The sequence below is a fragment of the Rhizophagus irregularis genome, chromosome 15 (genome assembly GCF_026210795.1).
Source record: "Rhizophagus irregularis chromosome 15, complete sequence".
Lineage (NCBI taxonomy): Eukaryota > Fungi > Glomeromycota > Glomeromycetes > Glomerales > Glomeraceae > Rhizophagus > Rhizophagus irregularis.
The window spans coordinates 3,454,026-3,575,831 of record NC_089443.1 but is presented as its reverse complement, the minus strand read 5'-3'; the positions used below and the strand labels follow the sequence as shown (position 1 = coordinate 3,575,831).

Here is a 121,806-nt window from a genome sequence, read left to right as displayed (position 1 = left end):
TTTCCCCACATTGAGGTAGGAAACACATGCACACACACAACACTGAACAATCACTGAATCATGATTCAAATGATACTTGTATGTGAAAAAAAAAATTTTATGTAGGGAAAAAAAAAATAAAGTGAGGAGACATAATAACCCTAGTTGTATCATTATATTATGATGGGACGGGGTTAAGGTTCCTTGTTTCAGGAATTTGAAAATCATAATCATTTTTATATGAGAATGAAATTAAATAAAGAGAAAAAATGTTGTACAAAAAAAAAAAAAAAATGTAAAGAAATTTTTTTTTTCTTTTTTTTTTAAACAATAAAGATCATTTGTAAAAAAAAGTTTTTGCATATTTTTTTTTTTTTAATGTGATAAAAAATGATAATAATAATAATAATAATAAAAAGTAAAATAAATAATAAATATATGTCGGTGAACGGAATAAGTTTCGGTAAAAATTCTTACTTTTCATTATTTATTTCTTTTTTTGGTTTTTTTTTTTTATTCTTTATTTTTTTTTCTTTATTTATTTATTTATTTTTTTATTACGGTTTTTGAAAAAAAAAAAAAGATGAAATTTGATGTTTTTGATATTAAAAAATAATAATAATGCACGAAAAAAATATATTCGTTTTTTGAACTCGTAAAATGTTTTTTAAATCACGCTTAAATTACGCAACTCCGCTTTTTTACTTGAATGAAGGCGTCACTCCACAGCTCTTTATTCGATAAGTTTTATACCAAAAGAAGTTACTTTAAATAATGACATCATACGCCAAAAAAAAAACATATCCAAGAACTTCAGATATTGTACGAGTGTGATACCAGATCCTGTATCACTGTGATACTGCAAGATCTAAGATTGAGTTGTTTCGCAGTTTTATAAAGTCTCTGTAGTACAAAATCTTTAGGCTATTAAAATTCTAGGTGATAAAGAGAATAGGTTCTAATAGGATAGGTTCTAATAGATTCTAAAATAATTATCCAGATTTTTTACAGTATCTATAGTCTATAGAGATATAAAAAAATTAAATATTATATACCAATAATTCCAATACCTAAGGTTTCGTCCTTTTTTTTTTTTAGATTATCACTTTTGGTCACATCGAAAAAAAAGTTTTTTTTTAATTCCAAAGAGAAAGGATTGATGGAATGATTTTACACTGATTTTACTGCGGAATGATGATCAAACGAGAAAATTTTCGGGAATACTTTTCTTTTTTACCTTTTATCGAATGATTATAATGATTATCTAAAAGAAAAAACGAAAATTCCGAATCTTAGAATTTCTTTTTTTTTAAAAAAAAGAAAAAAAAATTACATAATGATTATTATAAATCATTTAATTTAGTTTGTGTAATAATAATTAACGGATACTTTGATGATGAAATAATAATTATATTGAATGAATGAATTGAATGAATGAAATGAATGAAAATATAAAATATATATTTTATATAGTAATAGTAGTATATTATATGTATAATATAATTAAATTTTGTATGTACATTTTATATATTTTATATGTACATTTTATATGACTTTGTATATATGTAATTTTAATATAATTTGTTACAATAAAAAAAAAACATTTTATATGTATATTTTATATATATATATATAGTATAATTATATTTTTATTATATTTTTATAATATTTTTATAATACATAAATATTTCGTGTTTATTTTTTATAAACGCGTAAATAATCATAAATAATTCGTTTAACTTTAACCGATATATACTCGAAATACTCGTATATTCGCACATCGCACATGAAAAAAAAATAAAGAATTTTCGTTTTTTAAAATGTTCATAAATTTTGAAACAATTGATAAAAAAAGGTCAATAAAATGGGGGAAAAAAACGAATTATAATCTAAAATTGGATTAAAGGAATTGTGATACAAATATAAATCAAACATACGAAACACTTTCACCAAATCCTTTTCCCCCAAACAAAAAAAAAAAAAAAAAAATGTTTCAAACTGTAAAAAAAAAAAAAAAACTTTTTTAACAAAAATGTACTCTTTTTTTTTTATGATAAATTATTACTTGATTCTTGTCCCGTTTTTTTTTTAAGTGTGATTAACTAATTATTACGAAATTATTATTATTATTATTATTATTATTATTATTTTTATCATCTTATTATTACTTATTACTTATTATTATTATAATTATTTTTTTTTTATAATTATTATTTATAATTATAATTATTCATTATTTTTATTTTTATTATTTTTATTATTTTTATTATTATTATTATTATCTTGATTATTATTTCGGAAGAAAAATTTATATGTATGTATATTTATGTACTGTACAGTACATACGCCCAACCTTAAAGCAGAAAGCCCATAAAGTAAATAAGAGGAAAAACAAACGCCAATTTAACGAAAAAGGATTAATGTTATCTTAAAAATTTTAACAATGAAACATTCTTATTTATATGATATCCTTACTTTTCTATAATAGTACAAATTATAATTATTAATCAAATTTCAAAATTAAATTCTCATGTAAACCCAAAAATGTTAAAGAAGAGAAAATCGATCGCAGTGACCGCGGTTTCTTTTTTTTTCTATAAAGAGATAAAAATTCATGGGAATTAATTTAAACAAAGGGTAATTTTAAAACCAATTCTTTCCCAATTCTTTCCAATTAATTCTTTCCCTTGGATGGTTAGAAAGAATTAAAGTAAGAAGTATGACATATTAAGAGATCATAAAGTAAATAATATATATATAACACGTTACGTCACTAATTACGTCAAATTAGATTTGATAGTTACTGTAAAAGATTTAGTAACAAAAGAGATTTCGAATAAAGACAAGATGGTCGGATTACTAAGCATTTATGTTGGTACAACTTTAACGGTCCCGTGTCATGTAAAGATTAACCAATTAGAGATGTTTGTATAACAATAAAGGGAGACATTTTTATACAAGAAAACCATTTGCTTTTTTTATTTCTAGTAAATATTTTTCATTTTTAGTAAATATTTTTTTTTTCTTTTCAACCCAAAAAGATTTCCCCCACGCAAGATTTGTTTCAACAATGAAACAATATAAAAATCGAGAAAAGAAGCATGTGTGCATAAATGAAAATTAAATATTAACATGTGTAAATTGTATCGAATTTTTTTTTGCAAGGTTAGAAGGATATGACGCTATTCGACGCTATTCGTTATTTGTTATTCGAAACTATTTGTTATTCGACGCTATTCGTGGGAAGAAAGAAAAGTTGTGAGAAAAAAACATTAGTACATTAATATACATTAGTATACATTTAGTATACATTTTTTTTAGTATATGTTACCTATACATTACCGAAAAAAGAAATGTCTTTTTTATCTTTAAAAAAAAAATCAATAATTTTTGTTTTTTTCTTGTACTTCTTGTACAATAATTGATAAAAAAAAAAATCAAGTTTTTTAATTGCGTACAAAAACAAACCTTCTTTTTTTTTCTTTTAAACTATTTAATATGAGATATATTAATTTCGCTAGTAAGTTTTTGGGGAGGAATTGTTAATATTCGGAAAAAATCAAAACCGTAAAATTTTTTTACTGGTTTATCAACTAAGAAATAATGGTTATTGTTTTATTGTTTTTAAAAAATATTTTTTTTTTTAAAAAAAAAAGTTCTTTGTTGGACGATTGTTGGACGATTGTTGGACGATCAAAAAATTCATTTCCTTTCTAAGTATAAAAGATTTTAAAAGTTTATGTAACAGTTTAGTAGTAAGTATGTATAACAGTTTTTAATAGAAAGTATTTTTTTCTTTCTTTCTTAAAATTTCCCCATTGTTTATAGGAAAATGTTATAATGTAAACACTACATAACATTGTTTCTTTTTAGTATTACATATGTCAGAAGAATGAAATTTTCATGAGGAAACAAACATTTTCGGTATTTTCGGTTATATAAATAATTGGTTAACAATATTGATTTTTTGTACAATATTCACAATATTCTCGGGAAATATGCAAATAATAAATGAAACAATTATTTTTCTCTATTTTTTATTTTAAAAAAAATTATCTTAGAGTACATTGTTAAAATAAACAATGTTTGTATCTAGAACTAAAACGAGATAAATCCGTTCTTTCTAACTAACTTAGTTTTAGGCTATTAAACTAAAACCAATATATCTTATACCGTATAACAAATAAACAAATAAAAATAACTCATCATTCCAATTTTCGGTATAAATGGTATAAATGGTATAAATAATTTATGTCAAAAATTTCATTTAAAATTGTGGGGTTTCTTTTTAGTATTTTAGTACGAAATGTTGATTATAGTTTAGGATGGTTTTTAGGATGTTTTTTGGGGATATCTTTAGGAAGTTTTTTTGGATGTTCTTTTAGGGATGTCTTTAGGATGGTTTTAAGATGTTTTTTAGTATGTTTTTATAGAATATCATTGGAATGTCTTTAGAATATCATTAGAATGTCTTTAGAATATCATTAGAATATCTTCAGAATATCTTTTGGATGTTTTTAAAAAATTATTTATTTATAATATTTATAATTATAATTATTATTCTAATTATTCTAATTATTATTGTTTATTATTATTATTATTATATTATTATATTATTATATTATATTATTATAATTATTATAATTATTATAATTATAATTATTATTTATTATTATACATACTTTTTTTTTGAGTCGGAAATGAATATTAAAAAGTAAAATGGCGGTTTTGAAACATGTGAAGATTGATCATGCGGAGAAAATATTTAAAAGAAATAATTATTCTGTTATGCTTCTGTTATGCAATGTGACAATTACAATAAAGCCAAAATCTTTTTTTTTTTTTCTTTTCGAAATATTAAACGGGGAGATTAATATCATAACCCCGATCTCTATTATAATAATACAAACAATATTTATATGATTTATAATCTTGCATTTTATTATTATTATATAATACAATATATATTGTATTATATATATAAACTTTAAGTAAGTAAGTAAGTAAATGTGTACTGTATATATACATGATATACATTATTATTATACGAAAATAATATGTTTATGTGTGATTAAAATCAAAAAAGAAAAAAAAAACATAAATAAATAAATACTGCGTAAATGTATATATATTACCGTATATACCATATATACCATATATACCCCGTATATACCGTATATACCGTATAATCAAAAATAAAGTCATTCAAATCCCAAAAAGAGATAAAAAAAGCAACAAAGAAACAAAATATAAAAAATAAAATAAAAAAAAACTTGAAATTGATCAAGTTGTAAACCGTTAAAATTTGGAAATAATAACCCGAATATATGAATAAATCGCATGAAAAAGTCGATTACAATGGATTACTAATTAGGAAATAATTTAAAGTAATTGTTTATCGTATGATCTAAAATTCTTTGTTCTAACAAATGACCGTTAGACTGAAATTTGACATACAAACTCATTAGAATCTTTTTCTCGTGGAATATTTTGAGCATATGAATATGCATAACACAATAGAAAAAAAAAATTTTATTATTATTATTATTATTAATAAAAATAACAACATATGGTACAATTTTTTTTAGAATCAAATTTCTAAAAAAACCGGGAAAATTCTTGAAAAAAAGGGGAAACATTAAAGACAATGTACTGCGGGTTATTCCTTAAAGTTTAGGCGTAAAAAATGACCATCAAACTTAAACACGTTTTTTTCACTTACTATTGGCAGAGATTCTCAACTAATCCAAATTCTGATTATAAATAACACCCGCAGGGGCCATCTTTCAACATCGATATATCAAAAAATAAAATAAAATAAAATAAAAAAATTTATTAAAAAAAAAAACAATGAAATATTTTTACACAAAAAAAACTGAAAAATGTGGGAATTAAATTATAAGAAGTTTGGTGATATAATATTTGTGTCAAAATAAAACGCCTACTTGACAAATTCTTATCTCACGTTTTTCTAATATAGTCATGATAAACAGGAATTAATCATTACTTATTAGTTTTGTTGCATAATTAAAACAATACTCGTATACACGCAATTCGGAATCGCGTTGAGACAAAAGGTGATTTAAGCCACAGTGGCGGTTCATAGAAAAAATAATTTCTCATCTTATGATTCATTAAAGCATGAAAATATTGTGAAAATTGGTTACACCGTTATATTATAAATGTTAATGAATCAGAGAAAAATCTTGAAATAATTTCGTAGAGACCTTAAAAGAATTTTCTAAATTATTCTAAAAAGAGCAATTGATAGAAAATAAAAAGTCCTTAATATTGTAAGACAAAATAAAGATGACTCAAATGAGGTTTTTTTTAAAAAAAAATTCTTGTATATTTTGTTATTTTTTGTTATTTTTTTGTTATTTTTATTATTTTGTTATTAAAATTATTTATTGTTTATTAAAAAAAAAAACGATTGATCACTTACATTATATATATATGATTTTTTGGACAAATAAAATCTCATAATAAATACACGTTAATAACACAAATAGTTTTCATGTGTTCTTTAAATTGTATAAATAAGGTGACATCATTTATTTTCTCTTTAACATATTCACACATGTTACTAAATTACTAAATGGCTACGCCTTTCTTGTCTTAAATATTTAATACATTACACATACATTATCAATCAAATGAAAAACTCGTTAGTCGTAGATTACCTTGTGGAATATTCTTTTATGTTGTGAATTGTGATAGTCTGGGACTAGTCAGGGACTTTTTTATGGGTACTTTTTTTTTTGCCTCTAAATTTTTTTTTTCTTAAACTTTTTAAGGGTATAATGACTTCATATTATTTTTGAACGTGCCCTTATGCATTCTGATGCAATTGGTTCATTTTTCTTATCTTGCGTCAAAAAAAGAGAACAATATTATTTGTTAACATTTGGGATATCATCTGACTGATGAAACATTTTTAATATTGAAAATTATTATATGGTACGATAATTATTCCGAGTCTAACTTTTCAACAGGTTATTTGAATTTTGTTTGTGTGGCATGGTTGTTATACAATTTTATCAGTAATGTATGCGTATCATATGTAAAAATTAAACATCGTTACATTTAATGATGTAATTTTGTTTATTAATGGTAGATTTATTTCATCACCATGTAAACTTTTTTTGACTTTTACTTCTTCGGCTAAATTATTTAAGAAATTATCCTAAATAAGGTGATTGAAATGCTAATTAATTGAAACCTTTTATTATAATAGAAAATAAAAAAAGGTCCGAATTTTTTATATAGTATATATATATATATATAGACTATACAAATACGTTTTTTTTTTTTTTATTTTTTTTATTTTGACGGTTGAAAATTCACTAAATCTTACGTCTTTTGAATGAATCAAAAAATTGTTATTGTACATTATTGTTTATGACAGAGAAAAAAAAATTATTATTTAATTATTTAATCATTTTTTTTTTTTACTCCCTTACTTGGTCATCATCAAGGAGAGTTGATATCTGTTATGATAACGGCTAATTGAGGATAGATAATCATAATTGATATTTTTGGTGAATTTAAATTCGGAAGCATTTAATTAAAAAAAAAATCACGAATTTTTCTCACAATCATATTACAATGATTTAATTGGTTGAAATAAAATCTTTCCATGTTTTTTTGTTTAATTTTTCACCACATAAAAAAAAATTTGAAATTTATCAATTTATTATGAAACTTTCATTAATTCCGTTAGTTTGATTTGTTTGATTTGATGAAGTTATATAAATTAATCGTCATTAACACATCATGAAAAAAAAAAATTTCAAAAATCCATTTTTTTTTCTTCTTCTTCAAAAATAATAACATGTTGTTAATTTATTTTATTGTGTTAAAGTAAAAAAAAAAAAAAAAATGTAATCATTATTCTTTGATAAGGCGTTTGCCTTCATAATTCATTAAAAAAAAAACCTTGTATGATATTTTTGTTAAATTATTGACAAAAATATTTTACAAGAGAAAAATAAAAATAAACTTTTAATGAATTTTTTTTTTTTTGCAATTTTCGTTTGTATTATGTCCTATGTGATATAATAATAAACACGTTCAATAAAATGTTATGGGTAATCATCTCACAAGAACCTGGGATCTCGTCGATCATTGGATAGTAAGTAATCGTCATACCGTCCAAATTAGGCTGATATTATATCATCATTACTTCCTGGTAATTATTTATTCATTATCAGTTGGATCAGTTCATGAAAAGGTCCCTGTAATTTATATTATACTACTAATATCACACGATACCTGTTTATTATACTTTCATGATTTTCTTTTTTTAAAGTTTTTTTACTGTCTAATATATAATTTATTTTATAGATTTAGTAGATAAAAAATTCAATCATTTAATTAAAACAACATAAAAAAAAATTGTTCTTTTATTTATGTCAAAAAAAAAAAATTAAAATTTATTATTTATTTATTCTAAAAAAAAATTACAAAAAGGCCAGTTTTCCTCGCGTAAAAAAAAAAAAAAATCTCTTTTTTCTAAATTTTAAAATTTTAAAAAAAAAATCCTCAAATTCTCAAAAAGTTAAATCATTAAAAAAAAACGTTTAAAAAAATTGAAAATAAATAAGTTATTAAAGTTTTTTTTTGAAAGTACGACCGCAGTTTGAATTAAACCCTTTAAAACTATTTAATCTATTTTGTCTCATAATTATACCTAAAAAAACATTAGGGTTTTTTTAGTTTATTTATTTTTTTTTAATCCTTTTTTTTTTTAAAAAAAACAAATAATTAAATTAAAATTTCCCCCTCGTCTTATCTATTTTTATTCAATTCCCGCTTTTTTGTCCATAAGTTTAATATTTTTTAATATAACGGTCCAGAAAAATTTTTTTACCTCGGATTTTCACTTCCAAATTATTATTATATTGTTTTAAACGAATCAAGAAAAGAAAAGGAAACATAACTTATTCTTTCCCGCCTTACGTTTTCCTTTTTTCCCAACAAAAATTATCACGAGATTTTTTTTCGGTAAGATCGAACGGAAGATTCCCAAGTCTCACAATAATATAATTTTTTATATTAAAAAAAAAATTTTTAAGGTGGGTTTTTTTTTTTTACTTTATTTTTTTTTATATTATCATCATATTATATACTATATTATACTCTATTATATTATAATATTATATATTTGATATACATACATACCTGTATACATATATATAATTACGTCAACATTACAGTTGGAATAAGTTGGAATTTATTTTAACATTTATAAAAAAAAAATTATATATATATATATAAATATATATATAAATATATATATATATATATATAATATATTAGTAATTATTTTTTTTTTTTTTTTTATACAATAACTCTTTCCAAGTTTTTTTTTATAATAGCCTATTATGTCTATTATGACAAAATAATATAAATACGATTTTATTTTTTTTTTGCAAACAACTTTTCTCGTTCTCCTTTTTTTTCTCGTTTTTATTTATTTTTATTTTTTTTTTTTTAAAAAAAATAACTACCGTTAATATATATATATATTTATATATTATATATATATATATATATTAAAAAAAATTATATAAACACAATTTTTTCAAAAAAACAAAAAAAACCGTTAGCTTGTTTTTTTTTTAATGATAAACCTTCTTTCAACCAGGTTGCAGCTTTTTAGACATTAAAGAAAAACAATAGAATAGTTTTTCATTTTTTCTTTGTCTTTAAGAAGATAAGGCTAACAAAACGAAATACATATTGCATTGTTTTTTAAACTACTTCTAGATACGAAAAGACAAGGTATCAATAATCAATCCAAGCCGATAATATATTATTATTACAGAAAAAAAAAATAAAAAATCTATTATATTATTATTTTTTGGGTTTTTTATTTTTTTTATTTTTTATTTTATTTCTATTCTTTATTTTTTTTTCTTATGGTTTTTATGGTTTTTTACGAAATCTTTTGTGTGAGAAATTAAGGAAAAATTTTTTATTTCTTTTTTTACGAACGATCTCTTTTTTTTTTTAAATAACAACCTTCAAAATATTTATATATTTTTTTCTTTTTTAATTATTATTTCTTTCTGATCATTTTTTTCGGTCTTGATTTTTTTTTTAAATCAATTCTCCTATTATTACTTTTATTATTACGACTTCGCCACACGGGCGTAACGAAATCTTATATATATAGGAGGAACAAATCGCGTTTATTTTTTTTTGATTCAAATAATTTTTTTTTTTAACATATTTAAAAAAAAAAAGATTTAATTTTTTAGTGTAATTTTTTTTTATATTTTTAACATATATTCCCCCCCCCCCCTTTTTTTTTCTTAATAATTAATAATCACGTCCAAAAAAAAAATATTATACTCACACAAAAAAAAATTTCTACTAGTCAATTTTTAGTTTAGAAAAAAAAAATTTTTTTTTCTTTTAAATATAAGGTTTCGAAAATCTCTCAAACAAAAAAAATTAGTTTTTAACAAAACCAAATTAACCGAGTTTTTTTGAAACATTTTTTTTTCCCCAAAAAAATTTTTTTTCTTTTTTTTAAAAAAAAAAACAAAATCACAATAATAATAACAACTTCCTTCTCCTTCTCAACGAAAACAAAAAACCAAAAAAAAAAACCCAAAAAATTTTTTTATAATCTCAAATGATCGTTTTACAACCCGCTCATAACGAATTCAACAGTTTTAATAATCCAAGGTCTTTTGATTCTACCTCTATCGGAAATTTCTCCCATATTCCTTCTCAGAATATTCCTACTACCATGTATCAAGCTGCTGCTTCAAGTCAATATCAGACACAACCTTTCGTGTACGGAAATCCAAGTATAACTTATACTTCCAACAACAATAATTTTAGAACGTCTCCGGCTTCATCTTTGCCCAGACAAATGCCGACAGACGCTTCTTTTGGACTTGAAGCTAACAGTTATTCTCAATTGACTTATAATAACAATAGATACGATCAATCAACGGGTACTGACGGTTCGAAAGCTTCATCTCTTCAACAAAATCCTGCTTCAAGTATGATTCCTTCAACTACAACTGCCAATTTATCCCCCGATTCAAACGTTCTTCCTCCTTTATCCGAAGTTTTCTCTTCATCATCATCTGCTCAATCACCTACTCAATCTCAAGTTCAAAACGCTCAACAAGTTCAAAATCAACAAGTTGCTGCCGCTGCCGCTGCTGCTCAAAACAATTTTTATTATTCTACTGATGTTGCTAATGCTGCGGCTGCCGCTTCATATGCTGCTGAATCAAATTATGGTAATAATCCAAATTCTTTAATGTCTCAAGCACAACAATCTCTTGGTCAACAAGCTGCACAACCTCAAATCGCTACAAATATACCTACATTACCAAGAATTGGTAATGCTGCTGATTTACAAGCTCAAATGTTAGCGAGACGTGAAAGTAATGCTTTATTAGCTATAAATACTGGTATGTTGGGTACTTCAGATCAATCCCCTATAAGTGCGGGTTCATCAGCGACTTCTCCTATAGTATATCAACAAGCTGCACATCAAGCTTTATTAAATAGTCATTTTATGGCTGCTACACAATCAATGAATGGTGGTCTCATTCCTTCATCACAACGTCTTAATGGTCATCGTAAAGGTTTTAGATCAGATGATGGTGATTTAACTTCAGCAACAGGAGATCGTCCACAAAAAGTATATTCATTTGTTGCTTTACCGGGTATTAATACAAAGAAAAGACCTCGACGAAGATATGATGAGATTGAACGTCATTATGCTTGTAATTATCCTGGATGTACAAAGAGTTATGGAACTTTAAATCATTTAAATGCACATGTGCAGATGCAAAAACATGGTCAAAAGCGACATCCATCTGGTAAGTCTTAAATTTATTGCGTACGATAATTTCGTATACGATTTATTTAAGTAGGGAATTTTTATTAAATTTTATTATTTTCCTTAGAATTTAAGGAACTCAGAAAACAATGGAGAAGACAAAAGAGGGAAGAGGAGGAACGTAAAGCTGCTGAAGTTGCTGCAAACAAGAATTCTGCCGTAGGAGGATTAAATATATCGTCACTTTCATCAATATAAAAAAAAAATTCCATGTAATAATTTCAAAAACAAAAAAAAGGAACAATTATTTTTCTCAAGCATCATTTTTTTTTCTTTATTCTTTTTTTTTCCCCTTTCTTCACTAAAAATCTTATGCATATATGATTAGGTTATATAGTAAATAGGATATGCAGGACAATTGTTTTTTATAAAAAAAAAAAATATAAAAAAAATTTTTTAAAAAATCTCTCTTATTTTTCTCCCCTTTATTATACAAATCCCTTTGCACAAAAAAAAAATCATGAATCTTTTTTTTATATATTTTCCCTGTTATATTTTTCTTTTTCGTTTTCGTTTCTCTTTTTTCATATGATGAGTAAATTAGTATATGATGGAGATTGGAGGTGGTTGGCTTCTTTTCTTTTTTTGAGAATGTGTGCAGCTGGCAAATTGAAAAAAAAATCAACATTCCATTTGTCACTCACGTTTTTTAAAAAAAAGAAAAAGGAAATAAAAAAAATATCGAGAAAAAATTGTTTATAGTATGTCAATAATCAATATTGTGGAAGTTCTTTATTGTTTATACAAAAATATGTATGCCGTTTGGTATATATATATATATATATTTTTTTTGTAATAATAATAAACGGAGAGAAGGAAAAATATATATATCAGACGAACATTATATATGTTTTGATAATAATAATAATAATTAGATCAGTCTTAACAAGATCTCTATGTTTCCCTTACGGGTATCTAAGAATTTATATATATATAATATATATATATACTTTTTTTTCTTTACCTTTTTTTATTATAATACTTCTTCCTTTTTTTACAACTTAATAAAATTCCCTTGTTTATTTTTTTTTTTTAAAAAAAAAGAATTGATCAACTCCCTCTTAATATATTATATGATGCATGGTTTCGCTTATATTATAGTTTCGATTTTTTTATTATATACAATTATATATTAATAGTTATTTTTGTAGATTTTTTTTTTGACTTTCTTTTGTAAAAATTTTTTTTTTTTTACCTTTTTTTACATTATCCTATATATATATATATATTATATTTTTTTTTCGATTTTTTCGTTAAAATAATAAAAATAAAAAAAAAATTAAAAAAAAAAATCTTGGAAATTTTATTTTTTTTTTCGTGAAAGATTTCGTGAAGATTTTGTAAGATCAAAGATTTTGTAAAGATTATCTGAAAAAAAATTTTTTTAGTTTGTTAGATCGTAATCTTAGTTTGTTTGTTATTTTTTTAAAAAAATCAAGATTATTTTTTTTTTTAAAAAAAAACAGAAATCATTTTAACCGAAATCGTACTGAAGCAATTTTTTAAGTTCTCTTTCTCTCGCTTTGACCATGTAAATTGACTAAAAAAGCTACTGCGGCTTGATATTAAAATTTCTAAAAAAAGTTTAAATCATAAAAAATCGTAAACAATTTAAAAAAAAAAAACGAAATATAACGTTATTAATTTAAAAAAAAAAATTAGATTCGATATTTTCGATTCGTTCATTCGGAAAATTTAATTTTTTTTTAGAAAAAAATATTTATTTCATTTCCCAAAAAATTTTACTTTTTTTGTAAAATAAAAAAGTAATCCGGGAAATTATAATTGTTTCAATATTGTATATAAGATTACAAAGATTATTGAAAAAATCATGAAACAAAAGAGATCATCATCAATCAACGTGTAAGAAGAACATTTCACATTATATACATTATATTATTTTACATTTTTTATTTTACATTTTTTATTTTAAAGCCATTTTTTATTTTAAAGCCATTTTTTTTTTTTACATTTTTATTTTTTTTTTCTCATACATCCATCCATACATATTAAAGCTTTTTTTTTTTTTTTGTTTAACCTTCAATCCATATGATCTCATACATAACTTTTGTTAACCATGTATACGAATTTTTTTATTTTGAATCACAAAGGATCGAGAACCGCAGAGTAACTTTTTTTTAAAGCTGACAAATTTTTTTTATATATATTTTATTATGTATATTATATTATTTCTTTTACATATATTTATCAGACTTTGTATATATTTTTTTTTTGATTGTTATACGGCAGAACGCATTTTTAACGGGAATGATCGGATTATTTGTTTAAAAAAAGTTAGGAAGTTAATTATGTAATGTTTAAATATTTTCACGTTTATTTTAGTAAAAATTAGGATGTTCATACATTTCATACATGAATAATGAATTATTTGGAATATTATACTTACCATATTTCATATGATTAACTAAAATGAGGACAATTGAAATTCCGAATACATTGATAATTAAAGTTTTATTTTTTAAAACGGTACGGAATTTTTAATGGCAAGTATTACGAGGGGAGCCGAAACTGCGCCTCATAATAAGGAAAATCTAATTATTATCCAAAATTCCGTACGGATGAAGCCGATGTATAAGAATATGAATGAATATGTTCTACCCCAAGCCCCCAGGCTTTTTTTTTCAAATTTAAAAAATCTTTTACGTTAATTTATGATGTTGGTTTTTTTTTAAAAAAAAATTTCGGATATTATTTGAAATTATTTATTAATTAAATATAATAAATTAATTATAAATAATTAATTATAATTTATAATTTATATTATGTATAATAATGTAATGTATTACTTAATATTTAAACGAAAATCATTTTTTTTTTTACAGTTAAGTACTACAACGCGTGCAGTATCAGAATCAAAATTCCGTTTATTTACTCATTAAATAAGGATCTTTTATCCAAATTTGTTTAAAAAAAAGGACCCAAAATTTTTTTTTTTTTTTTTTTTGACCTCTTCAATGACTTGCTTAACCCTCGTATGACTTTTTCGTGTTGATTTATCACTTTATTATTATTATTATTATTATTTATTATTTTTTATTATTATTATTTTTTTTTTTTTTTTACATTTATATAGTTATACAATATATATGTAAGTATAAAGAGTATACATACATATATATGTATATATATTATAATAAATATAATAAATGCATTGGTATTATATGCATTACAAAGTATATGTTGCATTTACAAGTTTTTAATACTTTTTATCTTTTTTTAATCTATTTTTTTTTTTACAAAAAATCTTTTTTAATGTGATGATAAAAAAATATGAGTTATCTCATGCGATTATATGCAAGATAAAAAGTATACATTGTAAATCATTCATTATTTACGGTATTATCACCATTTCGGAAATGCTCATCTCTTGTTTTTTTTGAACCTCTTTTTTTTTTTTTATAAAAAAGATTTTTTTACAATTAAAAACAAAACCGTATTTTTTTTAAGGGAATTGGATGTTAAATCTTAACAAAGAATTTGGATTCTTTTTTTTTTATATATATATAAAAATATAAGAATTACAGTATAAGTAATGAATATTGTAAGTAAAGAATATTGGGTACAGTATGACTCTGTAAGTAAAGAAATACAATATGTGACTGTAATTAAAGAAATACAGTATAAGTGACTGTAATTAAAGAAACACAGTATAAGATACAGTAAGTCAGTAAGTCAGTAAGTATATATTACAAACAAATAATACAATACAAGTATTTATGTCTCTTAAAAAAGATCTTTTTTTTTAAAAAAAATCTCTTTGATAGTTTTTTTTTTTTTACGAATTTGGATTTTTCTCAACTTCTTTTTTTGGAATTTATTTATTATTTATTGTTTCTTTTTTTTTTTTTCTTTTTCTTTATTTTATTATCATTTATTTATTTATTTATTTTTTCTCTTACGTATTTGGATTTTTCTCATATGATGAATTTCTTTAAAAAATTCGCATTACAAAATGTTGGTTACCTAGAATAAATTATCGAAATTCTTTTTTTAATTTAAAAAAAAAGTCGATCCAAATAAATATATATAATTATTTTGTAAATATTTTTTTTTTTATTTATCAAATTTATTATTATTATTATTATTATTATTTTTTTATTTCCAACGGTAATTTTTTTAATACGGTATTAAAAATTTATATTTTTTAAATTAAAATTTTTTTATTCAATTGTGATAAATTGATAATAAAAAATATTAATTGAATAATTTTTTGTCTTATTTTTTTTACCCACGGATAATAAATAATAATGGTGTCTTACAAGTAAGAAAAAAAAGTACGTTATCGATTTATTGCATGCATTATTATCGATCATTTTTTTTTTTTTTTGTGAAAAAAAATTATTATTTTTTTTTTTAAACAACAATAACCAATCCAAAATAAAACTAAATCATGTTTTCTTTTCAATTTGTTATTTTATTACAAAAAAAAAATTATTTTACGCAGAAAATAATTTTTGAACGCAGTAAATAAATAAATAAATATATATATATATACACTGTATATTTACAATATTTTATAATATTTATAATAATAGCCAAATTTACTTAATTTACTTACATATATTACTATATATATATTATATATATATAATTCACGAATTAGAATTCTTTCTGAATAAAAAAAAATTTAATTTTTTTTTTTTAGAACAATGACGCACACTTACAGCAAAATGGTTAATAATAACAATATGCAGGGTCTAATTTGCCGAAAAATTTTTTTTTTTAAAAAAAAACGGGGGAGGTTGAGGAAAAAAGGTTTTTTTTATTTATTTATATAAAAGGTTCTTCCGATAATTTAAAGTTTGTTAGTGTGAAAAAGTCGTAAAAAAGTGTGAAAAATTTGAAATTGTGATTACTGATTAAGTATAATGATATAATGTAATATATATATATATATATTTTTTATATATTATAATATATATTGTTTGTAAATTACAAATTGAATGTACATTTACATAGTATTTACATTATTTACATTAAAATAAATAATATAAAAAAAAATAATTGATATATAAAAGTAATTCAGAGAAATAATTGAAATAATTAAATTGATATTTAAGAAATAATTGAAATTAAATTTATATATGAAATAATTAAGTTGATATATAAATAATTAAAGAAATAATTGATATAATAAAAAAGTAATCAATATATAAGAAATAATTGATATATAAGAAATAATTGATATATAAGAAATAATTGATATATAAGAAATAATTGATATATAGAAAGTAATTAATATATAGAAAGTAATTAATATATAAAAAATAATTGATATATAAAAAATAATTGATATATAGAAGTAATTGATATATAAAAAATAATTGATATATAGAAGTAATTGATATATATAAAAAATAATTGATATATAAGAAATAATTGAAATAATTGATATATAGAAAGCAATTAATAAGTATAAAAAAGTAATTGATATAAATAATTAATATATAAAAAAGTAATTAATATAAAAAAAATAATTAATATATATAAAAAAAGTAATTAATATATAATTAATATATAATTAATATATAATTAGTATATAAAAATATATCAAATATATATACAACATACGAACATACGATACCATTTTTATATTTACTACTTTGTGTATAATGAAATGCATAATAAAACCCTACAATTGTTTGAAGTTTTTTTTGAATTTCAAAATAATTAATTTTGTGTAGAAAAATGTGTTCATATTTATTATCATGTGTGTGGGGACTTTCAATGTGCTGTAATCTGATAATAAAAATAATAATATAAAGTTGTTTTTTTTTGTACAAGAAGTAAATAACGTACGTTAAAAAGCGGTAAATTTTTTTTGTACGATCACGCCACAAAAAAAAAAAAAATTTAAATAAATAAATATAAAAAAAACCTGATAACCTCCTTTTTATACATAAATAAAAAATAAAAAATAAACAAATATTTTTATTTAATTTATTTTTGTGAAAATTTTCTCGCGTAATTTTTTCCCAGATTTATATAACAGGTCAAAAAATATAACAAAGTCAAAAAAAATTATTTTTTTTTTATTGGATTAATTAATCTTATTATGTAATATATGTAATATTTATATGTATAAAATAATGATGAGTGAATTAAATATCATGTGTAAAATAACTGAAACGCGTCAAAATAATTTTATTCCATTTTAATTGGTTAAGAAGAGCGTAAAAAATTTGACCCGACTGGATATGGTATTATGATAGTTGTGAAGTGTGAACCTTGTTAGTCAGATGAGCGATGAGCTGACTAATATACTTTATCTTTAAAAAGCAGTTAAAGTGATGAGCTGACTAATATTTTTTTATCTTTGAAAAAGTAGTTAAAGCAGTTAAAGTGATGGGACCAATATATTTTATCGTTAAAGCAGTTCAAGTTGATGGGCTGACTAATATTCTATCGAATTGTATGTAGAATAAATAACACGTGATTAATTATTGGTTAATTTCTGCTGAACCGATTGAACTGATTCGGTCGTGTTTCAGTTTCAGCTTGGATCTTTTTAAAAAAAGTTAGGGTCTGGTGTTCGCTGGATGATAGCAATTCTAGTTTAGCTTCGTTTATATTCTGTAATTTGTGTAAGCTTGTGCTAGTCTGTTTCCTGCTTTCCATAAGATAAATTATTGGTTAATTTCATCTTATCTATTCTTATCTATATACCTCATTTACAGTCTGGATGGTTTTGTGAATAATTGACAATATACAATACATTCAAATTTTTACAAAATCTTGCCATCTCATAAAGCTCGTTAGAATTTACAAATTTAACATTAATAAATAAAGAACGTATCTGAGAGAAACATGTTAATGCTCCCGAAAATGACGATAAAGATTCCGGGCTCGGTGATTTTTACTTTAACTCGGATCATTTTGTGAATTAAAAATAAAAATAAAAATATACCGTAATTCCAGTCAGAATTAACACGACGCCTTTCGAGTTGTGGTCTGATTTAGTTTGACTTTTAACTTTTCAAATTGATGGGAACAAACCTGATGATGGAAAAACTGATGAAATTGAATGATGGGACAAGCTGATGGAACTAAATGATGGAATAAGCTGACGGAATTGAATGATGGGACAAACAGATGACAAACTGATGGAATTGAATGATGGAAATATACTTGCCGTCGGAATCAATTACTGCGTATGAAGCTTATACCGTAATATATTAAATCGCCGTAATGCCGTAATTATTTAATGCCCAAAAATATAAAAAAAATTACACAAAGAAAGTAAATATTTTTTTTTGATTATGCCGTAGATAATTTGTAATCCGTAAATCTATAACGCTGATCTTGATGTTTTGTTAGATACCATATTTCGACGGCATCTATAGATGGAATTGAATGATGGAACTATACTTGCCGTCGGAATTAATTACGGCGTATGAAGCTTATATCGTAATATATTAAATCGCCGTAATGCCGTAATTATTTAATGCCAAATATAAAAAATTACACAAAGAAAGTAAATATTTTTTTGATTATGCCGTAATCCGTAAATATATAACGCTGATCTTGATGTTTTGTTAGATATTTGGTGAAATCCATATTTCGACGGCACCTATAGATGGAACAAGCTGACGGAATTGAATGATGGAACTATACTTGCCGTCGAAATTAATTAGCTTATACCGTAATATATTAAATCGTAATGCCGTAATTATTTAATGCTATATATACAAAAATTACACAAAGAAAGTAAATATTTTTTATTGATTATGCCGTAAATAATTTGTAATCCAAATATATAACGCTGATCTTGATGTTTTATTAGATATTTAAATGGTAAAATCCATATTTCGTAATGCCGTAATTTCAATTCGGCAATTACTGACGGATTGAATGACTGATGAAATGGACAAGCTGATGGAACTGAATCAATTTGATTAGATTTCAAATTGATGTGACAAACTGATGGACTTTTCAAATTGATGGGACAAACTGAAATTGATGGAACTGAGTCAATTCAATTAGACTTTACAAGCCGATGGAATTGTGCCAGTGATGGGATCAAATCAGTCGATACTCGATAGTGAATACTCGATTGACTTGCATTACAGTCCAGTTTGACTTTTATATCAAGCTGAGCCCTACTGCATAATTGGATATTGCAACCATTCAGCATAATTTATTGTATCATCATGTTTTTTACTATATCAATATGATGTTTAATATAAAAAGCTAACTAAAACAAATGATGATCCTGATGAGGTAATGAAATAACGGCGTACCATACAAATCTTTATCTGGGTACAAAAGCATTTATCTGTTCTTGAAAAAATCTATCCTTGAATATAAATTTATTCTTTCATTAGCACAATGATCTATTTTATATTGGATATCTTAGAAAAAATTGGTGGTATCCTTTTACCACAAACAAAAAAGGACTTTATATATTGTAAATATCTTCCTCAGAAAAGAATTGGTGGTATCCTTTTACCACAAACAAAAAAGGACTTTATATATTGTAAATATCTTCCTCAGAAAAGAATTGGTGGTATCCTTTTACCACATACAAAAAAGGACTTGATTTATTGCACAATGATCTATTTTATATACTGTAAATATCTTCCTCAGAAAAGATTGGTGGTATCTTTTTTACCACATACAAAAAAGGACTCACAGTGAACTATTTTATATAAATATCTTCTTCAGAAAAAATTAAAGGTATCCGATAGTATCAATTACCCTATACTTTTATCACATGAGTGATGCTAATATACTGATCGAGTTACCACTTGCCAGATGATATCTGAGTTTACACTATAAATCGCATCCCCCCAATAACTAAATTTAAATAGTAAATATATTCATAATGTATATTTGTTATAATATCTTTCCTTAGGAACCTTTTGAGAATTGCAAGCTAGATCATAATTGTACATAGTCGAAGATGCAGTAAGCACATAAAGCCTAAACCAATCAATTAATAAGTATGTAGAGCCTAATTACAATTACTCTATACTTTTTACACGTGGATGATCACTTACCGATGAGCATTATCTTATAAAACAGTTATTATTCGCATCCCTCATTAACTAAGATTTAAATAGTAGATATGTTTATAATGTATATTTATTAATATCTTTCCTTATAATATTTAAATAATATTAACACTAAGCACATTCTTATCCTCAGTAAAAAATCACATTAATTAATATTAATTAAAAAAAAAAATAATAATAATATTCTATAAGATAAATAATATACAAATAAAAAAAAGTAATCACACCATGTCACTCAATGCATTTTTTATTTCATTATCTATTGTAATAATAATCGTTCTTTGTTTCTCTATCCAACCCATTCAATACTTTAAAAAAGACATTTTTCATTTAAGTACTCCATTTACATTTTCAATATCTTCTTGACCAGATCCTTCTCCAATATTTCCTCCTCCAGTATTTCCTCCTCCAACATTCCTTCCTCCAGCGTTTCCTCCTTCAACGTTTCCTCCTTCTACATGCCTCCATTTTAACCAATGATAATATTGTTTGGAATGAATTTCTGTTGCTACATCATAATTCTTTAAATGTTCACGAAATTGAGGGTTCTGAAGAAGGTCAAGAAAATGAAGCGCATGTGGATAACTATTATAATTGGTAAAAGCTTAGATGATGATAATGATGATGATAACAACGTTTAATTATAATTTGCTTTTTTTTCCTTACACTATGAATTTGGCATATTCAGGTCGTTTCCAATATTTTAGATATTCCAAGTAATTAAGAAACACTGGATCTTCAAAATATTCTTTCTGTGCGAGATCTAAATGAAGCGAATAATTAAGTTATGCATATATATTAGAATAACGAAAAAAAAAACGGGGAAAAAAAATAAATACAAACTATTAAGATACCAAGGATTCGCCAAACATTGAATAAATTCTAGTTCAATTTGAAAACGTCTTTTATTTCTTTTTTCTAATTCGGAAGCCTTATTTTCTAATTTTTTTTCTTCAGAAAGAGGCTGTTCAGACATTTTCTTTATTTAACCGATTTTTTTTTTAATGTACAACAATATTGTGAGACAATTTTAATTGATGTGGAAATTGATGAGAGTTTTTTTTTTATCGCATGATTATATATTTTTTAGATGTTACACCGAAAAAAAAAAGATTACAGCATTTCTAGGTGGCTTAGTTTAATCGAATTCACTTTATATTTCCTCGAAATCGTTCCATAATTTTTCTTTTCTTTTTTTTTGCATAATTATAAAAAGTTATGTTCGCTAGGTTTTCGGGTCAAGTTGCAAAGAGACCTTTGAAACAATGGGTTAATGCTTTTGCGCAGGTTAGGATACTCTAAGAAAAAAAAATATTTCATTCATATTAAAAAATATTCTTTTTTATTTATTTTAGGCTCGAGGTTTTCAAAGTACTTCCAGTGCTCGTCAGTCGGTTCGTATTTCTATAGCGTCAAAATTAATTTTATTGGTCTAGGTAGTTATGTAAAAAATGCTCACATTGTAACTATGTCAGTTTAAAACAACAAAAAAAGAATAAGAAAAAAGAAAAAAAAAAATTTAATAACCTTTTTTGTATAATGAATAAAAAATTTTATCCAATTGAATGGTTGATTGAATGAATGATTTGATTTTGATCATAATTTCATAATTTCGAGATTATAATATTTTTTTATATAATTATTATCAAAAAAAAATTTATTTGATTAGAATTCAAAAACTGTTGCTGCTACAGCAGCTGTAGCAGTAGCAACAGCAACAGGCATTGGTTATTATTTATATGTCAATCCTATTCATGCCGGTATGGAAGATGAAGGACTTCATTCACCATCATATCCTTGGCCTCATTTTGGTCCATTTAATACCTTTGATCATGCCAGGTGAGATTATAATATAGAACCTAAATATGAAGTTATTTAATTTGAATTAGGAATTATTTTTGTTTTTTCTGAGTAATTTAATAGGTTCAGATTTATTTGTATTGATGTTTTTGATATTCGAGAAAAAAAAAGACCGATTTAGTTATACAATAATTATATATTAAAAAGGTTAAAAAAAATTTTTTTTTTTTTATTTTATATCACGTGGTTATCTTGTTATAAATAAGCATTCGACGTGGTTATCAAGTTTATAGAGAAGTTTGCTCTACGTGCCATTCACTCGAATATATCTCATGGCGTAATTTAGTGGGCGTATCACATACAGAAGATGAAGTGAGAGCAATGGCCGAGGAATTTGAATACAAAGATGGTCCAGATGATAATGGAGATTATTTTGAAAGACCAGGAAAATTATCTGATCGATTTCCACGACCTTATCCTAATGAAGAAGCTTCCCGTGCTGCTAATGGTGGTGCTCTTCCACCAGATCTTTCATTAGTAGTTAAAGCCCGTGAAGGTGGTGCCGTATGTAATCATTATCAACAAACATTATTAATTAATAAATTATTGGGTATTATATAATTTTTATAATTTGATTTTAATATTTAGAATTATATTTTTTCTCTCTTAACTGGATACTATGATCCACCGGCTGGTGTCGAAATTCGTGAAGGCTTAAATTATAACCCTTATTTTCCTGGTGGTGCAATTTCTATGGCAAGACTTTTATTTGATGGTTTGGTTGAATATGATGATGGTGAGTTGATGGAGTTAAAAAAGTTAAATTTTAAAATTTAATAAAAATTAAGAAATTTAAAATTTTTTGATTTCGATGATAAGGTACTCCTGCAACTACATCTCAAATGGCAAAAGATGTTACAACATTCCTTTCTTGGGCCGCAGAACCTGAACATGATGATCGTAAAAAAATGGGTATAAAGGCTATAATTATGTTATCCGCTATGACTATTTTGTCAATTTGGCTTAAGCGAAACAGATGGGTTTCTCTTAAATCGAGAAAGATCGCGTACGTGTTTCATTTTACAAATTTATGTTTATATATATATATGATTCTAATCTTTAAATATATATCATTTAATTTAGGTATGCACCACCTAGATATTGAAGAAAAAAAAAAAGATTATAAATTATTTGATTATGGAATATTTATATTCAAAAACATTTAGATTCCAAATAAAAATTTTGATGGATTCTGTGTTAATCTATTTAAACAAAACATTTTGCATCGATTTTTATTCTTTTATGATGTTATTTATAAAGCGTCTTATAAAAATCACTTATTTTGAATTAAAACTTTATTTTTATATATTAAATATATTTATAAAAAATTTAAATTGCAAATTTACAATTAAATACTTAATTTCAATGATCATTAAGTGTCCAACAAACAAAAGGAATTTTAAATATCTCAAAGGGTTATATATTTTGAGAGAAATAATAATCCCGGTTAATGTATAAAATGAAAGGATTTAAAATGAAATATTTAAAATTTGAATTGTTTATGATTTTAAATTCTCCCACGGAAAATTTCCTGGAATCATTTCTGGAATATCATTTATATATCCAACAAGCCATTCTAATGCATCTACGAGACCTTCAAAAATTTATAAAATTTGTTAAAGATGAATAATTAAATATAAAAATTTTTGATAAAAAGAAAACTTACGAGGTCCTGGACGATTAAACATCTAAATTTTAATTTTAAAATAAAATGATTATTCATTTTTTTTTTAAAAAAAAATATCATTATCTGATATAAAAAAAGAAATAAAGAATTACTTGCCTGATTTCCATCAACCAAAGCTATTTTGGTGGCATTTTCGGCTAATTTCGGCCACCATTCTGAAGGTAATAATGTTTCTTCGTATTCTTTTCTAGTTGCTTCAAGATTTAATCCACAAGGACAAATAATAAGAATTTCAGGATGAGAATCGATAACATCTTGTGGTGGGACGCGAAACCTATGTAATATTAAAATATATGCTAGCGTTTAGCTGCCGGGAGAAAGATTGTGGTCAAGCAAGCCAATGACCGAGTGCAAACTATATTAGTAAATTTAACATACGATGGCGGTGCTCCCATTTCAGCAGTCTCTCCATCCTTACAATCATTCACCACTTGTACTCCCTTTGAAATTAAAAACGCATGAAAGATGTAAGTTACAATTTCTATTCTTGTTTATTTAAGTGTTCTTCCCGTTGATGTCTGTAAAAAAAAAAATAAGTCTCTACTTGCATTACTCCAACGAATCATTTGTGGTGTCCAATGACCTCCTAAATAGATCGGAGAAGGCCATTCAAGGAATGCTACACGAGAGCGCTTTTTACCAGCTGTATGGCTTTGGAACGCAATATCTCGAGCATATTTTACACGTGATAATAATTTTGACTTTACTAAATTAGATTCGTTAACCATGTCAAGAGCAGAGCCAACGTCATCAATTGATTTGATAACATCCTAATAAAATTAAACGACAATACAATGAATAAGATTTTACTTTTGAAATCTTTATTTTAATAAAGTCTTACATCGAGTGACATAGGATTCAAAGCCACAATGGTCGGAACTTTAGTAAATAAAATTTAATTAGTTATTGAACAATATTAATTTAAACGCTTAATTAGAGGTATTTACCCGGATCCATTTCTTTTGCGATTCGTTGTACCATATTTAAATCAACAGAGCATACGTGACATAAATCCTAAAAAAAAGGTCAACATTTACGATAACCTAAAAAGAAAAAAAAAAGACCTATCACTTACCTATTCTCATTTTCTTCATACCTGCGTAACTATAATATCAGGATTTAAGCTCTTCAATTTTTCTGTATCCAATGTATAAAGACTATTTCCCTGCGCGAGAAATTGAGAAACTTGTGTATCTACATCAGCGGTTGTTGTAAATTTAGTTCTAAAAAGTTAACAAAATAAAGTTAATGTTTATTCTTTTGCAAAAAAGAAAGTAATACTGGAATTGTACTTTGGTGCAGTTAGAATCGGCAAATTATTCACTGATGCTGGATAATCATCCTCATGACTTCTTCCTACGAGCTGAACAGTTAAATTATCACCAGCTACTAATGCAACTATTTCAGCTGCAGAGGGAAGAAGCGAAATTACTCTCTTCATTGTTTGTAATGTCATTCTAAATTCTAAATATTATTTGCCTTAAAAAACAATTTACGAACATCTTTAAAAATCATCAATCGTGTAACAGTTTAACTCATGGCGACTGATCAGCGGTTTTTTCTCACACGCCTTGTAGTTTTGTAAACAAGTTCATTTCTGGTTTCAATGGAAAAACTAAAGGTAATACAAAAATTTGGTAAATTGGGGTGAATGCTGGAAAAAGGGACCAAAATCAATGAAAAACAAATTTTTTGGATTCAATGCATTTTGCATTTGATTCAGAACATTCCATTATTTGCCAATCATTTAAATCATTTATTATGGAATGAATAAAAAAAGGAAAATGTATAAAATTCAAATTATTTTAATTATGACTTTTATTTGTAACAAAGAAATAAATTACTAATCAAGTTAGGTTGTCAAATTAGTAATAAATCAAAAATAATTTGGTATTTGTTTTTTGGGAATTTTGAGACTTGGGGTTCAGTATGAATTATAAGATACTATTAGATGGATATTTGATGGGATTTAACTAATTTAATACTTATTCATTAGAATGCGCTAAACTTTGTTTTAAAGAATGGTTGGTCACATGGATAGAAATGATTCCGAGACTTTGAATACATACTATATTAGACCCTGCCAAGTTCTTTATTCGTTGATTAAATATGTTAATGCATAAAAGGAGACATGAATCAAACATGTAATCTTGCAGCATAAAAGCCATAAAAGCCTATCATATGACTACACACTATCAATGATAGTGATGGATTACCAAATTCGTTTATTAACTAGGCTTAGTTAACTAAATATTAAGTAACCTATCGGTCAGTTGATAGCATTTATCATATGAATACAATTTTCTTGAATAACATTTATTTGTTACTTTATTGCGCAAGATAGGAGGAATTATACATCATTTTTTTTTTTTCATGTGTAATTTAATCGTCAATATTAATGACTAAATTAAGAATATGATAAAGATATTATTAAAATGCTTGGATGAGATAAAATTGTTTATAAAAGGGTTTGTTTTGCACCTTCTCCCATCGCCATTTTCGCACTTTCACCAAATTAATTATGAATCCCGAATCGCATTTAAGTAATCGACGAGATCCATGGAAAAACTATGGTTCAACGATATTAGGTAAAATGCTACGTAATACATACAATTATTATTATTTAATTTATTTAACGGTCTATTCCTTTTGTAGCAACTAGTGATAGCAACGTGGTAGATGATGATCTTGATCTCGATTTGCAAGAAGAGTCTCATCGTGATAAGGGATCAAATCTGTCCGCCTATTTCAATATCATGTAAAGATTAAGTTTTCTTTTTAAAATCAAAATCGACGATTATTTAAGATTATTTTGATCTCTATTTTTAATAGCTGTATTGTTGCGGGATCAGGAACTCTCGGTATTCCGTATGCCATACAACAAGGAGGATGGATAACTATATTATTCTTGATCCTTTCATCAATGATGAATGTATATGCAAACATTAAACTAATTGAATGTCTATATCATGATGGTAAATCACGTCGTATTTCAATGTCACAAGTGGCATATGATGCATTTGGAAATTTGGGATTAGTATTGGTTGGGTTTTTCTTTAATGCATTAAGTGTGGGATGTTCAATACTTTATTTGATATTGTCAGGAGAAAATTTTAAAATATTATTTAGTGAGATTTTTGATATATCTTTGGAAACGAAAACTTGGATTTTCATTTGTGCAAGTTTAATGTGTATTCCTTTTGTAATGCTTAAAACTATGAAAGAAGCTTCTTGGTTAAGGTAAAAATTTTTTTTTCATATCTCATTAATTATGTTTAATTAAGTATATTCAAAAAAAATTTTTTTTCCTTTCTTTTTTTTTGGTTTATAAAAAAAAGTATTTTTGGGACTATATCTACAATGATGGTCGTTTTTGTGGTATTTATTACCTCCATTGTGGAATTTCCAAATAATCGAGATAAACATGAACATCAATTTATTAATCTTCGGAATATACCTATAGCTTTAGCAACAGTATTTTTCAGTTATGGTGGAAATATCGTATATCCTCATATTGAATCAAGGTAATTTCCTATGTTAATTAATTGTATAATTATACCTTATATTATAATTAATTATCTTATATATCTAATTTAATTCTATATTAATATAGTATGAAACATCCAAGTGCATGGCCAAAAGTGCTTAGTTATGCCACTGCAACAGTAACAGTTTTTTATCTATTAGTTTGTATACCAGCCTATGCAACATATGGTGATGCAACATTATCACCAATTTATAAAAGTCTTCCATCAGGTTTAGCAGTATTAATCACTGTAATAATGATAACAATTCATATTTTATTAGCATTACCAATTTATCAAACAGCGTTTGCACTTGAAATTGAGGAATCTCTTTCAATTAATATTACCACACTTGGTAAAAATCGTGAATTTTTATATAGAGCTATAACAAGAATTCTTACAGTACTATTTACTGTCTGTATAGCAGTTAAATTTCCTTATTTTGCTGATGTTATGTCTTTACTTGGTGCTCTTGGTAATGGTGTACTATTAATTATTATGCCTCTATCAGCTTGGATTAAACTATTTGGTTGGAATCGACTTAATGGCTGGAAAGAAAAAACTTGGGTAGTTTTTATTTTTGTCTTTTCTGCTTTTGGTGCTATTGTTGGCACTATCGATTCTATTCGTGCTCTTTATTTGAATATTACCAAAGAATAGAATAGTATTATTATTTGTATTACATTAATTATATTAATTATTCAATATATCATAGATTTAATATAATTTCAAATGGCCTGTAACTTTATCGATTATTGCTACAGGACCTAAATGAAAAAACAAACAATAATAAAAAAAAATTAGATTATTTCTTCCAATATGGATGTCTTTAATACTATTATTATTACCTGGACCAATACCAAGTACAGTAGCAGATCCGGGAGCAACTTGCGTGTGTCCAGCATCTTGAATTATTCTCGCACATAATCCGGATTCTATTGCTCTTTTTTCAAGTGACAATCTATAAATACATTCATTCATCAAAATTAATAGTAATTTATAAAATATTCTTATTATACATATCACTTACAATTCATCATAATTGTTAACTTTTAGTGTAATTTTAGGCTGTCCTGAATTTTCCCATGCCCTTATTAACTATAAAAAAATAACGAAAAATGAGTATCGGCAATAAATATGGGAATTAAAATATATTTATTTACCTGAGGATTCGTTTTTTGTAAAGTTTTATAACATGCTAATGTTGCATGAGAACACTATTTTAATTAATACGAATTCCTTATTAATTAATAAGGAATTACAAAAAATGGATAATGAACTTAAGAAAATAAAAATGTCAAATTTACTTGTGCAGCTATCTTTCCTTTTGTCATCCCCAGATCACTTCGAACTAACAATACCTATATTAAATCAATTTGTAAATATTAAATATTAAAGTAAAAGAAAAAGAACTATGAAGTTTATATGTATAAAATAGTTACTAATTTGAATTCATCAAAATGATTTGGATTTATCTGTTTCAATGACGTTATGTTTCTCGAGTCGTCTTCATCGGAGCTATCAACTAAATCATACTATAAATAAATTAGAATTATCTTAACAAATTGGCTTATGAAAAAAATTGTATTTTACCGAAGTTTTGGATGAATTTCCTAGTATTTTTCCAAAAAAAAACCCTATTAAAAGACTTACACTTGCCACAGCAAGTAAAGTATAAGGTCTTTCCATTAGAAAAAAAAATTTTTACATGGAGAAAAAAAATCACTAGTGACTTATATAAATCACATGAGGGTGGAAAATTTACTCGTCAAATTCACATGGTCAGGTGAATATTTCTTCCTTTTTTACCGACGAAATGCCAAAATCATTATCAATACAATTTCTTGGTACAAGTTCAGCGCAACCATCATTAACTCGTAATACATCATCATTAGCAGTGATAATTGATGGAACATCTTGGTTATTCGACGTTGGAGAAGCGACTCAACATCAATTAAATAAATTTAAGAATATTAAGTGGGGAAAAATTGACAAAATTTTTATTACTCATATGCATGGTGTAAGTAAGTTACATTTGTAAATAACTTCTAGAAGAAAAATATCAATGAATTGCTTTTTAATCGATAGGATCATGTGTTTGGATTACCACCACTATTGTGTACTTTAACGAATAATTTAAGCGAGGATCCTGCGAGACCACCAATCGAGATTTATGGACCGTCTGGATTGCGAAATTTTGTTCGTAGTTCTTTATCGTTAACACGTTCACATCTTAATCGTAATTGTGTTGTTCATGAATTACTTTTTCCTGATGATCCGATTGATTCTGGAAAACTCTTTGAATCAAGTGAACAATCAGGAAAAAACATCCATATGACCATCGACAAAAATAATAATAAATCGTGGAAAGTTATTGATGAGGGGGATTATATCGTTTCAGCGGCACCAATTGAACATTCAATTCCTTCTCTAGGTTATGTTATTGACGAAAAACCAATTTCGGGAAATATTGATATTGAATTAGTTAAACCTATTTTAATGAGAAATAAAGATGCTTTGGAATTAAAAAATCCTATGGAGTTATTAAAGAAATTACAACAAAATCAAAGCCTAAATATGCCAGACGGAACTATTATAGAACCTCCTCAACAACGACCCGGACGTAAAATCATTATTTTGGGTGATACTTTTGATCCTTCCGGAATAATTCATTTAGGTAGTTTATGAAATAAAAACTTTTGGTTAATATTTGATTTTAGGTACTTTTACATTATTTTTTTTTTTAAACTAGCTATGGATGCTGACGTGTTAGTTCACGAAGCTACTAATTCATTAACTTCTGATGATTCTGAAGGAACAACTTACGAACAAGTAGAAAAACTTTCAATTGAAAAGTAAGTGATGTTATATTATTCATAAATCTTGTTATTTTTAATTCTTAAATATTTTTCTTTTCTTAATTAGAGGTCATTCTACATCTAAAATGGCAGGTAAGTTTGCTGCTAAAATTAATGCACAAAAATTACTTTTAAATCATTTTAGTCATCGATACAGAAGTGACAATGAAAATATTATGAATGAAATCAAACAAGCCGCTATTGAATCTTTTGGCAATGGCAATGATCAAGTAATTTGTACTTATGATGGTATGACGATACAAATTCCTGTAAGAAAAAGTGTAAATTAAAACATAATAATAAAATAACATTTGATATTATATTTATACAATATATAAAGCAATCTTACTGAAAAATTGTGCTAGATAATAATGATCAAGTACCATTATATTTTACTGTTTGATAACTTGCGTAACTTCAATATGATATAAGCTTTGCAAAAAACATAAAAAGAATAATTAACTTCATTCAGATATTTTCAGAAACGGCAATCACGATGCCAGGATTTTTCCTTAATCATATTCATCAGAAAAATTTTATCCCGTATTTCATCATTATGGAAAAAATACATGTTGTAGCTATGCTACAAACAGGTAAAGTTTCCTACTGAATGAAGTAGAGAATCGTGTGTAACTTTAATAAGTTTATTATTATCTTTTTTTATTGAATTATGGGATTATATAGATCATGTGACATATACCCAATATTTTTAAATATCGTGCAATTTTATTCCATTAATTATAAATTACTATTAAATATATAATTGACATCATGTACACATTATATACCTTCTAAATTATATAATTATATATGATAAGTTTTTATCGATCGTGTGATAAAATTAAAAATAATTTTTTTTTCTAATTGTTAATTGTTCTTTGGATCAAATTTGAAATATTTAATTAAATATTGATTTTTTCTGTATTATAAAAAAATATATAAGTACAATATAACTAATAAAGTTTCTTATAATTATTCATTACAGTAACGTTATTACTTTTTTACAAAATTTACAAACAAAGTTATTTACCACAATAAAAATCCAAAAATAAATAAATATTGTTTAATTTTTTTATCTAGTATTTAAACCAGATAAACCAGATTGCATGGCAAGTTCTCTTAAAACTTCTTCGCTGCCATATCTATTCATTCTGGGAGTAACTATCTCAATTCTTCTAGACGATGATGCCGTTCTAGCAATTTCTGGTTCTGAAATTTGTGGCGGTGTAAACGGTTGATGATTTGTAGTATTAAAATCATCAGCAATTGCATTACTCGATCTTCGATAATCTCTCAACCTTATAAACCTTGCACGAATAAATGCAATAGGCCACCAAGCTAAAAGTGCCGCTACTATGAAATTTCTATTATTTTCAGTAGATGTATTCAATGAAACTGTCTCAGAATCATATTGCAATTTACTGCTTTCCGGTATACAATCAAATTTACATAGCGGACAAAGTGATGATTTTTGCGTAAGCCATGGATCTAAATTTAATAAAATTAGAATTCATTCACTATATTACGAAATGACTAAAAAAAACATATATATATAAAAGAGATTACCAATGCATTCAGAATGAAATTCATGCCCACAAGGTAAAGCTCGAAGTTGATCGCCATTTTCGAATTCATCCAAGCATATAGCACACATTGTATTATAATGTATTTGTGAATCATAATCATCAACATTAACACCAGACCCCTCACAAAGAGCTGTTGCTGCTGATATTGCATTTTCTGAACGCGTAGACTTTGTTGAACGAGCTGAACGAACAGATACATGACGACTCAGAGCAGCACGTTGAGATTTCACAGACACATGACGACTTAAAGCGGTTGGGTAGTCTGCTTTAATTGATACTTTACGATTAAGAATCGAAGAAATAGAAGGTGGTGGTGTATCAACCGACGCATTATTTGGTAAGTTAATTGCTACAGTGTTCTTTTGATCAAATTTGTCATTTGTGTCAGTTTTTTCTTTGTTATCAATTTCAGATGCAAGTGGAGCAGTTGCTGATGAGTCTCGTGGTTTCACATCACCATTTTCGTTTTTCGTGACATCATCTTGGTTTTGCGTATCTTTATTCTCTTCACTTGATTGATTTTCTACAATTTCATTATTTTTTGTTGTAGATTCTTTGTAAGTCCTAATTGGAAAAGTTGCCAATATATCATCATCTATTGTTATTTTCATATGGTAGGCAAATGGTCTAGCATTATTTTCTCTCCCTCTTTGACGACGTAGTCGATAAAGGTGACAATGCATAGCAACTATAAAGTGACAAAAGAAAATTTGTAAGTTAATTAAGTTAATGTATCAAGTGTTAAAAAATTTACTTGCTCGAAAACTTTACCAGACGTTATAAATGATACTGCTAGTAAAACAACGACGATAATCAATGTGAATTCCCAAACTCCAGGAAAGAAAGAAGTTTGAGGTAATAAAAGAGCTCTAACCCGATATTTTAATAATTCTTTATTTCCATTTTGATCTGTAACGTTTTTTAAATAAATATTATCCAGTAAGAATTTTTTTATTTCTTGACCATTTGCAGCGTTAACTACATAATATATGGGAAAATTAAATGTATTTGGAGGAATATTTGGCGGTGAAGGCTGATCTGATATAACTGATGTATTTGCTATAATAATAGCTCCTGTGACTTTTTGTTGAAGTGCTGAATTAAGCGATATTAATGGACAATTTGGATTTGTTATTAGTGCCATTCTTGAAGGAATTTCTTTGACTACATCATTTGGTATCATTGTTATATTCATATCATCACAATTTTGAAACAATTCAAATAAAATTCCCTGGAATAGAAGAAAATCCAAAATATATTAAAAAAAGTAATTTTTGATATATTTATTGATTTAACATTTACCTGAGTCCCGTCTTTTGTCGGAGGTACACTATTTTCCAATAAATTAACTCGTTCATATTCCTGTGTAGGACTATCTTCAGCAAGTTTGGCTCTCCTTTCTACACCTATAACATATTCTACTACATCTAATTGAATACTTGGTCCCGATACAGATCCAATTCCCGCAGAAGTTACCGGTGAATTTAACAATAATAGTAATAAGAAAAGAATAAAAGAAATACTATTATTTGACCCTTCATTGTTATTCCTTCTGGTTTGGCTATTGTAATTTTTTCAGCGTCATGATCCGTAAAATAGCAAGTCTCATTATTTAAATAAAATTTTTTTTTTTTTTTTGATCGTTAGGAAAGTTAAAATTTTTCTGATATTTTTGTGCTATATTTTACAAACTGGTGTTTGCAAGCTTAATAATTTTTTGTATCTGACATTCGGAAACAAATGGTCAAACAGATTCGGAAAAAAAGTAAGGTTGTCCAAATAATATGTAAAATAAATAAAATAACAGGGAAAATATATTAGCTTCTTATTCCTCAAATAAGTAAAAGAGTTTATTAAAAATAAATAAATATCGATAGAAAAAACATATAGAAGAAATAATCGGTTGTGCAAAACAAACAAAACACTAATATAACTAACCAAGTTATTGTTACAAACATTACCTCCTTACTATTTTTATTATACAAAGTTTAACTACAAAAATTTTTCAAACCACCTAACTATTATTTACTTTAACGGTAAAGGTAAAAGGAAAGTTCGGTTTAAACATACTTGTTAAAGGTTATATTTACGTTATTTTTTACAATTTGGAAATTTTTTTTATATAGTAAGAATTAGAAACTTCTAAATAATCAATCGACTACAATACGATAAATATGATACAGGGTTAACCGGCATATAATTAGAAAAATTTTATACCAAATTAATCGAACTAGCCTAATGTCATGACATGCACTATAACATTTCTTTTGAAATGCTTTTAAAGCGAAGAGGAATTTGAAACAATAACTCCCTTGTACAAATTTATCTGTTTGAAGTTCTGCTAACACTGTTAGTTATCCATTTTTTTCCAATACCTTCTGGAATTGCACAACGCTAAAATGCTAATAAATAAATATCTTTAAAATTAATAAACTATTAATTAAAAGCAGATTTATTAAAAAAATAGTTGAAAATAATAATAATTGAAAATAAATATTAAAATTTTTGATATATTTTAAAATTATATTACCTAATTAAATTATTATACTAAAGTAAATTTAAGTTACTAAAAATAGTCATTTTTTAATAATTTTTTATTTATAGTATTTTTAATATTTTTCTGTCCATAATTATAATAAAAAAATATTTCCTTAGAATTTTATGAAAAAACGTCACCTGATTAGGAATGGAAATCCTATAAATCAGGTGACACTATATATCTTATTGGTAATATTACATTTTTTTAAAAAAATTATATATAATAATCATTTATTTATTGAAAGAGTTTTTTGCAATTATCTTACCATTCAATAATTCAATTTTAATAAGAAAGAAAAAATTATTTAATTTGTAAAATATTAATATAATTGCATAATATATATATATATATATTTAATCTTAAATCTTAAAAATATATATATATATATATAAGAAGATGACTCACATTTTTAATACAAAAATCACATAACAATTAAAAATAGCAATAAGTACTAGTAGTATAATAATAAATTTTTTATATGAATTTTTTTTTTTCAAAAAAAAAAACTTAATACTATTTTTATATAGGTTGAAACTTTATAAATTCCTTTATATTATATAATCATTAAATATATTTTTAGCAAACTATATATACTGTATACCGTATTTACTAACTTTGCTATAATTCGGGCCAAACTAACAAATCACGTGTGTTATATACTAGTAACTTACAATGGCTTTATTTTCATTACCCTTTAAAAAAAAAAGATGTAGGCGCATCCTTCGGAAATTACAAGTGGAAATAAAAACACGTTGTAACTTGTGTGTGCGCGTGCGTGTGGCAAAAGTATCGGACCTGACCCTCCCAGTAGCATCATCCTGATCCCCCTTATTGTAAAATATATTATGCGGGTCAAGTCAGACCGTCGCACAGGTCAAGAACGATACATTTTCGTGAGTATGACTTTTCTTTGTTTAAGTTCTTTGTTCCTGCGGACTATTACGAATAAAGTTTGAAGAAGTTGGGTAAAAAGACAATTTAGTAATAGGTAATGTAAGAAAAGATGCTTTCGTATTACTGTAATAAGAAATATATTTTTTTTATAACGCAGATAGTACAGCAGAACTATAGGAGTTTAATTTTAAAGAATAACGTATTGTAAAAGATGTAATACTTATCATTATTACTGAGGAGTGAAGATTTTGAATATAGATATTTTATTTCCAGGTATTTACATATGAGAAGCTACGAAAGTGAAAAAGAATATATTCGGCAAATTATTACCTAATGATAGACGATTTCCAAATTTAAAATTTCCGTAAACCAGTTTAATCTTGAAAAAGCGGTTTTTAGCTACTTGGAGAATATTTACTTTGTGTATGATATTTTATAGAAGTATTCCTCATGCTTTTTTTATTCCGAGAAAAACAGAAAAAGGTATACAGTACATTTTAGAGATGGCCAAATGTGGGGTTGAAATTTTTTTTTTTTACATGCATAAATATATCAAACAATTGTGCGGGCTATTTAAACCTGTTTTTAACCGGCTGGAGTTAATTAAAGTAAATCTCTAATTTATAGATTGCTGTCAAAAAAAAAAAAAATTAAAAGAACGGCCGTCTTCGGACCAATGAACATTATTGGGATTTGTCACGTGATTAAACTTCGGAGAATCGTAATGAACAAATTTTATTGATAATCTATTAATTTATCTTATTATTATAAATCTTGGATTATAAATTTAATTACCGTCATAGAATATGTGATCTATTATTTTAATATGAGAAATATGATCAGTGAAGGTCTTTATAGATTCTATACATAATTTCGCGTGTAATCATTCCAAATTGGGTTTCTACGTCTCGAACCTTCATAAGCGAATAAGCGATGAATTAGATTTACATAATCTTCATTTCATTTGTCCTTCCCTTTATCCTCCTTTCACTTTACTCACTTACGATACCAACTTTTCTTATGTATAACCCTGTCAAAATGAACGACAAATACTCGAATATAACAAAGATTGGGGAAGGTAAATTTAATTAGGATAAGTATATTGCACGAAGGAAAAAGTTTAATATATGTATATTAAAACTTCCTTTCAAAACTCTTCATTTATAGGAACATACGGAGTTGTTTACAAGGCCGAAGAAAAGAAGACAGGTCGGGTCGTTGCTTTAAAAAAAATGCGACTTGAGTCTCAGAATGACGAGGGTGTACCCTGCACCGCTATGCGAGAAATAGCAATATTGAAAGAAACTAACAATAAAAACGTTGTAAAGTAAGCATATTATTTTTATAAACTTTATCTCAATTTAATTTAAAGATAAAATGACGCGTAAAAATGACGCGTATTTTACAGTTAATGTCAGCATACTACTTATCGTTTACCGTTGGGATACAAATATTTAAATTACTCCATCATTCTTCAGGTTGCTAGATACTATTCACGCGGATAAAAAACTTTATCTTGTGTTTGAATATCTCGATATGGATCTGAAGAGATACATGGAGATGACTCCAAATCAATTTTCAACCGAGATAATAAAAGTAATTATGATTAGAAACCCGATAGATACAGATTTTACAATTGAAATCTTTTAAATTTCTTCTAACATACCACTTTATTTTCACATTTTCAGAAATTACTTTTTCAGTTAGTTAGTGGCGTTCATTATTGCCATTCCAGACGCATACTTCATCGTGACCTGAAACCTCAGAATTTACTCATTGATTCTAATGGAAATTTGAAATTAGCCGACTTTGGTTTGGCAAGAGCGTGTAGCATTCCTATGAGAGCTTACACACATGAGGTAAAGAATTTTAACCCGCAAATTTATAAGATATATTTGATTAATTCGATTTATCATTTATTAGGTTGTAACTCTGTGGTATAGAGCTCCTGAAATTCTTTTGGGATCACCGCAATATTCAACTGGAGTTGACATGTGGAGCGTGGGGTGTATTTTTGCAGAAATTTTAAAGAAAGCTGCGTTATTCAAAGGTAAGTTACAATAATCACGTGAACGAACAATTAATATGTGGAATAATTATTGACCGCAATTATAAAACTTGTTTACAGGCGATAGTGAAATCGATCAAATTTTCAAGATATTTACGTATGTTTAAGCTTTGTATCGACGATTATTATAAAAGTGCAAATAATAAAGTTGTGTCACGTGATTTGTAGTTTTCTCGGGACTCCTAATGAGTCGCTTTGGCCTGGAGTGACAAATCTTCCAAATTTCAATGTCACATTTCCATATTGGGTTCCCACGCCGTTCGAAGATTTTTTTAATGAATTAGACGATAAAGGAATTGATCTATTAGATGTAACGTGAAAAAAATGTCAATAAAGTATCTTTAAATAATCAAATTTTATAGCAACTAATTTTATACTTTATTATTATATAGGGATTTTTGACTTACGAACCTAGTTGTAGAATATCAGCAAAATCTGCCCTTTTTCATCCCTATTTTGAAGACTGCTATGAAATACCATTTTGAAGAAACGATATCCATTTTGGACTTTGTAGATAAATTCGGACAATCAAAATTGTAAATAATACAATAATTCGATAGACATTGTCATAACTATAATTACATGATAGGAATTTTTAAGCTGTAAAAAAATCTCAGCTTATAATGTGTTTATAGGTAAGTAATAAATATAATAATGGTTAGTTAATATAATGAAATAATAGAAACATCATAAACAATAAATTCTGTAAAAATGTATAAAATATGAACAAAAAAATGACTTCGTGTTTTTTTTTGTTTCGTGTCTCTCTATTATTGTCATCACAAAACAAGTACCGTATTTGTAATTTATTTGTTTTGAAATCCTTAATTAAGACGGTGTAACATTTCCTTTAAATGTGCGTACAAACAAAACTTGTAAACTATAAACGTTTCTGGGTTTTTTTTAATCAATTAATCAACGAAACATCTTGGTATCATTTATACGCAATATATCATTATTGATTCACTAGGTCTAATTGTCACACCAATGCATAAGTAATCATTTATACAGTACTGGTATAATGTTATATGTGGTGAACCTGCTGTTACACAATCAAAACCGTATAAGTGAATGTATGCTCTCTTTATGGACTTATTTCTTGTGTTAAAGATGGAAATTATTAATATAATTCTTTGTCTTTTAGTTGCAATTGAATTTTTAGATTCAATTCTTTACATAAAACCTTTGGTATTTTATTCACTCTGTTTATTTTCTTGGTTAGAAAAATTTGATATTTTCAACCAAAACATAGGTGCACAACAAATTTACTGCCATTTTTGAGGGGTCGTCTAAAGCCGATTTACCGTTGTAACACAATCTTTTATAACTAAAATTCTACTCCACGTGACCAGTGACATTTAAGGGATGTGAAAAATAATTTTGGGTGGCGAAATATAAACAGTGAAATGTGATGCCAGTGATGAATATCTTTAAGTCATGTGGGTAGAAAATTTGTTAGTATTACTTAACCTAAGGTGGAGTATAAAAGTGATACAGAAAACAGAATACAGACGCTATTTCTTATTTTTGAACTGGATATACAAAATCAGTTTATATACTACCTAAAAAAAAGTAGTGGATTTCATATTTTAGCTTAATTCTTATAACTGTATGTATATAATAATTTTGTTTAAAATTTTAACATATAATAACTTATATTCTATTACTTTATTTATAAATAAATTTCAAATGGGATTGATAAAATAGAACTTTGTACCACTTTATGCTATATTTAATTTATCTAAAGTTAAATATAACCAAATTATTAGGCTTATTTAAAGGTAATAATACTTTAAAAGCATTTACTATTAAAATACTTAGCTTTTTTAAGACAATAATTCTCTAAACTATTCAAACTTTGTGAAGGAAAAAGTCTTAAAACTCAGTTACAAAATGGATATTTAAGACTTTTAAATTATGAACACCAAAAAATACTAAAAAAATTGTTAAAATTAATAGTTATCAATTAGCTCAATAAATAAAGAATAAATTTCAAAAGAAAACTGAAATGCAAGTTTCTACTAGAACTATAAGAAGAAATTGTATAAGTTTAATATTTTTTCTGTGTTTTAGCATGCAAACCTCTTCTTAATAATAAATAAAGAAAAAATCGTTTAAACTAATGTATTAAAAAAAAAGACTGTCTGTTAGGAAATGGAATTCAATTATTTGAAGTAATAAAAGCCACTTTACAATATTTAAAAATAATGGTTCAAGTAGAACTTCAGACATCTCTTATATAGGTCATAACTGACTTTTTGCCAAAAAAAAAACCCAATTTGCTTTTTTTTTTATTTTCAGTTTTTTGCGATTATCTCAGCATCCAGTAATCCGATTAATACATGCTGCCCAAATTATTTTGGAATGCCATAATTATAATTTGGATGCTGTAATTCATTCAATTTATATATAATTTACTATGTAAAGTGCCAAAATAATTTGGGATGCCATAATTAAAGTTGCTTGTCTAAATCTCTTCAAAATCCTACGATTAGTTTTGTCAAAATTTTACTATAGATTTATTATAATTTCGGCAGAGTTTTGGCAGTTTCAGCATTTATAATAAGTTTCAGCAGTTTCGCCTTTCTCTAAAGTTTTACCAGTTTTTTAATATAACTTTAATATAGTTTCAGCAAAATTTCACTTTTTGGCGAAACGCCATCTTGCCTAAACCCCTAGGTTTCGGCAAGCAACCTTAGCCATAATTGAATTTGGGAATTTTACTTATAATTACGGCAACTTAAAATAATTTGGGTGGCATGTATAATCTAATTCATGTGGATTTTTTTTATTTGTAGAGCTTGATGAGAGCTATAAAACAAAAAAATGTTTACATAAATTGGACTACTGGATGCTGAGATAATTGCAAAAAACCTGATTTTTTTTGAAATTTAGGGTCAATTTGCGAAAAGTCAACCTTCTGAGTTGTTATATGTGAATGCCCGAATTTATTCGTGCTTACGTTAAAACTTCGAAATAAGATTCAATATTAAAAATATGGTTTCTTCAATAAAACACGATAGTGAAGGCATAATAATTTATAGGGTTGTTTTTTAAGAAAAGGATTTAAACTTCTAGTAAAAATTAATAGAAAAATGAATTATTATGATTAGTTATATTCAAATATTTGAATTACACTTACTAACTAAAATGCAAATTCAATATATAGTAATCATCTTTAAGTATTGTTATACTACTTTTAATCATAAAATTATCTAGTATGTTGTCATCCATGTCTACCACTCATGGATAAATAAGATATATTATCAAAATTATTTTATTTATTACATTTAATTAAATTTTATTATGCTTAGTTTAGATTTTATTACTTATTTAACTTTTAAACTTTAATAGTTCTCCTACATCAGGAAATTTGTTTAGGCGTAATTTAGTGTAATATTTCGGAGGTGGTGTAAAATTTCAAAATATTACACTAAAAACATAATATTACAAAAGTTTACGTTTTTAAATTTGAATAATTATAGTAATTTAAGACTATCTCGCTATCTACTGATCCAATCAAAACGATCTATAGCTCATTGGAATCAGCTCATCAAGACGAATCGAATGGTAGTAAAATCGCATTTCTACAGTTGATAGAACGCTCTATAGTATGCAATAATGTTTCAAATTAATAGAAAGTCATCTATCGAACGTAGAGATATGATTTTACTACCATTCGATTCGTCTTGATGAGCTGATTCCAATGAGCTATAGATCGTCTTGATTGGATCAGTAGATATCAAAATATTCTTAAATTACTATAATTATTCAAATTTAAAAGCGTAAACTTTTGTAATATTACGTTTTTAGTGTAATATTTTGAAATTTTACACCACCTCCGAAATATTACACTAAATTACGCCTAAATAAATTTCCTGATGTATATTTTATTATCTTTAACATTATTTTCAAACTTGAAAAACTTTTCCATATTTTGTTATTTAATAAAGTAAACATTAATAAAGTTGGGTAAATTGTATTACTTTTTATTATTAATATTTATCTTTATTAATTGAGTCAAAAATCATGACTATGGAATTCCTACTGAATTCTATCTATATTTATAACAATTCATATTTCACCAAGTATTACAAATAAGAAAAATAAAAAAATATTCTTATTTGTCTTTCTTTCTATTATAATTTTTCTTTAAGTAACTAAGCTAATAATAACTATTATAAATACAGTTAACCTTTATTATAACGAACCCTAGGTTCTAGACCTCAATTTCACTATAGAGCTATAGTGAAGATTTTAAGAGATTTGATTGGTTAATTCGTTATAACAAAGGAAATTTATTATAGTTGTCTGAAAAATTGTATATCGGGTTCGTTATATCGAGGTTTGTGTACGTCCTCTTGTTATAACGACAAGAATCCAGCTTATAAGATTATAGTAAAGATTTTAAGAGATTTGATTGGTTAATTTGTTATAGTAAGGGAAATTTATTATAGTTGTCTGAAAAATTCATTATATCAAGAGTTCATTATATCAAGGTTTAACTGTATAACTATTTTAAATATAACTAACTATAAATAAATATAACTATAAATAAATGTAACTATAAATAAATATTATACAATAAATATTTCATCATATAAATTATTTTATCCTCCTAATTATTTATCCTTTAATTAAATGTTTATTCTTATTCCATTTGGTATATTATTTATCTATATCATATAATTATTCTGATATTTATAATTACAACAATAGTTATTGATATTTTGAAAAATTTTATCCAAGAAGTGATTAATAAATACTTTAAAGAACATTTTTATTTATAACCCCAGATATCAGTATCCTCCCTCAACAATTATGTGATCAGCACAATCAGAATTTTATTTTTTTTATTAAGATCGCAAAATTAAAATTTATTAAAATAATAAAGAGATGATTCTAAAAATTTTATTAAATTTCTGAACCAATTTTTATAACATTATACAAATGCTAAAGCAGAAAAAAAAATCATCTTTATACGTTTTCTTTGTCATTGCAAGTCTTGTCTTCTAAGTTAGGCTTATTTTTCAAAGGACAATTGCGTGAATTATGATACCATGACTTACATAACGAACATTACCTTTTATTCCTCTTTTTTGACCCTTCTGCAGGTTCATCATGATGATTTGACTTAGAATATTTCATGGTATTGTTTTCAATTGCTGACAAATATCTTTTATTTGATGAATGACCTTTACCCTTATGTTGTAGTGGATTTGAAATCATAAAAGTATTAATTTCTTGATTTGTATCTTGTTCAATATCGTCTAAATTTTCATTTCATGTAGAAAGTACAAGTTTTTGCTGTTCTATAAATCTTTGCAGAAGATCTTCAAAAATTTCACCAGAATTGTTTATGATTGCTAGATTTATAGCTTTCTTACATAGCCCAAGTCCATATCCATAAAATGCTTTTTTTGAATCTTTAACAGGTGAAGCATAAACATTTCGTCCACAAATATTTTCTAATGCTTGAAAAGTTTCAGTTGAAAGTAATTCTTCTTCATTTTGAATTATACGAATAGATGATTCTTGCATTTCATTCATCAATATGAGACCTTCTTTAGAATACAAACGTAATGGTATTAACTTTATATTAAATAGTGCCTTTGTTAACAAATACCAAATTTGGACGTTTACGATATGAGGCATTTAGTGTAAAGTTACACTCAATACAAGCTGACTTCTTGTCTCGATTTTGTGTGAGATCTAATTTTTTTTTGCTTCGTACTTGCCACCATGTCTGCATTTATATGTTTTTCGTAACCAAACACCTTCTTCTTTTTCAGCTCGAACAATCTTTGTTTCAAATCCCAATTGAGTAGAGTACCGGTTCAAACATTGTTCAAGTAATTCAAAGGAAGTAAATGATTGTCCATTGTAAAGAATTTTTAAGCAGCTGTCTTCAGGTTCATCATCAAAGTCACTATTTTCAGATAAATTATCATTAATCTCAATAAAAGAGTCACCAAATACATTTTCATCAAGAGTAAGGTCAACTATCTAAAAAATATAAAAAGAATGATAAAAAAATGTAAATTTGTAAGTACGATTTCAATGGAAATCATTATAAACCAACTTTTCCCAACCCTAACCCTAAGTAATCTAAGTCAACGTTAATTTCAAAGGAATGAATTACTATAAACCAACTTTTCCTAACCCTAACCCTAAGTAACTCTAAGTCAACGTTAATTTCAAAGAAATGAATTATTATAAACCAACTTTCCCTAACACTAACCCTAATTAACTCTAAGTCAACATTAATTTCAAGGAATGAATTATTTATTATAAACCAACTTTTCCTAACTCTAACCCTAAGTAACTCTAGACTAACGTTAACATCAAAATTAATGACAACCTACCTCAGACATTTTTAAATCGGCTTTCTTCAATTTATAAAGTCGTGTAAAGAGTAAAATTAATGAAAAAAAAAATATTTTATTTAAAGAAAAGGAAGTATTTAGTTAATAATTTCAAATAAAAAGAAACAAATTGTTATTAAGAAGAGTGGAAAATTAATTTCATGGGAATTGAAATTATGTCATTATGATCGCAAAAATACGTGATCTAATAATAATATATCATGTGATAATTTGAGGGAGGATACTAATATCCCCCAGTGTAGTGTACATATTTACTACTTTAAATATATTTAGCTTTTATTTATAATAAACTTTTCTTATTACTTTTATTATAACTATTATGTAATTTTTATGCAAAATATAAAAGATTAAATAGATATTTTTTTTTTGAAAATTCAATAGTTATAAAAGTTTTTTCAAATGCAATTTCTTCAAAATTAATTAAAATAATATGTAACATATATAAAGTACAAGAAATCCTAAAAGTACTTAATCTAAAAATTTGATTAAATTTTGCAATTGTTTTATCTATTGCCTTTGATATGTAGTTGGTAGTATTATATATGGGACAGGATCCTACTTATTATTAAGATAGGTTACCCTAACAGGGCGGACATGCATTATATCACAATATTGATCACTTGCTGATCATGATATAAGTGATATCACATTAAATTTGAAGCTTTATTTCAAGCAATAAATGTTCTGACAATTTATGTTAAATTATTTTATTTAATAGTTTCATTTATTTATCAATAAATTAATATAAAAGTATTGTGGCAAAATAACTGAAGGTGTATTTTCAAAGTTAGATTTTACGTCAAATTTTCAATAATTAATATATATGCTATATATGTGCCGATCATCTGCTAACGTGACTTTAAAGCTTCAGGCAAAGCCACAGATCTTTGGGTGAAACTTAAAACTTTTACAGTATATTATTTAAGTATTCAAGAATTAATGACTAAAATAAACCTGGATAATTTTTGATAACCCAAAAGTTATCATTAAATAAATGTTTACAATTATTGTAAAATTAATATATGTCTGATATTTGACAAAATCTTTATGAATTATTTTAAGAACTAATTTATTAACAATAAATAAAATAAAGTAAATAAAATCGAAATTTTATACATTATTATGTAGGATTTGTGAAAAAACTAATTCAATGGTATTTTTTTATGTGATAATATTGGACAAGTGATCGGCAAAATGATCAGTAATATCGTGATAATATGTATGGGGATGTCCGCCCTGTTGGTTACCTTATAATCTAAAGTAAAATTTATATATAAAATTTTTTGAAGATCCTACTGTAAAAGAAAATTTTATATTACATTATTTATACTTTTCGTCAAAATGATAAAATACTAATTAAATTTATTTTGATAGACATAATGTATTTTGACAAACGTAATTAATTCATAGTAATTTTATAATAAATAGTGAATTGGTCTGTTCGCCAAAATATGATGTAATTAATTAGCGGAGAAATATAACATTATTATGATTTTTTTTCTTTTTAGTTAATTAACCAATAGAATTTAAATAAATTTTAAGGTAAGATTTCATATAATTACCAGTAACATATCTTAATAGTAAACGGGATCCTTATAGGATATTGTCTAATAATTTTTTGTAAACACAAATGTTCAAACAAATCCATATTTATGTTCATTATCTGCAGACTTTGTGGACATAGACAAACTACTAACCAACTTTAAAAATTTTTTGGCTAAAATTAACAATAAAAATGGCTAGCATTAATGCAGACAAAATATTCTAAATATGAAATTATAGCAGTTATAAACTAGATTATCTGGTTCAAAACTGTCCAATGTCTGTATCTGTATTTCATAATAATACTGGTAGTTGGTATTATTAAATAAAAAGGTAAGGCAATAATTTAACTATAAAAATATTTCTTAAAAGTTTCATTAATAGCATTTGCAATTAAATTTATATTATTGATTAAGATCTTTTACTTCCGTAAAGAATATATGTTTTTTTAACTATAACTGATACATTTATTATACAAAAAACTATCATGAAAATATACAATTTTTTTTTTACCTCTAGCTCATCAATCATATCCTTATATATAAAGCTTTCTCCAATTATTGACAATATATGTATTTTGCCATCTATTCCATTAGGATTTGCATTATAACTATCATGAAAACAATTCCAAAATACATCAGCTGGAGAAGGTATAGTTATATTCAAAAATCCTTCCATATATAAATTAGCAATTGTTTCACGATCTTTTTCAGAATTAGCTGCATTTGTCCAAAATTCAATTTATAATATATTACTTTTTATATTAGTTATTGACTTATGATTCACATATATTTATTTATTATTTTTAAACTTATATTAGAAATTTCTTTATCACGTGGAGTAATATTTGTGCATCCTGCAGTACAAAACATTGTACGCCATTCTCACAATTTATGTTCATGAAACTCATGACTTGAATTATATATTTTGCCAATATAAGTAAATAGTTCAATTATATTACTTTTTTGCTGTGCCCAATTCTAAAACACTTGATGCCATTCTTCAACTGACCCACTAGCTACTTTTTTTAAATAAAGTTTAAATAAATGTTCTATAATTGTTTTATCATGCCAGTCTGCTAGCGTGCATTCATTAGGCATAGATACTTGTAATAAAAGAACTGCTTACCTTAATTTTTGTAAAGTTATAGTATGATTTATTGCAAATAATATATCACCTGAAATTAGTTTGAGAATTCCAGTTTTACGCTATACAGCATTAGGTGAAATATCTTTGTATACAGCAATAATTTGACTATTCTGATAAATTGTAAATGAATTTTGATTTACATATTGAAAAAAGACTGATTGCTTTCCTTTATATTTGTAAAATAAAGATGCTGAATAATTATGACCAATTATTTTTGTATTTGACCGAATTTTACTAAGATAGCCAACAACTAAGGTTGCTTGTCTAAACCTCTTTAAAATCCTACGATTAGTTTCGTCAAAATTTTACTATAGATTTATTATAGTTTCAGCAGAGTTTCGGCAGTTTCGGCATTTATAATAAGTTTCAGCAGTTTCGCCTTTTTCCAAAGTTTCACCAGTTTTTCAATATAACTTTAATATAGTTTCGGCAGAATTTCGCTTTTCGGCGAAACGCCATCTTGCCTAAACCCTTAGGTTTCGGCAAGCAACCTTACCAACAACTATGGATATATTTTCTGTTTCAATAATAAAAGGATGAAATATAATTCCTTCTAATAGCTTTTAAACTGTATCTAGCTGTTCTAAACCTAAATAAGAAAGTCTAGCATATTTTGTTTTGATTCCAAAAACAGATTAGTAAACAGAAGTAATGGCCTTTGAAGCACTTTCAATAATACCACTACTTTGCCCTTTCCCTTCACAAATATAACTAGGTTGTAAAAGACTGTGAACATGATGAACTATACGAATAATAAAAGGCTGTCTATTGAGTTGCAATATAATTTCAAGTTCTAGTCATAAAGGAATAGGATAAAACGCGTTTTCGTTTGAAAAAATCCACTAGTCATATGAATATACAGTCAACTCTCTTTATAGTCACACATTTGGGACAGTCCATATTTGGTGATTATAAAGAGATGTGACTATATAAAAAATTTCTTATATTTGTATATCATAATTCCGGCCAAAAATTAACATAATTTTAGCCAGAATTATACTTAAAACTTTATTGTATCGTAACTTCGCCAATATTAATCGTAGAGAGATGATCTTACCGCCATTCGATTCGTCTTGATGAGGCGGTTCTAATGGTATATAATACGTCGAAATCCAATCACTAGATTAATTTCCGAAATTAAAAAAATATTAATGGTTTTTGTGTAATAACTCTGTCAATATTGATCCTAGAAAGACGATCTTACTACCATTCGATTCGTCTTGATGAGACGAATCTAATGGTATAAGATACATCGAAATCCAATCACTAGATCAATTTCCGAAATTAAAAAATATTAAATGGTTTTTAAGTAATAACTCCGTCAATATTGATCACAGAGAGATGAGCTTACCACCATTCGATTCGTCTCGATGAGACGATTCCAACGAGTTATAAATCGTCTTTTTATAATCACTAGGTACTGAGAAATCTAGCAAAATGTTAAATGGCGCAGTAAACGTAAATCAAGAAATATTATAATGCCGATGTTTAACATTTTGTTGAATAACTCGTCAGCCAGTGATCGGAAAAGGATAAAACTCTCCCCTTCTTAATGACTTCCAAGTCGAATTATATGGTGAAATTTGGCTGTGTCAGAATGTTCTTTTCCATGCTTGGGAAGAGTCGCAGGGTATCTCGGCTGCTTCTAAATTACGTGGCCCATCTACAAATTCTTCTCCTAATACTACTTCTCCACATCAACACAACTCTTCTTTGGCGTCAGTCTCTCAGGATTCCTGGATTTCTTGGATATCCTCTTCTATAATTCGGGGTGGATCTTGGATCTCGCACTTGGATTTTCTGCGCCGCTTAACAGTTCAACCTCTTAGGATTTCTTTCTGGGAACGGACTGGATTTTTGGATGTTGGATAGTTGACTCACACTGGCCTTCGGGTAAAGTTGGGGTATGCGATTCTGTAATAGTCTAGTTTTTCTTTGCTTTAATTTTATTTTAGTTTAGATTTCTTTACTTGTATAAGTCGTGAAGCTACTCTTTTTATTTTTATTAGTTTATTTTCTTATTTTGTAATATTGTTCGTTTAAATTCTCGATGTTTAAATATAAATAAAAATAAAGTCACAAGACTGTTTGCACAGGAAAAGGATAAAACTAGGGTTGGTCACCCTATCTCGGTGGTTAGTCACTGAAACCCTCATTAAGCCCCTGAGTATGGTGAGGTCGCAGGTTCGATTCCCAGTGACCACGGAAATAAAAAGAATTTTACTGCGGACGCTACAACCAATAGCGTGAAGGTACAGGGATTAGTGTAATTGGACTGCATCATGGTGAATTAGTGTGTACAGTTAGGCCGCACATTTCAACTAAGGGTTATGCTGTCCTTCTAACGTTCCCATGGCGCCATTGGTATGCGGCTACCGTCCGTCGAGACACTACTATACCTTGGGGGGACTTCCTGTCTAGGTGGTCACTCTACGATACCACTTGGGGTCAGTAATGGCTAGATGGTCGTCCTAGATGGTAAAGCTGAAGGTGCAATGTCTTAGTGGTAGTTTGACTTTCTGTTAGGTCTTAGACCAACCAAAGTGTTCATGCACAGAACAGGTAGCATGGCTATAGGGTTCGATTCCCTACTCCTTGGGTCCTGGTTGGTGATCCCTGGTGGTTGATACCCACCATAAGGGTGATCCTGGACAGACGCTGCTACTTCCGTTCGAGCGGTCACTACAAAAGATACCACTTGGGGTAAACAACTGTACTATCGGTACTAGGTAATCGCGGGCTGTAGTGGCCTTTGAGTGAGGCTTAGTACCTAAAATGGTGGTATGGAAGGGTACTTAGATAGTTGATGTTACTGTCGAAAGTCCTCCATGAAAGTAGATGCTCTCTAAAGGTCGTAAAATAAATTGAGTATCAGTATCATGCAATGGATATAGGATGAGTAGGCGGCGTGTACTGCTTCAGATCAGGCCTAAAATGGCCCGATGGGGGATGTCTTCTATAGTGGTGCTGTTACCTGAGGAATTAAGTACTCGGTTTAATGGTTGCCCATTGAAGATGATAGGACACAGACCCGAGATTAGTCTCATAAGAGGCAATGGGTGGTCTGGCCGACGACTTGCAAAGGAAAAGGATAAAACTAGGGTTGGTCGCCCTATCTCGGTGGTTAGTCACTGAGACCCTCATTAAGCCTGAGTATGGTGAGGTCGCAGGTTCGATTCCCATGACCACGGAAATAAAAAGAATTTTACTGCGGACGCTACAACCAATAGCGTGAAGGTACGGGGATTAGTGTAGTTGGACTGCATCATGGTGAATTAGTGTGTACGGTTAGGCCGCACATTTCAACTAAGGGTCATGGTGTCCTTCTAACGTTCCCTATGAGGCCATTGGCATGCGCACAGTCCTGTCCTCGGTCACTACTATACCTCGGGGGACTTCCCGTCCGGATGGTCACTCTACGATACCGCTTGGGGTCAGTAATGGCTAGATGGTCGTCATAGATGGTAAAGCTGAAGGTGCAATGTCTTAGTGGTAGTTAGACCTTCTGTTAGGAGTCTTGAACCAACCAAGGTGTTCGTGCGCAGAACAGGTAGCGTGGCTATGGGGGTTCGATTCCCACCACTTTCGGCAGGTGCGGTTGGTGATCCATAGTGGTTGCCATCCTGCCATGGCCAAAGGGGTGTCCTGGACAGATGCCTGCTACTTCCTCTCCGAGTGGTCACTACAAAGTATACCACTTGGGGTAAACAACTGTACTATCGGTGCTAGGTAATCGCGGGCTGTAGTGGCGCTGAGTGAGGCTTAGTACCTCAAATGGTGGTATGGAAAGTCTTAGATGGTTGATGTTACCTGTCGAAAGTCCTCCATGAAAGTAGATGCTCTCTAAAGGTCGTTAAATAAATTGAGTATCAGTATCATGCAATGGGTATAGGATGAGTAGGCGGCGTGTACTGCTTCAGATCAGGTAAAATGGCCCGATGGGGGATGTCTATAGTGGTGCTGTTGCCTGAGGAATTAAGTACTCGGTATAATGGTTGCCCATTGAAGATGATAGGGACATATGAACCCGAGGATTAGGGCTCTCCATAAGAGGCAATGGGTGGTACGTGGCCAATACGCTAACTTGCAAAGGAAAAGGATAAAACTACCACCATTCGATTCGTCTCAGTGAGACGATTCTAACAAGCTATGATACATCTTTGTACGATTATTAGATGCCAAGTTATTTAATATATTCTTTATATAACTGTGATTATAAACGGTTCTTTTTAATATAAGATTTTTGAGGATAGGTGTGATAGTGACTATAGATAGATTGTGACTATATAGGATAGATTTTAATAATAAAGTGTTTTGAACATTCAACTGGTGTGACTATATAGTAGAATGTGACTATAACGGGAGTGACTATAGAGGGAGTTGACTGTAGACCATAATGAAGTTCTGACACAATAGCACCAGTTGCAACAAGATTTCTGAAAGTTATATGAGTATTTATTATTGTCAATTTATTGGGAAAACAGAAATTTCAAATGGTATTTTTTTTATTAATTAACATAATGTCGCAATTTACTATTAAATGTCTATTAATCACATGTAGATCGGCAATTAAATTTTCTATAAAAAAGAGAGTTTTTAAGGAATTTTTCCTACTTATTATTTTTATAGCAATTAAAATAAGCAAAAAAAATGCTAGAACTTATCAATTATCAAATACATGTAAAATTCAGGCTGAAAAATATAACAATTTACAATGTTGGCTATTATTACCTATTTAAAATCAACAAATAATAATAATTATTAAAGTAAATCTTCAATTAAAAATTGCAAAAAAAACTTGTTGAAAATATTAGAAATCTTTCTATTAATAAAGTTAAAGATGCATATTATTTTTTTTAAAATATGAAATACTAAAAAGAAAAAAACTAAGGAAAATTTTTTTCAATTTACAGTCAACTCCCTCTATAGTCACTCCCATTATAGTCACATTCTACTATATAATCACACCAGTTGAATGTTCAAAACACTTTATTATTAAAATCTATCCTATATAGTCACAATCTATCTATAGTCACTATCACACCTATTCTCAAAAATCTTATATTAAAAAGAACTGTTTATAATCACAGTTATATAAATAAATCATGTGGATTGCATTAACCATTGTTTATTATTTGCATTTGGAGAATGCAAGTAACAACATTTTTCATGATGTCAGGAATGTGATACATTTTTTACTATATTTGAAAATCTAAGAAATCTGCTTGATATTTCTTATCATACTAAATTCTAAGAATATCAAGAACAATTGAAATGTTATCATGTCCATCAAACTTGTAAAATATATCTAAATGCTCAATTTAATTCTATATTACATGAATTAGATAATAAAGGGACTGTTATTATAGTTGATTATAAAATGCGAATTTTACCTAAAACATCTAGAGAAACAAAAAGTGAATTTTTTGGTAAGCATAGTTGGACATTTCACACTACCCTTGTATTTCAAAAAATCAATGAAGATTTGGATATTCAAGCTTATGATCATTGGAGTTCTAACATAAAGCAAGATGCATAGTTCATGGTATCTTGCTTTGAAACAATGTTTGAAATAATGAATCCTAAATCCTATTGAATAAAATTATAAAAATAATATTGAATAATAGAGGGCATTATCACAATTCAGAGTTGATGGCGATTATTAGTCATTGGTATTGCTGGTACAATGTGGAAGTACATGGTTGGATTTTTCTTGAGCTAGGAAAAGCGAAAATGACGGTCAATTTCCATCATATAACGGCAAGTAAATTTGTCATATTATATAATTAGTTATTTTTAGCATTTTATTAACCAATACTTTTATTCACAATTTATAGATTACACATGTAATCAAGAGATATATTAGAGTTGGATGTGATCTTATTGATGGAACCAATATTAAAATGGCATTTCAAGATTTAAGTGGAACATCAATAGCACATATAGAACCAAATCAGGATCAATTTAATATTAGGGCAAATAGCAGTTGAAAATAGTACATCAGGATAAGCATATGTTATCAAAATCATATTTATTATTAATACAAATATAAATCAAAATTGGAAGTAAAAATTATAGTAATATGAAAATAATAAATCAAAAAAATTAACACAACATGAAAATAATAAAAATAATAAATCAAAAAATTAATACGATATGAAAATAATAAAAAAAAGATTTAGAATATATATATCATGTGACATTCATTAACGCAAATTTATTCTTTGCGATATTATAAATTTTGGCTATTTATATCAGTAATAAAAAATAGAATAAAAAAAAAACTAAAACTATCCCTAGTATATCAAAATAGTTTGAATGGAACTGGCCAGTAATAGGATAATTTGCAGAGTATATTTGAACACGTCCTCTTTCTAATATTGGTACATGGACTGAATTTTCACCTGCACAAGTTGCTAGCTTTTGTGATGCTAGTTATAGACCGCCTCCCACAATTTCTGATCCAACTATACCAAAAAGTTCTTGGATGATGCCAATTCCTGATGAAAAAAAAGGTAGTATTAGAATAATTGTTTTAATAAAAAATAATTATAATAGAGAAAAAAATGCCAAATGTAAAATTTTGTATTACCTAATAATAAAACTAATTATAATCCACAATCAATCACCTGTTATAAAAACCTGAAACTAAAGATTGGACAAGAAATCCAATTACTAATAATAATGAATCAGATATTGGAGGTAATTATTATTTGTAACATATCTTTGTTCTATTTTCTATACATAAAACTAAATATGCATATATATTTTGTCACAAGAATACATAGAATAAAAATTTATTCACATGCGAAAAATCTCCAAAGACTTAGGCTAATAACATATTCTAATAATAACGCTGATCTAGAGTTTCCTTTTGATGCAGGATGGGCTTTGAAAGAGAATCTACAACTTGGTAATAAGGTAGGGTGGAGGAAAGCGTATATCAAAAAAAGATGGTTCAATATTTGCAAAGTTATTTTTTGGTGGGAAATTTGAGACCTGCAGATCATTATTTATCTGAAGCTATACATGTGAGTCTGAAAAATTTGGTTACAGAAGACGAACTTGTTTCAGAAGAAATACCAACAATAAAAACTATCAAAGGTTGGATCAGAAGGTATAGTAAAAGTTTCAAAAAGAAAGCATCAGAACATGCACTAACAGAGACAAATGGCATCATAAACAATAGTAATAGTAACGACTAGCGAGAGTAGCATTAATAAGGCTAGTAAACGTCAAAAGACAAATCTAGCATAAATATAATAACACTCACTATTAGACTATATATTATGAAATCTGTCTTTCCTCCATATAAAACTTTTTGAATAATAAAAAATAATAAATTTTTTTAGCTTAAGTAGTTTATTGAAGATCCTAAAATCACATTACATTTATTTATTTAAACTGTTATATGACAAATTAATCTGAATTATGCATTACAATCTAATGATCTACATCATTCATATAATAATATTGCGCCGCATTTTACTATAGAAATTTTATCCTTTTAATGCAGATCAACAATTAATATTTTTAAGTTTAAAATAAATAAACTTAAATTGTTAAATTAAATATACACTACTTTATTTATATACAGTAGGCGATCAAAAGTATATACAGTCAAACTTCGATATACCGATACTGTTGGTTTGGAAAAAAATCATCGGTAGATCGAATTATCGTTATATCATAAAAATCCTATATACCGATATATATATTGTACGTTGATCAATATCGGTATAAAAATTTTTTCACATATATACAAATTTATAAATTTTATAATTTTTATTCATGTAATACAGTTAGTATTTATTTAATATCACATTACAAAGTTTGGACAAAATTATCTAATGTAATTTGTTTCAAACTATTAATATATGATTTCAACACTTGATGTCTTAGTTTCTGTAATATACTTAATTCACTTGGATTAACAGAAACATCGGATGAATACTCAAAAAATACAACAAGGTTATCCAAATGACCCAAAGCTTCTCTTTTTGAAATTATTTCCATAGGTCCTTCATTCGGATCAATTTCTGGTTTGTTATTTGATTTTACCATTGATATAATTTCGTCATCTGTTAACCCTTCATTACCCTTCAAAAAGTCATCTATATGAAGAAATTCTTCCACATTCATAGGGTCATTGAATGGGAGTTGATCAATTAGATCTTGCAATTCCATTTCATCCCGAATTGCTTGATCATCATCATCATCAGTTTCGTCATCTGATTCATCCATGTCATCCTGCGGTAAAATTCCTGTATGGTGCCAACAATTAGAAATTGTCCGTTGACTTACGGAATTCCAAGCATCACTACTAAAATTAATGGCATCATGAATATTTAAAGGGGTGGCTCCTTTGTTTAATTCCTGTGAAATTTCATATGCTTCAATCCTATTTCTGATAAGTAATTTCCGGTACTGTGCCTAAATTATTAAAGTTTAAAATAAAATTTATGTTAATCATTAAAAGAATAAAAAAAAACCATCACTAACCTTAAAAGAATTAATAATTCCCGCATCACAGGGCTGCAAGCAACTGAAGTCGCTGGCAAAAAATGCACAGCCACATTTGTTAAATTTAGATTTTCATTTACGATATGTACTGAGCATTATCAACAATTAAAAGAATTTTGCGACGTCGTAATTCCCGCATCGGGGCGGGGCTGCAAGTGAGCTGTAGTGTTTGGTGCAAAAATGCGCGACCGCATTTGTTAAATTTAGATTTTCATTTATGGCGTGTACTGGAGCGTTATCAACAAGTTAAAAGAATTTTGCGACGTTGTAATCGCATTCGTGCATCCAATTTTGTAAGATAATCATTCCATATCGAAACTTGCATCCAAGCTGTTGAATTCCAGTAGTAATTAACTGGCAATTCTTCCTTTTTTTTCCACGTAATATTCGTGGATTTTGGTATGTGTGAATAAAGGTCGGCTTCAATTTTTCAGTTCCAGTTGCATTACATGTAAGGAGAAGAGTAACCCGTTTTTTTGATTTTTTTTTTCCAGAAAGTGGCCCTTGTGCTAGTGTCTTTGAAGGTTCCAGGTCCCAGTACAATCCTGAAAATAGTAACATAAAATGTTAGAATATTATTTGGATTTTTGAAGAAGATCTTGATTACCTGTTTCATCACAGTTAAAAACATTATTTAAGTCATAATCCTTGATAATTTCACGTAATTTTCTCCTTTCTTCTTCTAAAGTTTCTAATGGTGCACTGTTTGCTTCACCCCACTTAACATATTCTTTTAAATGATGGCGTTGTTTAAATTTCTCTAACCATCCATTAGAAGCGGTAAAATTATCAATTTCAAACCCTCGCGCAAAAATTTTTGCCTTTTCACGTAAAATATCACCGTTAATTATAACTCCTGCAGCAAGAGCATTTGTTAACCACAGCGCAAGAGCTTCTTCCACTTGAGGAAAGCAAGGTGGCCTTTCTCTTTGTTTATTTGCTTCTTCTGAATCGGGATTTACAAGCAGCCACTTATCTTTGTTTTTTAAAATATCGAGGCGTGTTTTGCTTGATTTGGTATATGGCTGCGAGTTCGCTTGAGTAAGCCGTGATGTCTTCTGAGAATCTAAACAGAGTTGACGCTTTTGCGCGTGCGTTAAAACAACTCTTTTCTTTGGTTGTAATTTTTTTGAATCGTTATTTTATTTATTGGTTTTATAAAACAAAGTATTTTTTTGATTTTTGATACTTTCATTAAATGCATTATTTCAAGAATGATATTTCATAGATACCGAAATGTTGCATGCATCTAAAGAGCAAAAAAAGATAAGGTCACGTGAATGTGTAACCTAAATATCGGTACAATGTTACTATTCGCTACTATAAAGGGACAAAGAACTTGTATCGTTATATGTTACAACGCGAATTTATATATAATATCGATATATTGAGGTTTTTTTATTAATTGTGAAATGGGACAATAAAAATTTATCGTTAAAAGCAATTATCGGTATATAGAATATCGGTATATCGAAGTTTGACTGTAGACATTGTTGTTTTAAATTATGTAAATTACCAATATGGTTATATGATATAAATAATATATGATTTTGAATTTAGGATCATAATAAACAAATGCACTTAATTTTTTGGGCTTTCCTTTATTGGTTAATTTTTTATAAAATATGGAATTATTTGCACTAAAATAGGATTTCAAATATTACTAAAAAAACTCAGATCTGAATTTGTATAAACCTTATAATTAATTTCTATTTCAAATATATAAAGTTATATGTAAATTTTAGCCTCAAATTTTGCTATCTCGGAATCCAGTGATTGGATTTTAATGATCTTTAGCTTATTAAATTCATCTCAACAAGACGAACATTTTGATATATATTTATTTTTTTTAAGTACAATATTAACTGAGATATCATATTTTAAAAATTTAGTTACACAAGATTTGAGTTGTTTTAGTAATATTTGGGATCCTATTAAAATCATCAAAAACATTAAGATTAGGAATCTGGTTTTAAACTTACTGAAAATCTCTAGGCAGATATAAAAACAACTATTTACCTACTTTTTGGAATACTTCACTATCATTTTAACTTGAAAAAAATAATAAAGAATACACAAAAAAAAATATTTCTTCAAGAATATTATAAGAAAATTAATTAATATGATGATGCATGAAAAATTGAAGTAATTACTGCCATAAATTAAATTATTAGTGTCTATATTTATATGTAATTTAATAAATGAAGATGAAATAAATATGTTTACTTTATATTTTAGTTTATTTTATATTAAATGTATGAGAATTTTTTTAATTTGAGAGGTGTCTGTATATTTTTGATTGTCTACTGTACTTTAATTATTAATCCTTTACTTTATTACCAATATTAATTTATTTGTTATTTTTAAATTTTAAAAATTCATTGTTATAGTTTAAGTTTATAAATAAAATAAACATATATGTATATTTTTTATTAAGGATAAATCTAATTGTAACAGCCTGTTACACGTCTTATTTGTAATAACCCCAATTTTATCCAATTAAAATTTAAGATCAGGCGTAATGTAAACAAAAACAAAAGATCAGTCGTGTAACTAAGATAAAAGAATTTTTTAAAAAATTTCAAGAAACTGCTTATAACTTAAATTTTGTCTATGAAACTGTCTTAAGTACATTAAGTAAAAGTTTTCCAAATTAAATTTTGCATATAAAAAATTTATTTGTAAAACACATATTAAATTTATTATTAAAAAAAAATAAAAAAAGGATACGAAATAAGATAGTACGTCATGCTTGACAAATACATTTTTTCTTTTATTAATAATATATTAAACTATGCATTCTAATATTTTAAATTATTAATCCCTTACTTTATCACTATTTTTGATTTTAATTTTTTTGTTATTTTTAATTTTAAAAGAACTCATTATTATAGTAAATTAAAATTAACTTAAAAAAAAAAAAATTATATTATTAAATTATGCATGCTTTTTATTAATAATATATTAAAGTAAACACAAGTTTTCAAGATTTAAGAATGGCTTATGTTAATGTAAAGAACATTTATATTGCATAGTAGTTACTGGTATATCATCTTTTTGAAAGTCCAGAAAAATTTTCATTCAACATAAACAAAAAAGTAATAATAAATTTGCAGCATAATGAGACCTATGATTACTAGACATTGAAAATAGGACCTTATGGCTAAGCTGATCCATTTTTAAATGAAGTTTACCTACAAAGCCAAATAATCACTTAACAATATACTATATGTGAGATACTATATATATGACGAGTGATTTGTAGTTTAATCATATTAGAATAGTTATTTTTGGAACTTTATTTTGTATATAGATTCTTTTAATTCTTTTTACTTTAATAAAACTGTAAATGTGCTGTAATAAAAAAAAAATAATATATTAAACTATATATTCTAATACTTTAAATTATTAATCCCTTACTTTATCGCTATTATTATTATATATTATTTTTTAAATTTTAAAATAGCTTATTATTATCATAAATTAAATTTAAGATGTGAAAAATATCTCAATTCTGATTTGGTAGAGAATAATATAACACCTTTATTTTTTAAGCTTAAAAGTAAAAAATTAAAAGGTTTATATAATAAAAAATTAAAAAAACTATATATTTTTTAATTATATAGCATTTTTTTTTACAAAGATAATATAAATTTCAAAAAGAAAAGTGTCACTTAAAAGAGTATAATTTGATATAAAAATTGTGGTTGTGCTTTTTACTATAAAGTTGAATTAAATCATAATATCAGATATGCTATTTTATTACTAAATAATCTGATCATCACATATTACAGAGATGAAAAATCCGCAACATAAAATAAAGTCACGTGAAAAATTGAAATTTTTATTGGTTCAACATAGTGTAACATTTTAATGTCATTCACAAATATTAACCAATTAAAACAAACTTCCATCATGCTGAGTAGAACTTTTAATTTTACAATTCTAAGGATGACTGAGGTTAGATTTTGTTATTGCAATTTTTATTTGCAGATAAATTCTAACTGTTATTATTTTTAGGTCTATTTAATGAGAAAGGTTCAAATATAATTAGAATTTATGGAGTTACGACACTTGAAGGTATATAACTATATAGATAAAAAATATTGGATGATAGCTACACAACTCAATAGCTTTATTTTATAACCCTTCTAGTTGAAATACTTTTTTGTTGATAACTTTCGTTATGTAAGCAAAAACTTAAAAACATTGTATGCTTTTTTTAGGCGAAACAACAGAAATTATTCGCTCGTCCTTGAATATGCGGATAGTGGAACATTAAGAATATTTAGGGAAAAAAGATCTTTTTGAATGGGACGATCAATAAAATTTGCTAAAGAAATAGCAAGTGCGATTTATGTCTACATAGGCGTGATATTATACATGGGGATCTTGTAAGTATATACTGTAAATTTACTAGGAAACGGGAACCGTTGTAAGTCCGGAGCGAAAAACTAAAATTTGCGATTTCATTGGGTGACGATCACGTGGCGGACAGAGAAATTCACGGGATCGATTTTTTTTTCATAGTGCGTAGGACATATTGTCCTTCGCTTCGCTCCGGACAATTATTTCTGTTCTATAACATATGTTTATTATAACTAGTGTAATTTTTCTTTAGCATCCCGGCAATATCCTAATACATCAACGTACGATAAAAATAGCGCGTTCCTGCATACAACGGTTCAGCTATCATCAAAAAAGGAAAAACATATGGAGTAACTTCTTACATGGATCCAAAAATCCTTAATGATCATTCGTATGATTTAACCAAAAAATCCGATATATATAGCTTGGCGGCATTGTTTTGGCAATTAACAAGTTGTAGACCACCTTTCGAGATATTGGTTTGGAGATTCGCATTATTAACGGTAAAAGCATTTCAAAGCCGGTGTGACAGGTTAGTGTCGATCACAACTTAATAGGAAGGAGTGATGATTACGCGTCACTGATCACGTGCAGCCACGAGTTCAAAACACTAATTATCTGAGGGACTTAGAATTTTTTTAGTGGTCCAAAACCTGTCACACATTTCGGACGTGCACAAATGACGAATACGTTAAGCTTTATCAAAGTAAGAATGGAAATTAGTAACGATATATTTTTTTGTAACAAAAGCACGTCTAACTTTACGCATTATATAAATAGGATGTTGGGAATTTGAACCAGATGACAGGCCAGATATTTCCGAATAGTTTCTATTCTTATTCTTAATAACATTAGCTCAGAAAAAAATAACTACTATTAGTTCCGAAGCAAAAGAAATAACGAAAGAATTAGAAACCGACAACATGTCATGTCAAATTAGGAATCACTAGGATCCATATTCACTTTCAGCTTTTCCTATCTGGTCGAGAATTTACAATAGTTAGTATCATATTAGTATTTGTGAAGAAGAGATATATAATTTTTGGAAACGGTCAAAAAAAAGCATCGCATGTTTGAAAGGAATTTTTTTACTTTTATTTTATTAATATATAAAAATTTTATAAACTCGTTATTAATAAGACGCCGTGACTACTATATCATGATCACCATTTTTCATTTCGGCGATGCATTACTTTGACCGTCAATGTATACACTAGTCAAGAAAGTAAATCGTATAAGGTCAAGAATGCAATATTTGCATGATAGAAATATTTATTAATTAAAAAAAATTATAGATATAATTTCTTTACAGCGAAAAAAAGTAAAAAGTAAAATAACTAATACATTAGTAAACAACAAAATATATTCCCTGTTCAAAACGGACGTTGGAATCCCAAAGACCTTGTTCTACTTAGAGTATGTAATAATTTAACTCAAAAATTCATTGGCATATAGCATTGTTATCACAATAAAGACCCGGCGCGCAATCATCATCAAAAAAACACTCTTCTCCTTTATTACAATCTCCAAGTCCGCCACCATGTGTACAACGTTTCATGAGAAGGCTAGTTCTAACTACAAATGAAAATGTTAAATGCATGAGAAACATGAGAAAATAGAAAGATAAAAAATTATAAATAAAATAAATTAATCTCTTACCCTCATGGAGAGGCGATGCATGAACTGTCAGATGGATGGTACAAATAAGAACGATAAACAAGAAAATATATTTCATTGCAAAATATTATATTTTGAGAATTTTTCTTTTTTTGTTCTGTAATATTTTTTTGTTCTGTGTTTTTTAATCAGTCCCTGTATATATAAGAAAAAGCAGAATATGATGATTCCGAAGACTATATCATTTTACAGAAATAAAATGAATATTTTTTATAAGGAGAAAAAGGAGAAAGCCATTTTTCTCCATTTTACAATGATCAATTACATGAAATATTTTGCGGATTTCAAAATTTTTTTTTTTTTAAAAGAAAATTTTACGGGTAGATAAGGAGAAAGCCAGAGTAATTATTAAATAATTTTTCTCCCATACCAATTCTCTAACCCAAGCTTCATTTCCATACCAATTCAGAAAGGGGATCCATTTTATAAATGATCAATTACATGTGATATTGCAGGTTACGGCCGAAGCCATTTCGTCTAACCGAAGGGACGTTTCGCTAAACCTCATTTCACCGAATTCTATTTCGCCGAAAATGATTGAAATGCGATGTCGGACAAAATCCCGACATCCATTTTCCCGACAGGACGTTTGCACGACACAGTTGGCCTACATTAGTTTTAATGCTGGTCAAAGTTGTCGGGAAATCGTCTGTCGGGAAATCGTGGTGTAACCATTGAAATAGCGATTATCACTTTTTTATAAAAAAATTAAAATTAAAACTTGTAATTAATAATTAAATATAATTATTATAAAAATTAACATTTACTTCAATTTTTTCCCATTCTCTTTCATTAAGTCAAATATCCTGAAGTGGTTGATGTTGAGATTTTATTATTGATAAGTCATCCTTAAGAATTAATGCATGTTCAGTCATAAGGAACATAAAATTCCATCTGATTTTAACATCCAAAATTGGATGCTTAAATATACAATGCTAATCTTTCTAATTCTTTAAGATATAATTGAGTTCTTCTAACACATTTTACTATTTTTCTACTTTTTAATTAAATTTTTTATGTTTTAATTTTGCATTTACTGCAAGATTTAATATATGACATATATATATGACATATACAATGAGAATGAATAAAATCTAATGCAGGTGTTTGAATGTTGAAATTATTTTTTAACAATCTATAAGCCACAATCATATTACTTCCATTATCAGTAATAATAGATATAACTTTTTGTTTAAAATCAAAATCTTCTAAAAGTTTATTAAGAATTTCATAAATTGCATTACCAATATGAAAACCAGTTATTTAGGTGTAAAATGCTTTAACTTCTATTCATTAGTAATAAAATGAATTGTAACTCCAATAAATGCTTTATTTTTAATACTTAACCATATATCAGTTGTAATTGAGCAATAACCTGAAATATTTTTAATAAAATCAACAATATATTTACACTTAAATTTAAATTCAAACATTATTTTATTTTTAATGTAATACAACCTAAACATCTAAATTTTGGATTTAATTTTTGTATATTAATAAGTGAAAATGGTAGCATATTAATTACTATCCATTTAATAAGAAGTTTGATGAATTATGAATTTTTTTTTTATTGTAAAAGGAAGTAGTATTGCTCTTAAATTTAAAAAGTTGTTTAGTTAGCTTCTTTACGAATATATTTGTAATATTTTTTTAATATGATTTTACAATGTTGTTGTAAAACTTTTGCTAAAAAAATTTTATTACAAATTTTACATTTAAGTTTTTCTAAATCTGTTACTTTATCTATATGCTTCTAGATATTAAATAGTATTCTATTATTTTGATTTTCATTATCTTCATTTTTCTTATCATCAAGTTTTTGCTAATTTGTATTATCATCATTTAAAACCATATCATTTTTATGCATTTCTAAACTATATGCTGAATGTTAAAAGGAACTCTCAAAAGAATATTTACTCTTATTTTCTAAAGTACAATTTGAATCAACATCATCAAAATTATCTATTAATTTTAAAATCAATTATTTAGGCAAAAAATTTTAATAAACAGACACATTTGATGATTTATTAAAAAAAAAAAAATATATTTTTAATAAAAATCTTTTTTTTATTTTTTAAATATACATTATAAAAAATTATTTACATATGAAAATAAGCCAATAACCTAATTTTAGTAATGATTTATAGCTTATATAATTTTACAAAATAATAAAAATAAATTATTTAATATTATATATATATAATTTATAATTAATCATTATTTAATAATCAATTAGTAATATCAGTTTTTTAAAACTGTCAGTTAATCAGTTAATTTTATACTGGAATTGAACTGTAACTAAATTGATAAAACTGATTATGATCAGTCATAACTGAATTTTTAGCATTTTTACCATCAACTCATAAACCTAATAAGTTTCCAGCAGCAAAATTGTTAAGTATTTCACAAACAGTCAACTCTCTTTATAGTCACACATTTGGAACAGTTCATATTTGGTGATTATAAAGAGATGTGACTATATAAAAAATTTCTTATATTAGTATATCATAATTCTGGCCAAAAATTAACATAATTTTGGTCAAAATTATACTCAAAACTTTATTGTATCATAACTCTGCCAATATTAATCGTAGAGAGATGATCTTACCGCCATTCGATTCGTCTTAATGAGACGGTTCTAATGGTATAACATACATCAAAATCAAATCACTAGATTAATTTCCGAAATTAAAAAAATATTAATGGTTTTTGTGTAATAACTCTGCCAATATTGATCCTAGAGAGACGATCTTACTACCATTCGATTCGTCTTGATGCGATAAATCTAATGGTATAAAATACATCAAAATCCAATCACTAGATCAATTTCCGAAATTAAAAAATATTAAATGGTATTAAGTAGTAATTCCGTCAATATTGTTCACAGAGAGATGAGCTTACCACCATTCGACTCGTCGTTATGTGACGATTCCAACGAGCTATGATGCATCTTTCTACAATCATTGGATGCTGAGTTATTAAGTGAAACGTCAAACAGCGCAGTATCATAAAATACAAAATGCTGATTTTTGACGTTTCGCTCAATATCTCGGCATCCAGTGATCGTAGAAAGACGATCTAACCACCATTCGATTCGTCGTTATGTGGCGATTCCAACGAGCTATGGTGCATCTTTCTACAATCATTGGATGCCGAGTTATTAAGTGAAACGTAATATTTTTAAGTTTTGATAATTTTAATATGTCAAAACTATTTTGGCATTTCAGCATTTTGACAGGTTTTAGTTTTAACATTTTGACAATAGCCTGTAGAGTTTCGGCAAGTAACTTTACTTGTGAGTTATATTAGTATTATTCGGGCCCTACAATATTATCATATAAAAACTTCGTGAAATACGCACTGAAATTGGTAATCAGTTGGTTGCATGCGTTAATAATACTGGCAAGACTAAGCTTAATTCTGGCTAGAATTAGTATGGTATCAGTTTATCGCAAATAAATAAGTATGACTGATTTTATGATTAACTTCGTTATATGTAATATTGTAAAATTTATAATAAAGTCAGTATATAGTGATATAATTAATTATAGATGGTTTTGGTTTAAAAAAAAAGTTCGTTATAGGCCAAAATCAGTTTATCCTGAATCATTATATCGAATTATTATGACTGTAGTTTCATTTGCTTTTTTTGTAATATTTATTTTAAAAAAATTTTAATTGCAAATTTTTTGCTTATTGTACTTTTAAAATATTAAGAAAATTAAATTTTCATACTTTAAAATATAAAAAATACAAGTCTGCTATTTATTATCTCAGATGTCTACTGCCTATCATATTATATAATAATATTAATATGGTGCTGAAAATTTATACTTAACAATCATATATATGATTTTATTTCAATTTTCTGAGTTGATTCTATATCATATGATCTAGAATTCAGTCAATAAAAAACTGGAAGTTTTTGTATAAAGTACTAATAAAATGCAATTTTTGAAAATTTTTATTACAAACTAAGGTTACTGGAGAAACTAGAGGATTTTGGCAAGTTGGCAAAATGCTAAAATGCTGAAACTTTTCTGAAACTATATAAAAGTCTTATTAAAAAGTTGGCAAAACTCTGGAGAAAAGTAAAATCTGATGAAACTTATTATAAATGCCAAAATTGCCAAAACTTTGCCAAAACTATAATAAAACTATAGTAAAATTTTGGAGAAACTAATTGTAGAATTTTGAAGAAGTTTAGGCAGGCAACCTTATTACAAACAAGATAAAATATAAGAAAAACAGGATTTCAGCAATAAAATCACAATTATCATTTCATAAAAGTCATATATTGATAAAAATTTTTTTTTTAAAAAAAATTACATTTGATTTATATTATAATAATTTAGGTTGGTATTATCACAATGAATAGATTCAGCCTAAATTATCATGTTCTGTCCAATATATTTTATTTCAAATTTGGGCTGATTATATAAAAATCATGCAATTTCAAATGCTTATAACTTTTTATGTAGATCTTTTTTAAAAAATCTGACCAGTAATTTAATAGAGCTTACCTTAAAGAATAAAGTTACCAGTTTATTTTTTCTAAATTGTATTTTTTTTAAAAAGTTAAAAAATTAAATTTTTAAATGTTATATTTTTATTGTCGAATATAAACTTTCAGCACCATATGTGATTCTCACTTAAATAGTTGTAATAATTGTTAATGTAAATTTATAATTTATTATTTATACAATAATACAATAAATACAATTCTAATGCTAATAAATGCAAATAATTAAAATTTTAATTTTATTATAATGCTTTTAACTATTAATATTATGTTAATTAATATTTTCTTTTATCAGCTTTATGTTTAATATATCTACAAATATTATATTTTTTATTTAAACAATAATTACAAGTTCTAAGCTCACTTTTATTTGATTTATATAGAAGATAAAACATTTTGATTATTATTTTCTACTGATAATTTATAATATTTAGAAGAGCATCTTTTTGTTTTGTGCCCTATAAAAAGTATTTATATTTAAAATATAATTAAAAACTTTTTAAAATATATTTAAAATATACTTAAAATATATTTAATTTAAAAATTGCGAAATACTTATAATATACTTAAAATGTATTTAAAATTATTTTAAAATATATTTCTAATATATTTAACTTTTGCCCAAATACTTAAAATATACTTAAATTATATTTAAATTAAAATTTAAGTATATTATAGATATATTTTTTACATACTTAAAATATTCTTATAATATATTTCATAATATATTTTAAGTATATTTTAAGTATGTAAAAAAATATACTTATAATAATCTTATAATATACTTAAATTTTAATTTAAATATAATTTAAATATATTTTAAGTATATGGGCAAAAATTAAATATATTAGACATATATTTTAAGATAATTTTAAGTATATTTTAGATATATTAAAAATATATTATAAGTATTTTGCAATTTTTAAATTAAGTATATTTTAAATATATTTTAAGTATATTTTAAGTATAATACTTTTTATAGGGGTGATATTCTGGATTAAATATCTAAAGATTATCCAAAAGTTATTATATATTATTGCAAATTTCAGTATTAATAAGTGACTCTTATAATACATTATTTTGTAATAAACTAAACTGATAGACTTTTTCAATATCTAAACCTGTATTATTATGATATTTTATAATAAATTACATCAAAATTCCAATCAATTCAGCAGTAATACCTTCTGTTACAGCTATTTGAATACTTATTTTAGTTAAAGACATTGTATTTCCATATTGAACTTTTTTATTAACACATTCTCTTACAGCTGGTATATAAACATTGTTAAATTTAATTTGATTAATATAATATAAAGGTATAGCTATATTTATACTTTATTATTTTTTTAACAATTGTAATATTTAATATTTCTGATAAAATTAATTCAAACCAATAAAGGCAATGACAGATATTACCTAATATCAGTTCATTATAAGAGCTTACCCCCCCTCTCCCAGGTAAGATATATTATATATGTAATTTTCTTATATAGTATATATGTAACCTAAGATTTTCAATTACCCCCCTCCCCCTAGAATATTAGGTAATATCTGTCACTGCCCTAACTATAAATAAGAAATAAATAAAATACTACTTTTTCTAATTGGATTAAAATTTGGTACTAGAATCTATATAGTATTTCCTGATTTATAATATATATGAGTATAAAGTGATATTAAATTTTTTAAAATAATGATATAATATGGTTTAAAAGGCTTATCTGAAACTGGTACAATCATGCTAGATACTTTTCAAAGTTCTTGTATATCATTAAATAGTATGCCAGATAGTTATTCTTTTAAATAAATTTGTGGTACATTTAAAGTTGCTTGCCAAAACCTCTTCAAAATCCTGCGATAAATTTCAGCAAGATTTTACTATATGTTTACTATAGTTTCGGCAGGGTTTCAGCAGTTTCGGCAAATGGGAGTTTCGGCATTTTGGCAAAGTTTTGGCAGGATTTTTAATATGATTTAATATAGTTTCGGCATTTTCCGTATAGGTTTTGGCAGTTATTAAGAAGGTTTCGGCAAGCAACCTTAGGTACATTATATAATTGTTTAATTATATCATTAGGTAAATTATTGGATTTTTTAGTTTAAAAATACAAAAAAATAATAAATAAGTTAGTTTTTTTATATTTTAGCATAAAGGTTGTATATTCTAACTTTAATTTGTAAATTAAAGCTTATTTTCAAAATAAGGACAATAAGGTTCATATTTTATTAACATATTTTGATATTTTAACTTAAATTCTTCTTGGCTATAATTGTTTCGTATATAATAAAAATCTTTAACAAACTTTTTTACTAATCACCATGTAATTTTAACTTAGCTTTCTTTTTAATATTCTTAATAATATAATAAATACATAACAAATATTATGCTTAAGGATAGATAATATGAATAGTAGCAATTACTGCAGGATTATTATCTATAAAACTTACTTTAAGTAAAATATTATTAACTGATTCTAACATATATTGAAAAGTCCATTTATAAGAAGTTTAAATTTTATATTTAATTAAGATTTATCTAACAATTTTGTTTTGAAATTATTATTAATATAAACAAATAAACTTAATATTATATTATAATGATTTGTCTTTACTGTATTATCATAGATAATCATATCATAATATTTTGGTCATAAGTCATTATATTGTTAGCTAATCATCCCATAAGTTTATTATTTGGATCTTTCAAATATAGTATAACTAGAAAACGGGAACTGTTGTAAGTCCGGAACGAGGTATAATAAATAAAGATGTAGCGATATTCTACTAATTAGCAGCATAACGTCTTGGAATTCCAGTAATTTTCTGCTGATTAGCAGCATAACGCCTTGGAATTCCTGGACAGAGAAACTCACGTGATTGAAAATTTACATGTTATTTTCATAGATCATCATAGTGCGTAAACATATATAGTCCTTCGTTTCGCTCTGGATAATTATATAATTTTAATTTTTATTATACTATTTCAGAAAATATAATAATATTTTAGTAATATCAAATTCATTTTAGATTTATATACCTTTAAATTTGCTGACTGTATTATATAAATTCTTCTTTTTAATATAATATTTTAAAAATTCTTTAGTTAAAAGATTATATTACTAACTAATTTTTAAATAACCAGAAATAGTATAATGCTTAATTTTATTTAAGATAACTTGTAAAATTTTTAAACTTTTTGGTGCTAATAAGTCAATAATTTCTAAATCTGAAAGTTGAGTGAATTTTATAATACTTGCATATTTTCTAAAGTAAAAATTAATATACCATGAATAATTTATTTTACCTGGAATAGTATCATGATAAGTATTAATATCTTCAATTTTCTTAATTTGATTTATTCTAAATTTTCAATAAACATATTTTTGACATTAAATAATAAACTTATTAATAAAATCAAGATTCTTATGATATTTATTAATGGCAAAATCCTGTTATTTTATATATACTTTAGAATAAAATTCCAATCATCAAATAAATCACCAATCTGAAGTTTATTTCATAAACCAATTTTACTATTTATGAATTGTATATTATGAGTTAAATTTTAAAGAAAAAAATAAAAACAAATAAGTGTAATTATAACATTAAATAGAGAGAAAAAGAGAAGAAAGATGGTTAAAAAGTTTAATAAAAGTTTAATTTATTATTAATATTACATTAGTATTATATTATATTATATAATTCTGCAGTTACTTTACTAAAAATGGCCAATTTTTTGAAATGATTTTGTAATAATTTTAAAATACTACAAAAATACATTTAATACATCAAAATGTTTTTATTATATTTTTGCTATTATTTTGTAATTGTATTGTATCTAGGTCTATAAAAATAACTCAAAATAATATCACAATAATTTTTTAATGTTTTTGTTATTATTTTATTATTATAATATAATTAACTTTGATATTATTTTAATATTTTAATATCAAAAATACCTTAAATATATCTTGATATATTTTAAAAATTTTACAAAATAATTGCACAATTGTTTTGAAAGCCATTGTATTTAGGTCTATAAAAATATTTCAAAAAATTGGCCATTTTTAGTAAAGTATATATAATTCTAGCAGTGTAATGTTAATGGTGATATATATAAATTTTATAATAAAAATTAGTATTTAAGTAGTTTCAGATATATTCAACAACTTTACTTAAACTTCTCAAACTTATTTTATTTAGTTAAAATACCAAAATTATACTATAAAATTAAAAATAAATGTAGATAATAATTTAATTGATAAATATCTGTTTTTCACAAAAACTAAAGAAATATTAATAAAACTAATGATACTTAAATGTTTTTATACTTATTAAATAACTCTACGTAGTTTTTTAAGATTTGCTTTTAGTATTAACATTATAAAACTACAAAAAATACATATATTATGAGAAAAAAAGCAGCATTTTTTATTTTAAAAAATATTTTAAATTAAAAAAAAAGAAAAAAAAAGTTTTATTTTAAATGGGTGAAGTCATCTTGTATAATGTACTGGACTTGATTACAATAGTTTTTTTTTATTTTAACAGAACATTCTATATATCCTTAATTGCCATTATTAGCTATAAGGTCTTTAAAATAATTATCACATAAGAGAAAAAATGCAAGTTTATATTTTACCTAAAAAATAGAAGGATTTAAATAATCTAGTAGGTAAAAAATTTGAAATTGATAGTCAGAAATTGATTGGTGTTATCATGTTTCTATTTAGTTTAATAAGAAGCTTAAGGTTATACTTATAAAGAAAGATATAGTCAAGAATTTTAAAAAAAAATCCTAATTTATTGGATAAAATTACAGGTATCAATAGGATTTTTTTGAATATATGTAGGTAATATTAGTGTAATGATAATAAGAAAAACAATATATAAAAATTTTCTTATAAGTTTTTCATTATACAATAAAAAGACAAAAAACAAAAGGCTTTAGGATCTTCAATTAAAAATTTTATAAGAAAATAACAAAATTAAAGAAAATGCTAAAAAAGTTAACAGATAGAATATAATATTAGAAGAGGATTCTGCTTACTTGTAAGATAAATTACCTTCAGATTTAAAGTAAAAATCATATATAGATTTTTTTGCAGATCCTATTATAAAAAAAATTTTATATTATATTGTTATGATTTTATAGAATTTAAGAAAAAAATAAAGTAAAAATTATTAGTAAAAGCTAATTTTTTATAGTAACTTTTATTATAAGTAAATGGAATTCTACTAGGAGGCTGTTTGTTTATTTATTAAAGAGTTAACTTCTTTTCTTTATACATATAGTTTTTGTTTTACAGATAGAAATTTTTGTTTCTTTTAGAAATTTTATTTTAGTTAGTTAACATTTTTCTTATATAGAGTTTTTTTTAAGAATTACTAATTTCATTTCTTTTTTTACTTTGATGTGTTACTTATAAGAAATACTTTACATTACTAATAGAGCTTTACCAGGTAAAACATTATTTATTTTGCAATATATTTCTACTGAGTTGTTTAATAAACAAAAATTCACTTTAAAGGTAATTATAAAAAAAAAAAATTAATTTATTAATATTTATTTTTAAACTTAATATATTTTAATTTTTAAATATGATATAAAATTTTATACTTCACCACTTTTTTATTTTTTGGCCAAATTTTATAAAATCATATGAGCAAAATTTTATTGGTCAATATTTACTAATTATATATATATAGGTGGATTTGTAAAGAATACCAATTGTTTTAGTCAGAATTAATATTAATTTTAGTTAAAATGATTTATAAAATTCATATTATCAGAAAGAATCTGTTATTTTATTATATATAAAATTGTAATATCCATTAAATTTCATTAAGAATAATAAATATATATTTAATTTGTTTTAAAAAAAATAAAATAAAATTTATAGATAAATAATTCTCATTCAGTTATTTTAAACAAAAATATTTTTATATTAATTCTTAATTTAGGCCAGTTTATAAATTTTGGCCTGCATTATATTAGTGTTAAACTAGCCAAATTCCTCTAAATTTATTCAAAATATAGTAAAATAACCAAAATTAAAACTTATATATCTTATGCTACAGTAATTCAATTTGAAAAAACTCTCTATTATATAAAAGTATACTACAATATTACAGAAAGTTTTTAAAAAATATTGATTAAATTTTTTTTCTATTCATTTGAAATCACATGATAAAAAGTGGTGTTTGCACCATATATAAAACAAAAGGTATACATTTATTATTTATATTTTATATTAATATATTAAAAATATATTAGAAATATATTTGAAATGCATTGAGATTTTAATATTTTAGAATGTATTTTAATGTATTTGAAATGTACTGAAATATTCAAATAATATAATTATTTGAAATGCCTTATATTGAAAATGCAATATAAGTGCATATTTGCCTCCAATAAATTAACCAGTTAAAGGGTGAATTCATTAAAAACTTCTTTTAATTTGAATGCTAAAAAGAAATCAAAAGGTAAAATAAAAAGGCATAAATTATAGCATTTAAAGATCTTGATGTCAGTTAAATGATGCAAATTGGTGTAATTCTAAACAAGTTAGATTGGATTTTAAAATGAATGTAGTAATTCTAGTTGGCAAAACAAATTTGTCTTAACTATTTTTTAATTCTTTATTACAAAATTCTGATATGTCAAAATTCTATTATATTCGTATATATATTATATTATCAGAAAATATAATCATAACAAAAAATTCCCTTATAAGTTGTAATCATCTTCATCCTCATCATCAAATTTCCGTCGGTTATACTTATGCAAAGTTAAAAGAGTTATTAAAGAAAAAAAATTTTTTATACAATATTATAAATATAAAATCAATAAATACCACAATTTTCGTCTCGGGCTTTTGTTGTTGATTAATTTGTTCCAAGATTTCAATCAACTGAGACTCGCTTACTTTTCCACGTAATTGACCCGTTTGGGCCATACGAATTAAAAGATCTTCAACTGCACGCGCTTTGTCAGCTTTAACCATAGAAATTCTCGCAACTTTACAATTAATTTAAAATAATTTAATTCATCATTTATAATTTAGTTAATGAAGTTTATAGAATCAAATAACTAATAAACTCACGTCGCTCTCGAGCTTCATTGTCCAGAATTTGTGATAGCTATGAATTTTTCAAAAATTTCTTAAAAAAAAAATTAAGAAAGATTAAAATAAAAAGTTGAAGTTACCATCGATTGTCTCGTCTCTTCTATTTGACTGTAAAATATGTCCAGCTAAAGTGCTTAGCAAGAATTGGAAATCTTATTATATGTAAATAGCTTAACGCGGATTCTTTTACCGTTTCTGTTCGCTGTCTTCTTCCGTTGACTTGGAACCGCCGCTCTAAACAAACAAAATTGAAAAATGTAAGAAATAAGTTAAATAATAAAAGTGCAAATAAATCTCAAAACTTGAAAGCTAACCTCTGCATGCTGGGCTTGAAGTTCGCGCAACCTAGCTTGTCGAATAGCTTGAAGTTCGGAATCTTCCATAACGCTCTCTAAGATTGAATATTTATAATTTGGAGAATCGATATTTTGTGGATGTAAAATATGTAATTATATGTGTAATGTGTGTGTAATTCATATACATATCGGTATCAATTATACAATCGGTAAGTTATAATGCTATCATTCCAAGCATCATACCGTTTTTATAAAGAAATTTGTTTTGTTAATTTAAATTTAAAAATATAAACAATAAATTATTATACTACGAAGTCTACAAGAAACCCGATCAAGAATCGGCGACTATGGAAGATGCTCCGTATGACTACAAAATCTTAACCAGGCCTCGCGCGAATCCTACAAATGCGAATTGTTCCAACACTAATGAACAAGATTCTAAGGTTGTGGAAAATAGATCTATTTTTGAAGATGCACTCCAAGCATATGAAGAACTAAAAAATCGGGAAGAGAATGTTTCCGAAGATTGGGAGTACAACGAAGAGAGTGGGTATTATTATAGCGAATCAACAAAAATGTATGCTCTTTGGGATACACACATTCAAGATTGGATATATTTTGATAAATTTGAGAGAGATCGGAGAAAGAACTACAAAATCGACGTAACTAAAATAGATTATAAACATGAAGATTCTTCAAACTCAGATAAGGACACTGAGGATTCAATAGATAGTGCACTCGAGGAGGGACAAATATCAGATTCTGAAGCATACGAGACAGCTTCTTTATCATACGAGAATAGTACCAATGGACAAGACATACACAAAAATTCAAAAGAAAAACATATGTGTACATATTCTGTACCAGCAGGTTATATCGTTACCTCAGAAGAGAGATATTATTTCAACCCTGAGAACAATGTTTGGTTTGACGTGTATTCTGGAGTGTATTCTGTATATGATGAGGGTACTCAAACATATACTCCAGTTGACCCAAACTCTATAATATATACATTAACACCTGACGAGAGTGCATTAGACCAAGGAGAACCCGGTAGCGATGCAACTCTTAGATTGGTAGTGATTGAATCCGGAATTCTTAAATCAGGACATTTAGTTCTGGTTGATGCAAACGGCATTTCTATGGGAAGGGACAGGTGGGATGATCGACGACTTCGATTAGCTGAAATGCCAACATCAAAACATCACTGTCAAATATTTTTTTCTTCAACTTCTATTATTGATAATAACAATGAAGAAGAAGAATCATCAACTCCAGATGCATTCTTTATTATTGATATAGGTTCGCAAAATGGAACTTTTGTTAATTCTCAACGATTGTCAGAAAGTAAGATGAGTTCTAAACCACATCAATTGAACCATATGGACGAAGTTACTGTTGGGAGCACCAAATTTCAAGTGCATTTACATAAACAGTGGACATGTGATGTTTGTACTGTAACTGAAGGAAAAATGATTGATATATCAAATAATAGCGATGTTGTTTCTAATAATATTAATAAAGTCAAACGGAAAAATAATGATGGAGATTTAATTATGAACATTGGTATTAATATGAATAATAATACAACACAGAGAGAACTTTTAGAAGTTCAGCGACGTGAGGAGCTGAATCGTTTGAAACGTAAATATATGGGTCCATCTAACACTAATCAAAAACATACAAAGTATGTTGATAGGGCTGCTTTAAGAAGAGAGATTCATCCTGATAATGCTCCAATAAAAAAAGATTGGGAGGATACATCTCAAAACTCTACAATAGAAGTAAAAAATTTTCAAACTAAAATTGGTTCTGATAATAAGGGAAATAAGCTTTTACAGAAGATGGGATGGAAAGAAGGGCAAGGATTAGGACGAAATGGTACTGGAATGTTGAATCCAATCCAATTTGTTACTAATGAAGGAAGAATTGGTCTTGGTGCAGGAGGAAAAAAGAATCAAAATAACACTATGGAAACTTTACAGGAAGCAACTAGACGGTAAGAATTTGTATATAATTTTTTTCAATTACGTTATTTTACTAATGTTGTTTGTTTTAATTAATAGAGTTGCTAAAGAAAGATTCATTGATTTATTTAATGAATAACAAAAAGATTGAAACATATATTTGCAAATTTATATTATGCATTTAATTGTAAATCATCAGCGTAATACGAGAATAAACATATTTCATTGCATCATTAACATAAATAATATTATATCTGTTCTTTTTTTCATTATTGCAATAATTTGTAAGCAAATTCTTTCTCTGATGTCAAAAAAATTTGTACTTCTTTATAGTTTGTTCTGTAAATAATTTTTTTCTTTTAATTGTAAATAATTAGTTATATATAGAAAGGTTATTTTTAATGAAAGTTTATTTATACAAACAAAAATAAATAATCTGCTAAAAATAATATTATTTTTCCAAGCAGATGATCAGTTTACATATATTAAATATATAAAAAAAAGAAAAAAAGAAAAAAAATAATTGATAAAATTATATAAACACCTATGCATTCGTTAAAAGTATACAAGCAAGACCATAAAAAATTATAGTACGCGTTTGTTCGATGTTCTGAAAAGAAACAGTGAATCAATGAAGTATTTATACTCGAATTACTTATATTTAATAATCAAGCTTTTTCTTGCACATTGGACATTCATCTTTCAATTTAATTGCAGCTAAATGATTATAAAACATGAAATAAATTTAATTAATGATAAATAAGACGAATTTGAATTAAAGGGTTGAAAACTCACCTGCAACACATGATCTATGAAAATAATGACCACGACAAGGGGGAAGTTTAACAACTTGTTGATCAGGAGAGACCGAACTAGAATCTTGAAAGTTATCCAGACAAATTATGCAACTATCTTCAGATGATACTTGTTCGATTGCAACAGGTTGCAAAATTGAGTTGTCATCTTTTTATTATAGAAATAAAAAGTAATAATTAGCTTTTTCATATAAAATGATTAATTCAAGGAATTACAAATGTGTCACCATTCCCGATTCTTCTAACCCGACGAGTTCCACCACTTGAAAGATTGTACTGTTGAAAACGTCCTGTTGAATAGTTGAATCGCACTTCGTATCGATCGGCTATTGTAGCAAAATAACCTTGCTTTGGGACGATGACTGCTTTCTTACGTTGATAAGAATCTTCAAGTTCAGACGATGATGCTAAATCATAAGGAATCCATTGATCTGGATTTGCTCTCCATTCCCACTATAAAGGAATTAATAATCAATCGCGTCATTAATTATTATTATTTATTAAAAGAGAATTCATAGTATAATAATACCTGAACAGGTAAGTCTTTGGCATCAGTTCGTGTAAGAAAACACATTGCACATGTTAAGTCAATTCCCTTCATGAAAAAAGTCAAAAAATTTAGTGATATAAACAGAAGATATGTGAAACATTACTTCACTCACTTCATTAACATAGGTACACCTTTCGCAGGACCAATTTGCTCGATCTGTAGTAGACATTGCAAATCTTATTTAAGTAGTTACTAATAAATTTATATGAAGAATTAATGGCTAATAATTTATGACAAATTTCTTTTATCAAAAGAAGTTTTTGGTATAAAGTAACTTTTGTAACTTTTTTGAGTTGTTATGAAGAGAGAATAATAAGAGAACGGAACTATCGGAATTTTACTTGAAATTACTGCGTTTATTGCATGATTATAGAAATCGATGTAACACTTGTGTAACTTTTTGATCATTTTAAGAATATTATTTGTCAAGTCAACATGATTATATCATACTTATCATATAACAGATAATATATTAATTGTAAAAGGTTATGAATTAAGAAAATAATCCTTTGAGTTGATCTGAAATAAATTGATATTTTTGCATTAAAAAAGATAATATCTTTGTGAAATTAATTGATTAAAAATCTTAATTTAAAAGATACAATTAATAAATTGGATTGTTTCATAACTGCGTACGTTTAATTTTTTCATTGCTGTACAGAGTACAGACTTGATAATTGGATTGATTTTCAATAACTTTAATTTCTTTTTTTTTCTTTTTTTCATCGAATTCCAGAGGCTAAAATTCTAGAAAATTTTTATTATCTATTAAATAAAAAAAAATCAATTTAGAAATAATTATATAAAACTAATATACAGTGAATCACTTATATCTGAACAATTTTTTGATAAAATCGCTCTTTGGAAGTAGTGGAATAACATTTCATAATCATTTAATTATTTGGTCAATAGGCAAAGTGTTTATAGTAAAATCAATTTCCTAGTTTTTATATAGCATTCCCAAGTACCAGTTTTTAATTTTAATCAAGTATTTAATATATTCAGATCGCCGATTTAATACGTGCTGATTAACGACAATATAGTTATTGAGTATGATATATACCTCCGATGGTGGAGACGTGGAGTGCTACGGAGATGAGTGGTGTCGGGTCAGCGTGATGAGTATAGTATGGACCCTATGTGACAGTTTACTCAAGTGATAAATAAACACCTTGGCCCAAGTTCGGCCCAGCGGTTTGGCCGGGTGTCTATTCATCACCGAGTATGCTTCACACCCTTTATGTTACACACCGCCAAATGTCACCATACTATACTCATCACCCCAACCCGACACCACTCCTTTCCGTAATACCGCCGATGGTGTATATATAGTGTAAAAAAACTATACTGTATAGATAAAAGCTATACTGTATAAAATATAAAAAACTATACTGTATAGATAAAAAATTATACTGTATGGATAAAAAATTAAACTGTATGGATAAAAAATTAAACTGTATAGATAAAAACTATACTGTATAGGTTTTTGTCAACTATACTATACAACATCGGAGGTATATATCATACTCAATATCGTTTAACCGCTGATGAACATAATTTCAAGAATTTATCATTGCTATACTCTTATGCATACTCTATTAACTTTACCCGTCATCTATAGCGAATTTATTTATAAGCCTTTTAATTAAATTTAATTGTAAGTTTCACATGTCAATTTTTAGGAATCTTCGGCGATTCTTATAATCAATGGTTCTTGCTATAAATAGGTTAAGGAAATAAACATAAAGAACTGTTACATGTGATATAAAACCATGGAACATTTACACTTTTTCTTATGATTGTCTCATGTGGTTAAAAAACGGGGCGAAAAGCTGAGAGCAAAGATTTTAAACAAATTTTTTAAAAATAAATTTCCTATTTAAAAAACTTTATTAAATATAATTAATGAATCCTTTATATGAAATTTTTATCCCATACTTAACGATGATTTCGAAAATAGCAAACACATTTTCTTATTTAAATCACAATTGTATTATACAGCAAATGAAATCTATTTCGTATAATAAGTTTTGATTTTGCTTTACAGCTTTAGGATTTCTAATTGTAAAATTGTCTTTGTACGTAATATTACGATATTGATATGATAATCTGATAAATTTTTTGTGGCTGTATACTGTGCCTGAACCTATAAAGAAATAATTTGGCCAATCATGTTAAATGATAATACCAAGGCATTGTGAATTTTACATATTTTACATAATATTAAGTAATTTATCCAAATTAGAGTCGTATGATTTGTTTTTTTTTGTATCGCCTGATATTCATAATAATTACGTTTTCACTGTTAATTGTAATGAAAAAAAGGAAGAATGGCGTGAGACGGTTTATGACAAAATTTTTCAATTGATTAGATTAAACGATAAGAAATATAAAAACTATAAATACCCAAATGGAATGAAGGTTTTTTTTTCTGCTACTAAATAATATTTGTTTAAGACAAACGAAAAATGGTTTTTGGATCACGTGTCGCTGTAATTGGAGCTGGTTCAGTTGGAGCTACAATATCTTATGCTTTGCTTATTCAAAAGATTTCATCCGAAATAATTTTAGTAGATATCGTTGAAGAGGTTGTACAAGGTCAAGTCCTTGATCTATCAGATGCAAATTTTATTTCTTCCACCCAAATTCGTGGTGGAACTTTCCAAGAGGCTGGTCAATGCGACATAATCATTATTACTGCAGGCGCAAAACAAAAACCTACTGAAACCAGAGTTGAGGTAAATTTAAATTTGAGATAAAAAACCCAGGTCAAATATTTGTCCCTCGTCAAATAATAATTATAACTAAATTTCTCGCTTTCTCTTGATAGCTAATAGAAAGGAATTATAAAATCTTGGATAGTGTTATTAAATCGATGCAACCTATTAAATCCAGTGCTATTTTATTATTGGTTGCTAATCCAGTAAGTTATTATCATCATCTTAATTTGGTTTTATTATTATTATTTTTTTTTTAAACAAATTGTTTCTTGTATATTAGGTTGATATATTGACATATATTGCTCAAAAACTTTCCGGATTGCCAAAAAATCAAGTAATTGGATCTGGTACATTTTTGGATTCAGCAAGATTAAGGCTTAAAATAGCATCATCAATAGGAGTAAATATTATTTTCTTGAAAAATTATTATTATTTTTTTTTAAAAAAAAAATAAAAAATAATCATTTAATTTTTTTTAATTAGGTCGCAGAAAATGCGGTTCATGCTTATGTATTAGGTGAACACGGCGATTCACAAATTATTGCATGGTCTTCGGCTCACATTGGTGGGAAACCATTATTAGATTTCCCGGAGTTGAAAAATATAGATAAAGATAAATTTGCAAAAGAAATATCTGGGAAAGCATATGAAATCATAAAATTAAAAGGTGCTACATATTTTGGTATCGCGGGATGTGTTTCGTCATTGGTTCAATGTATTGTATTAAATCAAAAACATGTTAGACCTTTAAGTACGTTTATTGAAGAATATGGATGTGTATTAAGTATGCCCGTTGTATTGGGAAGTAATGGAATTGAAAGAATGATTGAAATACATCTTGATTCTGATGAAAGAGCTAAATTAAAACAATCTGCTGTTGCTTTGAAACAAATTTGTGATAAATACGTTAAGTAATTAATAGGATATTAATAGGATTCTATTTTGAAAATTTTCTTCTTTTTAAATTTATTCTTAGTTCATTTATTTTATTTATTAATAAATTATTCATCTATATTATTCAAGTTATACGTTTATTTAATTAAATAATTTACAGAAAAAATTAAAAAAAATATTCGGAATAATCCGGAAATGACGGAAATTAACTTTTAACAACACGCTTCACAGCAACAACATAGACAAGCACCAAGAGCACTAAATAAAAAAAGAAATTTTCAGTAAATTTTACTAAAAAATTTATATTACAAAGAAAAAAAAAGGTCGATGCTTACATTCCTAAACATAACTTATCTTTTTTCTCGGGCGCTTGTTGTTGAACTACTACAGTTTGAGGTGGAGGTGTGGGATAATATCCTGATAACAAAATAAAATACAAAATAAATTTATTTGAATTTTTAATTTTCAAAATTTTAATAACGAGAAAGTCGAGATCTTACCTCCTTGTTGCATTGGTGGTTGTGGACTATAATAACCAGAATTTTGTCCTTGAGGTGGATATCCTTGAGGTGGATATTGTGGTGGTGGGTATTGTCCTCCTGGATATCCTTTATCGGCCATATTTATTTTATTTTATTTTATTTTATTTTATTTAAAGAAAAGAGATTTTTTTTCAATTTGGTGTGTCAATATATATATTTTTTTTTAAAAAAATATATGATTTTTGGTGACTCAATATATATATTTTAAAAGAAATATTTGGCTTTGCTTAAATTGTTAAAAGGCCAACCTGGATATTTATAGAATTGTAAACAAAGAAACTTCGATGTATCAAAACTTGTCCATTTAAATTGTTTGAAGGCGTATAATTAGATAGAAATTTCTTCTCATTAAGGTTTAGTTAGGATTTTATCTTATTGTATAATATAATTATCCTAATTAGTGTTTCGGATAATTTCCTTTATTGATTATTTTAATTCAAGAAAGATTACTTGTTTACATAAATCATGAGCTAAATTGAAATTTCCTGGATTTCTATCAATATGACCAATAAAAGGGGTTTTGTATTACATAATTTAAATTTCTTGGCCTCTATTCCTTGCCTTTTATAGGTAATGTATTCACGATAAAAAATTATGATAGATACAGCGATTTTCTAGATTTTCTAAGTAAGTAAACGACGATTTTTCTTGGCAACACTATTTCGGTACTGCCAAGAAAAGCTATAAATATCATCGAATCTTGGCGATTTGTATTTCATTGCCAATTCTGAACTCAATTGATCCTTAAAACAACGCGCTTTTTTTTATTTTCTAAATATTTAGAGTATAGTTAAATAAGGGGACAACTCAGGGGTACACAAACCACATGGATCACTAAAGCCATATATAATTTACAATTATTTACCATAATAGTCGTAATCGTGCAAAATCACAATGATCTTCATGATGATACAATCATACCATTCACATTTCACACCATGATGATACTGTCATACTTGTCATACTGGAAGACTATACATTGTATACTTTGTGAATTTTATTGCCGTATTCAAGTCAATTTCATCAATAATAGAAAGACTTTGTGAATCAATATTATTGTCGTTGTTATTGTTGTTATTGTAACTTCTGAATCGTTATTTTTCTCTGAATTGGATTTTTTTGGTTTTTATTTATTGGATCTTTTTGATGCACAATAAAGGAAGAAACGCCATTTTTAAACGTTTTAAACGTTTTAAATAAAAATATTTATAATTTTTTTTGTTAGTTTCAAAAAAAAAAGCAATTTCCCCTTACTATTATAAAAGTAGCAAAACAAACAAACAAAGAACAAAATAACAAGTGGTCCAATTTGGATAAAAAAACTTCACTTATATAGAGCAATCTTAAGTCTTGAAATTAGCTGCCGGCTTTCTGTCTGTACTGAAAAAAAAAACTAAAAATTTGCGAATTTTTCGTGACTTAATCTTGAGTTGTCCCCCCGTTTATTTATCTATCACCTATCTAATACAAATATCACCCGATCCTATTCCAAATGACGTTAATATTGTGAGAATATTTTTAGAAGTTTATTTAAAAAATTTTATTATTGAAATTTTTATACAATGTAGAGAAATATGCTTGTATTTGGCACTTTTATATGCATTATTTTGTTTTTATGGCTGAAAGCCGGTGTAAAAAAAGTAATAAAATACCCTATATATAAAAATCTATGTTAATTATTATTGTGCTCTTATTATATCATTATTTGTATTTCCACGTTGTTCATTCGGTTCAATATTATGTAATCTACGTCCTATCAAGTATTCTTCATCCCGAACAGCTTGCATCCAACTATTTACTAATTGTCCCATTTGTCGTTGAACGCGATAACCAAGTATCAATGCTAAAAACACCGGGTAGATATATCGAATTATTAGAGCTATACTATTTGCATTGGTAATGCCTATTAGTATCGAATGCGAGATGAGAAAATAAAGTCTATATTAGTAAAAATTGATTACGTAAATGATGATAAAAGATTTAATCATACCGAATGTGGTTATTATCACCCAAGCTGTCAATGCTGGAAGAATTACGGCCGCTAACGCTGAACCTCCTATCGGGAAAATAAACACTGTTGTTGCCAATTGGACGTTCAAATGTTTAATTCCCCTTCCGGTTATCTAATAAAAATATAAATTAAATCATTATATAAAAATTCATGTAGTTACCAAACATAATCATTATAATTATCATTTAATATATCTTATCTTACTTCGTTAATAGCTCTACTGTATACATTATCAGGTAACATAAAAACAATTCGATATGCGATTTTCATATAAACGATACCTAATGCCCAATCCTATTTTTAAATAATAAATCAGATGATATATTGTTATTCAAATACGTATTCAAAGAGAAGTAATAGTTACCTGTAAAAAAGATATGACTGGTATGTCGGTGGTAGGTTTTTTCCATGGTAAAATAATGTATAATTCGATAACTAATGACAGAAGGAATGGGATTACCATTCCAAAAAATATAACAAGGTACAAAATTTTTGCAACCACAATTATCCCTTGCAACATCTTCTGTCTGACCATAGCCCAATCGATATTGCGATCTTGTCTCTCGGCAATCGCTTGAATTTTATTCGTAATCCATTCAATGGCAACGTAATGTGCCCACAATACATAAAGTCCCACTGTAAATGTATATAAATCGTGGACAGCACGTTGATGATGTAAGATAGATTTAAAGATGTAACGTCCAGTCAAAACTTTAAAATTTAATGGATTCGTTAGTTTAAATGTGTTCATCACAAATTTAACAAAAAAGAAAAATATATTTACGTGGCAAGACGGTTACTGAACAGCAAAATAAAGAACCACAGAACCACATAAGGAATAAAAATATTATTACTCTTGCTTTAAAATTTGGAGGAATATAAACAACTGTATAGTTAAGTTGATCATCTTGTCCAACCGGTACTTCTCCGGGATTTTTTAATGTGCCATCCTCATTCACAGGTATTAACATTCTCCGGCCTGGTACAACTGTTATACCGTCATAACTAGGTGCACGAACAAGTCCACCATCTGTACCTTCCTCATCATAATGACGACCTCCAAACATGAAAGATGTCAACCGTAAAACACGTGAGGTAACTTTCCACCAATTCTCAAATAATTTACGGAATAGACGTTTTGGCTTGGCCCAAGTGACAGTTACAGGAACGACTATGTGAAATACGAGAAGATCAGCAGGAAAATCAGAGATTGGTTCCCTAGATAAAGGAAGGTAAAGAATTAAAAAAAATTCCCGACTAGCGTGCACATATAAATCAAATATATTACATACATGAATGGTAATTGCAATGGTAATATTCCATCAAAACAATAACGAAGAAAATAAATAACACTTCCTAAGCCGAAAACAATCATTGCACTATACATAATACCACTTGCGCCAATTTTTTTGAGTTGGGTCCAAACAGGTCTATCTAGAATTTCTTTTATAGGATGAAATTGTGGATCATTCGGATCACGAATAAACCACATAACACCATTTCGTACAATTTCTCGACACAGAGATACAAACACCGCGAAATGGAACATAAATGCGGTACCAGTAAACCAATGAAGAAAAGTTGATGTAATGGGAGATTCAAGATAAAATTCCAGACGGGTTGATGGTGTTGCTTCCGCAAATAATGGCAACGTAGAGAGATCCAATAATATACCACATATAATCGGAAAAATAACCAATTCAATTGCGACAAAGAAAGCGACCTAAATAAGATTAAGATTAAGATTATTAATAAAATTTTCACATAATGTAACTAACTAAATTTAACATACCTTTAAAACTATGCCTTGTTGACGTAATCCTTCTTGAACAGCTCGACCAACAGTAGCACCGTATGCGTTCCTCGTTTTTGCCAAATAATAAGCACACAAAAAAATGATAACTGTATATCCACAAAGGATACACACAATCTTATCCGTAGGTGTATTACCGTAAGCGAAACCATTCCACCGATCGATTATTTTAACAAGCCACGTTAAATTTTGTGCTTTTAGAAATTCAGAAAAATTGTTAACACTACTAATGGTTGAGTTTGCGATAATTTCTGATTCTGGGGGGTCTATTTTAGCAACGATAGCAGCAGCATATCCCAAAAGATCTTCCGTTTTATCAGAAACATCTTGCACATAATGCATCAATACTGAATTTACGAACATTGGCGAAATTTGAGGACTAGTAGCGTTCCATCCAGACTTTAATAATGGAAATACAAGTGACCATAACCAAGGAATACCAGTATCAAGGACGAGATCTACTAAAGGGTCCGTCAATTTTCGTAATAGTTTCAACGGGAGCTGTATAACATTCAAGGGTTTAATCTAAAGTGCATAAATGTAAACATTAGATTATCAAAATATTTTAATTAAAGACTTAATATAAATATAAAAAAGTGCATCAAAGTACCAATAAAACAGTTTTTCCGACGATAAATGGGACCCAAATAGAACCGGCCAAACATAATGCAATCAAAACTATCATCAACGCAGAGTTTTGAGCTAACATCCATAAAGATCCTCTCATGCCAATAGCTTCCAATACACCTTCAAGATCTTCATTAGCAACATTTTCTTCATCCTCATCATCTGCTTCTATAAATCCTTGGTCGACGGCAGGAGGTTCGATTGCCTCATTAAAAAGGGGTGCAGGCATAGGCAAAACTGGAGCATCAGCAACCTCTGCATTGGGTTCCCTCGCTAATTAAGATTATAAAAAATTAATAAATAATTTCATTATCGAAAGTATGATATAATTTGTAATATTTATAACATTTTACCATTTAATTCCCCAGCAGGCTCCTCTTCATTTTCATCATCTTCGAGAGGATTATCATTATCATCTGAATCATTCTCTTCGCCTTCATCCTCCTCATCATCAATGCCTTCATCTTCTTCAATATCATCTATATCATCAAAATCCGATGAATCATCATCATCATTCTTTCCAAAATTATCATCGTAACCTTGTAAATTAGTATTATTAGAGTTACGGTGCGAATCATCAGCAAAATAAACAGTATTTGTTATTATTTTTGATGGACTGTATGTGTTATTGATATCTCGTGGGTATTTTTCTTGTAAATTTATGTCTTCGCTTTCCTCGTCACTATCTGATACTTCAGGTGTTACATCATAATCGGCATTGTTATCACCTAATTGTTCTTTCTTTGAAGAAATTTCAGAATAATCAACATTCATAAAAGAACCACCAAGAGATAAATCATCAAGATCATCTTGTGTCGATTGTCCTATTGTATTGGAAGATGATGCAGGATGCGTCCTCACTTTCCCGATAGGACGGATTCTTCTATCTCCTATTAAGGTAGGAATAAATTTATCTGAAGATTGCCCTTGTTGAGCTGTAACACCTGCAACGCCTGATGAGGATGAAGAAGAGGATGATGATGCAGAAGAGCTGAAAAAATCATCTTTATCTTTATCAATGACAGAATTATCGACCTTGAATTGTGAAGGATTAGAGTCTTTTATAACTACGTTTTGTGATATTTGTGAAGATGAAGTATCGCCTAATTCCGAGAAAATCATCAAAGAATCATTCGATTCAATACTTTTCCCTTTAAAATCTTTACTTGCATCACCCATAAGAGCTTGAATCGACATCTTAGAGTCATCTACATATGGAACATACATAGAAGATTTTTGATTGTCCATGTTAACATTTGTTTCTGAAAGTAAAGATGAATTATCTTTTTCGTAAGTAATGTCCTCATTCCCTAATTTGACGTCTAGTCTATTTTCAGATGGTATAATGTTCGATTCAATTTGAGTGTTAATGTAATCTGTTATTAATTGTTGATTTATGTTTTCTTCTTGATGTTGATCATTAACTTCATTAAGTTCTACATTATCTCTAAGAAGATTTTGTTGTAATGGTTCAGGAACTGGATCTTGCTGCAAAACTTGATCAGCCGGGGGATGCGGCTCTGGCTGAATTAATGGTAGGCGATGTCCATTTTGGAAAATAAATGCTCCTTCATTGAAGTTTGCTACGGCGGGAACAACAGGAATTTGAGGTTCTTCAGGTATTTGTTCAACTACCGGAAACATAATCCCATTGTTAATAACATTTCCTTCATTTGCAGGCCCATCATTTACTTGATCATTGACATTATTGTTATCATTTGCAGCTGGTGTGTTCTGAACTATCCACTCTCTTAATAAGAATGCAGCCACAAAAACTATAACAACAACACATGTAATGATTTGACCTTCAAACGTGTCTGATAATACTTTGCTATAATAATGTTGGAATAATAATAATTATTTAGCCTGATTAAAATAATTGTTGATATTGTAATATAGAACTAACCTGGCTAAATCACCATAATATTCCACAAATTTTACTGCATCCGGAGGTACATACCAAACGAATCCTTTAAGCAGTCCCAAATATATTATACTAAGACCGCTCTTTTCACCAGATTCTATATTGTTATCTGAAATTCTATTGGGAATCTTTTGTCCGTTGATAAAAAAAGCGATACTTTCACCGCTCCAGTAATAAAACCTCCATATCCATACAGTAGCCCAAGGTAATGCTATTAACCATACAATTCCTACAAGAAGTGCACGGAACCATATTTGAACGAGTCCATAAAGGCGCCGTATACCGCGTCGAAGGAATAATACAATGGGGATAGTATCTGGCATACTTGGATCATAAACTAAGAATTGGAATTAATAATAATCAAATAGTTATTATAGTTATTCTCGATTTTTTTTAATATGTTTACTATAATAAATAATACATACTTGGGGTGAACGAAAAAGGATATTTGCACACTTCACAATATCTATTAAATCAATTTGTATAAGTAATTCACCTAGTATGTTCTAAAAGAGTTAAAATAAAAATGCATACTTTTTCTTGCTATGTCTCAGCCATTCTGTCAAACTGTTTTAAGACAAATAAAAATCGTAAGACAAAATAACGATCAAGAAATTATTTTATCAAATATATTTTTTAAAGTAATATTACCAATCTTGGTGAACAAATCTAATACTACCAGAGCATTTACAAGGATGGTATAATGGTTGGTCTTCAGTGCCTTCACTACGGCAAACACGACAAACATCTAAATAAAAAATAATTAACGTAAAATGTATTGTAAACGTAGATCTGGAATCTCGCCTCATAAAAAAGTTATTTATCCTTGATCACGACTGAAATCACTTAGACAAAATCTACTACCTTCGTCTTCGACCATTGCTCGCTTTTTTAATTAAAATAATCGTTACTAAGCTAAAAAAGTTTCGAAAGCAAAAAAACGAACGTTAAAAAAATAGCAGAGATGCGATGGCTGCTTAATTTGTAATGTTCGATAATTTATCGAACTGTTTATTGCTTATATTAACAATTGTATGGTCCTGTGACTTATTCGTATACATGATCGCATTGACGTAATTTTTTCATTTTCAAATGTTGTTTTGCTTACTAAAGCTTTGATAACAAACAAAATTCTACGTGAAAAAGTATTAGTCGTGTAGTCGAGTATAATTTTTTTCAATATCTAATTTTTTACTGCAGAATTTTCTTTCAATTATCTGATTGTCTTTGTAATTGAGCAGTAGTTGCTGAGCTTCTTGTAAAGTATTTGTTTTAAAACTTTCTATTCTTTATTTCGGTTTTAATGCTTTTTAATTTGATTTCAGCTTGAATATTTCTTATTTCTTTCCTTACCAAAATTAATTATTTTTACTATGCATTAGAGCACAGAATTGTATGTATTATTTACTTTGTTAATACTCCAGAAAAAAAGATTAATAGCGTTACAATCACGTGTTATTAGTACACTCGAAACCAAAAAATAACATAGACCGTTTCTGATTAATCTTGTTTTTTATTGCAATTTCTTTTCTAATGATTATTTTTTTTTTTTACTGTTTGTTAAAATGATATTTTGGCGAGCTATTAAAAATCTTTCTGGCACAATTTAAAAGATTTTGGGAAATATTTATAATTTTGAATACAATTTGAAACTAAATTTAATTCTGTCATTTAATACCTTGGGCTTTGATTTTGTTTTTCAATTAAGATATTTTACTTGTAATTTAATCAAATAAAATCAAATGCATAACTTCCCAATCTTTATTAATTGTAATATAAAAATTTGTTAATTACATACCAAAATCACGTGATAAGTGTCACCTTTTAGATAAGATCAAAAGGAAATCTTTTTAAATATAAAGGTGTAAGTATTTTAATTTAACTGAGCAAACAATATGCTGCAATTGAACCTTGAAAAAAGATGAACAGTGGCTTTAAAAATTATATAAAAATATTATTTATGATGAGAATCCGAAGGGTATTATAATTTGTGTCATCCTATAAAATTATTATATATGCAAAGCTTCATGATTTGTAATTCATCCCTCATTTGACCTTAAAAGATTAACATCTACTCATGATCGTTCCATTTATCACACCCTATATAATTCACTCCAGCGATTTGACTTAACCATAACAAACAGATGTATTGTTTGGGTATATTGAGTATTTACTATTACTAAGTATTCTCTAAAATTATTGTAAAATTGATAAAAATAAAAAAATGACACAAGTTACTAGTATATCTACAATTTTTAAGCACTCTTACAAGCCTCTCTACTGATGTATTATTCACGAATAAATGGATTGGATTCAAATATCTATTTCAGTATGTGACTCTTTTAAAATATCAGAATTGGCCAATTGACAAGATTTAACTCTCCACATTGTTTTTCGCCTTTTGAAATTTGAACTTGACACCATCTTTTATTTTTAAGAACATCTTTATTTTTAATACTAGCAGAACCAGCGCCGTGCTCACTAAATGACATTGAAACTAAAAAAAATACTGGAAAGCATTTTTTTTGTAAAACAATTTTTATTTTCAATGCAGCCTTAGGATCTGCTCAATTTTCAACATCAAAATGTGTATGCAATTCCCTCTTCTGTGGTTGCGGGATATTCAATTGGAACCAAGGAATGTTCAACATCTTTGATTTATAAATATAGCTACGGTTTGATAAAGCTGATTTAAGTTTTACGGCATCATCTTTTACTTTTTGCGGTTTAGAGCAGTCTACCGCGAAATAAACTGGGCCATGTCCATTGGGTCCTGTGATGCTTTTTCTTGCCGAAGTTCAAACTTGCCTTCGTATAGATTTACCTAGTAACAAGGTATGGATACATATAGCGACCTCGATGCTTCATTTCCACTGATTGAAAAGGACTTGAAACGGACATTCAGTTCGGTCATAAGATGTTTAAGTGCTTCTGAGAAGAATCATCTTCCACGAGAGCACTGATAACGAAGGATCGTCTGTTTCGCCAAATCTGAGAAAGCTTTTGAAGGAGTCTCTAGTCTAGCTACCCTATCTACTTCTTCGTTCTAGAGTGAACTTAATAACTCTGATGAAACTGATTTGTAGATTTTTTTTCTCGATAGTTTTATGTATAAAAGATATAATGCTTCGGTTGTTTGTCTTGCTACACGTTCTTATAGCATCCTTACATTTGTAGTATACCCTCAATGACCACCTTGGAATCTACGTATATTAACGCGTAGTAACACTAATAAAGCTGAAGGTATAGACCAATTATGTACATAACCTACGCAGCAATATAGTTGCTGTTCAACGTTTATGACAACCCCATTATTGCTATGGGTACGATTAATAACCCGCTATTCAGATGGCATCTATTGTATCTTTTCATGTGAATCGTATTGTATACTATTGGAAGGTCCGTCCCTTGCCAATGTTGAAACTAAAATTCTCGGAAGTTATTTTTTGTATTCCTGTCATTTTACCGTAAACAGATTCTTGTTTCCTATTATCGTTACTTGGGATCGCGACTAGCTTCATCTGTAGAATATTGCGTAGAATCTGTTATTTCTATGTATGTGTAGGTAATAGGAATTGATCCATCTAGTCAATTATGTGAATCATTCTAGAATTTTTCCTTCCATTTCATGCGTTGATCGTAACGCCAACTCGCCAAGTGATTGTGGCTTGCCCATTGCTTATCAGGAATTGTAATACTCGTTTAAGGCCATGATTTTTTATGGAATTTGTTGATTGTATATAAATCTCTGATGATAGGGCATTATAGGGATAGTCCAATATCGTGAATCATAGGTTGAAAATCAGTAAAGTAATCTTTCGCTTTCTCAAAACTTCGTTTGCGTGATGGAGGAAAAGTTTGGTCATGTTTTTATCTCTCCAGATTGTGATTTCCTATGGTATGTGGCTTGGAGTGGCCTAATGTCTACTGAAATGTCTATGACGTTTTGTGCTTCCATCTTATTTTTCGATATCCATTGAGTGTCATCTACGTACACCGAAGCGGCTGTGCGTAATGATAGTGTCAAAGATTTATTATTGGTTATTCGTCGATAAATTTATTTCGTTTCATATTCAAAATTAGTGTTGTATTGTAAAAGATCACCCATATCAAGGAGGATATCGTCTCACCCTGATCAATTCCGCCTTCAATAATCTTCATAGATCTCTTTAAAATTATCAATAATAAATTCTAATGGCGTTATCCAGGATTTTGATCCACTTTAAAGTATGTTCCAGGGGAAATCATACCCACACTATCGCCATATCTTGCAAGACCAATCCATAATTCCTCCATTATGCTGTTGAGGAAATCAATGGAACTTGTGTGGATTCACCTGGCAGACCTGTAAAATTTGGTCTTCTAAGATGTGATACTGATCCTTGTATATTCAATTATGGGATGGGTCATCATCAGATAATATTCACCTTTCATCCGTCTTATATTTCTTCTTGGCTTTGGTTGATCCACAACTGTTGCTGGTGGTCTCGGTACTGGCTGTTGAGCTTTGTCGTCATTTTAAGATTATAACTTCAAATTTTAGCATAAGATATAATTGTGCCAGTTCCCATTTATAGTTCGCATATCATTCCATTCCTGTTCTGTGGGTATGTCCATCAATCACATATTTTCCTTGATATCATTACTTGGTGTATAGATGGATTTTCATCTTTCGGGAAGGTCGTTGAATTTATGGCCCCTAGTTCTGAAGATCCGTTTAAACGTTCTGGTAGCTTCGTTTTTGACTTCCTCTACCGTCCATTTGTATTTTATAACATCTATGAATTACGTAATTATTTACGTATTACGTCATCTCGAAATGCTGTTAATCATTTTCGTTGGTCTTCTAGTATCATTGTATTTCGGCTTTAAATTCGTTATTTTATGACTTTTTCTCGTACTCTCCTTATGTATAATACTCTGCAAAAAAAAACCAACTCTCATTTTCTGACGATCTTGTTATCTAAATAATATAATAAACATCTCAGGTGTTACAGTATATGAACATAATTGTTATATAAGTTTTAAATATCTAATAAAAGCTCGCGCAATAGAGGGGGTATAAGGGTCAACCCTCTGAAATTTGTATCATAACAGCTGCTCGAGTAACATCAACAACTATTGGACAACTACTTCCATACGCGCCTAGTACGAGTTTTGAGGAAACAGCTATTCAAGTAACAACACTCACGGTTATTGAACAATTACCTCCTGACGTGGCTATGGCTAGTACTAGTTCTACTCAACAACGTGAACAACCAGTAGGAACTGAATCTGAAACTCCTGGACGAGAAACTTCACTAAATGAGCAACCTGCAGGAACAGGTCCTGTTGAAGCTCCTAGTATTGGAGGAGCGACTAATGAAAATAATAATGGAGAACGGGAAGCACGTCCTGCAAAGAAAAAGAAAAAATCAAAAAAATCAAAGGCTGAAAAACGATTGGCTCGTTTCAAAACATGTTGCTCACTTGTAAGACTGAATTCTTTTTTTAAAAAAATCAATTTTCATTACGTGAATAATTTTTTTTTTTCTTTTTCTTTTTTTTTTTTTGATAATTACAGCTTAACCGTGAACGTATGATTCGTGCGGAACAACAACGAATTTACTTGATTGAACGAAACAAAATTAACGATCTCCGCGAAAAATTCGTTATCGTAGGACCAGCTGGCAATGTAGGAAGTGTTTTATTGTTGTACATAGTCCTGTGCGGATGGAGTGTGGATCATTCGTTATACTTCGGAATTCGGACTAATTAACCTGCAACGAAACTTTTACGTTCAAATTTATTAACTTGTTTTTTTTAAAAAAAAAAATTATTCAGGTTTATACAGTTACTATTGCGCATTTACCAGATTGCAATTGTCCAGATTTCACGAAAGGATTTTTGTGTAAGCATATTGTAAGTATATTGGAGAAAATCTAAAATCTTCTTAATCGAGATCTAGAATTATGACAACCTTTTTACGTTTATATTTGTTTAGTTCTTTGTTTACCTCAAAGTTTTGGGTGTAAATCGAGATAGCACGCTTATCTATCAGAAAGCGCTTTTGTCTAAAGAACTTCTTTCGATCTTTACAAATGCAAGGCCTAGTTGGCCCAGCAATACAGTGTAATTGCATAACGTGTGACTCATACATTTCATTAAAAGACTATTAATGCACTGAGATATCATTTTTCCTTAGTCTCCGCATTATATTTCTTATGTATAATGTCTTTTTCCTTTCGATATTCTTATATTGCGTGTTGAGTGTTGAGGGTTACCATTTTAGGATCATATTTATTTTGCCCATAAGATGGAATCATTTTACCCATTCTATCAATATAATTAAATGCTCCGTTCGAAAGAGGTAAGGATTCTAGGTGATGTTCCATTGTTCCTCCGAAGTATTATGCTCTCATCCAAACGATTATCTTCACGGTGTGTTCTAATTTAGGTACTATACATTAATTTTTTACATTACTATATATAATATATATATCATACTAATATTGTAGCATATTAATTTCAATTATTTTTTTTATGATGCTTTTTATATTGGTAAAGAAAATTATGAATCATTATCTAAAGTTGGTGAAATATTTACTTTACAATTAATTGATTTAAAAAATAATGGAATAATTGATGATATTAATATTCATTAATTAATTGATATTTTCTTTTCTGGTAACTGAATCTAATTTGTTTATATTGTAATATAAAAAATATTAAAGATAAATTATATTAAAAAAGTTTTACAAATAATTTAATTTATTAATCAGAAAACAGAAAAACTTCTATATTTTCTGTAATTGATTTATTTAATTATATTTCTAATGAATTATACATATTACTATGAATTATTTGATCAAAAAGATTAAATATATATTTTAAATTAAAAAATTCAAGCTATTAAATTAAGTTATTTTATATTACTATAAAAGATGATTTTAGATTTTAGATTTTAATATATAGGATGTAGGTTTACTATAAAAATTAATTTTAGAGTTATTTATAATTTTAAAAGTAATTAAAATTGGATATTATTTAAAAAAAACATATAATTATATAATTTTTAATATAACTATCATTAGTAATGCCTGTCTAACCTTTTTTTCAATTTGTTACTAATTAATTTCAGGTTTATTACTAACTAAACTATTAAATTTAATTATATAAAAATTATAATTTTATTATAAAAATATATAATATTATATTATATATTATAAAAAATAATTTTTTAAAAAATATTTATAAATTATAAGTATTTATTATAATTAAAAATCTATGGAAATTCTATATAGAAATCCTATAGAATTTTAATTTTGGCATTTTGTTTTTTAATTTTTAATATTTAAAAACTATTTTAATTTTATTAAATAACTAAATATTTCAGTTTTAATTATTATTATTAATTATTATAATGTAAAAATTTAAAATATAAATAAAAAAATTTGTAAAGAATAATTTTTTAAATAGATAAATACTTCAAATAATGAACAGTTAAAATCACTGGTATTACAAACCTCTTCAAAATTTTACAATTAGTTTCTTCAAAATTTTACTATAATTTTATTATAATTTCAGTAAAGATTTTGACAGCTTTAGCATTTATAATAAGTTTTATTAGGTTTTGCTTTTCTTTAAAATTTTGCTAATTTTTTATTTTTTAATAAAACTTTTATATAGTTTTAACAAAGTTTTGCTATTTTAGCATTTTATCAACTTATCAAATCTTCTAATTTTTTTAGTAATTTTAGTTTAAAATTAAAATAAATATTTTTAAGAATTGTGATAAATATTAAATTAAGTAAAACTTACATAATATAAATTAAGTATTTTTATTAATTAAAATTAATAATTATATATATAATTAAATATTATTAGTTCATCATGAAGTTTAACCAAATGGAAGTCTTGTATTTATCAAATAGCAGTATTTGAATAGTATTAAAAATTTGCATTTATTAAGTAATAAAAAAATAAAATACTACAATATTTTATTATTTATTAATTATTTAATTTTTTAAGCATTTTTTTAATACTTTAATTTAACATTTATAAATACTTTTTCAACACATCTTGTATTCAATAAGTGCTATTTATAAATATTTAGTAAATGCTTTGATAAATATTATGATGTTAAAAAAAAATTTATCTGAAAATAAAAATAAAACTTTTTATAAAACTAATAATAAGTAATGGGTTTAAAATTTGTGCGCACCTGCGCATATACGCACTCCTATGGATATATTATATATAAAAGTCAAAAATGACATTTTAAACCCTTCATGGCTCATTAAGTAATGTTGTAGAATAGGCAAAAATACACATAATAAATAAAATTTTTAAGACTCTATAATATGTACGTGAGAGTTGCGGCATGAATATTTAAAAAAATCAGGATTTTACTAAAATCACGTGATAATTAATGATCGACAAATTTACTATATAAAAATTACCAAAAATGGAGGAATGTGCACATGCGCAGATATGCACAAATTTTATTTTCATAAGTAATATATATTATTATTTTAACTAATATTATAAAAAATTTAATTTATATTATAAAAACAAAAGTATAGTTTAATAAGTAAAAAAATAAAAATTTAATAAATTTTTTAATAATATTTTTTTTTTTATCCACAATATATTTACTAGTTTATTAAATTACAAGTTATAGAATAATATATAAGTAAAAGAAAAAATCTAATATTATTAGTTAATGAATCATTTATTATATTAAAAAAATATCTTATACAGTCAGACCTGTCTATAATCACCCCATATATAATCACATCCTGTATATTATCACTTAATTTCAATGCCTTAAAATTTTAAGACTGATATTCACTTTTTATAATCACCATTATATGCTAATCACTATCACCGATATAAAAACAAACTTTAGTTTAAATTATTATAAAATTAACTATATACAGTCAACTCTCTTTATAGTCACACATTTGGGACAGTCCATATTTGGTGATTATAAAGAGATGTGACTATATAAAAAATTTCTTATATTAGTATATCATAATTCCGGCCAAAAATTAACATAATTTTGGCCAAAATTATACTTAAAACTTTATTGTATCGTAACTCCTCCAATATTAATCGTAGAGAGATGATCTTACCGCCATTCGATTCGTCTTGATGAGACGGTTCTAATGGTATAAAATACATCGAAATCCAATCACTAGATTAATTTCCGAAATTAAAAAAATATTAATGGTTTTTGTGTAATAACTCTGCCAATATTGATCCTAGAGAGACGATCTTACTACCATTCGATTCGTCTTGATGCGACGAATCTAATGGTATAAAATACATCGAAATCCAATCACTAGATCAATTTCCGAAATTAAAAAATATTAAATAGTTTTTAAGTAGTAACTCCGTCAATATTGATCATAGAGAGATGAGCTTACCACCATTCGATTCGTCTTGATGAGGCGATTCCAACGAGCTATTAATCGTCTTTTTATAATCACTAGGTACCGAGATATTTAGCAAAATGTTAAATGGCGCAGTAAACGTAAATCAAGGAATATAATAATGCCGATGCTTAACATTTTGTTGAATAACTCATCAGCCAGTGATCGTAAAAGGATAAAACTACCACCATTCGATTCGTCTCAGTGAGACGATTCTAACAAGCTATGGTACATCTTTGTACGATTATTAGATGCCAAGTTATTTAATATATTCTTTATATAACTGTGATTATAAACGGTTCTTTTTAATATAAGATTTTTGAGGATAGGTGTGATAGTGACTATAGATAGATTGTGACTATATAGGATAGATTTTAATAATAAAGTGTTTTGAACATTCAACTGGTGTGACTATATAGTAGAATGTGACTATAACGGAAGTGACTATAGAGGGAGTTGACTGTATTATCACATATCACATGATCAAATGTACATTACATCATGGTTGATGAATTTAAATAGAAAATCACGCATCCTTTTATTTTGCTAAATTTAACAATTATCAGAGATTATCTTTTCCTTTTTAATGACAATGATACAAAATATCATTTTTTCTTTATTTTTTTTTCTTTGTTCTCTTTTACACGTTATAATGACACAAACAAGGATGGCTATAAGTGACGAAATAAAATATAAAATATGTAATTATCAAATTAAAAACCCAAATATATCCCATGAAAATATTGCAATATATTTTAACCGACTTCATAATATAAATATTAAAAGACCAACAATATCTAAGATTTTAAAGGATAGAGAGCGATGGCTTTCTATAACAAATAATACTTCTTCAACTTATAGGCATCGTGAAGTAAAGTATCCTTCACTTGAACAAGCACTTTCTATTTGGGTAAAACAAGCATTATCAAAAAATATGATTTTATCAGATAATATTTTACGAGAAAAAGCTAAAGAATTTGCACAGGATTTAAATATAGCAGAGAATGCTATTGGATTTTCAAATGGTTGGTTAGGTGGATTTAAATCGCGAAATAATTTAAGCAAGCAATGAATACATGGAGAATCCAATAGTGAGCCTTTATCTACATTACCAGAATTGCGGGCTGAATTACAAGAATTAATTTCTAAATATGATCCAAATGATGTGTTTAATTTTGATGAAACGGGACTTTTTTATCGCATGACACCTAATCAAACACTTGCATCCGGACCTGTTTCTGGAACAAAGAAAGTAAGATCTTCTTATATTTGTATTAAAATTTATTTATTATTAAATTATATTCAATATGTTTTATTACTATAATACGATAAAACTAGGATTACGGTACTTTTAGGGTGTAACTCAAATGGAACTGAAAAGATCAAACCACTTGTGATTGGAAATGCGCAAAAACCTCATTGTCTTCATAGAATCAATATAAGTAATTTACCAGTTTCTTATTATTGGAACAAAAAAGCATGGATGACATAAGATATTTTTCGCCATTGGATTAAAATTCTTGACAATAAATTTCGGGTCCAAAAGTGGCAAGTTTTAATATTATTAAACAATGCATCATCACATTTAGAGCCTAAGAAAAAAGAAGCAAATAATAATGAAGTAAATAATTTACTATTTATTTTGTATATATTTCCATCTATAATTATAATTAATTTTAAAATTAAACTTTAGCTTTACAATTCCGATGAAACTTCAGCTGCAGAATCGTCACATGCAGCTAAAAATAAAAAAGGAAAAAAACGGGCAGTATCTAAATCAAAAAAATCTCGTCAACTATTTGATGATTTATCTCAACCATTAGAACTTACAAATATTACTATTAAATATCTTCCGCCTAACACCACTTCTCATTTGCAACCAATGGATCAAGGTATAATTAATAATTTTAAGGTTAGCAATAAATTTGAATGTTATTTTTTGTTAGAATAATATAGTTATTTTATTTTAATTAATTATCTATCATTTTTTGAAAATATAGGTTAAATATAAACAATATTATTGTCGGCATTTAATAAGACAATTTGACAATGGGGAAGATATAGGCCAGTAAATAAATTTTTTTTTAACTGATAATTTATGATGTAATTATTAATTAATTAATTTATTTATTTATTTTTTTAAAAAAAATTAAGAAAACTTAATTTACTAGAAGCAATTAATTATTTGTCGGACGCATGGTTAGATGTATCACAAAATACAATTTCAAACTGTTGGGCTAAAGCAGGAATTTTGCCATCAGTAAATCATGTCCAAAGAGAAGTTGCATCTGATCAAATCGACATGGAGTTAGATGTTGAATTTGAAGAAATTGAAGAACTTTTTGAGATTTTACCTGATATTGGTACACCTTTTTTAGATGATATTGATCATTATATAAAAGAATTGGAAGAACTACCGGTTGAAGAATTTCTAGATGATAAACAAATTATCGAATATGTTACTAAAGATTCTAGTGAGGAAGTTATTAGTGATAGCGAACCTGAACTGGAAATAATTAGCATAAAAGAAGCGGCACAAGGTTTGAAAACCTTTATTACTTTTTTTACCCAGCAATCTGATCATTCAGGTTTTTGTTCTGAAGATTTAAAAATTTTCAACAAATATTCAAAATTAATGAACGTCAAATTATTTGAAAGTAAAAAACAAACTTCTATTGACTCTTTTTTCAATTAATTTGCATGTTAATAAATAAAATATAATGGCATTAATATAATATCTTATTTTCTTTTTGTGATTAATGTTTGTATTTATAAAAAAACTCTATATAATAACCGCGTAGTAATTTTAATATGAATGTATGATATGATAAAGTTATTATACAATCACACCTATTTATAATCACCAATTTTTGACGACCGAAAGTGGTGATTATGCATAGTCTTGACTGTATATATATTATTGGTTAGCCAATTGTACTTAATAAGTAAAATATCATATTTATAATATATAATAGAATTTCATTTACTTATATTAATATAAAAGGTTATTGTAGAAATTGGCTTTTTACTAATAATTTTTACTTTACTTTTTTTTTAAATTCTATTGGTTAATTAGTTAAAAAGAAAAAAATCATAATAATGTAACATAAAATTTCCTTTTATAATAGGATCTGCAAAAAAATTTTATATATAATTTTTACTTTAAGCTTAGAATATATATGCCATTCAAATTATTTTGGGTTGCCGTAATTATAAGTAAAATCCCAAATTCAATTATGACATCTCAAATTATTTTGGCACTTTACATAGTAAATTATATATAAACTGAATAAATTACGATATCCCAAATTATAATTATGGCATCCCAAAATAATTTGGGTAGCATGTATAGCTTGGAAATAACTTATCTTATAAATAAGTAGAATGCTTATATAACACCTTACTTTTTATATACTTAGAATGCTAAAAGATTCATTATATTATGATGTTTTATAAATTTTTTTCTTGTAAATCAATATTAAAAAATGTACTAATCATCCTAAAACTATTTTTACCATCTAATACTTCAAATATTCTTCTATTATATCATCATATCCTTTTATATATATTAAAATTAAGGAATCAATATACTAAATATTCTGTTAAATCATCAAAGTAGCAATAGTAAAAAGTATATTAATTTTATTATATTGTATAGAAGTATTAGACTTAAAATATGTTTCTTTTAATATATAAAAAATTAAATATACAAAGAATATAATACTAAAAGACTACTTAATCCTTATTTAACATTTCCAATAATATAAATTCTATTTATTTAACTATCAAAGAAATATAAAAGAAAATAAAAATAAAAGAAAAAAGAATAAAAGTACAAAAAAATATGAAATTTATTTATCTATATTAGCAATTAAACAGGTAACTCATATAATCCTATTAATAATATTCATAAAGGTTTTTGTTACAATTTCTAATTCTTTTTAATATATAAAAATAACTGAATATGAGGTTTAAATATTGAACTAAAAGTTGTTTAAAATTAGAGATTATTTTTATAGAGTGATTTTAACGCTCACCAGTGATGAAATTCACCCAAGGTAAAGTTCACCTATATTATATAATTTATTAAAATTTAAATTGTTTTGTTTTGAAAAAACTAATAATTTTATTAATAAAAACTGAATATATATAGTTTAAATATAATAATATATTATACAATAATTCATAAGTTAGTATTATTATAAAAAATGGGATAAATCTTACAAGTATTAAGTAGATTTTATACTGCTAAACAACTTTCAATTAATAAAGGAAGTAAATTTCATTTGACTAAAGTGGTGAAATTACGCTCTAAAGTTAATAAATAGAAAAAAAAAATTCAAAAGTTAGTACTATGATGAAAAACGTAGATTTCTCCATATGTATTATACCTATACCCATAAAAATTAATATATAAGTAGTTTTGACCTTGCTGACCAATTTTCAATTAAGTTAGAAAGTCGATTTCATTTGACTAAAGTGGTGAAATTATGCGCTGAAGTTAATAAACAGAAAAAAAAAGAAAGTTAATACCATTATGAAAAATGTAGATTTTTCCATATATATTATACCTACACCCATTAAAATTAATATACAAATAGTTTCGACCTTGCTGAACAATTTTCAATTAATTTAGAAAGTCGATTTCATTTGACTAAAGTGGTGAAATTACGCTCTAAAGTTAGTAAACAGAAAAAAAAAATTAAAAGTTAGTACTATTATGAAAAATGTTGGTTTCTCCATATATATTATACCTACACCTATGAAAATTAATATACACATAGTTTCGACCTTGCTGAACAATTTTCAATTAATTTAGAAAGTCGATTTCATTTGACTAAAGTAGTGAAATTACGCTCTGAAGTTAATAAATGAAAAAATAATTTTGAAAGTTAGTACCATTATGAAAAATATAGGTTTGTTTATATGTATTATACCTACACTTATAAAAAATAATATACAATTAGTTTTGGCTTTGTTGAACAACTTTTAATTAATAAAAGAAATTGATTTCATTTGACTAAAGTAGTGAAATTACACTCTAAAGTTATTAAATAAAAAATATAAAACTTTAAAAGTTAAACAGTTAGTAGTGTTATAAAAAACACAAATTTCTCTATAAATTTCATTTCTAATTTATAAAATTGAGTTGTATGCAGTTTAAAAAAATTCATAAAAAAATTTTTATTTATATATATAAAATTGTAAAATGTAATATAAACAAAATTAATATAAAACTCTGGTGAATTTCACCAGAAGTAAATTCACCTCTGGTGAATATAAAATTAATCTATTTTTATAATCTTGATTAAACTTAAACTTATATATTGAGTTATATGATTCAGTAAAAATCCAATTAGGTTATTTTATTCTATTATTATTCATAAATGAAAGTGATCTTTCATATCCTTTGTTTATTGTAATATAATTAGCAAATTTTAAAATGTATTGAAAAATTGATGCATTTTCAACAGTAAATAGAAGAAAATTTTAAAGACATTAGTTTATTTTTATAAATAAAAAGTTCATTTTAATTTAATTTTTGTTACTTAGGATTGCTAATAATTGCCAGAATCTATATTTATTTTTCTTATTTTGAATATTAATAAGTAATAGTCTATAAATTTCCTTTGTAAAATTACATAATGAAACATTTAAATTATATAATAAATATTTTAAATATATATTTACAGATTCTTATACTTTCTATAAATTTAAAGTTAGTAAAACAATATGTACAATATATTTTTAATTATAAAGAAATTCCATATATATTCATGAATTAGGATAATCTAAAATAGTAACGGTTACAATTATTAACTGATTATGATTGGTAAGGTTGCTTGCTGAAACTTAGGGATTTAGGTAAGATGGCGTTTCGCTGAAAAGCGAAATTCTGCTGAAACTATATTAAAGTTATATTAAAAAACTGGCAAAACTTTGGAGAAAGGTGAAACTGCCAAAACTTATTATAAATACCGAAACTGCTGAAACTCTGCCGAAACTATAATAAATCTATAGTAAAATTTTGATGAAACTAATCGTAGAATTTTGAAGAGGTTTAGACAAGCAATTTTAATGATTGGTCATGATCATGACTGATATTGGTCAGTTAAGATTTCTGACTGACTGTTTAATTAACCATTTGACTGATTATTATTAGTCTAATTTTTAATGTTTCTGCAATATTTTTTATTAAAAAAAATGTGAAAATGTTCTTTGTTATAAAATTATTAATAAAAAATATTTTCACAATATTTCAATTAAAAAAAATTATAAAAAATTTAATAAGAAACGTTTTTACAACATTTTTTAATAATTTTAATAGAAACTGTTGTAAAAATATTTTTTATTAATAATTTAATGAAAAAAACATTTTTTACAAACATTTTTAATTATTTTAATAAAAAACATTGTAAAAATATTTTTATTAATAATTAATTAAAAAAAAAATGTTTTTATAATATTTTTTAATTATTTTAATAAAAAAAATTGTAAAAAAAAAAGGGTTTTTATATTTTTTTTAATAAAAAATGTTAAAAACTAGATTGATAATAATTGGTTAAGCAATCAAATTGTCAGTCAAATAATCAATTATAGCAATTAATTAGAATAACCAGTCGGTCAAAAGTTCTTGATCAGTTATGACTAACTGATGATTAACTATGACTAATTATTACCATTCCTATATATAATCTTATTAAATAATTATTAAAAATCATTTTTAGTAAAACTATTATGACATTTATAAAATCTTTCAAAAAATTTTTGATAATTATTACCTACTAAAATTTTTATATAAATTTTATGTTATATAATAAATATAATAATGGAATATGTTGATAAAAAAATTTACTAAATAGCTGCATTAATATATAGCTGGATCATCTATGAGTATCACAGTAAAATAAATACCAATTAATTCTATTATTTAACTAAACATCTATACATATAACTAGAAAGGCTTGTACAAGGATCCCAGAAAATGCTTATATATTATACATACCACCCAAATTATTTTGGACTGCCATAATTATAAGTAAAATCCCAAATTCAATTATGACATCCCAAATTATTTTGGCACTTTACATAGTAAATTATATATAAATTGAATGAATTATGACATTCCAAATTATAATTATGGCATCCCAAAATAATTTGGGCAGCATGTATATTATATATGTAAGGTACCAAGGTGCTTAGCCAATATAGAAAAATTTAATAATGTAAAAATTTTATAATACTTAATTTTGAGAAAATTTTATACTATGTAAGATAATTAAATTGCATTATTTTAAAATACTAAGAGTTTTAAGTTGCTTATTTTTCATATTTATAGAACTTTTTAAAATATTATATATTAAATTTATAATTAATTTTTATTTTATTTTCACTAATAGTGGGTGTTAATTTTGTATTACATTTCACAATTTTATATAAATACATAAACAAAAATTTTTTTTTAATGAAATTTCAGTTTTTTTTTCAATATTTTATTAATTATCTTTCAATAGTATCTTTTTTAATTTTTATTAAAATCAGTGTATTATTTTTAATATAAAATTACTATATTATACATGTTTATTTTGTTAAATAAAATTACTGTAAATATGTTTTACTTTAAAATATAATTTTACTCTCACCACTTTGGTTATATCAAATTATCTTTTATGCTTAAGTAAGGTTATTCAGCAAATTAAATCTACTTGTATTTTAATTTTCATAAGGCTAATTATAATATTTATATAGAAAAACATATTTTTTATAAGGGGAGTTACATATATTACGTAATATTCAGTTTAATATAAGCTTACTCCCCCCCCTTGTCAGATTTAATTATAATATTTATAAATTATATATTTTATTAAGTGTAATGTAAGATTTTGATTACTCTCCCTTCCTTTAATAATTACGTAATATCTGTAAGCTCCCTAATGGTAATAACTTTTAAAATTTTCACTTTTTTGTTACAACTTCAGAGCATAATTACACCACTTTGGTCAAATGAAATCAACTTTCTAAATTAATTGAAAGTTGTTCAGTAAGGTCGAATTACTTATATATTAATTTTCATGAGTGTGGGTATAATACTTATGGAGAAAAGTGCATTTTTCATAACGGTACTAACTTCCAAATTTTTCATTTTTCCATTTACAACTTCAGAGTATAATTACACCCCTTTAGTCAAATGAAATCAACTTTCTAAATTAATTGAAAATTGTTCAGCAAGATCGAAACTATCTACATATTAATTTTTATGGGTGTAAGTATAATACTTATGGAGAAATTTACATTTTTGTAATAGTATTAATTTCTTTTACTGTTTATTAACTTTATTAATTAAATATTGTTAATCTACTTGTATATTAATATGTATTGATCATATTTAAAATTGGATTTAATAAAATATATTTAATTAATAGAGTGTTGCTAACTTGCACTCAAAGATGAAATCACCTAAAAGTAATTTCACTCAGGTGATTTTACTTTTAATTAATTTATTAAATTTGATTGATTAAATATTTACTGTAAATTTTAATATTGCATACTTAAATAATTTATTTATATATAAAGTTTATTCAATCAATGATTAGCTAATTTTTTTAATTGTACAATTTGAAATAATTGTATCAAAAGTGAAATGAAAAGGAACAAAAAAATGCCACAAAAAATAGAAAAGACACCACGTAAATAATAGTTAAAACACCATTAAAATATAAATAATATTACGAAAATGATAAGAAAAACATTGCGAAAATAATAGGAAAACATACCACTAAAATATACAAAGTAATAAGAAAGACATCACAAAAATGGTAGGAAAATACCATTAAAATATAAATAATACTAAGGTTGCTTGCCGAAACCTGTTTGGCCTAATGCCGAAAGGTGAAACCTCTTATATAGTGCCGAAACGCCGAAACGCCGAAACTGCGAAACCTGTCAAAATTGCGAAACTGCCGAAACATGCCGAAACCTCTATAATAGGTTTCTCTGTAGTTTCGGCATAGTTGATCATAAGATTTGCATATAGTTACGCCAAGTTACACCAATTAATAATATAATTTAGATGATCAAATAATCTACAGATAAAAGATTAAACTTCAATATTTTACCGTCGTCTTAGTTCTTTTAGTTTTATTTATCTAGTGTTAGAATTTTCATTTCTAACTCCCATATTAATATTATGATATTACACGTTTTTACAGTTTTTTTTTAAGGGGCTTATATTCATTAAAGGAAAATGCGTAACATGCATTTAATAAACCCAATTCCGTCATCTCCTTTAACACTGAACTAAAGTTTCTTTTACTTTCTTCCGTTTTCTTAATAATAATATTAATAATAAACTGTTTCAAATGACTGATCACATAGAAGATTCACCCATTAAAATGAAAAATAGAGGAGGTTCGGACCGCTTTAATAGCATTTGGGAAGATATTAATAAAGGAGAAGCTGTTGGTTCTGGCAAATTTGCCGCCTCCTGCAAGTACTGTAAGAATACATGGTCATGCGGTGAAGTTTCAAAGCTCGAAGAGCATCTTTCAAACCATTGTCCAGATGCGCCAGCAGCAGTTGTTAGAAGGTATATGACTAAAGTAATGGAACGGCAAGATAAGTCCAAGTCATCAAAAAGAAAATACTCTGAAGGTCGAAATGATAACATGGATGATTACCATGATTCAACAGAGCTTAACGAACAAAGATGTACACAAATTAATCGTGCATTAGTTAAATTTTTTATTGCGTGCGGAATTGCGTTTAGAGTAGTGGAACATCCCTTTTTCATCAATTTTATAAAAGAGCTTAATGCCGGGTACAATACACCAACAAGGGAAGTATTAGTAAATCAACTACTTGAACGTGAATTAGCTCAAGTGAACTTCGAAAGTTAATTCTGAGCTTGAAAAGGAAACGAATTTAACGTTAGGTTTGTTAAATTAAATAGGCTATCATACGTCATTTTTATTTAATCTTACTTACTATATAATATTAATTTATAATTTAGCCTTTGATGGTTGGACGTCTGGTACACATCGTTCAATTTGGAACTTCATTGTAATGACTCCGTCGCGTAAAGAATATCTTTATCAACTTTCTGATTTGTCTGAAAATTCGCACACTGCAGAATATCTAGTTACGGTAATTGAAAAGGTTATAGAAGGTATTGGAGAAGATCGAATATGTGCTGTAGTTTCCGATAATGCGGCCAATGTTCGTAATGCACGAAAAATTATACATGAGAATCATCCAAAGATTGAGAATGTGCGATGCGTTGCACATTCTATCAATTTAATTGCATGCGACATCGTCAAGGAGAAGTTTGGGAAATGTTTATTAAAACGTGTTAATATTTTGACAACCTTTTTTAGAAGTTCTCATCAGGCTAATGCAAAACTTGCTCAAATAATTAAAGAAAAAGGAATTAGTGGAGGAGGATTAAAATTATATTGCAAGACACGCTGGACTACTGCTAGTGAATCCGTAAATTCAGTAATAAATTTGGAATCAGCACTAGAAGAAATGGCCAGCGATCACGATAAAGTGCTAACAAATGATAAAATAAAACCGATTATTCAATCGAGAAATTTTTTTTTCAAATTTACGAGTTCTTGGATTTGTTCTGGATCCTCTAAGAAAAGCGGTACTTTCATTAGAATCGAGAAGAGCTACACTTGCAGATTGTTTCCTGAGCTTGGCAAGACTTGCAGCTACATTAAAAAAGTTACCCAAATCATTAAATCCTGCATTCCGAAGTCATTGTATCAAAGTAATAAATGAAAGATTTGATGAATTCGATAATGATAAGTATATTACTTGTTTTTTTATGGATCCCAGATTTAGAAACGCGCCACTTAAAAAATGCGCCCTCATGAGAATTATCAAATGTGCAGCTTCAATCGGGAAAAATTTAGGTTTCGACCGTTACGAAGCTGAAACTTTATGTGATCAAATACAGAAATATATTAATGAGCAAGAGCCATTTGACCTAGATATCGGTTTTGCTAAAGATAATCCCGTGAATTGGTGGAAATATATTAATACCGAACCAGAACCAGATGTCCCTGCCAAGAATTGCAAGTTATCTATTTGCAATATGTCCTAACTCAGCAACTTGCGAACGTGGATTTTTGACTTTAGGATGGCTATTTCATAAACGTCGCTTAAATCTTAATGTGGATAAACTAGAATCCATGTGCAAATTAATTTTGTATTGGAAATCCAATTCAAAAACTGAACTTGGATTTTATGGAATTGATCAAAAAAGAATACTCGTCTTAGTGATGATGAGATCAATATACGTATTGCAGAAGCTTTTGCAGAAGATGACGATGAGGAATATAATGAGGAGCAAGCCTTACTCGGAGATTAACTACAAGCGGCGAAACAATACCCGAAGACAATTGCCGTGTAGTAATCGAAAGTCTATGGATTGATCAATTTGTTAATTTATCGCATGATTCAATTACTAGTGAAATCGGCGATATTCCAAGAGATATATTGGATGATTCAGATGAAAATAATGCGGAAGATGATGAAGTTGATGATAGTGGTAATAACAAGAGACCCGGAGAAGGTGACTATGATTATGATATAGATGATGTATTAGGTATGGATGACGGTGATAATAATGACGATAATTATGATGATAATGAGGAATAATAATAATGAGAAATAATTACAATAGTTAATCCAATGAGAATTAATTCTAATATCATGTGATTTAAATAATGATACTATTTAGGAAATAAATGATGTAATTATGCAGAGCAAAATATTCGCGATCAAAGTCCAGTTAACATATAATTATGCAGGCAATGCAGGCAATTGTAATTTTATATTATATTTTAAAACATTGCAATTTAATTAAGGAATAAGGATAAGCATATTATATTTTAAAAATAGTGCAATTTAATTAAGGAATAAGGATAAGCATATTATATTTTAAAAATAGTGCAATTTAATTAAGGAATAAGGATAAGCATATTATATTAGAATCAATAAGTTTTAAGGACTTCGTTAATTAAATTTATTACATTAGATCAATAAATTTTAAGAACTGCGTTACAAAAAAAAATTTAGAACTGCGTTAATTAAATTTATTACATTAGAATCAAAACTGTGTTTATTTTGTTACAAATACTTTAATTATGTAGAATGTTATTATGTTCATCAGTTCATGTTTTAAACATTATAACGAATTTTAAAATTATTATAAATATTATGAAATTTGAATTTTTTTTTCGCAATTCAAAACCAAATTGTATTTTAATTTTCAAATTGTATTTAATTTTCAAATTTCAAGTTACGAAAAAATCATAAAAATAAAAAATGGCAGCATTAGTACCTTATTCCACCGCCACCACCAGTATTCCAATGGACGATTAACGCAGCTAGGCAATTAATCGCGGAGCGGAGAAACTTACATCAGCAATTCGAAAGAATTGCAAACCGTCATCATGTAAATGCACGGACAATAATAGCAAATAGGGTGTTCGTTGCAACGGGATTTGCAGCGACACCCAGGCAATGCCAAACAAAATGGAATGCCCTCAAACGAGGTTATGTAAAACCTCAGTAGGATAATAAATAATAATGATGACGACATTACTATTATAAGCCCAAATAGTTTCGATAGAGCGTGTTTTGCTGATATGAACGATGAATTCTGGTTACAAACCGGTAATTATTATTAATTATTATTTTAAATTAATTTTATTTAGGCAATTCATTCAATTCATTAATATTTTTATTGGATTTTAGATCTGTTTAGACGAGAGTATCGACGGCAGCATGCTGCGCATGATCGACGTCGATATGAATATAGATTGCGAAGGGAAAGAAGAAGGTCGCGATCTAGGTCTCCGATCAAGAAGTAGATCAAGAAGTAGAGATAGAAGACGAGATAGAAGTAGAGATAGAAGACGAGATAGAAGTAGAGATAGAAGACGGGACAGAAGTAGAGATAGAAGAAGAGGTAGAAGCAGGTCCCCACATAGAAGATAAAGATATTATTAAATTTTAATTTTTATTATATTTTTAATCGTGTATTTTATTAGTTTAATATTAAATATTATAAAATAAATATTTACATACAAAAAATCATATTGTCTTTAATCTTTATTCTTATAAATTGTTTAAATGCTGAAACTCTAATTAAATCATATAGAAAGTATTGCCGAAACGCCGAAACAGTTTCGGCAAGTTACGGCAGTTTCGCGATTTTGATAGGTTTTGCAGTTTCGGCATTTCTTGATGATTTCGCGAAACTAGTTTCGGCAGTTTCGCGTACGCCATTCTGCCGAAACCCTCTAGTTTCGGCAAGCAACCTTAAATAATACCATAAAAATGATAAGAAAAATACCGCAAAAATGATAGGAAAAATATACCACTAAAATATACAAAATAATGGAAAAGACACCACGAAAATGATAGTGAAAACACCATTAAATATATATAATACCACAAAAATGGTAAGAAAATACCACAAAAATGATAGAAAAAACATACCATCAAAATATACAAAAATAATAGGAAAGATACCACAAAAATGATAGTAAAAACACCATTAAAATATAAATAATACTATAAAAATGATAAGTAAGGCACTGCGGAAATAATAGGAAAAATACACCACCAATATATACAAAAATGATACGATGAAGAATGGTGTGAAAATTAAAAAAAAAAGAAATCTAATGTTATTACCGATATAAATAAAAAAGCATAAAATATAGCAAAAATAATAAAATAAGAACAAATCTGCTGTTTTAAGTTTAATAGAATTATTTTAATTGAAGTTATCTAACCTTCTAAAAGTAACATTAGCAAAAGTAAAAAAAGCAGTGAAAAGCAAGAAAATAATAAAGAGAACTTCATTTTTAAGTTATTTAAAGAAAAAAATAAATAACATTAAGAAATGATCTACACATTAATTAGCCAATAAAATTCAATAAATCATGTGGGTGAAATCACCTAGGTGAAACCAACCAGTTAGTTATGAATTATATTAAAATTATATAAAAATTATCGGGTTAAATTCACTGCAAAAATGAAAAATTGTCGAAATCGCCTAAGGTGCAAATTAGTTATATTCTAATTAATAAGTATATTTTATAAATTATATGTGTTATAATAAAAATTTAATTAGGTTAGAAGATTGATTTGCTTATTTTTATATAATTTTTAAGGTTAGATATCAATAATGCTTAACAATTATAGTAAAAACCTATGCTTAGAACTACTAATAAAAAATATTTTGGGACCTTACCTACAGTCAAAGCTTGTTATAGTGAATCTCGCTATAGTGAATATTAAGTAAAATTGCGTTATAGTGACCTATTGATTTTTTTCCTTATAATTAATTTCTCTTGATATAGTGAATTTTCTTAATAAATCTTGTTATAATGAAAAAAAGGGAAAAAATTACATAGTGGAACAGAAAGTTCACTATAACGAGCTTTGACTGTATATAAGTATTTTTTGGGGTCCTCTTGTACAAGTAAAATATTATAGTAATAATTATTAAATTTAAGTATCTAACAAATAATAATAATGCTATTCCATATCAATTAGTTTTATAGGTGATATTATTAACAATACAGTTAGAATATTTAATCCAATTTTCTAGCTAAGTGACATCTAGAATAAATATGTAAGAGCATTATTATCATTTCATCCTTATGCAATAATCTAATGTAAATTTATTTTCTTTTGTTGATTAAGTCAATTAAAAAATTTTACTTTTTTATTTAATAAAAATTTATTAGTAGAACAAAATTTTTGTATTGCAATATAGTGATTTTTTAAATTATTTTTTTCAAAAAATTTTTTTTATATTATTACTTCAAATTTACAGTTCATAATTATAAATCTTATATTTTTTATCATTGGATAGGTAAATTTTTTGTATTTTCAAATTCAATCATATCATGATTTAGAGTGTAATTATGCTTATTCAAAATTTTATTAATAGTTATAAAAGAATCAGGATTATTAACCTTTAAATAAGATATATTAATTAAAAAGAAATATTGCATTTTTTTTTATACTAGTATGCTTATTTGATGTAAATTATATATTCAGTTCTGGCTGCTACAATTGCAAATAAAAGTATATTGATGTAATATTCTATTTTCTTAAACAATACGATTCTTAATTATATGAAAATCTTATCTTTTAGTCCATTTATAAATAAAAAATATTGTTTTTTAAAAAATAAAAATGCTGTTTCTTGTATATTTTCACTTATTTCTATAGAATTAACAATAGACAAATTATGCTTTTCTTATTATTTATAGTATTATTAGTATATATATTACAGATTTATGCAGTATTTTTTCAGAGTTATAAAAACACATATTTTTTTAAAATAAGTTAAAAATATATTAGTAATAAAGTAACAAAAAAATTTTTGCAATAATGAAATACAGTATATATATAGGACCCTACCTACTATTAAGATAGGTCACCCTATGGTCTAAGGTAAGATTTACATATAAAACTCTTTGAAGATCCTACTATAAAAGGAAATTTTATGTTACATTGTTATGATTTTTTTTCTTTTTAGTCAATTAACCAATAGAATTTAAGCAAATTCTAAGGTAAGATTTCATATGAAAATGAAATTTCTACTAGTAACATATCTTAGTAGTAGGCGGGGTCCTATATATATGTTGCAAAATATTTTGGCTATTTTATTCACATAACAAACTCTTTAAAGTAAAATCATTTGATTTCATAGATTTGGCTGAAATTGGAATTTAAATAGGTTAATCAGAATCCAGAAATATATATAAAAAGGTCAGGTTTGAGTTTGTGTATTTTAAACTAAAAAAATCATGAAAATCATTCTTTTTTTAGATAATTTTTGATAATGCCGGTCAGAATTTTATTTTTTATTATAGTAACTGGCTAATATTAGCATAATTCTGACCCTAAAAAAATACGTATAACTCATAGTAAAAAAATTTTTTCATCATCGACCCCTATATATATATTTCCGGTTACTTAAGTTGTCGAATTTGAAAAACTTATGAAAGAACTTTGAGAAATTTTGATCAACTTATATAATATAGCAGGGTTCTGGAATTTTAAATAACCTATATTTAATATATAGCTAAAACTTTAAAGTTTAATTCAAAATTATTGCAGATTATGCTAAATTTTTTAAAATTTGCTGAAAGTTGTTACAAAATTGATCTAAATTATCTGAAGTTAAAAAAATTTATTGATATATTTACAAGTAATTATATTTTAAAGTTGAAATGCAGCTGAAATTGAAAAAAAATTTTTGGCAATATGTATAATACAAATATGATTGCTTTGCAGTAGAAAGAGATGAAACTACTAAAAAAATAAAAAATGAGTTCATATAAAATCTGAACAAATTATAGCATTTAGAATATTTTTGGCATATAAAAGAAAATTTGAATTTTTTTAGTAGTTTCATCTCTTTCTACTGCAAAGTGCCTATATATATGTTATATATAAAATTCTTAAAATATAATAAAAGAGAACAAAAAAAAAAAAAAATAGTAGATAATTCGCTATAACTGATGTAAATAATGTAATTGATATAATACAAAAACAATTTAAATTACATATAAATTATATGATATTATTAAAATAAAATAGTAATGAAAAATCATACTTATGAAAAATAATAATTATCTTTTTAATATTATAAATTTTTTTATTTTTAATTTTAAATATTATATAATAAGTTTCTATTAGTTCATTAATATTTACTATAATTTAATATATTAAAAATCTTTTAATATTTTTTTAAGTCTTTTTACTGTATTTATTTAGATTTATAATATTATTATTATGGATTCTACTTATTTTTAATAAAGGTCTTTGAGAAAAATTTAAATTTTACTAGTAATTACCCTATAAAAAGTATTTATATTTAAAATATAATTTAAAATATATTTAATCTAAAAATTGTGAAATACTTATAATATACTTAAAATGTATTTAAAATTATCTTAAAATATATTTCTAATATATTTAATTTTTGCCCAAATATTTAAAATATACTTAAATTATACTTAAATTAAAATTTAAGTATATTATAGATATATTTTTTATATACTTAAAATATACTTATAAGTTATAATATATTTCATAATATATTTTAAGTATATTTTAAATACATAAAAAATATACAGTCAAATCTTGATATAGCGAACCCTTGATATAGTGAATTTTTCAGACAACTATAATAAATTTCCCTTGCTATAATAAATTAACCAATCAAATCTCTTAAAAACTTCACTATAGCCTTATAGCGAAGTTGAAACCTAGGGTTCATTATAACAAGAGTTAACTGTACTTATAATAGTTTTATAATATACTTAAATTTTAATTTAAATATAATTTAAATATATGGGATCTTTACAATAGAAAGGTACGAAACTCAAAAAAAATTTTAATTTTACTTTATATGCTAATTATGTTTTTTTTTACTGAAATAAATGCAAATTTAATATTAATTCAATTTTTAATTTTTTTGAGCTTCGTACCTTTCTATTGCAAAGACCCCATATGTGCAAAAATTAAATATATTAGACATATAGTTTAAAATAATTTTAAGTATATTTTAGATATATTAAAAATATATTATAAGTATTTTGTAATTTTTAAATTAAGTATATTTTAAGGATTAATTTTACATTCACCTCCGGTGAATTTCACCTTGATCTGCAATGCATTAAAATTTTAAATTTACCCCGGTGAAATTCACCAGGTGATTTCATATTACACAAACGCGTAGCGCATATTTTGTTTTTTGCTTTCTTGTAGTATTATTTCCAAAATGGCTGGAACTTCTTTAAGGTAAGATTTTTTTTATTTTCTTATTACTTCGCTAGTTTAATGTTCTTTTTCTCTTACGCTAACTTGTTAACTTGTTTTTCAGAAAACAATTTCAAATAACTTCAAGAGGTTTAAGGTAAGACTCACTTTTATTGCTAGTATTTTGCTATTTTATTGTTTTCTTTATTGAAAATAATACTAACAGTTTCTTTTATTTTCTATCATCACTTTATTCCCTTTTCATTTTCTATATCCATTTCACTCCCTTTTCATTTATTTGCTATTATTTTTTTCGCTCCTTTTGTTTTTTATTATTTCATTATTCCCTTCGCCTCCATTTTATTTTTCTATCATTCCCTTTGCTCCCATTTTGTTTTTAATTATCCTTTTCATTTATCATCGTCCCTTTCGCTCCCATATCATTTTTCATCACTCCATATCGCTCCATATCATTTTTCATCACTCCATATGCCGATCGCTCCATATCGTTTTTCATCACTCCATATCATTCCATATCGTTTTTCATCACGCCATATCGCTTTATATCATTCTATATACTCCATATCATTTTTCATCACTCCATATTGCCCATATCATTTTTCATTGCTCCATATTGCTCCATATCATTTTTCATTACTCCATATTGTTCCATATCGTTTTTCATCACCCATATCATTTTTCATCATTCCATATCGCTCCATATCATTTTTTTCATCACTCCATATTGCTCCATATCGTTTTTCATCACGCCATATCTTCCCATATCGTTCCATATTGTTTTTCATCACTCCATATCGCTCTATATCATCTTTCATCACTCCATATCGCTCCATATCGTTTCATATCATTTTTCATCACGCCATATCGCTCCATATCATTCTATATACTCCATATCATTTTTCATCACTCCATATTGCTCCATATCATTTTTCATCACTCCATATCGCTCCATATCGTTCCATATCATTTTTCATCACTCCATATCGTTCCATATCGTTCTATATCACTCCATATCACTCCATATCACTCCATATCATTCCATATCGTTTTTCATCACTCCATATCGCTCCATGTCATCTTTCATCATTTCATATCGCTCCATATCGGTTTTCATCATTTCATATCGCTCTATATCATTTTCCATCATCTCCATATCGTTTTTCATCACTCCATTTCGTTTTGCAACATCCCATTTCATTTTTATCATTTCATTTCATTTACATCATCCCATTTCACTCCCATTTTGTTTTTCATCATCCCTTTACTCCAATTTCATTTTTCACATTGTCTTTTTAATTTCATCATCCACTTCATCCCTTTTTTACATATTCATTTCTTTTCCGTCATAAAATTATTAATTGTTAACTGAATTATAAAGGATTATATATCTTATGCATTACTATAGGGTTTAAATTAATAAAAAACTTAGATTAAATGGTTAGTGGATGGGTGTAATAGTTTAATTAAAGTTATGTATATTCTTGTAATTTAAAAAGAAACTTTTCGTTAATAAAACTTTATAAGTTCATGCTAAATGATCAATAGAAAAACTTTTTACACGTTTTTATTCAAACATAAAAATTTGAAGTTACGTAATTACTGATCTTAGCAAAATTTTAATATAATAATAAATATCACGTGATATGGTGAAATTCACCTCCCGGAGTCCTCCGGTGAATTTAACCTCCGGTGAGCGTTAAAATGATCCATATTTTAAATATAATTTAAATATATTTTAAGTATAATACTTTTTATAGGATTATACCAGTAATCCTATTGGTTATTAATTTAAAAAGAAAAAAAATCATAATAACTGTAATATTTTTTTTTTTTTACTATATATAGTAAAATTTATTAAATATAATAAAAATTATCTTGTAAACCTTTATTTATTAATTTATCAAATTTAACAGTAAAGTTAAATTTTTATATAATAAGCAAATTATTTGTATTACAAATATTATAACAGACAGATTTGCCTGCTAATTTTTTAAGTAAAATTTTTGGATATCCAGTAATTATAAAAGAATGAAATACAACTCATTAGAATTGTTTTACTAAGATGAATCCAATAATGATAACTATATATCTTTAAGTGCAATAAAATAGTTGCAAATTGGATCTTTTGGTAAAAAGTATATAAAACTAATTTGTAACTGAACTATTAAGTCCAGAATATGTGGTTGGTACCATTGGATTTATTTCATTAAGATAAATCCAATAAGTTAAATTTCATCTTATTGTAATTATTAAATGCAATTTCTAATTTTAATTTAATTTTTTGCTATATATTAAAATTAAATATTTACTAGTGAAATCACAAAAATTACATAAAATTGATGGCTTTATAAACTTTTCTTAACAAATTAATATCTAAATCTCATTTGAAAAAAATATATATGTTTATAAAATTTGTAAATAATGAAATTATTTAATCTATGGCAAACTTTATTAATAATTATTTAGTTATTTAATTAAAAAATAAATATTATGGACATAAAGTTTGAAACTAAAGCTATCTAAAATATGTAATTCATTATGTTTTTCATTACATAAATGATTTTAGCAAGCAAATATACCTGTGAAGTCCTACAAACTAAGAAATAATATAAAAAAAAAGGTATTATTTATTGTAAATATCAATATTTCAGTATTAAGAAAAAAAATCTAATTTTTTTTTCTTTATTTGAAAATTTTAGTATTTTAATTTTGATGAAAATTGCAAATCTCAATTTTACTAAATATGTTTTTTATAAAATAAAAATATTTAATAATCTCATATCGGCTGATCAGAAAAGCCTCCCATAATTTTATATGCTAAATGACAATAAGTAACCCATCAGTTATATAATGAACCCATCAACTGAGCTTAAATATTAATTGGCTTTGATTTTTCCAATCAGCCGATATGTATAAAGTTTTTTTTTTTAATTTGCTATAAAAATTTATATATCTTTAAAAAAAATTAACGCGTTTAATTTTTGCAAAAAAAAAATTCTGGTTAGGCTGCAGTGACATATTTTGTTACACATTTTATAAAGATAAATGATTGGTCGTATGATTAAAAGTACTTATTTGATTGTTGATTGGATAATATTCGTGACATTTACACACGTTTGCTAGATAGCTGGACGCTTATTTGTAAATTTTAAATGCTATTTTTGAAAAATTCATATAATCTTTTTTTTATTTGTGAAATTAGAAGTCAAATTAGAATATTCAAAGTACAATAAATTATTACCCTTTATGATAATCTAGAACTAAAGAAATTAATAATTTATGCCAATGAATTTAGTTTTACATAATTCTTTAATCATTGGGATCGAATAATTTAATAATATAATGACCGAAAAGAAATCCAAAAGTGTTACATAACTGATAATTGATATAATATGATGTGTGATTATACTTTTTTTAAAAATAACAAAAGATTACATATGTATGTACACATGTACGACTATATAATATATTCATAGGATATTCCATGAATTTTTTTTTCGAATAGATCTAATTACCGATGATATCTTGTGAAACGCGCCGTCTATTGCATCTACAAAAAGGATAAATAATACACTCAAAAAAGAATCGTTGAATATACAAGATTGGTTCTTCTAAAGTCAAAGTGACACTGTAATTGGGTTTATTATTTTCTTAAACCGACTATTTGTTTGTCATGCAACATTTTGCTAACAAACATTAACTTACATCAATATTGAATATTTTAGATTATCAATAAAACAATTGCTTATCTTCTTAAATAATAATTTTATTTTTTATTGATCTTTCCTTTTCGCTTTAAATCTCGATATTATTAATTCTTCTTACAAAATGATAACATTTTAAATACTCTTTTAGTACTCATTTAAAATAACAAGTTTCTATATGCATTGAACTTAAAATTATAACGGAGAATCCGGTGAAAAATTTTCAAAGATGCATTGAAAATCCAAAATTCTCTTTCAATATTTAATTTATTAATTAAACCATGCAAACACAGACAAATGAAATGTAATAAATGATATTAAATTCTTTTTTTGAATTACAGCATAAATCAAGTTCTTGGAAATATGCAAATAACTTCACCAAAGAACAAATGTACTACAAAGATTTTTCCGCAAAATGTATTAATTCTGTAGTACATTAATATTACAAATTCGGAGCTAAAATTATTATTAACTTTTGAGAGATACTCAAAGATAAAAATAATTTAGAAAAAAAAAAAGTTAAAATGACATTTTTGGTATCCATATGGTACTCATGTAATTAAATTTGTACTTTTATTTAACTAATTGTTTTCTTGAAAGAATAAAATTAACACTTATGCGCATTTTACATTATGTAGTGATCTATTTATAAAATTTCTTTTTTTTCGCTTTAGGAATTCGTGGGAATGGAGATTTTCTAAGATTAACCACATATAAAATATATTTTATAATATTTAATTCTGGGCATTATGTTGTTCCGGGTTCTCCGTATTCCGGCTAACCATCTTCTAAAACCGAATTGTAAGTGATATTGTTACACGTAGCTACCGTTATACACACGTTTACCATTATTTTTTTCCGTGATTAATGGGACATTTGAAAATGAAGAAAGTGGCGGTGGCGGTTTTATAACGGCCGGTAATATGTGATAAAAATGATTGGATGATCCGAGTAAAAATTTAACCGGCGATCTAACCAAATTAACTATTTAAACTAATTTCCTTTTCTGTATTTCCGATGGGCGTATTCGGTCTAAAACTAGCCAACCAGATTTAGAATGTGCGCGTCTTGTGACTTGTTTTTCTGCGGTTTCTGTGGGTTTCTTGGAAATTAAAATAGGACAAGGGTTCCTATTGAATTATTTTATATGTTAATGTTAAAAATAGATTTTACATTTGAAGAAATTTTAGATAAATAATAGAAGTGTAATTCAAGAAATTTCTTTCAATCTTCTCAAGATCCAAATCTCAATTCAAACAGCAGATGTTAAATCAATAGGTAAAAATTGATTTTTTTTTAAAAAAAGAAATTTAACGAAAAGTTAATATATCCTAATAAGGTCGACAATCATATACATCTTCTACGTAAAATGATAAAAAATTTTTTTTATTTGTTTATTTTATTTTATTTTATTATCCATTTTTTTTTATTTATTTATTTTTATTTATTTATTTATTTATTTTTTTTGTATACTAAACTTGGGAGAAAGCAAACATTTATTGGTCTGACTTAAAAAAATATTGTATTAATATAAAATTTTATTTCCTTGTAGGAGATCGTGTAATTCGCGTGAATCAAAAAGAACCAAGCAAATATCAATTATTTCGAAAGAAACCACAACAGATTTTAATTTAACTTCTCAGTCTTTGTAGCATATTTTATTCTACTACAACATTTCAGGACAAAGTAATACGGTATGCATCATAATATATAACTTTTATGCGAATTGCAAGTCTTGTGCATGTAAAATAAAATGTATTATAGGCATACATAAAGTGAATTATTATCGAAATAATTTTCCTTTTCTTGTTTTGCGATGAATTCTTTTTGTTTGCTTGCTGAAACATCATATCTAATCATCCATGCATTGAAAGATAAAAAGATAAATTTACGGCTTGTGATCTTTTTTTGGAATAATTTTAATTTTTTATAACAATAATTTTTTTGTATTAGTAAATGGCACCATTTGCAGTGCATAAATAGAGAGCAAAAATCTTCTTAAAAAAAAAAAAAAAAATATTTCCTAAATAATAAATAGCATATACACAATTCGTCTGACTTTTAAAAAACTTATAAAATATCGAGTGAATTCCTTTTTACTCGTTACTGTGCGGTATATAAACTGACATATTTGATCTTTAATCATTCACTTTCTTCATAGGATTGTTCAATTCATTCCTCCTAATGATTTTACCCCCAACGATTAAAGAAAGGATGTCTTCATTCATTGAGAATAACAACTTTCAAATTGTGTATGAACAAGCAAATACAATCAACCGCATCGCAAATGCAGTAATTCCAGCTCCTTCCTTCGAATTACCATTTCCCCCTCCGATTAAAGCAAAAGATTTAATAGCTCGAAAAAAAAATGGGGCTATACCATCTCGATCTCCTAACGCGTTCTTAATCTATCGTAGAGTTTTTGTTCAATTATTAAAAGCGCATAATTACGCATTTAAAATGACGGATGTATCCTCCATGGCATCCGCACGTTGGAAAGATGAACCTGAACACGTCAAGCGAGAATACTTGGTCATTGCTGGAGAAGCTAAGACCATGTTAACTACTACTCGTCATAAAACTTTGTCTTTTTCACAACGCAAGTGGCGTGACCACTCCAACAAAAATAGTAATACACGAACTCAAAAAGCTAAAACTTCTCCCACTCCGCAATCGCCACGCAAGAAACAACAAACATCCCAGTCTTCTACACAAGAACCTAAACAACAACCTAGACATCAATTTCAACCTTTAAATATTTCTCAACCCATTTTCGATAATGTCGAGGATCATTCACCCTCCTTTGCAGATACTATGGAAGAAGTTAGCAATTTATTTGACGATATTATTTTGTCTCAAAGTTCAGTTTCTGACTTTCCCGTTTATCCCGATAGCGAATATTTACCTTTCACTAACGCTGATTATGACATATTTAACCAACCAAGTTATCCCATGACTAATAATTATTGGGCTCCCAACGAATTGTTTATTTTCGATATAAATAATAATCATTTAAATTAGAAAGACTTCAAGTTACTTTTTGTATATTTTAACGATTATATTTGTATCTAAATAAGATTACATACACATTTTAAACATTTAATAAGCACACGATTTATACATACATTTATTATGATTTAAGTAATTATTATAATAATAAGCTTTTTTTTGGACCTATAAGATTTATTTTTATTCAATGATTATGCACACATTATTATTATTTTATCATTATTATTATTCTATCATCATTATTTTATCATTATTATTTAAGACTATAGTTTTTTTTTTGTAGCAAAATATTATTATTATGAGAAAGTACATTTTGATCAAAATATGTCGTAATCGAATTCTAGAAAATTTTTTTTATGATTTATGAAAAAAAAAAAAAGATTCCTTTGACGTAAAACATAAACCAATTGGGAATAACGCGTGGTTGTGCAAAATTTGATAGGTTTTCATATCGAATGTTATTTTATATATTTCCATTATTTAAATA

General features: G+C 26.3%; 21 protein-coding genes across 24 annotated transcripts; 10 read left to right on the top strand and 11 right to left on the bottom strand.

Annotated features, from left to right (window-relative positions):
- Positions 1–20,223: 20,223 nt before the first annotated feature.
- OCT59_007500 (uncharacterized protein) lies at positions 20,224–21,940 on the bottom strand. The gene is made up of 3 exons (XM_025309027.2): positions 21,733–21,940; positions 21,556–21,652; positions 20,224–21,474 (listed from the first exon to the last, which is right to left on the bottom strand). The coding sequence occupies exons 1-3, from the start codon at positions 21,863–21,865 to the stop codon at positions 21,216–21,218; spliced, it is 489 nt and encodes a 162-aa protein (XP_025186563.1). The 5' UTR covers positions 21,866–21,940; the 3' UTR covers positions 20,224–21,215.
- An 84-nt stretch (positions 21,941–22,024) lies between these two features.
- On the top strand, positions 22,025–24,136 carry OCT59_007499 (uncharacterized protein). 2 transcript variants are annotated; one of them, XM_066149114.1, is made up of 7 exons: positions 22,025–22,176; positions 22,245–22,283; positions 22,559–22,728; positions 22,956–23,253; positions 23,338–23,485; positions 23,569–23,753; positions 23,833–24,136. In XM_066149114.1, exons 1-7 carry the CDS (start codon positions 22,108–22,110, stop codon positions 23,845–23,847), a joined length of 924 nt encoding a protein of 307 aa, XP_065998724.1. In that variant the 5' UTR covers positions 22,025–22,107; the 3' UTR covers positions 23,848–24,136. The 2 variants fall into 2 exon arrangements, with proteins under 2 accessions (XP_065998724.1, XP_025186564.1); XM_025313818.2 differs by having other exon boundaries at positions 23,569–23,755.
- Positions 24,026–25,936, bottom strand: OCT59_007498 (uncharacterized protein). The gene is made up of 9 exons (XM_025323400.2): positions 25,729–25,936; positions 25,533–25,659; positions 25,384–25,450; positions 25,278–25,315; positions 24,985–25,206; positions 24,815–24,876; positions 24,533–24,710; positions 24,416–24,437; positions 24,026–24,343 (listed from the first exon to the last, which is right to left on the bottom strand). The coding sequence occupies exons 1-9, from the start codon at positions 25,890–25,892 to the stop codon at positions 24,249–24,251; spliced, it is 975 nt and encodes a 324-aa protein (XP_025186565.1). The 5' UTR covers positions 25,893–25,936; the 3' UTR covers positions 24,026–24,248.
- Positions 25,937–26,957: 1,021 nt separating this feature from the next.
- Positions 26,958–28,620, top strand: OCT59_007497 (uncharacterized protein; the record flags this gene model as incomplete). Its single annotated transcript, XM_025310071.1, has 5 exons — positions 26,958–27,024; positions 27,092–27,194; positions 27,269–27,676; positions 27,775–27,960; positions 28,050–28,620. The coding sequence occupies 5 exons, from the start codon at positions 26,958–26,960 to the stop codon at positions 28,618–28,620; spliced, it is 1,335 nt and encodes a 444-aa protein (XP_025186566.1).
- Positions 28,295–29,666, bottom strand: OCT59_007496 (uncharacterized protein). The gene is made up of 7 exons (XM_025313819.2): positions 29,554–29,666; positions 29,403–29,495; positions 29,268–29,321; positions 29,124–29,177; positions 28,991–29,058; positions 28,809–28,921; positions 28,295–28,727 (listed from the first exon to the last, which is right to left on the bottom strand). Exons 1-7 carry the CDS (start codon positions 29,647–29,649, stop codon positions 28,678–28,680), a joined length of 528 nt encoding a protein of 175 aa, XP_025186567.1. The 5' UTR covers positions 29,650–29,666; the 3' UTR covers positions 28,295–28,677.
- Positions 29,667–29,738: 72 nt separating this feature from the next.
- On the top strand, positions 29,739–31,147 carry OCT59_007495 (uncharacterized protein). The gene is made up of 4 exons (XM_025313820.2): positions 29,739–29,980; positions 30,049–30,637; positions 30,713–30,815; positions 30,886–31,147. Exons 1-4 carry the CDS (start codon positions 29,777–29,779, stop codon positions 31,106–31,108), a joined length of 1,119 nt encoding a protein of 372 aa, XP_025186568.2. The 5' UTR covers positions 29,739–29,776; the 3' UTR covers positions 31,109–31,147.
- A 382-nt stretch (positions 31,148–31,529) lies between these two features.
- Positions 31,530–34,442, bottom strand: OCT59_007494 (uncharacterized protein; the record flags this gene model as incomplete). Of its 2 annotated transcripts, XM_066149084.1 has the most annotated exons (6): positions 31,530–31,737; positions 31,849–32,306; positions 32,385–33,092; positions 33,176–33,635; positions 33,707–34,127; positions 34,366–34,442. In XM_066149084.1, the coding sequence occupies 3 exons, from the start codon at positions 33,597–33,599 to the stop codon at positions 31,891–31,893; spliced, it is 1,548 nt and encodes a 515-aa protein (XP_065998723.1). In that variant the 3' UTR covers positions 31,530–31,737; positions 31,849–31,890. The 2 variants fall into 2 exon arrangements, with proteins under 2 accessions (XP_065998723.1, XP_025186569.2); XM_025313821.2 differs by lacking the exon at positions 34,366–34,442 and adding an exon at positions 34,343–34,362 and having other exon boundaries at positions 31,700–32,306; positions 33,707–33,965.
- A 2,433-nt stretch (positions 34,443–36,875) lies between these two features.
- OCT59_007493 (Cyclin-dependent kinase catalytic subunit) lies at positions 36,876–38,390 on the top strand (the record flags this gene model as incomplete). Its single annotated transcript, XM_025313823.2, has 8 exons — positions 36,876–36,915; positions 37,005–37,164; positions 37,316–37,433; positions 37,526–37,696; positions 37,761–37,887; positions 37,966–38,002; positions 38,074–38,215; positions 38,298–38,390. The coding sequence occupies 8 exons, from the start codon at positions 36,876–36,878 to the stop codon at positions 38,388–38,390; spliced, it is 888 nt and encodes a 295-aa protein (XP_025186571.2).
- Positions 38,391–42,984: 4,594 nt separating this feature from the next.
- On the bottom strand, positions 42,985–44,279 carry OCT59_007492 (uncharacterized protein; the record flags this gene model as incomplete). The annotated part of the gene is made up of 4 exons (XM_066149071.1): positions 42,985–43,175; positions 43,293–43,469; positions 43,683–43,911; positions 44,271–44,279. 4 exons carry the CDS (start codon positions 44,277–44,279, stop codon positions 42,985–42,987), a joined length of 606 nt encoding a protein of 201 aa, XP_065998722.1.
- A 9,656-nt stretch (positions 44,280–53,935) lies between these two features.
- On the top strand, positions 53,936–54,187 carry OCT59_007491 (uncharacterized protein; the record flags this gene model as incomplete). The annotated part of the gene is made up of 1 exon (XM_066149066.1): positions 53,936–54,187. The coding sequence occupies one exon, from the start codon at positions 53,936–53,938 to the stop codon at positions 54,185–54,187; it is 252 nt and encodes an 83-aa protein (XP_065998721.1).
- Positions 54,188–59,420: 5,233 nt separating this feature from the next.
- OCT59_007490 (uncharacterized protein) lies at positions 59,421–60,700 on the top strand (the record flags this gene model as incomplete). Of its 2 annotated transcripts, XM_066149051.1 has the most annotated exons (9): positions 59,421–59,427; positions 59,526–59,585; positions 59,732–59,756; positions 59,875–59,899; positions 60,111–60,223; positions 60,298–60,405; positions 60,505–60,517; positions 60,570–60,579; positions 60,654–60,700. In XM_066149051.1, 9 exons carry the CDS (start codon positions 59,421–59,423, stop codon positions 60,698–60,700), a joined length of 408 nt encoding a protein of 135 aa, XP_065998719.1. The 2 variants fall into 2 exon arrangements, with proteins under 2 accessions (XP_065998719.1, XP_065998720.1); XM_066149052.1 differs by lacking the exons at positions 59,421–59,427; positions 59,526–59,585; positions 59,732–59,756; positions 59,875–59,899; positions 60,111–60,223 and having other exon boundaries at positions 60,236–60,405.
- Positions 60,701–61,107: 407 nt separating this feature from the next.
- On the bottom strand, positions 61,108–61,888 carry OCT59_007489 (uncharacterized protein). Its single transcript, XM_025313824.2, has 2 exons — positions 61,533–61,888; positions 61,108–61,448 (listed from the first exon to the last, which is right to left on the bottom strand). Exons 1-2 carry the CDS (start codon positions 61,606–61,608, stop codon positions 61,315–61,317), a joined length of 210 nt encoding a protein of 69 aa, XP_025186572.1. The 5' UTR covers positions 61,609–61,888; the 3' UTR covers positions 61,108–61,314.
- Positions 61,889–72,292: 10,404 nt separating this feature from the next.
- On the bottom strand, positions 72,293–73,630 carry OCT59_007488 (uncharacterized protein). The gene is made up of 6 exons (XM_025313825.2): positions 73,523–73,630; positions 73,399–73,442; positions 73,289–73,316; positions 73,185–73,221; positions 72,936–73,099; positions 72,293–72,859 (listed from the first exon to the last, which is right to left on the bottom strand). Exons 1-6 carry the CDS (start codon positions 73,589–73,591, stop codon positions 72,809–72,811), a joined length of 393 nt encoding a protein of 130 aa, XP_025186573.1. The 5' UTR covers positions 73,592–73,630; the 3' UTR covers positions 72,293–72,808.
- A 137-nt stretch (positions 73,631–73,767) lies between these two features.
- On the top strand, positions 73,768–75,955 carry OCT59_007487 (uncharacterized protein). The gene is made up of 2 exons (XM_025313826.2): positions 73,768–75,503; positions 75,571–75,955. Exons 1-2 carry the CDS (start codon positions 73,852–73,854, stop codon positions 75,608–75,610), a joined length of 1,692 nt encoding a protein of 563 aa, XP_025186574.1. The 5' UTR covers positions 73,768–73,851; the 3' UTR covers positions 75,611–75,955.
- On the bottom strand, positions 75,857–77,175 carry OCT59_007486 (uncharacterized protein). The gene is made up of 5 exons (XM_025313827.2): positions 76,949–77,175; positions 76,816–76,881; positions 76,514–76,739; positions 76,267–76,434; positions 75,857–76,188 (listed from the first exon to the last, which is right to left on the bottom strand). The coding sequence occupies exons 1-5, from the start codon at positions 77,003–77,005 to the stop codon at positions 76,133–76,135; spliced, it is 573 nt and encodes a 190-aa protein (XP_025186575.1). The 5' UTR covers positions 77,006–77,175; the 3' UTR covers positions 75,857–76,132.
- A 2,096-nt stretch (positions 77,176–79,271) lies between these two features.
- On the top strand, positions 79,272–80,583 carry OCT59_007485 (uncharacterized protein). Its single transcript, XM_025309035.2, has 4 exons — positions 79,272–79,574; positions 79,667–79,759; positions 79,837–79,956; positions 80,040–80,583. Exons 1-4 carry the CDS (start codon positions 79,305–79,307, stop codon positions 80,469–80,471), a joined length of 915 nt encoding a protein of 304 aa, XP_025186576.1. The 5' UTR covers positions 79,272–79,304; the 3' UTR covers positions 80,472–80,583.
- OCT59_007484 (uncharacterized protein) lies at positions 80,275–81,387 on the bottom strand. Its single transcript, XM_066149010.1, has 3 exons — positions 80,951–81,387; positions 80,786–80,867; positions 80,275–80,708 (listed from the first exon to the last, which is right to left on the bottom strand). Exons 1-3 carry the CDS (start codon positions 81,069–81,071, stop codon positions 80,663–80,665), a joined length of 249 nt encoding a protein of 82 aa, XP_065998718.1. The 5' UTR covers positions 81,072–81,387; the 3' UTR covers positions 80,275–80,662.
- A 370-nt stretch (positions 81,388–81,757) lies between these two features.
- On the bottom strand, positions 81,758–88,247 carry OCT59_007483 (uncharacterized protein; the record flags this gene model as incomplete). The annotated part of the gene is made up of 14 exons (XM_066149003.1): positions 81,758–82,895; positions 82,983–83,115; positions 83,208–83,297; positions 83,368–83,714; positions 83,788–84,221; positions 84,296–84,726; positions 84,796–85,341; positions 85,427–85,716; positions 85,797–87,274; positions 87,350–87,704; positions 87,793–87,833; positions 87,902–87,934; positions 88,019–88,115; positions 88,232–88,247. The coding sequence occupies 14 exons, from the start codon at positions 88,245–88,247 to the stop codon at positions 82,672–82,674; spliced, it is 4,515 nt and encodes a 1,504-aa protein (XP_065998717.1). The 3' UTR covers positions 81,758–82,671.
- Positions 88,248–92,059: 3,812 nt separating this feature from the next.
- On the top strand, positions 92,060–93,482 carry OCT59_007482 (uncharacterized protein; the record flags this gene model as incomplete). Its single annotated transcript, XM_025333518.2, has 5 exons — positions 92,060–92,224; positions 92,422–92,838; positions 92,931–93,041; positions 93,191–93,268; positions 93,351–93,482. 5 exons carry the CDS (start codon positions 92,060–92,062, stop codon positions 93,480–93,482), a joined length of 903 nt encoding a protein of 300 aa, XP_025186580.2.
- A 21,747-nt stretch (positions 93,483–115,229) lies between these two features.
- Positions 115,230–115,439, bottom strand: OCT59_007481 (uncharacterized protein; the record flags this gene model as incomplete). Its single annotated transcript, XM_066148979.1, has 1 exon — positions 115,230–115,439. One exon carries the CDS (start codon positions 115,437–115,439, stop codon positions 115,230–115,232), a length of 210 nt encoding a protein of 69 aa, XP_065998716.1.
- A 5,055-nt stretch (positions 115,440–120,494) lies between these two features.
- OCT59_007480 (uncharacterized protein) lies at positions 120,495–121,331 on the top strand (the record flags this gene model as incomplete). The annotated part of the gene is made up of 1 exon (XM_025329360.2): positions 120,495–121,331. The coding sequence occupies one exon, from the start codon at positions 120,495–120,497 to the stop codon at positions 121,329–121,331; it is 837 nt and encodes a 278-aa protein (XP_025186581.1).
- Positions 121,332–121,806: the final 475 nt, after the last annotated feature.

Excerpts from the sequence above, each read along its gene's own strand:
- OCT59_007500 (XM_025309027.2), bottom strand. The coding sequence starts at position 21,865 with ATGTCTGAACAGCCTCTTTCTGAAGAAAAAAAATTAGAAAATAAGGCT. Across the intron at positions 21,653-21,732 it reads GAATCCTTGGTATCTTAATA|ATCTCGCACAGAAAGAATAT; the intron begins GTTTGTATTTAT and ends CGCTTCATTTAG. Across the intron at positions 21,475-21,555 it reads GAATATGCCAAATTCATAGT|TTATCCACATGCGCTTCATT; the intron begins GTAAGGAAAAAA and ends CAATTATAATAG.
- OCT59_007499 (XM_025313818.2), top strand. The coding sequence starts at position 22,108 with ATGTTCGCTAGGTTTTCGGGTCAAGTTGCAAAGAGACCTTTGAAACAA. Across the intron at positions 23,486-23,568 it reads TTTGGTTGAATATGATGATG|GTACTCCTGCAACTACATCT; the intron begins GTGAGTTGATGG and ends TTCGATGATAAG. Across the intron at positions 23,756-23,832 it reads CTTAAATCGAGAAAGATCGC|GTATGCACCACCTAGATATT; the intron begins GTACGTGTTTCA and ends CATTTAATTTAG.
- OCT59_007498 (XM_025323400.2), bottom strand. The coding sequence starts at position 25,892 with ATGACATTACAAACAATGAAGAGAGTAATTTCGCTTCTTCCCTCTGCA. Across the intron at positions 25,316-25,383 it reads CGCAAAAGAAATGGATCCGG|TTCCGACCATTGTGGCTTTG; the intron begins GTAAATACCTCT and ends TATTTACTAAAG. Across the intron at positions 24,711-24,814 it reads GAAATGGGAGCACCGCCATC|GTTTCGCGTCCCACCACAAG; the intron begins GTATGTTAAATT and ends AATATTACATAG.
- OCT59_007496 (XM_025313819.2), bottom strand. The coding sequence starts at position 29,649 with ATGGAAAGACCTTATACTTTACTTGCTGTGGCAAGTGTAAGTCTTTTA. Across the intron at positions 29,496-29,553 it reads GAAATTCATCCAAAACTTCG|TATGATTTAGTTGATAGCTC; the intron begins GTAAAATACAAT and ends ATTTATTTATAG. Across the intron at positions 29,059-29,123 it reads TACAAAAAACGAATCCTCAG|TTAATAAGGGCATGGGAAAA; the intron begins GTAAATAAATAT and ends ATTTTTTTATAG.
- OCT59_007495 (XM_025313820.2), top strand. The coding sequence starts at position 29,777 with ATGCCAAAATCATTATCAATACAATTTCTTGGTACAAGTTCAGCGCAA. Across the intron at positions 30,638-30,712 it reads TTCCGGAATAATTCATTTAG|CTATGGATGCTGACGTGTTA; the intron begins GTAGTTTATGAA and ends TTTTTAAACTAG. Across the intron at positions 30,816-30,885 it reads GAAAAACTTTCAATTGAAAA|AGGTCATTCTACATCTAAAA; the intron begins GTAAGTGATGTT and ends TTTCTTAATTAG.
- OCT59_007489 (XM_025313824.2), bottom strand. The coding sequence starts at position 61,608 with ATGAAATATATTTTCTTGTTTATCGTTCTTATTTGTACCATCCATCTG. Across the intron at positions 61,449-61,532 it reads TGCATCGCCTCTCCATGAGG|TTAGAACTAGCCTTCTCATG; the intron begins GTAAGAGATTAA and ends TTTCATTTGTAG.
- OCT59_007488 (XM_025313825.2), bottom strand. The coding sequence starts at position 73,591 with ATGGAAGATTCCGAACTTCAAGCTATTCGACAAGCTAGGTTGCGCGAA. Across the intron at positions 73,443-73,522 it reads TTCAAGCCCAGCATGCAGAG|AGCGGCGGTTCCAAGTCAAC; the intron begins GTTAGCTTTCAA and ends TTGTTTGTTTAG. Across the intron at positions 73,222-73,288 it reads AAGAGACGAGACAATCGATG|CTATCACAAATTCTGGACAA; the intron begins GTAACTTCAACT and ends AAAAATTCATAG.
- OCT59_007487 (XM_025313826.2), top strand. The coding sequence starts at position 73,852 with ATGGAAGATGCTCCGTATGACTACAAAATCTTAACCAGGCCTCGCGCG. Across the intron at positions 75,504-75,570 it reads TTACAGGAAGCAACTAGACG|AGTTGCTAAAGAAAGATTCA; the intron begins GTAAGAATTTGT and ends TTTAATTAATAG.
- OCT59_007486 (XM_025313827.2), bottom strand. The coding sequence starts at position 77,005 with ATGTCTACTACAGATCGAGCAAATTGGTCCTGCGAAAGGTGTACCTAT. Across the intron at positions 76,740-76,815 it reads CCAAAGACTTACCTGTTCAG|TGGGAATGGAGAGCAAATCC; the intron begins GTATTATTATAC and ends ATTCCTTTATAG. Across the intron at positions 76,435-76,513 it reads GGTTAGAAGAATCGGGAATG|ATGACAACTCAATTTTGCAA; the intron begins GTGACACATTTG and ends TATAATAAAAAG.
- OCT59_007485 (XM_025309035.2), top strand. The coding sequence starts at position 79,305 with ATGGTTTTTGGATCACGTGTCGCTGTAATTGGAGCTGGTTCAGTTGGA. Across the intron at positions 79,760-79,836 it reads TATTATTGGTTGCTAATCCA|GTTGATATATTGACATATAT; the intron begins GTAAGTTATTAT and ends CTTGTATATTAG. Across the intron at positions 79,957-80,039 it reads AAATAGCATCATCAATAGGA|GTCGCAGAAAATGCGGTTCA; the intron begins GTAAATATTATT and ends TTTTTTAATTAG.
- OCT59_007484 (XM_066149010.1), bottom strand. The coding sequence starts at position 81,071 with ATGGCCGATAAAGGATATCCAGGAGGACAATACCCACCACCACAATAT. Across the intron at positions 80,868-80,950 it reads ACCACCAATGCAACAAGGAG|GATATTATCCCACACCTCCA; the intron begins GTAAGATCTCGA and ends TTTTGTTATCAG. Across the intron at positions 80,709-80,785 it reads GATAAGTTATGTTTAGGAAT|TGCTCTTGGTGCTTGTCTAT; the intron begins GTAAGCATCGAC and ends TTTTTTATTTAG.